Genomic DNA, 121896 nt, shown 5'->3' with positions numbered 1-121896 from the left:
AACAGGAATGGAGATGGCGTTGTGGGAGCTTGGGGCCCGAGTGAGCTCTCTGGGTAAGCTGGTCCTGCTGCGGGCTAACAGGTAGGAAACAGGCAAGAGGGTGCTTCCCAGGGGCCTGGTGTGGGTCCCGTGGGGCCTGGTGGGCTGTCCCCTCTCTCACTGAGTCACCCCATGGAATAGGACTTGTTAGCTCTTCCCAACCCTCTAAGAAGGCCTTGGGGAAGCTTCAGCCTGGTTGCTGAGGTACAAGGGTGCAGGGAAGGGCCCCTTCATGAGGGGTTGGAGTGGACTCGGGGAGATGGAGACCCCCTACTCCAAGGCGGAGTGGAGCCCTGTGGGGTAGCCTGCTCCCCAGATCATGCAGAGAAGGCCCGAAAGAGAGCTATGGCCCCAGTGGGCCCAGTGCCAACACCCAGAGCCAGGAACTCACTGCGGGCGCTCTGAGGGGCAAGTTACACTGCAGGCAGAGGAGACCCTTAGGTCTGGGAACCGAGGGGAATGCAATTCCAGCTAGCTGCGTGACCTCGGGCAAGTAAACTCCTCTGCCTCAATTTCCTTTTTCATCAGCAGGGATGAAAATAGCCGGGCTAAGGGAAGAATTAAATGAGATAAATACATGGGCAGGGCGTGGATCCCCACCCAGCTTCCAGTTAGTACTTAGTGAAGCAGTTTCTTACGAGCTGATCCCTCTCAAGGGGAGTTTGGGGTGGCTTCTGTAAGATCATGTCCCGAAGGGAAGAGAAGGGGTGATGGGCTTCAAGGAGACGAGGTGGGAGGGATTTCATTGCCCCAAAGGACGGCGTATAGAGAGGATTGAAGATGCTTCTAGATGAGTGGAGGCTGGGCCAGGGACCCGGCAGAGAGAGGAGGGAGCTTTGAGGGGGTCTATGTGACACAGAGGGGCAGAGCCAGGCTGGGTAGGGGCTTGGAATGCCAAGAAGAGAGTGACATGTGGGGTAAACTGAGGTGACAGCAGGTAAGTGAAGTCATGGCGTTTGGGACATAGGGAGCTGGGGGTATTGGTGGAAGGGGGGCATCCAGAGTCCTGCAGGGTGAAGGTAGGGGTGGAGCGCTGGGCCAGGGGAGTCTGTGGGGGGACGCAGAAGACACAAGATGGTGGAAGATGGGGCCCCACCCCAGGTCTGAAGTGCCAGCCTGGGGCAACCGCTCTGCGGAGGTCCAGGACCAGCCTCTGCGCTGTGCCCTCTGGCCCTACGCCAGCACAGGCCAGCGAGGGGGGCGGGGCATATTTGCAGAAGGAGGCTGAGCTGCATCACAGCGGGTCCCACTGTCTATCCTGCTCACTGCTCTGCATCTCCTGGGGTCACCCTGCAAACCTCTCACACCCCTAACACCATCTCTGCCCCTGCTTTCGGAGTCCGTCTCTCTCTGGGTGCCTGGCTCCCTCAGGGCCAGGCACCTCACCCCAGCACCAGGACCTTCAGGGCCACTGCAGATGGGCAGAGAGACGGGGTGCTGCTGGTCAGGACCTTTATTGGCCCTGAGGCCACTTACTCACCCACCAAAAGATGCTGTGATTAGACAGGGTAGGGGTGTCCTGGATGGGGATGGCGGGGAAGCAGGTGAGGGGCCGACACCAGGGCTTCAGAGGTGGGAGGGGGCGAGGGACGAGGAGCTCTCCAAGAAGGCAGATCAGGTGGGAGGGCGCGGTCACATCTGGAGGCCAGGGCTTCCCTCTGGAGGCCTCTCTTCAGTACTCGAAGGTAACTGTCTTGACCCGCAGGTACTCATTCAAGGCCTCCTCTCCTGCAAGGAGAGTGCCACTGGGGAACAGGATGCTCGCAACAGCTCCTCCCTCCTCCCTGTGCTGCACCAAGCCCTGCACTGATGTTAGGTCGTGGATCTGTGCAACCATGGGGGTCAGCCCTGGGTTGGACCCAGTTACAGATGAGACACTGAGGTCTGGGTGGGTCAGGCCCAGTGACAGAGCAGGCAGTATACCAGCCCAGGCACCAGAATACCACCAATCTGGGGCAACCTTTCCAGAAACTTCCCTACTCTGACTACCTCTGCTCTAGGGAGGACAGCCCATTTGGCTCAAGGGCAGCCGAGAGGCTCGCTGGATGCCCTCCTGTTACCCAGACGTGCCAGCCCATCCCCTCTCCCCAGTGCTGGTCTCCAGCTAGTTCCAGATCATGGTGAGACTGGGAGTCGGTGCTCACAGGGCCCCCCAATCTCAGCTGTGTTCTGTGGCTGCTGAGTCTGACCCCACAACCAGCACGTGGGGACTATAGGTGCCTAACAGCTCCCCCACCCACTGAGGCTGGCTGCAGGAGCCACACGTCACCAGCTGGGGCCCACTGGAGTCCTGCGCCTGCCCCAGGTGGGCTGTTTGGAATGCCTGTTTATGAGTGCAGGATGCAGGGGACTGGGGTGGGGAGCTGGGGCAGTTCAGGGGGCAGAGTCATAGTGCCAGAGATCATATCCCTAGGATATCCTGGGGACTTGGCATTCAGTCTCCTGGACCGTGATGGCCCTTGTACATTTCCATGGAGGACACCAAGAAGGTGGCCCTGGGAAGGCAGGAGGTGGCAGACAAGGACAGAGGGGGCAGTGTACGTGTGTGAGTGTGAGCCCCGCCTGTGTACAGTGGGTGGTGTCAGGCTTTGCCAGGTGTTGATGGGGCTCCTCCTGAAAGCATGGGGTTTTCTGCAGTTGTGAAGGATGGGCAGGAAAACAAAATGGAACAGCAGCTGCCCTTTGGTTCCAGCTCAGCCTGAGCCTCCCTGAGAACCTGAGCTGAAGGGCAGGCCCTAGGGGGGTGGAAGCCTCTGAGAGACAGTGTGCTGCTCCCCACCACGCTCAGCATCAGAGCTGCAGTCCCTACCCGGGGCTAGTCCCCAGCTGCCGGCCTCCCTGTGGCAGGATGGGGAGAGCAGGCTCCTCCTACGTCACTCAGCAGCCCACGGAAAGCAGAGGGCAGGGACAGAAGCCCACTTCCTCCACAGGCCAGGCCTGTGCTCCACTCCCTGCCTGGGTGATGTTGCCTCTACAATGGGGACTCACACTGCCCCACTGGGCGCTCTTGGCCCCCACAGCTTCCCCTCTCTCTGAGGGTGAAGTCTGAGCCCGGATGGTGGTCCCCAGGCCTCGGAAAGCTGTCCCTGCCTGACTCTCCAGCCTCCTCTCCTACCTCCTCCCCACCCTGGGCCCACACCAGCACTCGGGCCTCTCTCTGCAGCAACAGGACCGTAGCTGGCTCTCCCAGGACCTGCCCTCCCCTCTGCCAGAAACACACACCCTCAGGTGTCTAGGGCCGGCTCCTCAACCACTCAGGTGTCAGCACAGGTGCCACCTGCTCAGGAAGGCCCACCCGAGCTCTGGCGAGTCACCCTCCCCCGACCTCACCGCGTCACCTTGTATCACCGGCTTCCAGCACCTTTGCTTTCTACTTGCTTGCTGCCTTTGTGGTCGCCTGCCCCTCCCTGTAAGAAGTGAGTCCCTCCACTCCTGGCTCTGGGACAACAACTGGCACCGAGTGGCCTAAACAGGTTTTCAGAGCTAGGTTACCCAGGTCTTTGCCAAATCCAGACTGCTTGAACCCTCCGAAGGGGGCGGCCACGTCGGTCTTGTTGTATGTGTTGACAAACACGGTGCCTGCCTGCAGCTTGTCGCTGACGTATAGGGCCTTGTTGATGTCCCTGGTGAAGACGCCAGAGGCCAGACCAAATTCTGTGGCGTTGGCCCGGGAGAGCACAGCGTCCACGTCACTGCAGGGAAGACCCAGGAAGAGCTCTGTGAGTGAGGTAGGGGCAGAAGTGGGGCACAGACGGACCCGCAGCCCCTGCACCTCAGGGGGGTCCAGCCTCCCCAAGCTCCCCGTCATGCAGGACCTTGGAAGGAGAAGCATACTGGGCCCACAGCAAGTGAGGCGGCAGAAGGCAGCAGAGGGAAGAGGAATGAACAGGAGCAGAAGGCCATCCACACATGGTTGGCCATGAGGACCCTGCACCTTACAGATGGCAGGGAGGGGCCCCAGAGGCGGGGCACGCTGGGCCCCCAGCAGCCTCTGGGCTTTCCCCAGGGAGCCACACTGGGGGTGGATCCCCGCCACACATCATGGGCTTGCAGACCTAGCACAGTCTTGGCTGGCAGCTGATATGAAAGTGTCTCATTCTCATATGATCGGCATATGATGACAGTTTCCGTGACTTCTTGGTGGTTGGAAGTATAGTGCGTGGAAGATGGGGAGCCACTCTGTAACCTGCTCTAAGGCGCTACTGTGAAGAGTAACATTCAGGAAAAGAGCCTGCAGCAGAGGAACTATGGCTACAGAGCCTGATCCCTCTCCCTTTAAACCCAGGCTGGCCTTGGGGATTCACTGGATGGACAGGACACACAGAAGAGCAGTTCTGGGATTTCTGAGGCTGATCAGTGGACCTTAAGGAGCCTAGCAGCTTCTGCTGGCCTCTCTGGGGGGGCAGGTGCCAGGGAGAACCTGTGGGGACCCCATACGGCACAGAGATGGGGAAGCCCCTCAAAGCCTGACCAAACTGCAGATTCATGAGGGAAATAAATAATTGTTGCTACTCCAAGCCACTGAGGGCTGGGGTGGTTTATCACATGGCAGTGGATAATTAGACCAGAACCCAGCATGCCGTGAGAGACATCAGAGGGACGGGGAATGCTCACAGGACCCCAAGCCCTGCTGGCCCCCTGGGGCTTTCCTCACCTCTGCAGTTGAGGATCCACAGGTGGTCAAGACGTGTCCACAGTCCCCACCTCATCTGGGTTTTCAGGTGGGCCCAAAGACCGCCCCCGAAAGCTCATGGGAAGACCCCAGTAATGGTGTGCAAAAGAATCAGGAGACATAAGCAGGACCCCCTACCCGTCGGCAAAGCGAGAGATGATCATGATGGGCCCAAAGGACTCCTCCTTGGCTATGAACATGTGATCTTCCACATCCGTGAAAACAGTTGGCTCAAAGAAGAAGCCTGTGGGGGAGACAGAGGTCGTGGGGTGCAGGAGGGCTGTTCTCTGGCAGCCCGGCCTCTCCCTGGCCATGCCTGGGTCCCACCAGCCACCATACACACATCCCGCTCCAGCAATACAGGTCATGACTCCCATGTGGGGCCTACCACATTCTGCAGTGGCTTTCCTGCCCCGAACGTGTGGTGCACGTGGTCCGCACGGCCCTTTCAACAAAATGCTGCTGAGGAACATGAGGCTAATGGCCAGAGCTGGCCTGTGATGGGGCTGAGATTTGGACCCAAGTCTGCCCCATGCTGAAGCTCAGGACCATGACAAAGACCTGGGTTTTTCTGGTGACATTTAACCTGAAAACATATCTGGAATTCTTCAGCTGGTGCAGCCCCCCAGGTGGTTTTCCATCAGCACCAGTGGAGGGCAGTGGGTGGAGGGGATTTGAGCGCTGGACCTGATGGCCTCCCGTCTCCTTCCTGGCACCTTGGTGTTGACCTCCAGGTGCAGGGTTGAGAGCTCCGGGCCAGGCACAGCCTCCCTATCTGTCGCTGAGTGCCTGCCACCCCTCCCATCCAGGCTGCCACCCCTCCATGCCCGGGTTGCTTGGCCAGAACCATTTCTGACAGCACAAGTGCCTTCCCTGACTCTGGCTCCTCCAGACACAGCCCAGGTCCCTGGGCCCCACTGGGCTGAGACTGCATCTGGCCCAGTTTAGGCGAAATCAAGAGGCTAAAAGTTTTCTCTCTCTCATTTTTAGAAAAACAAAAAAATGTTTTAAACCTTTTAAAGTAACTTAACAAAATATTTTCACACATTTATAAATTATATTTTAACTTCTATTACCATTTTGCAAACGTGTGTTATGTATAACACAAGCTGACTGATGCTGTGTGGTCTGTAGTCAGTCTGCAAACAAGCTGCTCCTTCTCTACACTGTGCAGGCGCCATGGGCCGGGGCTGCCGCCGGGGCTTCTGAGTCTCCCGGCTTCCCATTGGGTTTGGCCACTAGGAGGCAGCCCCTGTCTCACAGCTCAGCCCCTCGCAGGCTCCCTTCACTGGCTGCCTCAGGGCAGGGTGGTACTGATGGCTTCCCACTCTTCCTGGTGCCTGGGGGGCACTGCCCATAACTGCTCAGCAGAGTGACTTCACTTCTCCCTGTCCCATGAACTCTGGCCTTGTAGACACCCTAGTCTAGTGGGGGCAGAGATGGGATAAGCAGACAGTGAGAGGACAGTGCTAATAAAACTGTTGACGTGTAAGGTACCAGGGAACACCTATGGGCTGTGTGTTGATGTCACTTGAGCTGAATGATGAGGTCACTGGGTGGGGGCCCCCAGGAGGTCTTGGCTGCTCACAGGAGCAGCAAATGCACAGAGGAAGAAAATGCGATACAAGAAGCAAGTGTGGGTCAAGGGCGAGCAAGTTGGAAACAGATCATGAAAGACCCTGGGTGCAAAGTTAAGGGGTTGAGATTCCACTGCAGGGGGATGGTCACTGTGGAAGTGTTACAACACTGGGGGATCTAACCAGGCCTCTGGCAGCTACCTAAGTAGAGGATCGGTGGGGTTCAAGAGGTCCTGCAGGAAGCAGCCATGCGGGCCCAGGCAAGGCAAGGGGCAGAGTTGGCATGATGGTGGCAGGGATGCAGGGAAGAAAGATTCCTAGATGTAAGACACTCGGGCAGTTAATTAAAAGTAGGGGGTCAAGAGGAGGCAGGAGTCTAGGATTATTCCTTCCTTTTCTCCTTCATTCCATCAGCTTAACTCAGGCTGGGTGCGAGGCTCGTGCTGGCATGAAGGACTTGATGGTGTAAAAGACAGACATGTGTCTGCCCCCAGCCCTGTGGAGCACTCATGGGGAAGCAGCTCGAATAGTCCAAGCCTGCGGCTCTGTGACTCAATCAGATGGAAAATTCTAGAGAGGCAGTTTAGGGGCAGGCAGAGGCTGGGGGACACTGTGATGATGGGATGGATTCGGTTCCCGCTCAGTGTAAAGGGCCTGGTGGACAGGCAGGTGGAGGTGTCCAGGTGGTCGGGCGGTCTGGGTGAGCAGGAGCCTGTGTAGTGATATTTGGGTGAGTCTGAGCCATCACAGGAGGCGAGGTCTCCCAGGGAAAGCATCTACCACGGGAAGTGCTCCAAGCTCAGGACAGGCCTGAGGGTGCACGCCCATTTAAAGGACAGGTGGAGACATAGGTTCCATCAAAGAGCAACTGCTGAGAAGCAATGGCCAAAGTTGTGAAACCATGCAATCCATGGGAGGAAAGAATGTCAAGGATGCCGTCACGTTCACGGTAAATCACAGTCCACTCTGGCTCGGGTTAAACCGGCACTGACTGGATTTCAGCTATGGTGTCTTCACCTAGACAGTGTCCCCCCTGGTCTGACAAGTCTCCATAGTCAAGGCCACTGCATCCAAGGTCCCAAAGGCGGCCTGAGGCCAGGCTCTGTGCCACCTAGCCTTCAGGTACATGCAGGTGGAGCTGGGCAGGAAAGCGGAGGCCATGCTTCACGCTGCCTCAGTCTACCCAGTGGGCTGAGAGTGCTCTGACTGACCTGGCCGGGGGACTTGGTTCCCACCACACACCAGCGTGGCCCCTTCCTTCATGCCATGCTGGCAGTACTCCATCAGCTTCTGTAGATGGGCCTGGTGGTTCTGTGGCCCGTGGTTGGTGTCCCGGTCTAGAGGGTTGCCGATCTTCATCTTCCTCACCTCTTCCACCTGCAGGAAGTCCTCCCACTAAGGTTCTGCTTGAGCACTGAGGTTTCTCATTATGGTCCAAGCCTGGCCTACCTCCCATGTTTTCACTTTTGGGGACTGACTGCTGTTCCCTGGAGAAAGCCCACATGCCATATTCTGGCTCTGAGGATGGTCCGTATTCTGATTCCAAACCTGCCTTCCGACAACAGGCGATGTAGCCTATGTGCTTGGGGGCCTGAGCCTAGCATCAGTCGGGCTGGGGAAGGAGGTGTGCAGGGGTATGGGTGAGCAGGGATGTGGGTGGGCAGCACAGGCTGTGTCTACACTGGATCTGCAGCTGGCAGAGAAGCCACAGGAACACTCAGCCAGGGTGCTCAGGCTATGCGGTGGCATAGGGGGACAGACCAAAGGGGAGTGCAGGGTCCTGGGCCTCGAGTCTGCCCATTCTACCTGTCCAGAACCCAGCTGTAAGGCCCCCTCCTCCAGGAAGCCTTCCCTGTTGCCTTGGCCAACATAAAAGTAAGTTTAGGCTGTGCGGCCTGGAGATGCCATCCTAGGTCTCCTTAATGGTTGTGCCAGATGCTATCTGATGATTCTGGGGGGTGGAGAGTCAGAAAAGCCCCCAGTGAGTGGGAGGTGCTGTGCTAAGGGAAGGGACTCAGCTAGACACAACAAGCGGGAGGCAAATAGCAGATTTTCTGGGCTCCGGGCTGTAGTCTGCCCCTTCCATTTTTGTCACCTGTACCCCAGTTCTTTCCTTGGTTTCCTACAGCCGGATAAGGTCCTGTCCTCCCTCATCACGGTCAGGCCTCGCTGGCTACCACCTTGTTCTCTGGGGCTGGGATGGGCCGCTTTCCTGTTCAGGCTTTGCACCCCCAGCCAGGCCTAATTGGACACAGGAGAGACACAGCCCCCCAGGACCACCCTCTACCTCCCCACCAGGAGCCCCTTAGCTCCTGTGACCATCCTGAAGGGGCTCCCCACCCCAGGACCCCTACCACACTCCACTTCTCTGCTCCTGCCTGGCCTCCCAGCTGCTCTCCGCTGCCCGGGCATACCTAGGGCGACCCTGCTGAGTGTCCTGGATGTGCATGTCACTTACTGTGTTTGGGACCTGTGATGAAGCCAGCAATTCATGGGATTCTGACCCCCCCCGGGGGAGTCACCTAGCTCTGTGCTTCCCACAACCACATCTGCTCTGTGTCCCCCCTCTCAGGCCCTTCACCCCACCTCTAGGTGGCCCAGGTCCAGCTATGCCCTTGCTGGGTAGCTCAGCCAGGCTGGCCAGCTCCCAAACTAGAGGAGGTTGTGCAAATGGACATGAATGTACTCATTCTTTGCTCGAACTTCGTGAGTTCCACAAGACCTCCAAACTTCTACTCCCACTTGGGAGTCCTGCCCCTGGCCCTGCATGTGCCTAAGTACAAGCTGCAGAATGAAGGACCACAGGGATGAAGACCAGCCATCCCAGTGCAGCCACCAAGCACCAGGTGCCTCAGGGGACCTGGCAACAAACTGCAGACTGCGTGAGCGAGCTCAGGTGAACCTGGGCTGGTGCCCACAGAGCCAACCCATGGGACTGTGGGCTGCATGAAAAGCGGTCATGTCAAGCCACTCTTTGGAGAGTAGTTGTCTCCCGGTAAAAGCTGTCACACCCCCTTCTAGAAAACCCATCCCTTTCCTCAGTGCCTTTCATACTTTCACCCATTATTCCAGATCTTCTTCCATAGTAACTCCTTCCTAACAGCCGCTCCACCTCCACCCTGTTCCAGACCTACTCTCTTTTTACCAGGTTGCTAAATACAGTTTGTTTAAGCCTGCACATACGTAGAGGTCGTGCTCCCAGCCTCCCCTCTTGTATCTGCCCCAGGATGTGGGGGCGGGCTTGGGACTGACACTGAGTCGCAAGCTCCCCAAGCTCTGCTATCATGGAATGGTCAGGGTGGCCAGGGACCAGTCGCACCAACAGTGAAGTCTGCCATCTTTTCTAACTGAGTCGGTGGAGAGAGAGATTACCCTCTGTGGTTCTGTGCTGTCAGCACCCCACTTCTGCCCTTCCCTGTGGGCACCTGCCGTGCAGTGGCCATGACAAAGGGCTGCTGATGGTCCCCAGGAGCTGACTAGGGCTGAGCTCCTCCAGCCTGTAGGCAGCCCACAGCCAGTAGGGAACAGAGGCCTGGCCCCTTGATGCCCAGAGTACACCTGAGTGGTGCCCTTCATGCTCCAGAGCTCTGTCTGTGGGTCGGGCCAAGGCTAGGAGTCACCTGAGGCCACATCCTCCGTCCTGTCATCTCATGGTCCTTCCCTCCTTCCAGGATCCACCTGAGAACCCCCCTCAGTAAGCCTGAACCCCAGCTCAGTCTCTACTGCTAGGGACCCGCCTGAAGGCAGGCTCTTTTTGGTTACACCAGTATAAGCCACAGGTTTGCTATTTCTTGCTGAAATAATAAAAAAACAGTGAAGACTTGATACAGCTCCTCTGAGAGGCCCCTGGTTCAGGTGGACAGTGCCTGTCTCCACCTGGCACAGCCTTGGCCCCCACCCCACCCCCGGCAGCCCTAGTGTCTGTCCCGGCGACCCCACAGCTCTGAGCCCCTGTGGCAGAACTTACCACCTTCTGCACGAACTGGTCGTGAATCGAGTCTTCTATGAAGAGCCGGCCCGCTGCAATGCAGTTCTCACCTTTGTTGAAGAAGACGGAGCTCATCCCCTTCAGAGAAGAAGCGAGAATGCTGGGTTACAGCCCTGGAGCACCAGCCCAGCTCCCTGCTGAGCCCAGGTACCCTCTCTCATAGGGAAGGGGAGGCATGTGTGGGTCCTGACCGCCCACAGCAGGCCGGGCAGGTAGGTGCTGGGCACACAGTTTCCACTCACTCCCAAGTCACCTTGGGAGGAGAGAGGGTGACCCCCACCCCTGGGGGACCCCCGTGCCCATGTTGTAGAGTGCAGGACAGGAGGCAGAGGAGCCGGGTGAGCCTGGAGACCCTACAGGCTGGGAAGGCTCCCTGCGGTAACTCTTGAAGCTGAGCCTGGTGAGCCCATTAGCATGGAGCAGGTGGCCAGCCCCTGTCTTGGGAGGGACAGGGTGACAGCCCAGGCTCTGGGGAACTCCTGTCTGATGTCCAGAATAAATGTCCTCAGAGGCTCAAGGGAGCCTGCATTTTAGACCTGGGAGCCCTGGGCGAGGGGTGGGGAGGAGGGAGCATGGCTGCTCTGGGTCAAGCTCAGCTCTCCTGGAAGTTGGGGTCAGGCTGCCAGTGACATGCCCAGGCCCCTGGCCCAGCACCATTGACCTTGGTGCTGAGGCCAAGACCTCTGGGCCGGCAGACCTGCCTCCCTCAGTTTCCCCATCTGAGGCTGGATTGCCTTTCATGTCCATGCCGGGTGTCACCTCGTCCTCCAGGGCACACCAGGACTTAGATGAGATGGGGGCATTTCTGGTTACCTGGTTGAACACAGCCTTACTGGTTTGAAGGAAACCAGGCATGGAGGGAAACTGAGGCATAGCAGTGACAGTGACAATACAGACATTAGGACAACTGACACGTGGCACCTCCCATGTGCTCTAAGCCCTTTAGACACAATAGCTTGTTGAATCCCTGTAAGGGAAGGAGGTGGTACTAATATTCTCCCCACACATGGGCGAGAGCACATGGCCCAGGAAGGTTAAGTAACTTGCCCAAAGCTGCCCAGCAAGTCAATGGCAGAACTGGGCAAGTGTGGACCCAGGAAAAGGCCGGGGTGAGGGGCTGCTGGCTGCTGCCTGTGGGGCTCTGCCTGAGCTCAGGGTCTGATTTGTTCTCTATTGGACAGGGAAGTCGCCTTGCTGATTTGACAGGAGATGGAGCTGTGGCTCCTGTTTCCCAATTTGTGAAGCAGAGCTCAGTAATCCTGCCAGTTCTGAAGCTTCTTGAGAAGTTTGTTTGGGATGGCACATGTCATGCCCCCAGGGCTCCTTCCTGCCAGTCTGGGCCTCTGGTGGCACTGCAGTCAGGCTAACTGTGTGAGCTGTGGAGTCAGGGAAGGCCCTGTGTTGGCCCAGCCCGGTCGGCCTCACCATCTGCACCGCCTTGCTGAGGTCACAGTCAGCAAAGATGATGAGGGGCGACTTCCCGCCCAGCTCCAGGGACACCTTCTTCAGGTTACTCAGCGCACAGCTGGAAGGAGAGAGGTTGCTGGGGCTGGGACCCTGGGACACAGGGCACCAGGGGCCGAGGGCAGCCCCACACATGCTTTACTGGACACAGTAAGCAGAGGCTAGGGGAGGCCCTGTGAGGCCAGGCACCGGCCTTCTCCCCCAGCCCAGGCAGCTACCGCGCTCACTGCCTCCTCCTCCAGCACCCAAGCCCGCCGCCACCGCAGGCCTCTGCTCTCTGTGTCCTCATAGCTCATTCCCACTCCCTGTGGACTCTGCTCAGATGCGCCCTATGAGCATGCCTGCCCTGAAACCCCACAGAAAGTCAAGCTCCCAATTCCCCACCTGGGGGGCTTTGCTCTCAGGACTATTTGCGCTTGGCCTCACCCACCAGACCGGAAGCCCTGTTGCCGCACAGCTGATGATCAATGTCCAGCAAATAAATCCAATGCAGAACCATCCCCTGTTGGGGCAGACCCAGTGCCATAGGGGCTTCCACACCTCAGATAGTTAGCAGTGATGCAAACAGAGGGAAGCTGGGGTCCTGTGCAGGCTGCATCTCTGGGCACAAAATGGACCCAGCAGCCCAGTGTGGTCAGCAGGACTCCCAGCTCCTCTATCTGCATCAGTCACTCAAAGTGCAGATGCCTGAAATCCCCCCCAGAAATCCAGCTCAGTAGGGTGGGGTCCAGGCATCCGACAGTCTTGGGCCAGCCAGGACTATGAGCTACTGCAGCCTGACCCTGTCAGCCTCTCCAAGCTTGTTGGCTATGCAGACCAGAACCACTGAGCATGTACACTTCCTGGCGGGAAACTGGGCCCTAGAGTGCTCAGGTTTGGCCCAGGTCATATTGTAAATTAGAGACAGAGCCAGGAGCATGAAGGGTGTTCTAGACCAGCGCTCGGATGATGCCTCCAGTATTAGCCCCATGTGTAATGCAGCTTTCTTAGTGGCCACACTGGAAGAGAACTAAAAGAATCCGGTGGAGATCCTTCCAATGTATTTAATCTAACCCAGTGGATCAAAGATGTCATTTCAAGTTGTAATCACCATAAAGAGTTACTAACATGAGACCTAATACATTAAATTTTAGGAATTGATGGGCCTTTTACACTCCAGGTAATCCTAACTCAGGGCAGCCCTGTTCAAGCAGCGTGTGTGCCCAGCCTGGAATCGCAGTGAGTCCCCAGCACCCCGCTGCCTTGTGAGCCCCACAGGCAGCCGCCCCCACTTCACCAAAGGGCTGGTTGGAGACCCAGACACAGGATCAGAACCTACACACCTGGCCTTGGGGGGGCCGCTGCACACATGGAGGCTGGAGAAGCCCTTTCCATGTCCCACCCTGTGACCAGAGGTCACAGCTTCTGAGGTAGTGGTGGCCTCCTCGCCCAACCACCTACCTTTCCATGATGCGCTTTCCCACCTCTGTGGAACCTGTGAACCCTATTTTCCGCACATCGGGGTGTTCAGAGAGTCTCTGGCCGGCCAGCGAGCCTGTGGGTAGGGGGCGGGGCAGTGAGGGCAGCCCCCATGGTGCTGAGTGGGAGGCACAGCCCTGCCACCCTTGCACGTTCACCAAGATTGTGCACCCAGCTGCTTAGTGCCCTCAGCGGCTGGGCTATGGGGCCTCCCTGCTGTGGGCAGAACAGCATCCCCTCAAAATTCATTGTGCTGAAGCTCTAACCTGAGCACCTCCCATGTGGCTGTTTATAGAGACAGGGTCTTTAAAGAAGTGATTAAGGGGACATGAGGCCGTTAGGGTAGGCCCCATCCAAGCTGACTGGTGTCCCTGTGAGACGAGGAGATTAGGATGTGGGCACGCATGGCCAGATGACCACGTGTGGACACAGGCAGAAGGCAGCACCTGCCAGCCACAGAGGGCGGCCTCAGAGGCACCCTGCCGGCACCCTGACCTGGACTTCAGCCTCCAGAACTGTGAGAAGCAAACGTTTGTTGTTTAATCCCAATGTTTGTTTCACTTTGCTGCAGCAGCTTGAGCTAATAGACCCCAAATATGGCTTTCCACCTATCAGGGTAGACCCCAAGGGTGAGAGCACCCAGACTTCCAGCTCTGCAGGGCTCTCCTGCAGAGAGCTAGGGGCAGCCTGGCCTGCCTGTGGGGGCAGAGGTGCTCCTGATGGCCTGCCCTGGGGTGCAGCCTGGCTGGGAGAGCCCCAGCATGTACCGCCCCTCCTGTTTGGGTGCCCCCTCCGAACCCCCCCCAGCCCCAATGTGGTTAGTTCCGGTTCACCCCTCAGATCTCCATTTCAATGAGACCTCTCCCCAGACTCACTATGGTCTCTCTCGCCCCCTCTTCTGGCTCCTGACTGCGCCCTCCTCACTGGCCTCCTATTTCTCTGACGGCACTTTCCCCATGTCCCTTGCTCACCACTTTTCCTCCACCCAACCTTAAAATAGCCGGTGCCTTTGGCTCCATCCTGGGCTCCCCTCCCCTCTCCTCAGCTCACACCGTCTCGTCTGCTGATCTCACCCTGGCTCCCCTCTTAGAATGCCACCTTCAGACACATCGCCGCCTAAATCCGTCTGGGATCCAGATCGGTCTACCGCTCCTCTGCCTGCCTCGTGCCTTCACTCGGACACTCTCAGATTCAGCATATTTGAAGCTGAGCCCCGAGTCTTGCCCCAGGCCTGCTCCTCCTCTGAGTTCTCCATTTCAGTAAAAAGCCAGTTGTTCAGCCAGGAACTTGGGGGTCAGTCTTGATACCTCTGTTTCCCAGCCCATCAATTGTCCCACTGCTTTTCCTCCATCCAACCAAAAAATGGAAATAAAAAGGTTCATATAGGAAAGTCCATAAACATGTATTTTCTTTTCTTTCTTTTTAGTTTCTTTAATATATATAAAATTATACATAAAGTTATAGGAATGTAGTGTTGGGTTTGTAACATATATAGAGGTAATGTATGCACAAAAATAAGTGATAATAGCACATAAAGAAGAGAAACTAGAGCTACATAGGAATAGTGCTTGTATGTTTCACTGGAATTAAGTTAGCATAAATCTGAGGTAGATTCTGATAAATCACGATATATATGGTAAGTCTTAGAGGACCTTAAAACTGTATAGAAAATAACTAAAAACTATACAGTGAAAAATTATTGAAATAATGAATATGTTGTACTAGAAAATATTTACTTAATGTGCAAGAAAGCGGTAAAAGAGGAATACAGGAACAAGAGACAGGAGACACAGAAAGCAAAAAGTAAATGGCAAACACAAATCCAACTATATCAACAATAACAGTAAATGTGAATAAGTAAAACAAGCTAGTCAAAAGGCAAAGATCGTCAGATTGACAAAAATAAGGCCCAAGTACAGGCACACCTTGTTCACACTTAGCTTTGTTGCCCTAAACAGACACCATGCTTTGTACAAATTGAAGGTTTGTGGCAACCTCTGTGGATCAGGTTTTATCAGCACCATTTTTCCAACAGCATTGCTCACTTTGTGACTGTGTCACATTTTGGTAATTCTCACAATATTTCAAACTTTTTCATGATTATATTTGTTATGGTGATCTGTCATCAGCGATTTTTGATGTTACTATTGTAATTATTTTGGGATTCCATGAATGGCACCATAGAAAATGGTGAACCTGGTAATCATTGTGTGTGTTCTGACTGCCCCACTGACCAGCCATTACCGCATGTCTCTCCTTTTCCTATGCCCTCCCTAGTCCCTGAGACACATAATTTTGAAATGGGCCAATTAATAACCCTCCACTGGCCTCTAAATGTTCAAGTGAAAAGAAGAGGCACACATCTCTCACTTTAAATTAAAAGCTAGAAATGAGTAGGCTTGGTGAGGAAGGCAGGCTGAAAGATTGGGCCTCTTGTGTCCAACAGTCAGTCAAGTCGTGAAGGCAAAGGAAATGCTCTTGAAGGAAATTAAAAGTGCTGCTCCAGTGAACACATGAATGATGAAGTGAAACAGACTTATTGCTGACATGGAGAAAATTTTAGTGATTTGCATAGAAGATCAAACTAGTCACAACATTGCCTTAAGCCAAAGCCTGACCCAGAGCAAGGCCCTACCTCTCTTCAATTCTGTGAAGGCTGAGAGAAGTGAGGAGGCTTCAGAAGAAAATTTGGAAGCTAGCAGAGATTGGTTCATGAGGTTTAAGGAAATAAGTATTTCCATAACAGAAAAGGTGCAGGTGAAGCAGCAGGTGCTGATGGAGAAGCTGTAGCAAGTTACCCAGAGGTTCAGCTCAGATGATTAACAAACATGACTACACTGCACAACAGGTTTTCAGGGTAGACGAAACAGCCAAAGAAGATGCCATCTAGGACTACTATAGCTAGAGAGGAGAAGTCAATGCCCGGCTTCAAAGCACAGGCGGACTCTCTTGTGAGAGGCTAACGCAGCTGGTGACTGTCAGTTGAAACCAGTGCTCATTTCCCAGTCTGAAAATCTAAGGCCCTTAAGAATGATGCTAAATCTACCCTGCCTGTGCTCTAGAAATGGGTAACAAAGCCTGGATGACAGCCCACCCGTTTATAATAAGATTTAGTGAATATTTTAAGCCCACTGTTGAGATCCACTACACTGTTGAGGATCCACTAAGATTCCTTTCAAAATATTACTGCTCATTAGGGACCTGGTCACCCAAGAGCTCTGATGGAGATGGACAGTGAGATGAATGTGGTTTTCCTGCCTGCTCACGTAGCACCGATTCTGCAGCCCAGGGATCAAGGAGCCATTTTGCCTTTCATGCCTTCTAACTCAAGAAATACATTTCATAAGGCTATGGCTGCCATAGATGGTGATTCCTCTGATCGATCTGGGCAAAGTACACTGAAAACCTTCTGGAAAGGCTCCACCATTCCAGATACCAGTAAGAACATTCATGATTCATAGGAAGAGGTCAAAATGTCAACATCAAGAGGTATTTGGAAGAAGTTGATTCCAGCCCTCGTAGGTGACTGTGAGGGGTTTAGGACTTCGGTGGAGGAAAGTCACTGCAAATGTGGTGGAAATAGTAAGAGAACTAGAATTAGACGTGGAGCCTGAAGGTGTGACTGAATTGCCACAATGTCATGAGCAAACTTGAGTGGATGAGGAACTGCTTCTCATGGATGAACAGAGACAGTGGTTTTTTTGAGATGGATTCTCTTCCTGTGAAGATGCTGTGAAAATTGCTGAAATGACAGCAGAAGATTAAGAATATGACATAAACTCAGTTGATAAAACAGCAACAGGATTGAAGGAATTTCTACGGTGGGTAACATGCTACCAAAGCATCTTGTGCTACAGAGAAACTGTTCATGAAATAAGAGTCAGTGAATTTCATTGCTATCTTATTCTTAAAAATGGGCACAGCCACCCCAGCCTTCAGCAACCACCTCCCCAGTCAGTCAGCAGTCATTGACTTGGAGGCAGGACCCTTCACCAGCACAAAGATCACGACTTGCTGAAAGCTCAGATGATGGTGAGCATTTTTAGCAATATTTTAAAACTAAGATATGTACATTGATATTCATTTTAGACATATATTATAGCACACTTTATAGCATTTATAGTATTATATATACTATATATAATATATATACCATATACCATACTATATATAGTATATTATACATAATATATATCATATATATTAGCTTAACTTACAGTATATTAACATAACTTTTAATGCACTGAGAAACCAGAAAGTTAAGCTGACTCCCTTCATTGCGATACCCACTTTGTTGCAGTGGTTTGGAGCCACACCTCCACTGTTCTGAGATATGCCTGTGATGCATACCCACATGTTTGCAGAAGTATTTTTTTCTTTCATCAATTTTTATTCAGTGATACATTTGACCATGTGCAGCTTTAACCACTATCAGTTTTATTTGGTGTGGGTTACTTTTACTAGTAACAGTTACCATGTGGGGGCCAAAGTGTCCTTAGGGTCAAGATGGTAGAGTCTAATCACCTAGGTCTTTGATTACAGCGATTCAATCTGACCCAGCTTTGGGAACATGCTGCTGCCCCCCAAAAGCTGCACACCTCCGTTTCTGTGTACCTCATTAGAGAATAGAAGAGGATTTTTCTCAAAGCTACTTCCAAGGTACGAGCCCATGGAAGCCAAGGTGAGGGTTCCAGCCATAGGGCTCATAACTAAAGGCAGATTTCCCGCTCAAGCATCCTAGCTGGGAACCAAGGAAAGAGTGTCAACAGGTCAACAGGTACCGTGTTCATCTGAACACTACTCCGTCTCTTCACCTTGGAGGTTAGTGTAGGGGAAGAGCACTGGTTGTCACCGCATAGTTTTCATTTTTCTCTTTTTCAAAAGGACAGGGAGTCAGCTTCATGTGGACAGCAACCCACCAAGCTAAACCCCTCAAGTCCTAACCTCTTGCAGTCAAGGGACCAGCTGAACGTCAGGCCAATTAGATGTGAGCAGACGATTCTGTGGGAATCCCCCACTCTGTGGGACTGTGGGGGGCTTAGATGGAGCTGACAGAGCTGTGCACCTTTCAGTCCTTCCTTTTCCCTCCTGCCTGCACTGCCTCAGCACACCCTCTGAAATGCACCACCCGGAGGACACTCAAAAAAGGTGCCTAGTTTGTTCTGGGGTTTCCTGCCTGGGGCGGCAGTGCAAGTTCTGGCCACCAGGGGCACTAGAAAACAAAAATTGGTTGGACTCGCTTTGTTGCGGCGTCTGGTGCAGCGGTATGACCAAGGTGTGCCTGCATAGGCGCGCTGCCTGCAGGAGACATGAGATGCAAACAGGCTGAGAAAAGGGTGGAACAGATAGATCACACAAACAACAACCCTGTGAGAGCTGGAGTGCCTGTGCGAATAGCAGATGAAATAGACTCTAAGGCAAAAGCTATTACGCCAGGTAAAAGGGGGCACTTATAATGATAAATGTATCAATCATGAGGTATCCTCATACCAAAGCTCTCTAAATGCTTTCCTTATTTACACCTCAAAGAAAAAAAATGAACTGAACTTTCAACTCAAAAAGTTGCAAAAATTGAAACAAACCCAGAGGAAAATGCAGAAGTAACAATGATTAAAGCAGAAAAAGAAATCAGAGTAACAATAGAACAGGTGAAGAAACTCCAGAGCTGTTTTTGAAGGAGGGATGGAGACAAGTATTTTTCACAAATTCAATCAATTTAAAAAGAAAAAGCGAAAAGTACAAGGGGGTATTAAAACAATCAAAAGGGTAGATAAAAGGTAATAATTATGGGAAACTATTAATACAACTCTATGCTAATGTTGTTAAAGGTGTTCTAGAAATGACTTTTCTAATAAACTAGACAACTAACCACAGAAAAAAACAAAAAAGCAACATACTACCGCCCCAAATACTCAGAGTCCAGAATGTTCTACAGATAAATTCTCTCAACTTCAAAGGGCAGATAATCCCCAAGTTACATAACTTATTCCAGGACACATATATACATACAAAAAATGGAAAACATTGAGGGGTGGGGTGGGTATTTGAAAACTAAAACCCTCCCAGGTGCAGGTGTCCCCCACCCTGGGAAAGGGGCTCTTCACAGCAGGCTGGCCATCCCCACCCGGCGGCTGCTCCGCCCATCAGGCCCCTCATGCTGCAGGCCCTCTTCTGAGCAAGTTCACCTCCACTGCCTGGAGCCCTGGAGCCCCAGATACCCTTGTCCAGCACCCTTACCAGATCCAGGCAGGATGTTGATCACGCCCTTGGGAATACCAGCCTTCAAGGTCAGCTCAGCAAACTTCAGGGCTGTGAGTGGGGTCACCTGAGAGGCAGGAAAGGTGTGTCAGGAGGGGTTGGGAAGTGGGGCTCTGCCTTCCCCTCCCAGCAGCCTAGGTAACAGGCAGGGAGGAGCAGCCATGGCAGGAAGACCCCCAGGCGAAGCCAAGTTTGTGTGCCCGCGAGCAGGTGCTGCCAGCCCAGCCAGCCTCCCCCACAGCTGTGGCAGGGAGCTGGCAGTGAGGCTGCTAATCATGTGTGCTTTTCTAGCAACTTTTCCTGCCAAGGTTGCAGCCCCTGGGCCAGGCCTGGGTCCCTTCCTGCAAATTCATCCCTTCCTCACTTGTCTGCACCAAGCCCTTGTGGACCACTGAGTCCCAGGGCTGCCTAGCAGGGCCCATGCTCAGAAGACTGCAGGGCGCACCCACTCCCTGCCCCCCAGGAAACCTGGCCTCCTCTGCTGTGGGGCTATGTTGGCTGCCCTGCTGGATGGGCCCTGCAAGGACCTCCATTTCTGCCCACTGCTGGAGGCTGGTCCCTCCCCTTGCCCTGCCAGCACCCCTTCCTCTTCTGGAGGAAGAGGGGGTGCACTTCTGGCCAGGTAACTTTGCTCATCAAGCTGAGGCTGTGCGGCCCAGTGTGTGGCCTGTAGGGGGCTGGGCGAGGGAGGCCTCCAGGGACAACTGTGGGCGACCTGTGAGCAGCCCCCCAGCACTAAAGGAGGAGGGGAGGATCATCTCAGAGGATTGTTGGGAGGCTTAAATAAGATGTATGTAAATTTTTATGTAATTTATTATATATGTTAAAATGCTTGAGAAGTACCTGATGGGAGAAATCCTAATGTCAGCTATTGTTACATTTGGTTGTTTTATTATGGTGATACCCTAGGAGCTGAACTGTCCCAAGGATGCTGGGAGCCTGAGACCTGCTGGGCTCACCAATGAGGTCTCACCTGCTGTTCCTCACACCCTTCAGCAAGGGGATGAGGAAGCTGAGGCTCGGGGGGAGTGCCCTCACTCCCAGGGGACCCTGCTCAGGCCCTTCCAGCCTGCCTGAGGGACCCCAACATCCCACCTCTAAGCCCCTGACCAAATGCATGTCACGTGGCTTCTCTGTGGGGCATGGGGGCGGCAGACACACAATGCCAGCTACCCTGCTCCCACCCGGGACTTCTGTTTCTGAAGCCAAACAGGCAGCCGCAGCACCGGCTTTGCTAACAGACCCTCCGGCTGTCTCAGAGCACCTCAGAGCATGGGGCCAGGACAAGGGACACTGGTTCTGTTCTCCCGAATCTGGGCGCAGGCACCTAGTACAGCTCATCAAGTGGCTGAGGGCCAAAACACGGCCGGCCTGGCTGAGCCAGGAAGTCTGAGTGTGGCTGGCACGGCCCCTGCAGCCTCTGTGAGCGGGGCCCAGGGAAGGCCAGGGCTCCTTCCTCCCTGGGCCCAGCATCAGCGTGGGCAGAGGGGCCCCGGGCCCTGCCCAGGATGTGCCCAGACCCACCTGGGCAGGCTTGATCACCACTGTGTTCCCAGCAGCCAGGCAGGCGGCTGTCTTCCAGGCCAGCATCATCAGGGGGTAGTTCCAGGGGATGATAATGCCACACACCCTGCCATACAAAACAAGTGGGACTTTGTCTCTCCACCTAGCCTGTGCACCAGAACCCACCTGCCAGCTGCCTCGTCTCTCCCAGGCCTGATGTCCACTCCTGAGCCAGGCTCCCTGGCATGGTACCCGGGGTCCTGCTGTGGGACAGCTCATGCCTTCCAGCCCCTCTGTCCAGCAAGGAACAATGACATGGGACTCTGGGCAGCTTGATGGGAGCTGTGAGACCTGTCTAAGGACATGGCTTGGTGGTGCACCATCCCTGGCAACGTGGGAGGTGACACAGGCAGTCCTGGCTGAGAACCTGGCAGCAGGCAGAGCCCAGGAGAAGACGGGGGCGGGGTGCGTGTGTGTCACAGGGTGGGCTGGGAGGGAGAGAGAGGGTGAGGGTCACTTTGGAGGAGGTGGGTAAGGGTCCTTCTGGATCTGAGGCCAGGGCTCCGTCCTGGGGAGAGAAGGAGGCAGTGCCTGCTCGGCATTAAGGATGGCATCTGGGTCAGCACTTCCTGGAGCCTGAGAAAGCCTCTGGCCTAGCAGCATCTCCATCAAGGGAGGCCACCCCTATCATGGTCCTGGGGACCTAGTGATGGCACACGTGGTCCAGGCAGCCATGGGGCCCTGCCTTCCCTCGACCCCTGGGAAATGGTGTTGGCCAATTAGATATGCCCGTCCACACAAGCCCCCACAGATACGCTGCTGTTGTTTTCATCACCACCCTCTCTCACCGTCACCATCAGAGTGTTTCCCAGAAGATGACTTCTGAGCTGAACCCAGCAGGGGGAAGAGCATGCGCAGAGGCTCAGGGCAGGATGGGGCTGCAAGGAGCTACGAGGCATGCGGGCTGGGCCGAGGGGGAGCAAGGTGGGGCTGGGGCAGGGGCCTGGGCTGGGGACCCCACCATCCTGGGAGTGATGGGGTGCACTAAGGGGTTAGGAAAGCCACTCCCACCCCACTACACCCAGAGGGACATAGGGGTGGAGGGAGCAGAGTGAGTTTCCAGGAAAGTAGGTAAGGTCACCAGGGAGAAGGAGGGCTGCGTTATGGGGCATCTGAGGAACAGATGTCAGAGAAGTCCACTTGGGACTGAATCATACCCCAGATTCACATGCTGACGTCCTAACTCCAGAACCCCAGAATGTTACCTTCCTTGGAAATGAAGTCAAGGCGACATGATTTAGTACATAATGTAATTAGCTGAGATGAGGTCTTAGGGAGTGGGGTGGGTGCCTGACCCACCTGACTGCTGTACAAAAGAACGCCCGAGAGGACGCAGCCATGCAGAGGGAGAAGGCTGTGCGAACGTGGGGGCGGAGATTGGGGGCAGCAGAGCTTCCACCAGACCCCCGTGGGACGGCAGGGAGAGGCCTGGGGCAGATTCTCCCTCGAGCCTTCAGGAGGACCTGTACAGGGAAAGCCTCCCTACACTGGCCCAGCTACGGTGTCTGTGTCCCACTCCGTCCTATGAGGACGGACACCCCATGCAGCGGCTGGAGGATCCAGGGCCTTGCAGACCTATGTGATGGGCAGCCAGGTGGGCCCCATCCCCTGCCCTGCACTCCCAAGCCTGCTCCCGAGGGAGGGGCTCCGAGCACCTGGCCATGCAAGGGTCTCTCCACACGGCTGACACCTCGTCTGGGTAGTTCTTTGTTGTGGGGGCTGTCCTGTGGCACCGCCTCCCTGCTGTGTCCCCTGGGGTGGGTGCCACCTCCCCCAGCCCTGCCCCTCCCCCGGGAGGCTGAAAGACAAGGCTCCTGTCTCCTCCAGGGAGGACACTGTATGAATCTGAACTCGTTTCTCTTGGCCTGAAGGACCTGTGGACACGTTCTCCTTAGGAAACACCCCACATTCCCAAAGAAGCTGAGGGCCTTTGACCACCACCCATGGTGTCCCCACCCTGTAATGGGCACAGAGCAGGTGGGAATGGCCATCGGGTGCCGGCCCTGCTGGGCCTCTGACCCATTTTAGAGAACCTGGGACGTGTGCTCACACAACGGGTTCCCATGGTGCTGCATCTGTGCTCTGCCATGTGCTCTGCCTGGTGCTGTACCCGCGCTGTGCCATGCACTCTGCCACTCTCCTCCTCACACCTCACAGGGTTCCTGGTCAGGATCTCCGCCCACTGCAGGGCTTGGCAGTCGGGTTTTGCTGTCAGGGTGGCCCCACCCTTGTGCCCTGTGGGGCGAGGACCCTGGGTTCTGAGCGGCCACCACCAGGCTGCCTTTCACAGAGGGTGGCCCCCTGTCCCCTTCAGGTGGTGTGGGGGTGCTGTTCTCTCCCTAGGCCTTTGGGCCCCCAGATGGGGACACCAGCCTCTCCCTGCTGGGCTTAAAATGATCTCCCCAGTGCTTCCCCTTCCTGTTTCTACCCTTTGCCTCTTTCTCCATTATTTTTTCTCTGGTGCTGTGAGCTGTTCATTTCTATGTGCAATAATCATTATGCTAATTTCAGGGTAAAATTTTGTGGGCATACCATTTCCCACCATGACCCTGACAATAGAAGGCTATTGTGGGGATTAAATAAAGTTATAAAGTCTGAACATGGCTCCTGGCACAGAGTAGGTGCTTTTATCTGCTTGGAGACCAGGACCTCGAGGACAGGCACTGTTATCAGGTTTGGTCACCACTGAATCTCCAGCGCCCAGAATTGCTGGCATATGGTAGTGAATAAACAGCTGTTCAGTGCATACATAAATGGGGAGTCACGCACGTCCCACAGGCCTGTGGTGTGAGAGGCATCCAGCGAGGGGCCAATGGCTGCCCTGCCACTCACCCGATTGGCTCCTTCCTGGTCAGGGACAGGTTGCGGTTGGGTCTGGCCTGGTTGATGGGGATGGTGGAGCCCTGCAAGAGGCACAGAGGGTAGGCTGGGGCTCAGTTTCCTCACCGTTTCTCCTCTGGGCAGCCAGACTGGGCCTGGGTCCAGGAGAACAGGCTCTGCATCCGATACCCCTGACCGCCGGGGGACAGACCAGAACCTCCAGCTCATGTGTGGCAGGGACACCTGAGGAGCTCAGGCCCAGGCGGAGCGGGTGGCCGGCAGGGGTGAGAGCATGCTGCACTGGGCTTGGCCGAGTCCTTAGGGAAGGGCTCTGGCTTTGACACAGGGCAGAGAACAGTGAGGGTGGGGAGCCTCTGGGGGCTGTGCTGTCCCTGGAGGCCTGGGGGAAGCGGGGAGAACAGGGTGCAGGCCCACCCCCTCATCTCAGGCCCGCCCATGCTCCTGAGCTCTGTGGGGAGGAGGGGAGTCAAGAGCCCAGATCTGGCAGGCCTGTGGGCCCCATGGCATCCGGCTTCCCTGGGGAAGGGCTGACCCACTGTTGCATGCAGCGGGAGAAACGCCAAAAATGACCACCAGGTCGTGCCCTGATTCCCGAGACCTGGTGTAGAGAACATGTAAGTTCCTGCGGCCAGGATTCTCACCCAACCCTGCTCGGCATGCCCGCTGCACATGTGTGGGCGAAATGCTATTACTGACTCCATATAAAGAGCTCCGCCCAGTGCTCTGGGCTGCACGGCTGCAGGAGAGCAGAGGCTGGAGTGGTGGCAGGACAGAGGCTGAGACAGCTGCGGGGGCAGAGAGGCCAGAGGAAGAGACTGGCTCACTGCAGGCTGACTCGCCCTGAGGTGGACAGGATTCTAGCTTTTGACCTGCCACCATGGGAATAAAGCAGGGTATAAACCCTTTCACCCCAAGAACATTCCATTGCCATTATTTGGTCTCACCGAAGCAAGAGTGAACTTGCCTGGGGCTGAAACCCACTGGCAAGACAGGTAGGCTATGGTGAGCTAGCCCACCTGCAGAGATGTGGCATGGCTTGGTTGGCCTTGGCATGGGGAGCCAATGCAGGTGGGCCCCTTGGAACCACAGGAGCCCCTGTAAGAGCAGAGAGCTTTCTCCAATTGGTGGCAGAAGAGAGTCAGAGGATTCCAAGCCCAAGAATGACAGGCTATAATGGGGGATGGAAGGTGGGGGCAAAGACAGGTTTGCAGCAGCTGAGAGCAGCCTGGCTTACAGCCAGCAAGGGCCCAGGCCGTTAGTCCTGCAAACAGCCCCTGAGGGTTGCAGGGAAACATTTCCCCCACAGCCTCCTGGTGAAGCCAAGCCTGGCCACATCCTGACACTGACCTTGTGAGACCCTGGCCCGGAGCACAGCAGAACCTGCGCAGACTTCCCACCTGCAGAACTGTGAGCTGATGAATGTTTTCACTCAGCTGCTGAATTGTGAATTGTCAGCACACAGACGGCAGTGCTGGCCTCAGAGACCCCGCCAGCCTGGCCTGCCAGTGTGGCCCCAGTTGGTGGGTATGGGCCCAGGCCCCACCTGGATCTTGTCACACCAGCCAGCGAAGTAGCGGAAGGTCTGGATGGACATGCCCACATGGGTCTTCAGGGCCAGCGTGTACACGGCGCCCGAGTCCAGAGCCTCGATGGTGGCCAGCTCCTCCTGATGCTGCTCCATGAGGTCTGCCAATCTGGCCGAGGGGGGTGGGCAAGCGCAGGGAGGTGGGCTCAGACCTGGCCCAGGGTCACCCGTCCTCTCCAAGCCCTTCTGCAAGGAGCCAGGGGGCCTGCCCTGCGCGCCCAGTCCTGCCTCACTCAGGTGTGCAGACTCATCTTCCTTGTCTGCACACTGATGGGACACTGATGTCTACTTCACTGGATGGAGGGGAGGCTGAGGCCGTCTGTCCTCTCCTCTCTCCCTTTCTCCCTTCCCAAAATATTGATGGATCAGCTCCTTTGTAGTAGCCTCCACATGACCCTGCCGAGGAGCCCCCTAACTCTGCAACAAGGAGGTCACCGTCCCAAGAGGCCGCCATCTGTCTCCGACAGACATGGTCAGGGGAAAGCATGCTGAGCTTCAGGGACCAACCAGTCCAGTGGAGCGTGCTGCCAAGGATGGCGTCTCCAGGATGGGGAGGGAAGGATGCCGGCAGAGCCACAAGGAAGGTGCCTCTCCACAGCCCTCCTTGAGCACAAGCACACCGAGGTCCACTTGCCCTCTCCAGCCCAGGGACAAGCCTGACGTATTTCCACCCTGCCCCTTCCTGCACCCCCAGGTCTGCTCCAGTCTCCTGCTTATGCTTCCAAGACTATGCCTATGGCTTCCCACCCCATGGCTCAGGATGTAGCTGCAGCCCTGTGCCCGGGGCCCTGCCCCTCTCCTCCCAGGGCCCTGGGGCCTACCACCTTTCTCCTTCCTCCTCCTTGCTTGGTTCTGTCCAGGGGCTCAGGGACGTTCAGGAGTTATGCTGTGTGCTCAGTGCCTGGGCTGCCCTCCCTGCCCGCCCGTGTCCTCTCCCAATCTTCTGCACCTCTTCAGACTGACACTCAGATGGGGAACTGACCCCAGTCACCACCCAGCCCAGATCAGCCACATGCCCATGCAGTGTCCTGAAGGCATCCTCTGCCTTCCTTCATAGATATTCCCTGAGATGAGGATTTCAGTACTGTTTGCCTCTCCCACAGGGCACTGTGCCCATTGGGCACACAGCCTGCAGTACAGGGCTGATGAGTGGAACTGTGGACTGAATGAGCATAAGCAGATTAGCAGCAGGGCCTCATTGTTACCAGAGAAACAGGGACACACCCAGGCCGCTTTCTGGGTAAGAAGAACAAAGGTGTGAATTACTTTTTGAGGAAAATTATAGACCAAACAGCAAAAACACCATGTTGTTGTATTTCAAGATTCCATCAGCTACAAGGACAGACAGGCCAAAGATATAAGTCTACATTGTAAATGAGCCAAATGTGGTTTCTGTGCATTGGCCCTAGGTTGTTCATGTCTTCATTGCAGGCTGAGATGTTTTAGCTCAAAAGCCCACCTGTGCCAATTATCACTGACACACTTATTTTGAACATAGCCCAATCAAGCAGATTTTATCCATTTACAGCGTGCTTGCTTTGCATCCTCCAGAAACATCACCCAACAGTTATTATCAATGGTGAGATGGGCCGTGCAGTTATGGCTGCTGCCCTTCCCAGGGACCCCTGTTATACTGCTGAGTGGCCACCTGGGCACAGGTGCTGCCTCTCCTGTCCCTTGCCCCCGGTGAGACAGGGAACGTGGATGTAGTCAGAGTAGGGTGAGGGCCTCCGGAGGGGGCAGGGTGAGATATTTGCAGTCAGAGCAATGCAACTACATGCAAGGAACCCCCCCTGCTAAAACTCTATGTTAACATTGAGCTCTAGAATCATTCTTCATTGAAATCAGTTAATGTTCCCCAGATAAGGAAGAGTAGCGCATGTTTTATTATGCTAACCATTTATAATCATGTGTAAGGTTCTCTTTAGCATACTAAAAGGCCCAGGCCTAGGTGCTGTCTTTCTCCTTCAGATCTGATGAAGTGATTTTGCAAACTGGGCAACTAATTTAGCAAGTAAGCCCAGGCATAAACAACACAGTAAAAGGCAGGAAGGATTCCACCTTAAAGATAAGATTGCATTTTAATACCCAAGAAGTTAAGATGTTAGAAATTCTTAACTTACTCTTTAGCAAACAATACCTTTGCCCACCTTGGGAGCTGAGTAGGTGGCCTTGTTTCATATGCTCCCAGACCAAGATGCTGGTATCTCAGGAAGAAATCATCAGAGGAAGTTACTTGTGTTAAGTTAATTCTAAATATTCAGGGACCACTTAACAAGTCCCATTATGACACATGCCACCAGATGGCAGCAGGATGTCTTACAGGAGGGACGTTCTGGGTCCGTCAGTCTACCACAGGTGTCCTGCTCAAGGGCCAGAGGGCTCACCACCGTGAATGACCTGTGCACACTGCATTTCAGAGTTCCGTCTGATTTTCAGGGACTCTAGGTCATTAGCCAATGTTTTCCAAAAACTGATAGGTTCTCCAAGGGGTCTTAAACCTAATTTGAGGCACCTTCACCTGCTCCAAACCCTACCATCTCTATTCCATTTTGCAAACCACGCAGGCCCCCTCCCTGTACTGGAGGCTGCCCTGGCGCCTCTGGCCCCTGGAATAGAAACAGAAGGCCAAGGTGGGGGCTGGAGGACGAGCACACGCAGGCCACATCATGCCCATGCCTGAGAGCTTTCCCGGGACCCACAGCATAAAAGCCATGCTCCTGAATCCTGCTCACTAACCAGGCTGACACTGCTTGGTTCATCTGCCCAGCTCTGTCCCTTCTTTGGGCAACACCACCTACTTCATTGGGGGCGACTTCCCTCCCACCTGGAACTACCTGGTTCTAGGGGAGCAGCACCTCTCTTCCAGGCCTCATTCCTACCCAGGCCATAAGTTGGAACAACCCCAAGTCCTTTCCTAAGACTTCTGATAGAACTAAGGAGAGAGGGTCCTTTCCATCCCGGTTGAAAAATAAGAAAGAAAAACGTGACCCCAGGAGATCCCAGTGCACAGAGCCTGACTGGCCCTCTCTGTCCTCGCTGGCTCCTGCGTACAGGAGCTCTGATCGCCCCTCCTGGCCAGGCCTGGCCAGGGAAGTGCAGTGCCTGCTCTGGACCAGCTGTCAGCTTTGGTGGTCTGTGGCTCCCATCTGAACCACACCCTCACTCTGTACCTCCTCATCTTTCTCACACTGTCCCCTCCACTGGGGACACCTTTCCCCCAAGGCCACTTGTGTCTGATGAAATCCCTCCTGCATGTCAAGCCACTTCCTCTGAGAAGACTTTTCTGAGCCTCAGGCGTCGGTCCCTGACCTGTCTGGGATCCCACCTCCTCCCAGCAGGATCCAGCATCAGGCCCAGCCTAAGCTCAAGGTGGTGGTGGTGGACAGGTGGGTGTGGGGTGCTCACCTGTACAGCAGACGGCCCCGGTCCCGCGCACTGATCTTCCCCCATAGTCCGTTCTCAAAGGCATCTTTCGCAGCAGCCACTGCCTTATCAATGTCACTGACCTGGGCCAGGGACACCTTGCAGATGGCCTGTGGTAGAGCAGAAACATGAAGCCCTTCCTGGACTTAGTGTGCCCAGACCCCTGGGCCTATGCACTCCCTTGGCCACCTGAGTGGTGGGAGGGCACAGGGGGGGCTTGTGACATGAGGAGGGCAGGGGCCTCTGGGAAGGTCTGGGTTTCCACATACAGCGATCTTCTCACTTTCCTACTGAGCCTGATCAGGCTGCAGGCTTCCCAGAGGCCAGGTCAGGGGTGGGGAGTAGACCGGAGAGGAGGTGGCTGCGGAGAGGAGGAGATGGGAGCACACTCACGCTACCATCTGTGGGGTTGATGGTCTCGTAGGTCTTGGCCCCCTCGGCATCCACAAACAGACCCCCGATGAAGAGCTGGTGGGGCATTCGGAGGGTCAGCTTGTTCACCGCCTTTTCCACCTGGAAGGACGGTTTTACAGGCTTTAGCTGCAGTGTGGATTCTTCATGGACAGGCATGAACCCATGCAGACACGGGAAGTGCCCACAGGTGGACAGATAACCACTGTGCACACACACAACGAAGGGGCCAGGGCTCAAGGTCTCGGCCTTCACAGGTCTCCTCTGCTGAGTCCAGCTTCACTGCCTTCTTTGGCCCAGGGAGCTATGTGGGAAGTGGAGGCAGCTGAACGGTACAATGAGATGGAGAAAACAGACTCTGCCTGGGGTGGAAGCCCAGCTCTGCCACTTCATTGCTGTGTGACCTCAGGCTGGTTGCCTGGCTTCCACACAGAAGAGGTGCCAGCTGGTGGACAGACCCTGTGGGCCACCAGACATGACACCAGCCACCCACTTACTTCCCTGTGGATCTGAAATTCCACACTGAATACCAGAGCCCCTGGGATGCCACCCACCTCCCAAAATCTGTTCATCAGTCACCTGTCCACAGTCTCAAGGCCACCCTGGTGTCCTTCCTACCCGCCTGTACTTCCTACCCCAGCTTGCATCCCAAGCTACTAGCCCAGCAAACTACCCCGAAGCTGACGCCTGTGGGAGTTGTTAGCCTACCAAGATTCCCCAGGGATGAATTTTCTAAGAGTTTCTTTGAAAAATAGATTTTCAGTTATTTCATCACGCTTCCATACACACAAGTTGAACTTATAGGATCATTTGTTTTCCTTTTTGGAAAATACTGCCAATTCCTTTCTTTCTAGCTCTCTCTCTTTTGGCATTTCAACAACAGGAATTTAATGTGGGGATTCGTTGCACAGGTGGTGCCAGAGCTGAGAAGCCATGAAGCAACCCAGAGATTGGCGACAAGAGGAAGCTACTGCCATCACTAGACTGGAAGGGCAAATGGAGAAGGTGTTAGTATGAGAACCAGGAGCTGGGGTCATCCAGGGGAACGAGAGTTCTGGTAGGGGCAGGAAGCACAGCAAAGTCACAGCTACTGCCGAAAAAATCCACCAAAGGAGAAAGATGGGGAGAAGTACTCTGTCAAAGACCCTTCTTAATATCCTGGTCTCATGTCTTGGGACTCAGAATATACTGAACCTTGGGCAATTTCCTGTGTTGAGTCTGTCCTACTGCTCTGGCATCCTCAGACCATCAGGAGTTGTCAAAGAGAGGCTGGGACACTGCAGGGTGGGCCTGGGGATCCTGGCTTCCCCGGGTGTCACTGTGGGTCCACGGGTGTGGATGCTGAGGATCGGCAGGCTGTACCCACGCGGAGGGGCCTGGGACTCACATAGTCAATGATGCACTCGCTCTCTCTGTCTTCCCCCCTCAGCTTCCTCACTAACAATTGGATGAAGTCCCCAAAGGTGGTTGCCATGTAAACATCTTCGTTCTCTAATTCCAGGCCATCACACAGCTCCTTCACTTCCTCGACCAGTCTGCAGGAAAGAAGATGGAAAGTGGGAGCACAGGAAGAGGCTCAGCAGATCCACATCATTCTCGCAGCAGGGGAGATGGGGCCAGATACATTTTTTTTTTTTTGCTCTAGGAAGAACTTTTTATTACAAAATTATTACAAGTAGGCACTGGTCTGGCTCCCAGCCGTGGGCTCTGGCCGCCCCCTAATATCGACCCTAACTCCGGAAGGAGAGGGTGGCGGACTCTGAGGGCTCCCCACTCTGGAAACCTAGCCCTGCAGTCACAGGCCCAGGGGTGCAAGTTGTCTGCACCCCAACTCCAGGGAGCAGGAGGCCTTAAGACAAGCCAAGGGCAGGAGGGGCAGGAGGGGCGCAGGAGGGCGCAGAAGAGACCTTCATCTCAGTAGCCAAAGTGTAAATGTTAACCTAGAATTGGAGTTAGGATCCCAGTCCCTGGAATCAGAAGGGCCTACTTTCAAGTTCCGGCTCCACCACTTACTACTTTGTGACCTTGGGCAAGTAACCAACAACTCTTCGCCTTAGTTTCTTCACATGCAAAATCTGAATAATAATAGCTCCTCTAGTACTTTTTGATGAGTAAATGAGACAATCTAACTGTTAATAATAATAAAAAATAAAATACTAATAATCTTCAAAAGACATTGTTAAAAGAATGAAAAGATAAGCCACAGTTTGGGAGAAAATATGTCCAAATCACATACTGATAAAGGACTTGTATTCAGAATATATGAAAAACTCTCAAACTCAATACTAAGAAAAAACCAATCCAAGTAAAAATGGCAAGAGATTGGACAGATGCTTCAGCAAAGAAGAAATATGGATGACAAATAAGTATATGAAAAGATGTTTGACATCACTAGTCATTAGGGAAATGTAAATTAAAGCCACACTGAGATATGTTTGCATACTCACTAGAGCATCTAAAAGTTATAAGACTGACATACCAATTATTGGTAAAGATGTGGTGTGACTGGACTCTTCTATACTACTAGTGGGGCTGGAAACCACTTTGGGAAGCAGTTTGTCAGTTTCTTAAAAACTTCCCATTTCACCATTAGGTATTTACTCAAAAGAAATAAAAGCTGATGTGTAGACAGAAATTATAGAGTAGAAAACTGCAAGAATCCATTCCTCCATTTTTAAACAACTAACTGGTAAGAACTTCTGAACCGAATGTTTTGGAACTCAAGTGTTTAGTCAAATACTTCCAACACCCATGGGAGAAAATACAGAAAGGCTGACAGATGTCAGTTAATTACAGCCTTTCATGAGTTATGATCCTCCATCCCTGTGGCAGGGAACAGCGGAGACAGCGGGCCTCATCCCTGGTATAGCTGGCTGGAGCTAGGGTGGGCAATAAGGCCCTTGTCCTCAGTATATCTGGACTGGGTCTTCTGAGCACGGAGACTTCTTTTAACCACCAAGGGACCAGCGCAGGCTGGTGGCTGTTGTTTCAATGCCCACAAGCTGAAGCTGCTTCTAGGAGATTTTAAGGGGCAACAACCTTCTCCCCTTTCGGGAGTGAGACACTTATGAAAACCCTTGCTAGGATGCTGTCTGGCTGCAGAGCTAGCAGAAGAGGAACTCAAGACTATGCACAACAAGGAATACACATTTTGGGAAAAAATGTTTGGAAAAATCACAAATGGATGGCTCTAGCCTTCAACAAGCAAGATTTAGCAACCCTCAGAGTGTGAGAATTAGATTTTAGAATTACCACAACAGAACACTGAAAATATCCAGTTTTCAACAACAACAACAAAAATGCAAATCATACAAAGAGGCAAGTCTAGAGCATTTACATGAGAAAAAAATTTGAAAGAAATTATCCCTGAGGAGGATCAGATATTGGAATTATTGGTTAAAGATGTTAAATCAAACTGTCTTAAACATGTTCTGTGACCTAAAGAAACCATGGACAAAGAACTAAAGGAAACTAGGGAAGTGATATATGGAAAAAATGAGAATATGAATGAAGAGATAGAAATTATAATAACAAACCATACAAATTCTCAAGCTGATAATAACTGAAATGAAAACTCATTAGAGGGGTTTAACAGCAGATTTGAACAGCAGAAGAATGGAGGATGAGCTTGAAATTATCTAGTATGAAGAGAAAATAAATAAACAAATAAATAAACAAATAAATAAAAATGATAAGAGCCTGAGGGATCTGTGTGACTTCATCAAACATATCAACATTCTAGAAGTTCCAGGGAAGAGAGATGGAAAGGAACAGAAAGAAATTGGAAGAAATAATAGCCCCCAGATTTGCAAACTGGAGGAAACACATGAATATACACATCCAAGAATCTTAATGAATTACAAGCAGGGTAAACTCAGGAAGAGTCACATTACAGTCAACTTGTTGAAACCTAAAGACAAAGAAGGAATTGGGGAAGCAGTAAGAGAGAAGCAATTCATCACATACAAAGGATCCTCAATACGATTAAAAGCCGATTTCCCCTCAAAAACCATGAGTGCCAGAAGGCAGTGGGATGACATGTTTAAAGTCCTGAAAGAAAAAAAATTGCCATCCAAGAATTCTGTATCTGTTAAAACTATCTTTTAAGAATGAAATAAAAATTAAGGCATTTTACAAATAAACAAAAGCAGAGGAAGTTCATTACTAGACTTGCCTTTCAAGAACTGTAGAGCATCTTCCCAGCTGAAATGAAAGGACACTACACAGTAACTCAAAGCCATAAGAAAAAATAAAGAACACTGGTTAAAGATAATCCATAAGTAAATATGAAAGCCAGGATTATATTTCAGTATAGCTTGTGACTTTTTCCTATATAACAGGCAAATGCATAAAACAGTCCCCTTAAATCTGTATTAAATGAGTACACAATATATAAAGATGTACCTGTGATAACAGTATAAAGGGGGAGTGACAGAGATGTAGAGGAGTTGATTGCATAATATTGAAACTAAGTTGGTATTATTCAAACTACATTGTTGTAAGTTAAAGATATTAATTGTTATGTTCAAGATAATGAATAAATAACTAAAAAGAATGAACCAAAGTGGTGTACTACCAAAAAACTTAAGAAGGCCATAATAGAGAAGCTGAGGAATAAAAATCATGAAAGACATACAGAAAACAAATAGGTAAATATCAGAAGTAAATCTTTATTAATAATCTGGCTAAGTGGAAATGGATTAAACTCTCCTACTAAAAACATAGATAGGAAAATTGGATAAAAAACAGCATCCACCCATATGCTACAAGAGGTTCAGTTTAGATATAAGTACACAAAAAGATTGAAAATGAAAAGATCAAAAAATGAAAGGATGCAAATAATAACCAAAAGAGCTGGGTGGCTATGTTCTTGTCAAAATAGACTTTAAATAAAAAAAAGTTGCAAGAGGCAATGAATATTAATAAAAGATTCAACAGAGCTCTGTATCCCGGAAGCTGGATTTCATGGACTAGGTCAATAAATCTCTCTTGCCTTTGGGCATCTTGTTTTTCATTTGCCTAGTAGGAGACACAGGTAGATTAGAAGATAAAAGAGAGGATGGGGCTTTTATCCCTGTGCTCCACACTGCTGATTCATGGGGCTGCATTTCCACTGGCATGGTCTCAGCTCCATCATACCACCCTCTCCAACAGCTCCAGATGCTCAGGCTCCAGTTCCTTCTTCTTGCTCCTTCAGGCCCAGGCTCCCAGCTCTTGAGAATCCCAAGGTGTCTTGACATCACTTGTTTGTCTCCCTGCTTCATTCCTTGTATATAAACCCTTCATTAAACTCTCAGTTGTCTAGCTAGACTGTGCCACCCACGTCCTGTAGGGACCTTGGCTGACACACCGGGTCTCTGATGAGCTACCCACCTAGACACCCTGCCCAAGTAAGAACTGGGGTACATCCTATGTTTGTTACTTTTATTTTTAACACTGTATTTGAGAAGCATGCTAGTCATACAAGTTCTTTAGTACATAAATTGAATAATCCACCTTAATTTCTTCTCCTTCTCCTCTGCTACCTCCCCCTTATTTTTGAATTAGGACATCTTCTGGTATTCCAGTCCAGAATCACAGGCCAAATTCAGCCAGTTCAGGAGGATGAGGGTCATCCCGCTCATGAGCTGGGTGTTTGTTCCCATCAGGGCACTTGTTTCCTTATGCCTTGGGATGACTTGTGTGGGTGTAAATGATGGAAGCAGAATAGAAGGTGAAGGATCAGCTTTCTTGATGCTTTCAGAGTAACATTAATGAGATGGCAGAATAGAAACTCCAGACCCTTCCTCCTCTCAAAGAAACAACGATTCAACAAAACATGGGCTAAGCCCCTTTATGAGAAACAGTTAAAAAGTCTACTGGAATTGTAGGACCAGCTGCACTGAAGCCAGTAGGAAAATTTACACTTCTTGCCATGGTTCCTGCCTCCTGGCCCAGCAACATGTAAGGGGGAGGAAGTTCCAAGCTCCCAGTTTCTTTCTGGGGAGGAAAAGAGAAGACTGGACCATATTTCCAATATTCTGACCTCTGGGGAGGGCCATCCAAGGGACCAGCTTCTGTCTCACTGGCCTCAAGTGCTGATGGGACCTGACTTACTGAGCTGAGAACAAAGCAGCTGGGTGATGTGCTGTTCCCACGTGCCCCCTGGCACAGGATATGGGGGGCAATACATCCCTGCAACCTCTCCTTCAGTGAGAAAGGGAAGAGTGAAATGTGTGTCAAATATTCTAAAGTTTTTAGGGGATTTCCCAAGGGACAGGTTTCAGTTTAGCCCAACTCTGGGTGCTGATAGGACCCTGAATACACTAGATATTGGGGGATACTGAGGAAGAAAGAGAGCAAGGACAATGCTGCTGTCTCAGAAGACCTGTGATACAGTAGACCAGAGGGAACAGCTATGAGCTCCTAAAAAAAACCCAGCGAATCCATCTAATTAGGAATCTATGTGCACAAGTCCAGAGAAGATACATCCACAAAAAAGGTTGGAGAAGCCTCTAGAATTTCTAGCCAGACTGGTTGGTGACAGTCTTCCACTGCACAAAGCAAGTCTATAATGACTGGGAGAGGCTATTTGTTTTTCAAATGCATAAGTACCAACACAAAGTTACAAGGAACATGAAGAAAGAGTCCAATTAAAATAAAGCTCCAGAAATTCTTCTGTTTCCAGAAGAAACAGAGATACATGAATTACTTAACAATGAGTTGAAAATGACTAACATAAATATGTTCAGTGAACTCAGGAAGATGATGCATGAACAAAATGAGAGTTTCAGCAAAAAAACTGAAAACATAAAAAGAAACAAACAGAAATGTTGGGCTGGAAGACTGAAATAGCTGAAGTGAATAATTCACCAGATGGGTTCAAGCAGAAGACAGAATCAGTGAACTTGTAGACAGATCATTTGAAATTATCAAGTCTGTATAGCAAAAAGAAAAATTATTTAAAAGAGGGAATAAAGGCAAAAGGTCTTAAGGGAGATTATCAAACAGAGCAATATACACATTATGGGAGTTTCAGGAGAAAAAAGAAAGAAGGAGCAGAAAGATTATTTAAAGAAATAATGGCCAGAAATGTCCCAAATCTAGGAAAGGAATCAGACAACCAGATTTTAAAAGCCAAGTAATTCCCAAATAAGATGAACCACATGAAATCCACATGAAGAAATTGTAATCAAATTCTCAAAAGTCAAAGAGAGAATTTTGAAAGCAGAAAGAGAAAAGCAACCCATCACATATAAGAAAACACAAGAGTATCAGTAGATTTCTATCAGAAACATTGCAAGCAAGAAAGGATGGGATGGTATCAAAGTGCTGAAAGAAAAAAACCCTGCCAATCAAGAATAATAAAACCAGAAAAACTATCTTTTAAAAATGAATAAGAGATAAAGACTTCCTCCAAAATGGAAAATTTGCAGTTTACCACCAAGAGAACTTCTAACAAGAAATGCTAAAAGGAGTCCTTCAGGTTGAAATGAAAAGATGTTATTGGGTGTGTGTGTGTGTATATATATACACACACACACACACACACACAAATACACAGAACTGAAATACTGTAATGGTGGCACATTAACAAGTTTTAATAGCAGTAGAGAACTTAGAAGACAAAAGAATAAAAAATAACTCTGTAAAATATGTTAATAGACACACAACATAGCAACATGTAATTTATTTAATCAATAACACAAAGTGTGGGAGGAAGAAGTAAAAGTGTAGAGTTTTGTATAAAATAAAACTTCATATGTTATCAGCTTAAAATAGAAGACAAGTAGTGATTCTACAGCATCTTACTACGCTGATGGACAGTGACTGTAATGGGAATTGTGGGAGGGACTTGGTGAAGGGGGAGGCCTAGTAAACATAATGTTCTGCATGTAATTGTAGATTAATGATAACAAAAGAAAAAAGAAAGAAAAAGAGCATAGAAACATAAAAAAAATAGATTGTTTTATGTAAACCCCATGGTGACTACAAAGAAAATACCTATGGAAGATAAACAAAAAAGAGTGAAAAGTAAATCAAAGAATGCCACTACCAAAAAAACAAAAAGGAAGACAGCTAGAGAGGAAAATAGGGACAAAAGACCTATAAGACAAACAGAAATGGTTTTTTTTAATGCCAATAGTAGTCCTTCCTTGTCAATAATTCTTTATGTGAAAATGGATAAAGCTTCACAATCAAAAGATAGAGTTGCTGGATGAATAAGAAAGAAGAAATAACTATACACTGTGTAAAAGAGACTCTCTGGATAGCTAAGGACTCACACAGGCTGAAAATGAAAGGATGGAAAGTATATTCCACACAGACAGTACCCAAAAGAGAGCAGGGGCAGCCATACATATATTAGACAGAACAGATTTTTAAGACAAAAACTGTCACAAAAGAAAAAGAAGGACATTGCATAATGACAGAAGGGCAAATTCACCAGGAAGTTATAAAAACTATAAATATACATGCACTAAGATTAGACCACTTAAATATATGAACCAAAAATTAAGAGAACAAAAGGGAAAATATCTTCATAAAAATTGGAGATCTAAATCACAATGAGATATCACCTCAAGCCACTTAGGATGGCCACCATCCAAAAGACAAACAACAACAAATGCTGGCTAGGATGTGGAGAAAGGGGAACCCTCCTACACTGCTGGTGGGAATGTAAATTAGTTCAACCATTGTGGAAAGCAGTGTGGAGGTTCCTCAAAGAACTAAAAATAGAAATACCATTTGACCCAGGAATTCCACTCCTAGGAATTTACCCTAAGAATGCAGGATCCGAGTTTCAAAAAGACATATGCACCCCTATGTTTATCACAGCACTGTTTACAATAGCCAAGAAATAGAAGCAACCTAAGTGTCCATCAGTAGATGAATGGATAAAGAAGATGTGGTACATTTACACCATGGAATATTATTGAGCCATAAGAAGAAAACAAATCCTACCATTTGCAGCAACATGGATGGAACTAGAGGGTATTATGCTCAGTGAAATAAGTCAGCGGAGAAAGACAAGTACCAAATGATTTCACTCATCTGTGGAGCAGAAGAACAAAGCAAAAACTGAAGGAACAAAACAGCAGCAGACTCACAGAACCCAAGAATGGACTAACAGTTACCAAAGGGAAAGGGACTGGGGAGGATGGGTGGGAAGGGAGGGAGAAGGGGAATAAGGGACATTATGATTAGCATACATAATGTAGGGAGGTGGCACGGGGAAGGCAGTATAGCACAGAGAGGACAAGTAGTGACTCTATAGCATCTTACTATGCTGATGGACAGTGACTGTAATGGGGTATGTGGTAGAGACTTGATAATGGAGAGAATCTAGTAACCACAATGCTGTTCATGTAATTGTATATTAATGATACCAAAAATAAAAAATAAAAAGTACTACATAAAACCATAAAAAAATTGGAGATCTAAATACCCCACTTTCTATAATGCATTTAGCACTCACACAGCAGATTAATAAACAAACACAGGACTTAAATAACACTTTAGACCAAGTGGCCTAACATACCTATGCAGAATATTCCATCTAATAGCAGCAGAATACAAATTCCTCTTAAGAGCATATGGAACACTCCTCAGGATAATCATAAGTTAGTTCACAAAACAAGTCTTAATAAATTTAAGAAGATTGAAATCATGCCAAGCATCTTTTCTGAAAGATGGCATGAAACTAGAAATCAATAACTGGAGAAAAATGCGAGAATTCATAAAAATGTGTGTTAAACAAAAATGTGTCTATTGAATATGCATATTTAAAAATGTACACTCATAAACAATGTGTCAAAGAAGAAATCAACAGGGAAATAAAAAAATGTCTTGGAACAAATGAACATGGAAACACAACATAACAAAGCTTAAGGACCCAACAAAAGAGTTCTTAGAGGGAAGTTTATGGTGATAAATACCTATTTTAAGAAAAAAAAATCTGAAATAAACAACCTGTCTTTACACATCAAGGAACAAGAACAAGGACAAACTAAGCCCAAAGTTAGCAAAATTAAGGAAATAACAAAGATCAGAGCAGAAATAAATGAAATAAAGACTAGAGTAAAAACAATAGTAAAGATCAACAAAACTGAGCTGTTTTTTTGAAAGATGAACACAATTGACAAACCATTTATTAGACTAAGAAAAAAGAGAAAACTCAAATAAATAAAATCATACATGGAAGAGACATTATGACTGATTCCACAGAAATACAAAGGATCAGAAGAGGTTACTATGAGCAATTATACATTAACAAATTGGATATCCTAGAAGAAATGGATAAGTTCTTTGAAATATGCAACCTACCAAGACTGAATTATGAAGAAAATCTGAATAGACCTGCAATAAGGAGATTGAATCAGTAATCAAAAACCTCCCAATAAGGAAAATTCCAGGACCAAATGGTTTCTGTGACAAATTCTACCAAATACTTATAGAAGAATTAATGCCAACCCCTCTCAAACTCTTCCAAAAAACTGAAGAGGTGGGAATACTCCCAAACTCACTTTACAGGGCCAGCACTACCTGATACCTAAGCCAAATAAGGATACCCTAAGAAGAGAAAACTACAAGCCAATATCTCTGATAAATATTAATGCAAAAATTATCAACAAAATTCTGGAAAATCAAATTTAATCACACATTTAAAAGATCATACCATGACCAAGTAGAATTCATCCTTTGGATGCAAGCTTGGTTCAAGGTTTGCAAATCAATAAATGTGATACACCACCTTAATAGTGTGAAGAGTAAAAGTTACATGGTCATCTCAATAAATGTAGGAAAACATTTGACAAGATTCAACACCTTTCATAATAAAACACTCAACAAACCCAACAAACTAGGAATAGAAGAAAATTACCTTAACATCATAATGGCCATATATGAGAAGCCCATAGCTATCATAATGGTGAAAGACTCAAAGCTTTTCCTCTAAGATCAGGACAAAGACAAGGATCCTACTCTAGCCAATTGTATTCAACCTAGTAATGGAATTCCTAGTCAGATCAGATCAATTATGCACAAATAAATAAATGGCATCAAAATTAGAAAGGATGATGTAAAATTACCTCTGCAATAATATGATCTTATAGATATATTGAAAACTCTAAAATTCCACCAAAATACTATTAAAATCAGTAAACAAATTCAGTAAAATCCCAGAAACAAAAACAACATACAAAATCAGTTGCATGTATACACTATAAATAAGCAATCTGAAAAGGTAAGAAAAGAATCCCATTTACAATAACATTAAAAAGAATAAAATACTTTGGAACAAAGTTACCAAGGAGATATAGCAACTAACACACTGAAAAGTACAAAATATTGCTGAAAGCAATTAAAAAAGACACAAATAAATGAAAACAGAGTTACAGATTCAAAGAAATATTTATCAAAATCCCAATCACATTTTTTACAGGAACAGAAAAAATAACCCTAAAATTCATATGGAATCACAAAAGACTCTGAAGAGCCAAAACAATCTTGAGGAAGAACAAAGCTGGAGGCCTCATTCTTCCTGGTTTCAAAATGTTACAAAACTGTAGTAATCAAAACAGTATGGCACGGACATAAAGACGGACGTATAGACCCACTGAACAGAATGGAAAGCCCCGACATAAATCCATGGTCCATTTGTTCTTTGACAAGGGTGACAAGAGTACACATGGGAAAAAGATAGTCTCTTCCACAAATGATGTCAAGAAAACTGGATATCCATGTGCAAAAGAATGAAATTGGACCCTTATCTCACATCATACAAAAATCAACTCACAAAAATGGATTAAAGATTTAAACAAAAGACTTGAAATTGTAAAAGTCCTAGAAGAAAACACAGGAAGAAAGCTTTGTGAAATTGGTTTTGGCCATGATTTCTTGGACATTACACAAAAATTATGGGCAACAAAAGAAAAATAGACAAGCAGGACTATATCAAACTAAAAAGCTTCTACACAGCAAGGGAAACAATTAACAGAGTTAGAAAGCAAGCTACAGAATGGGAGAAAATATTTGCAAACCATATATCTGATAAGGGGTTAATATCCAAAAAATACAAAAACTCCTGCAACTCAGTAGTAAAAAAAACCCATGTAATCCAATTTGAAAATAAATAAAAGACTTGAAGAAACATTTCTACAAAGAATACATATAAATGGTCAGCAGGTATATGAAAAGATGCTCAGAATCACTAATCATCAGGGAAATGTAAGTCAAAGCTGCAATGAGATAACACCTCACAACTATGAGGTTGGTCATTATTTTTAAAAAGGTGCTGGTGAGGATGTGAGGGAGCCTTGTGTGCTGTAGGTAGGAATGTAAAATAGTGCAGTCACTACAGAGCACAGGATGGAGGTTGCTCAAAACATTAAAAATAGAACTACCCTATGATCTAGAAAGTCCACTTCTGGGATTTCTCCAAAAGAGTTGAAATCAGGATCTCAGAGATATCTGTACTCCCATGTTCATGGCTCACTATAGCCAAAAGGAGAAAACAACCTAAATATCTGTTACCACATGAACAGATAAAGAAAAAGTGGTGTGTACACGCAATGGAGTATTATTCAGTCTTAAAAAAGAAGGAAATTCTGTCAAATGCTGCCACATGGATGGACCTTGAGGACATTATGCTCAGTGGAACAAGCCAGTCCCAGAAGAATACTGTGATTTCACTTATCTGATGTATCTAAAGTAGTCAAATTCGACAGAAAGTAGAATGGGTGGGGATAGGGAGAAATGGGGAATTGCTGCTCAGTGTATATAAAGTTTCTGTTATGAAAGATGAGAAAGTTTTAGAGACCCACTGTACTTTATTGTTAACATTTTGCTATAGTTAATGATTCTGTAAAGTACACTTAAAATTTGTTAAGAGGGCAGTTCTCATGTTATACAATTTTTACCATAATAAAAACAAAAAGACATATGCCTTTAACTATAAAAAAAAAAGAGAGAATCTGTTTTCTCTGTATCCTCCATCAATCTTAGCTGGGAAGCTCTAGGCAGGCCTGGCTTGGCCTCAGGACCTCATAATCTTGGGTGTCTGACCTTCTTCTTAGCATTATTTTTTAACAAACATTGATTTTATACCTCATATTGATCACACAAACAAGTCAGAGTGAAACACTATAGACCTGTAATGCCCGGATTTCCAAGCACACAGGCCCAATTCAGCCTTTTTATATATATGGTAAGTTGCCAAACTGGTCACAGTGCCCCATCCCTTCTATAGTCTTGACCTTGGGATGTAACCATAGCACCTACCATGAGGGAGTGCAGTCCATTTCCCCACACTGATGCTTAAATAGCCCCATGACTTGCTTTGGCTAATAAATGCAACAGACATGATTCTTCTAGGTCCCTGTCCATCCTAGGACCTGCCACCACCACCCACTGAAGGGGCCGTCCTTGACCAGCCAGCCCCCAGCTGGTCTGGAAATTCTCTGCAGACACTTCAGTGAGGCCAGCTTGCATCAGCTGAGTCTGGCCCAGATCAGATAAGCCCAGTCCAAACTGTTGATCCACAGAACCATGAACTAAATAAATGGTGGTGTTTAAAGCCACTATATTTGGGGGTGATTTGTTACACTGCAACTACTAACTGATACAATATATATCCCCAGTTCTCATGATCTCACAGTTGTTCATCTGTATCAGTCCCCTTGAGATCCTCCCCAGAACCTCTCCTCAGAGGGACTGCATGCAACTCCTCCTCTAATTACTATTTACATGAGGCTTTTTATTATCGCACTAAAATAAGGGAAAGGCCTGTAGGTTGTCTTGGTGCTAATCAGTTCAGCCTCAGATGGACTTTCCACTTTGGTCGGACTGCAGCTGCCTTGTTGGCTCACCCTAGACTACAAATGTTAGCCTCCTCGTTTTTTCCCCCACAGGTCTTGGAAGCATGTAAGTCTTCCCTTTCATACACAAGGGACTAGATTTCACACATCCTTTTCCACCCTGGACCCCATTCTTCATCATACATGCCTCTGATGAGTGCTGCCCACTCTATGACTCTACCGGAAGAGCCAAATACAGAGATCAGTTGAGAGTTTCTCTGAAACTCTTCTGCACACTGCATTCATAAGACACCCTTCCTTCTTAATTTTGCACATGTAATTTTCTCTATTTTAGCTCCACAGAGTTTCCATTGCTCCTTCTTGAAGTAGAAACTTCTCCCCACATGTGGTAGACAAATTTGTTTCTGCCTTCACAATACCCATTTTCCATTTTCAACAGCACTGACATTTTCCAAGGGAACTAACTTCTATCTTCTCAGATAAGTGTGCTGAATGTAGTCATCTCAAAGTGGGCACATGACCTGGTGGTGGCCAATCAGAGCATGCCTCCCTCTGACCAGTGATTGGTTCTTATTGAGGCACATGACTCCATCAGACCCTGTCAAATTCAAGTCTAGGACTTAGGTGGAAACTTCCAGAAAAGCACTCCCCTTGTCACTGGGAATGTTGAAAAGACAAGAAATTAGGCCAGAGTGTTGTGCAGCCATCTTGTCAGTATGAGGAGAAATCCTGCCCAAAAATGAAGCAACAGATGCTGACCATGTTAATGATGTAATTTAAGCCTTTGGAGTAGTCAGCTAAAGAAGCTACTGTGGGCTTTTTTTTACTTTTTTTTCTTTTTCGGTTAAACCAGATGGAATGAAATTACTGTTGCTTGCAAGCAAAGGTGTTCTAATATATCTCACATTCTTCCCTTTATATGAATGAGAACTTACCACTGTTAAATGGCAAGCAGGAAAAGTTATATGAAGTTGAGGAAGAAGTAATCTTGGCAACAGTAAACAAGGTGACAGATCATCCATGAGGTGGGGGTCACTGGCTTGGAAGGGGCTGAACCTCTCGGTGAGGCTGGTGTCTATGTTTTGATTAGGGTATAACATGTTATATCAAATGTATATAACACTCGATATAGTGAAATATGTATATCATATAAATAATATATATTACATATGATATCAATAATACAACTTGCATGGGTTACCCATGTAAATCAAAGCTTACCAAACTATCCTCATAAGGTCTGTGCATTTCCAGACATGAAAAGTACAGCACAGGGATTATAGTTAATAGTATTATAATAACTTCTGAATTGTGTCAGACCATAACTGCTACTGTGGTGAGCATTTTGTAAATGTATATAATTGTCAGAACACTATGCTGTTTGACATATTATATGTCAACTGAACTTCAATTTAAAAGTAAAAAAATAAAAGGTGCATAGAAGTTTCTAAGAAAAAGATCTGTGCATTTCACTTTACATAAAGTTATACATCATTTAAAAAATATTGCATTCACAATTCCCTTACCAGTCCCCCTCCCGTCTTCCACACAGCCTGTTGGGGTCCTGTTCAGATTCTGCACAGGCTCTACCTGCCTGTCCCCTTCCCCACACACACCTTGCCTTTCTCTGGGGTCATGGGGCTTGTAGCAGTTTTAAAACAGAGCTGCACATTTTTGATCTTCCTCCCACTGAGGGGCAGGTCTCAGCCACCTCCCCTGCCCTTGAATGTGGACAAGCTCATGATGACTGAGACCAATCAGGTCAGTGGCTGTGCCGTAATATGACTTTCCAGGCTGGGTCCTCATCTGCCTTGCTTGCTGACACCTGAGCTCTCAGAGCCATGGGCTGCTGTCTAGAAGTCCAACTTCCAGAGTGGCCACTCTGGGACCACAACACATGGGCACCTGTCAGAGGTGACAGCTGAGCCACCACCAGCCCTCCTGGCCCAGGCACAGCAGTGAGAAGCCAGCTTGGAGGAGGACATCCCTGCCCGGCTGTCCCAGCCCCCGGCAGTCCCCTGACTCGCAGGCATACGAGGCAGCTGCCGAGGCCTACATATATGGATCCTTTCTGGATTCTGTACAGTCCACAAACACAATGGTCATTGTTTCTTGCCACTCAGATTTGGGGGAATTTGTGCCATAGCTGTAGACACTGGGGATGGTACTCTGCCACTCCTGGCCTTACCTCACAACATCCACAGATGCGGCCCCCGACTTGAAGAAATCAGTGGAGTCTTCCACTTCGGGGACACTGGGGAGAATCCGTTTCCAGGCACCCTGCAAAACAGGTGCAGTGACAACATGGGCCCTAGGGGAGCTGGAGCAGGCGTCAGCGGGGAGAGTGGCCCCTGGCGTGCCCACAGACACCCAGTGCTAGGCTGGGCTCTGTCCAGCCCGAGGTACTGTGGCTCCCAGGGGCCTGGCTGTTCTTCCCGGGGAGCTGGGGGCTCAGACCACACGGCGCTGCCTCAAGCCCACATCGGCTGGACCCCAGCTTCTCTGGATCTCCATGCCAGCCCACGAGCAACAGGAGGACAGGTGTGGGGGAGCTCAGGGTATGGCTGGGGACCAGGAGGCCGGGCTCAGCTGCTCTGGAGCCCCCCTCACAATCGGCCTCCCTTTGCTGCTGAGTCTGGTGTCCCTAGCATGACACTGGTGAGTAGGCGTTGCCACGTGGAAGGGACAGCAAAGTGCAGGGTGGTTCTGTGGGTGGAAATGAGGCACATTCATGGGGCTCGGGAGGCCTGGGTCATGTGTGACGGGCTGGCTGGTTGTGTGCCTTCTGACCCAGGACCTGTTGGGGGCAGTGGTGTCTGGCAGCTGGCCTGGTGGGAGAGCATGGAAAGGGCAGGGAGTGTTGCATGGCAGCACCTGTCTAGGCTCCTAGGAAGGCTGTCTGGCAGATCAGGATGGGATGACTGTCCTCTGGGCGGGCTCTGGGCCAGGCTCACTAGGCTGGTCACAGGCCTGGATCAGTGGTGGGCAGGCTCAGTTAGACCCAGTGCCCTGTGACCCCTGTCCCACCCTCTCCCTGGCCCCCTTCCTTTCTTGGAAAGGTGTCATGGACTTGCCCCTCCCCTCCTTTACGTGACATCAGCAGCCAGGCCCAGCTGCTCACTGAGCCTGTTTCCCAGTCTCTGCAAGCAGCTGTTACGAGCTGTGGGAGGACTGCTTGCATAAGGCAGGCAGAGTGCTTGGAATACAGAAGCAGCTCAGTGGATGTTCCATTTGTGCACCTGCAGCACCGTGCACAGCCTCAGCCCAGGAGGGTGTGCAGCCACTGGGCTGGCTGCCCTGGGCCTGTCCTACCACAGCAGGCACAGGGGCTGACCCCCACTATGGCCACCAGGCCGGCCTGTCCTCCAGCACTGCACCCCCCCCATGCTGGCCTCCCTGCTGGGTCATCTCCAGACAACACATGCTGGAAAGGCCCAGCCCAGCTCTGACCAGCACAGAGGCCATCGGCAAGGCAGCGTAGGTGAGGACTCCAGCACTGCCCTCGTCAGCCGGTACTCCACCTCGACCTCCTCAGCTGGGAAGTGAGGGTGATGCGGTATCGCCTCACAGAGTCACGATGGTAGTTAAACACAGGCTACTCCTGAAGGGCCCAGTGCACACACTGTAGAGGGAGCTGCTTCCTTTGGTGGCTGATAGGCTCACTGACAGCACTAACTGGGTCCTTACAGGCGTCACCAAACAGACCCCCTTCGTGGGTGTTCTCTACCACACACAGCACCCACGGAGGCAGGCGTACTCTTCCCACCTCACAGATGAAGGACTCACTTGTGGCAGCCCCCGACACAAGCCTAGCCCTACGGGCACCCAGCTCACCCCACACCCGAGCCAAACCCCGTGGCAGGGCCAGGGCCAGGGCAATTGCGCCAAGATCTTTTTGAATGAATAGACTTTTTTTTAAATACACACTCAAAAGGTTTACCGTTCAACTAAGGAAGTTCTTGGTGCCCTCTGGGGCAGTGCAAGCTCATGTCCCTCCCTTACTGGGGCCTGTCCTCTGTACTTGTCACCAACACCCACAGTCACCGATGTGGCCGCCAATGAGCCTGCTCCTCCCATCGCAACCCTCCTCTCCATTAGCCCCGTGTGGTCCTGGGCACCAGGAGGCCCCCCAGCCCAGGCTGTGCATCTGCTGGCCCTGCCAGCTCAGAGGACTACCCCACCCTACTCAGCTCTCGGCTCAGAGCTCTCGTCCTCCCGCCCAGGAAGTCTGCCCCGGTGGTGCCTTCTGAGCTTGCCCGCCAGCCTCACAGCACTGCCCTCTGGCTGAAATTGTTTTGGTTATTTGCTTGCTGTTCACTGGCTCTCTTCCCCATGGGAAGGGACACTTCATGACAGCAGGGGCATTGCTTATTGTCATATTCCTAATGTCTGGCCACCACCCTGCCTGTGGTAGGAGCTCAATATGTGTTTCTTAAATAAGTCACTGAGTATATGATTGAGCAATGGTCAAAAATCCATCCCACACCCTTTGTTCAGTAAGGCTATAGATGGTCAGTGCCAGCCTTCCAGGGAGAAGAAGATGGTTGAGGGGAGCAGGAAGGGCCAGGAAGGGTTCTGGGAAGTGATCACGGACAGACATTTTCAGAGGGAAATGCTCTCCAGCTTCACACAAGGCAGTGGGACTGGAGTCCAGGTCTGCCTGACTATGGAACCCGTGCTGGTCTCGGTGCAGGATGTCCCCTCTCGGGGAGCCTTTCGGGGAGGTTCCAGAGCACCTGCTGTCATCATAGGACCTGAGCTTGACATCTGACCCTTTCAGCTAGTCCAGGGGCTTCACTTCATTTGCCCACTGCTGGCAGTGAGTCCCCAGAAGGGTCAGACCCACCCAGCTGGCCATGCCTCAGGGCACCAGTGGCAGGGGAAGGAGAGGAAAGGCACACCAAAAAGCCCCAAGGCAGGGTGGAGCTGGCGCTGTGCCTGGAGTCAGGGCATACATGGGCAGGGGGTGCACAGCCTGACTCCAGGCAGTGGATTCGAGACACCTGCCCACCCAGGCAGCAGCCCTGACGGGGGTCCCTACCCGCACAGCCTCGGCGGTGACCAGCTCCTCCTCTGTCAGCTCCAGGGTGCTGCTGTCTGCACCCCTGAAGAGGTGCGAGGCCGGGATCATCTTGCCGCCCTCCAGCTGGATGTTCTTCACCAGCAGCTGCAGAAGAGAGGTTTCCGCAGTGCCTGTGGCAGCCCTCATGGGGGAAAGGGAGCAACTCCACGCGGAGCGCTGGGCTGGGCACCCCACATGCATCACTGCCAGTGCTGGCCGAGAAGGGCACGGCGAGTCCCCCATGAATGAGAGGAGCCTGCTGCTCTCGGGGTACAGAGGAACCAGAGCGCATGCCCACCGAGACTTTGCTTTCCCTGCCACCCAACCCGCCATGCTTGCGATTTCTTTTTAAGTGTAATGGCTGACTATTTCTATAAAGAGAATGCCAATTCTATAGATAAAAGTAATGTAAGCACTACTTTGAAGATCCATCAAGGAAACAATCACCCAGTAGTCCTTTCCCAGAAACTCCATGGAAACATCTGGTAGCAGAGGTGGGAAGAGGAGCAGATGAACCCATGGATAGAGGAAGACACATCTGGTTGACAGGAGACCTGACAGAATTAGAGCCAGGTTCCCCGCCCGCGCCCGCCCAGCTGCCTTCTGGGGCTCCTCTGGAGCTGTCTGCATGCTGAAGCCCCACCAGGCCCAGCTGGAAGCTCCTGAGAGGCATTTCCACAGGAGGGCTCTGCACAGGCTTGCTGTCCCTGTGGGTATCACAGGGGATGCAGTTGGAGCCCCCCCAGGGCCCATCCTGGCTGGTGCCCCCACCCTCGAGCTGCTGCAATGGCGGGCCACTGGCAGGCTACATCTGCACTCTGCTCCTCAGTCACTGTTGGCGGGTAAGTATAGCCACTGCACAGAGGAGCCCAGGGGCTGTGCCTCATTCCCCCAGAACCATACCCCAGGGCAGCAGCGATTATCTGGGGCATAATCAGCAGCTGCAGTTCACACTGCAGAGCCTGCCCTGGGATCAGGTGGAGACCCAACTGCTCCGGAGCCCTTAGCTTTGCTTAGTGTTACCCCTGTCTCAGCCTGCTTCCTGCTGGGGTACATGATTTTCCAAGAGTGCTCCCTCCATAAATCAGGTGCCCAGGAGCTCCCAGCTCCAGTACTGCTTCTAGGGGACCTGACCCACAGCAGACATGGCCTTCCAGCTGCAGGGACCGACCGTGATTATCTAAAACAGCCAATCACTTGTAAACTACAGACCTCGATGGCAGCCTCGGGCCCCCAGAGGCAGAGCACGGCAGGGTGGGCACCCAGAGGGAGCTCGTGCCAGGCTCGAGGAAAGCTGCTCCATACTCGTCTGGCCTGGACACATGCATGTGGCTGAGGGTTTGTGAAATTCCCCAAAGTGCTCAGAGACCCCTGCCTGTCCTCCATCCCTGTGCCAGCATCCTGAGGTCTGGACCTGCCTGTCCACTGCCCAGAGTGAGCATTGGTGGGGGAGTGTCATGGCCAGTTGTGGGCCTCAGAGCCAGAATTTGGGGGTTTAAATCCAAGATCTACCCCAGAACAGTCTGGGCAATGCTGGGCAGGTTATTTAAAATCTCTGTGCTTCAGTTTTCTCCTCTGTAAAATGGGTATAATATTAATTTATACCTCACAAGATTGTTGGGAAAATTAGACTCAATACATACAAATTGTTTTCAAATAGTGCTTGGCACCCAGAAAGTGCTCCATAAATACGAGCTTTTACTCTCAGAGCATGTTATGGCTGGGCATGCTTCCTAAGGTTCTTCTCTGTGACAACCCTGTTCAAAGAGAAGAAAACTGAGGCACAGAAGTTCAATGACCACACCCAGTGGCACCTGGACACTGCAGGACTAAAACAAGGCCCGAGTCCAGGGCTCCCTGGAGAGGGCCTCTCCCTGATTTGAGAGCCTCTGAGGGCACGCAGCTCTGGCTGGAAGCCTGGTCAGGAGGAGCAAGGGGCCAGCCTTCCCAAGGCAGAGAGGCGGCCAACCACCTCAGCCGGCTTGCGCTCAGGGCGAGCCCAGCAGTGGGGGGCAAGCGTGGGGCTTCCCCTCTGGGGCCTGCAGTCTCGTTTCCTCCTGCTTTGTCCAGGGCGGCCTCAAGTCTTCCTGTGCGGCCTGAGCCCCTGGACAGGACCAGGTGGCCTTGAGCCTGCAGTACAGACATGTGACCCACAGCAGTGCCCTTACCATTCTGTCATCGTTCCCAAAGAGGATGAGTCCCTCTTTGGTGACCAGCCCTGGACGATGGGCTCCTGGGATGGGCAGGGCTTCTCCCTCAGCTACCGGGCCTGAAGTGATCAGCGTTGAGTTGAAAAATGTCAGCTTCTGTTGAAGGCAGGAAAACCAGAAGACGGTGGATGAGCAGAGACCAGCAGCCCAGGCAGGGCTGAGCAGGGTGGGGAGCTGATGGAGACTGGAGAGCCACAGCCCCCAGGGCCCTGCCTCCAGAGGCCCAGACGAGAGCTGAAGGGGCTGCAGGTGCCTCAGGGAGCACTCACGCCCTGCGTGTCCCCTAACTCAAGGCATCACTGAGTGAGGACGCCCACCTGGGGATGCAGCCAGGCGCAGGTCCATTGGCAAAGGGTCTGTGGTAGTGAGGGCAGCAGAGGCTCCCGGCCTCAGTCTGCCCAGCCAGTCTGCGGTCAGGGCTTGGAGCAGTCCGGGGCTTCATGGAGGATGGAGCTGCACTCAGCGGGCTGCAGCCCAGGCCCCTCCTCAGGCTCCTGCCAGACCCCCTCGCCTTTCAAAGCTGGGCTCCCCACCTTCATCCAGCCCCTGGCCTGAGCAAGCTGCCCCTCCCCATGAGGCCAGGTGGAAGTCAGCAGGGGCCGCAGTCCCTGAGAGCTGTTCCATCAAACGCGAACGGAGACCAGCCTTGAAAATGCCCTGAGCTGATGAAATGAGGCTCGTCATACAAGCGAAACTTAATTTATTTTGCAAGACAAGCGAGGCAGCTTGACCAGGGTCATTCCTTACTTTATGCCTCCGGAAACCGTAAGTAAAATTTAAGCTGTTCTTCAAAAGTGAAATGAGGTGCCCTGTAACCAATTCCCTATCATTTAAGAAGGGTCAAACTTATAACCAACCCCCGTGAAGAGCAGTTGCTGGTTCCTTGCTAGCGGAGCTGCCGTGACGCCCTCCTAGGGACCCTTGTCCCAGTCCAGTGTGAGTACTCCCGGCTCTCAGGCTCCTTTGGCATGTGCACACAGAGCTGGTACTCATCACCACCTTCAGGGCGTGTTGGTTCTCCTTGGCTCTCTGAGCTTTACACAGAGCCGAGGGATGACAGCAGAACATCTTACAGCCAGTGACCCTGGTTGCTACAGGTCCTGGAGGCCTGGAGCTCTGCCGGATGTTTACCCCTCGGGTTGGTGGTGGTGGGGTCTCTCAGGACCAAGGTGGCTGGGGACACTTGAGTGGGGCTGGGGGTCAGGACAGTGGCTATCTACCCACTGGTTCACCCATACTTTGATGGCTTTATATCCAGGGGTACCCACCAGTGCATGCAGCCCGATTGCAGCCCCACATGAACACACCTGCCCGCAGGCCTCTGTCCAGGCACCAGGCACCTTGTCATTCCCACGGATCCAATTATGAATGGCCACTGCTGGCTGCTCCCAGTTGATCTGTGGGGCAGGATGGGTGTGCTCAGCCGGTCTCTCCCTGCCCCCTGGCCATCTGGGCAGTGGCTCTGGGCTCCCCTGCCCTCCCCTCTGCCCTGATGCCCCAGCTGTGGGAGGAGCCCTGGGGAGGAAGCAGGAATTTGATGTGCATCCTTGAGTTGGGCAGGGCCTGTCTCTGGTGCCCCGGGCCTGGGTGCTGTCTGACCCCCAGTCTCCCACATGTTGCATAAACTTCAGGATGGTTCAGGGGAGAGAATGTTATGTTGTTAAGATGGCCAAACCTTACAGAGAGTCCCCAGCACAAAGGCCCATCCCACATCTTCTCCTTGCCTAGAGGCCTACGGAGATCCCACACAGCACCCCATATGCTCTGAGCAGAGATACAACCCATAGGAACTGAATTATCTCGTGTACCTTCTTTAGAGACCCCCAGCCCTACAGCTGAGCTTTATGCACACCCCGCTGTGCCCCAGCTCTTCTCCCTGGGGGTCTCACCTGCCCATTCTTCCTAAAGAGAAAGAACCCAGAATGGAGCCCGTTCCCCACCTGGTCCAGAACTTTGCCCATGCCTCTCCCACTGGGAAGCTTTCTCTTCTGGCCTTAAACAGTCACAACCTGGTTACCAGCTGAAGCTCTGCCTCCCAGGACCCCCCTGCGGCCCAGCTTGCATACAGCAGGGCTGGGTGGGCAGGGCCGGCACTTACCTTGGCTGTTTCCTTCTTCTGGATGCCCTCATAGGTGGCCCCTTCCTCAGGCTGAGGGCACCTAGGGGCTTTGCCCTCGGCAATCAACCTCACAGCCTGCACCTAGGGAGACCAGTTTGGTCAGCGTCCCCAGCATTAGGACCCTCCCCTCACTCCCTGCCCAACACTGGCCAGACGTGCCTGGCACCGTGCCTGGCACACAACAGACACCCGAAGAGGATCTGTCCTGTGAACAGGTGCAGTCAGCCTGAAGCAAACTCCAGTTTGAACACTGAGCACAAAACCCTGCCCTCTCTTCCTACTCAAGGTTATACAAAAAATTATACAGATCTTGGATTTCCTGAGATCTTAGAAGATAATGTAAACTACAAAGGCCTGTATGGGTATAACACCATAAATTTCCATGTTTTTGTCTAAAAGCTTCCCTGCCTTTTAAGGAGCCAGGCTCTATGATGGGTTTGGAGGTCTGAGATTAAGCAGAAAGCGCTTTCTCTGGTTAAAGGAAAGGAGGAGGTTGTGGAAGAAGGAATAAGGGGAGGGTGGGGGAGTCTGGTGCCTGCCCTGGAGGGGAGCACCCCAGAGATGCCAAGACCGAGAAGTGAGGAGGGTATCAGAACCATCTAGAGCAGGGCTGCCCGGTAGAACATTCTGTGGCCATCAGCCATGTGCAGTTACTGGGGACTTGAAATGTAACTCATGCGAGTGAGGAACTCAATTTTTAATTAAAATTCATGTAAATTAATTTAATAGCTACACGTGATTAGCAGCTCCAGTAGTATACAGCACAGCCCTAAAAGACGTTTTCAGCTGTTTTCTGTGAGTTGGGCAGGTACCTCCCACCTCTGTCTCTCATTTCAAATCTCCAGGAAGTCCTCACCTGACACAGTACATGTGCTAATCCTGCCTCTTTGAAACCTTGAAATGAGAGCTCTCTCCCTCCAGAATCCTGCAACTGGGAGAACGGATTCCCAGCCAGCTCTGGGGTGGCAGGCTGGGCCGAGAGAGGGCGCAGGGTGGGCAGGCCCGTGAGGCTCGGCCAGCTCCCAGCCTTACCATCCCTTTGACACCTTCGGGGAAGAGGAAGCGGTTGTACAGCGTGCTCACGGTGTCGTCCGGGAGGACCTCACACTCCTTCTGGAGCAGAAGGTCCCCCGTGTCCAGACCATCATCCGCCCAGAAGATGCTAAAGCCCCCTTTCTTGTCTCCATGAATGAGGGTCCTAGGGAAGAGTGAGACCCTGAGTCCTGGAGGAAGGGCCACAGAGGAGGACAGCCATGGCCCCTGCCACACTCCAGCACACCCCCTTCTTGCCCACCCCCAGGAAGGTCCACCACCTGATCTGGCAGAGCTGGGAGAAGAAAAACAGTATCTGTTGATGCAACCGTGTGCCAGGCATTGTGGTAAGAGCCACTTTATGCCAGATGTAACTTGATCCTCCCACAGGTGTAATAGGCATTGCCCGCCCCTTCACAGATAAGGAAACCGAGGTCCAGAGAAGTGAAGAGATGCGACTAGAGGTCAGGGAGCCTGAATCACAGTCTCACTGCAAGTCCACTCTTTCCCAGCTCAGGTGTCTCCCCTCCCTGCCCACACATCAGACACATCATCCCACTTAATGTCTCCTTCGCACTGTCACCTCAAACCACCTTATTCAGACCACACTTTCTCCAGCTCTCCCCTCTGCACCTGGGCTGCTGTTATTACGGCTGTGGGCAGACGTTAGAGCAGGCCCCCAGCTGCACCACCGGGGAGAGTGCCCTCGGGTGGGCCCCTTAACCCGCTCTGACCCCTGAGCCTGCCACAGGACACGCTCACTCTGCAGTCTACCGGAGGGGGGCAGGGCGCTCAGCGATGCACATCCCCAAGTCTCTGGGGCTTTCTCACTCCAAAAGATGGCTCTGCAGCAATCCGCGGTAGGGTGCCATCTGGCCATGCCGGACAGGCTCCCACATGATGCCTGCTCGGTGACCCTGGTGCAAAGCTCCAGGAAAGGGAGGGGGACAGTTCAGCCAGAGGGGGGTGCTTTCACCCTGTCTCACCAGTTGATGGCCGAGGCTCCTCGGTGCCGGGGCAGCAGACTGGGGTGGTAGATGATGGAGCCATGGCGGGGGGCATTGATCACCTCCATGGGGATGAACTGGCTGCAGAAGGGCAGGACGTTGAGCTCAGCACCCAAAGCCTGGTATTTCGCCACCACGTCGGGCAGAGCCTGTCCTTTGGCCCGCCAGCGGGGGAACTTGAACACTGGTACTCCATCCTTCTCGGCCTCCAGGCCTGTGGGGCAGCAGGTGAGAAACCAGTCCTTCCCTGCACCCACTCACCCACGCCATCTCTGCCTGCCCAGCAAGGTGACTCCTGCACCTCTCTGCTGGCTCGTCCCTGCCCCTCCCCACCCCACCAGGCTGCACAGAGGAGACAGCACCAGCCAAGGGCCAGGTTTCTGGGTCTGCTCTAATTGCACTAATTTCCGCTGAGCACCAGGGTGTCTGAGCACCTCCCTCTCCTCAGCTCCTTTCTGACCCCGGCAGCTGACCCTCACCTCACCCGCTACTGCAGCCGCACCACGCCTGGCGCCAAGCCCTGGCTCTCCACCCTTCCACTGCTCTCTAGGATGGCTGCTGGACCCACACACAGCAGAATTGCCTTGCCAGCTGTTCGCTGTTAAGTGCTGCCAGTGGGGATGCCGGAAGGAGACTGAGATGCTGGGGGTGGGTGGGGGCTGGCTCCTTCCAGTGTGGTCCCTATGCTGACAGGACCTTTCCAGAGCAGCGGCACATCAGTTTGTGGTTTTCCCAATATCTGCAGAACTAGCCTCAGCATGCACCCCTGCCCACGGTGTCTGCACCCCAAGGTCCAGGTCCCAGCCTACAGGGCCCCTCCTCCTGCCCAGGTATAGCACCCGTGAGCGGCGACTGCGGTCTCTATCTGAATCACAGCCCCCAAGCTTCCGGGTTGAGTAGTTACAGCTTCTTTCCTCTTTGCCCCACCACAGAGGTGGCAGCTGCCTCCCGCAGTCACTGCCCTGATGGCCTGGAGCCATTGCGCCTGCCCCTCTGTTAGAACACCAGCATTGACGACCGTACCCTGACTGGCCCTGGCCCACTCTCTCGCCCCCTCTGCCTCTGCCCTGTGTCCAGGTTGGCCAAGGGAGGGTGGGATCAGTGTGAGCAGACTGCAGTGCTCACAAGAGCTGTCTCTGCTGTGACCATAGGAATACTTCTGCAGGCCATCTGAGGTCCAGGTCAAGTACAGCCCCACCAGGCAGAGGCTGCTGTCAGTGGTCACTTAGTGGCTGGGGGCAGAGCTCAGGCTGTGTTACGGGTCACACTGGGGTGCCAGTTGGCCCCTGAGCACGGTGAACCCGCATGGTTGCCTGCAGCCAGGGTCACCCACGGCCCCACCACGAGACCTTGCGGGCTTCTGCTCCCACCCCACTGCGCACAGCTTTCTGCCTGCCTGGGCATCCCTTTCCCTGCTCCTGGGCCACCCACTCACCCAGAGGGTCTGCCTTCCCGTCCTTGTCTGGAACAGTGAACACGCCCACAACCTCGTGGCCGTCCTTTCTCAGGTGGCAGTAAACCTCCTGGCCGAACAGGCTCTGCCCGATCACTGCGATCCTCATGGCAACAGTGGGGGTCGAAGGACCTGAGGAGGGAGGAAGGCTACGGCATCAAACAGGGCATGCTGGCCTCAGGGAGGCCAGCCCACCCCAACCCTCAGGCCCCTTCTGGGAGACTGTCACTCTGCCAGGGCCAGAGAAGGTGCTACATTGGTGGGATTTAGGATGCCACAGGGGATGAGTCACACGGACTGTAGCATTACAGCTCCTTCTTGAAACCCTCCACACTGCCATGGAACGCTGAGATGGATGCATTTGAGCCTATTTCTATGACTAGCCGGTTCTGTGACCTTGAGCAAGTCATGTCAGTTCTCAGTTTCCTCATTTGATGACCAGAAAGATACTTTGTGCTTCAGTTCAGCGTATGTGTCAGGCGTATCCCCCCAGCCAAGCTGCAGCAGGGGGCCCAGGCCCGAGGGCCTGCCCAGCAAGGCCTCTGGGAGAAGTGTGCCAGCGAGGGCCCTGCGCCCTGAAGCAGGGAAAGGAGCCTGGGACAGCAAGCCCCAGGGGCTGGCCGAGAAGGAGGGCATACAGGGTGACATAGAGCCCCATCATGCAGATGCCTCCAAAGCTGGACCCTTTATTCACTATGCTCATATCTGGAAACCCTGCCATCCACCTGACACGTTCCTAAAATTGTCCATTAACAGAAAAAAATACACATATTTTTCAGAAAATTGTATCGAAGTATTACATTACTTCATACAAGCAGAAACGTGCACAAAATCATAGGTATGTAGCTGAATGCATTTTCATACACTGAACACACCCCTGTAAACAGCATTCAGATAAATACTCCTGAAGCCTATATATACATGCAAATATATATTTATATATAATTACATGTATAATAAAACACATATTTATATGTTAATATAAATAGAATCATACAATGTAATGTTCTGTGGATTTTATACAGTGTAATGTTCTGTGGATTTTATGCCCCTCAACATTATCCATGTTGTATTATATTGGTTCTCATTGCTGCATGGCATTTCATTGTGTGAGTGTAAATAAACACATTTATTTATCCATTCTGCTGCTGATGGGCATTTGGGTAGTTTCCAGTTTGAGGCTTTTACTAATAGGGTTACTGTGAAGATTCCACCACATGGTTCTTACTGAAAATAGGTACACATTTCTGTTGAGTATGTACTTAGGAGCAGAGTTCCTGGTTCCCAGTTTTGAGACTGTTCAGACTTAACAGATTCTGCCAGTTTTCCAAAGTGGGTGTACCAATTTCTACGTTCATGAGCTCTGTATCATGGCCTTGTGCCTTTTCATTTCAGCTATTTTGCTCGTGAAATATAGCCATCTCACTGGGGTTCAGTTTGATGATGACTGATGCAGTGAGCACCTTTTCTTATCTTTATTGGCCAATTGGGTATCTTTTTGTGGAAACGCCTGTTTAAGTCTTTTGTTTACTTTTGCCATTGGGTGGTCTTTTCCTTATTGGTTTGCTGGAGGTAGCTTGTCTATTTTCATTTTATTTTGTTTATAAATAATCTAGACTATGAGTCCTCTGTTGGATGTATTTATGAAAAATATCTTCTCTAATTCTGTGGCTTGGGTTTTTCACTCTTTTAGGGTGTCTTTTGATGAACACAAGTTCTTAAATTTAAATAGTATGCTTCATCAAAATTTCCCTTTATGGTTAGTGGTTTTGTATTCCAATTAAGAAATGTTTGCCTACATTTAGTTCATGAAGATGTTCTCACTGTCTTCTAAAATCTTTGTTGTTTAACAAAGGAGCAAAGTCTCTACAACGAGGCAAAGACAGTTTTTCAGCAAATGGTGCTGCAACAACCAGATGCCCACATGTGAAAAAAATGAATCTACTACAGACCTTACACCTTTCACAAAAACTAAATCTAAATGGATCACAGATCTAAATGTAAAATGCAAAACTAAAAACCTCTAGAAGACAAAGCAGAAGGAAACCCAAATGACCTTGGGCATGTGACGGCTTTTCGATGCAATCCCAAAGCCATGATTCATGAAAGAAAACTTTGGTAAGCTGCACATCATTAAGATTGTTTAAACATTTTCTGTTCTGCAAAAGACATTGCCAAGAGAATGAAAAGATAAACCACGGGTGGGGAAAAAATCTGCAAAACACATATGTGATATGAGTAATGTCCAAAATATACAAAGAATTCTTAAAACCCTGCAATAAAAAAACAAACAACCCAGTGAAAAAAACAGGCCACCGGCCAGAACAGACACCTCATCAAAGAAGATATACAGATAGAAAAACATTAAAAAAATGAAAAGATGCTTTGCATCATGTCATTAGGGACTGTAAATTAAAACAAGGTACCACTACATACGTATTAGAATGACTAAAATCCATAGCACTGACAACACAGAGTGCTGGTGAGGATGTGGAGCAACAGGAACTCTCAAACTTCGTTGGTGGGACTGCAGAATGATAGTCACTTTGGACAGTTTCTTAGAAAATTAAACATGATCTTAGAAAAAAAATATGACCCCACAATCACACTTCTTGGTGTTTACTCAAAGGAACTAAAAACATGTGCACACAAAAACTTGCACACAGGTGGTTATGGCAGCCTTATTCATAATTACTAAAACTTGGAAGCAACCGAGATGTCCTCGAGTAGATGAATGGATAAGTAAACTGTTGTATGTCCAGACAATGGAATATTATTCAGTACTGAAAAGGGATGAGCTATCAAGCCATGAAAGGAGGAATTTTAAATGCATATCAATAAGTGAAAGAAACTAATATTGAAAAGTTACATACTGTATAATTCCAACTTTAATATAGTCTCAAAGTGGCAAAACTAGGGAGATAGTGTAAAGATCAGTGGTCACCATGGGCTGGGAGAGGGGAGAGAGGGATGAACAGGAGTTTTTTAAAGTCATTTACTGTAATGGCAGATGCAGGTCTTCATACATTTGTCAAAACCCATAGAATATATAACACAAAGAATGAGCCCTAATGTAAACTGTAGACTCTAGTTAATAATATTGAATCAATATTGGCTCATCAGAATAACAAATGTAGCACAGTAATGCTAATGTAAGATGTTAATAATAGGGGAAAGGGTGGTTCCAGGGGAGGGGTGTGGGCCTGAGGGGTGTATAGGAACTCCCTGTGCTCTCTGCTCAATTTTTCTGTAAACCTAAAATCGTTCTTTAAAAAAAATATATTCATTTAAATAAATAAATCTAGCTCTATAGTCCACATATTACTCCAAAATACAGTTTGGAGTGGGTTAAAGAAATTTTAAAAAATCAAATACAGGGAGAAAACATTAAATTATTAGAAAATGCTGGTAGGTACTGGGCTTTACAAGCCTGGCACTAAAGGAGAAATATAAAAGAAAGTATGTGATAAATTTTCATACATGAAGATGCAATTTGCTAGAAGAAGAGAAAAAAATAACTTACTTCAATAGGCAAATAAAAACCTGTTCAAATCACAAGTAATAAAAAATACATAATAAAACAAGAGACTATTTCTCTCCTATAAGATTAGAAAGATTATAAATATCTGATGTTGGTTAGGTTATAGGAAAATGGTCACTCTTCACATAGCCCTGATGGGACAATAAACTGGATCAAATTCTCTGGAGGCAAATTTGGCAAAAAATATCAAAATCCTAAAAATGGTTCAACATTTTCACTGATAAGTATGTTTGGACAAACAAATAAAAATATGGGTATTTTTGAATTATGAGTGACTCGCACTGCATAAGCCATCAGCTAGTTAGAAAGGGCAGCTCTCTCTGTTTCATGCCAGGAACACCTGAGCCAAAACATCCCAGCAGGTAACAAAACACTACAATTTTTTAATTATGTGCATGTTTGTGTACATTTGTGTACTTGGAGTGCAAAAACCCGGATTCACACAGAAATGTCTGGGCAGAGGTTCTGGAGTTTGGGGAATTTTCAGTGACTGCGATTATTTTTCTTTCCCGAATGCTTTTTCTATATGGAGCATGTATTACCTGTGGAAAAATAAAGGGGTATTAAAAAGACCCCTTTGGAAGCAGGAAGGCAGAGTCACAGTAGCTGGTGGAGCTGTTGCCACAGTGCAGGGAACCTGACCTTGGCACGGTCAGGAGCGCTGGGCGGGGCCTCAGCTGACCCATAGCTTTGGCCCCAGACACCTCCAGAGTGGCAGGGGGCGGGGCCGGGGAAGGGGTGTCAGCGGACCGCTTGGTCACGTGGGCAGCCTCTGCGCCTGTGCCACCCGCCTGAGTTGGCACCGCTCAGTGCCCTTGCCCCCTGCGGTGCGTGAGGACGCTGTGCAGTTGCCGGGTAGCAGGACTGTCAAGGGCTTTCCAGGCCTCCTACCCCAAGCACCCAGCCCAGCCTGGCTCCCCAGGACCCAGCTACCAGCCCCTGCACCAGCTGGGCGGCGCTCTGTTCACGCGCTGTCCTGGGGCGCACGGAAGAACGCGGCTCCAGCAGTGGGGCAGAGGTTCAGCCGGGCCGGGGCCTTCAGCCACAAGCGTGCCATTCCCCCAGCTGCCTTTGGGGGCACCCAAAGCTGAGTTCCCTCCTGCAATCAGTCAGTTGCGCTGGGCACCCTGACAGGGAGGATACTTTGCCCGCCCCCTTCCACCACACACACAGCTGGGGATCCCTGGGGGTCCACTGTCTTTCCCATGGTCCTGGGCACGGGGAACAGGCCACGAAGCAGGCTACCTAGACCACCAGGTCAGGTCCTGGGTTCAACCTTGGCGAATGGCTTCCATCTGTGAGCCTCAGTTCCCTTGTCTGCACATGGGATGGCACAGGAGTGCATCCCAACACCGCTGTGAAGGCTAATATTGACAGGAAGAACAGAGGGCCTCTTAGGGCCAGACGTGGCACATAATCTCATGCTATTCTGATGCAGCCCTTGCAACTGAGGTGCTATTATTTATCACCCCTGCCAACTATAGCCAAAGAAACTAAAATATAGAGATTAAGAAACTTGCTCAAGGTCGCGGAGAAACCAGGGAGTAAAAAAGAAAACTCCAGAGCCGGCACCTCTAACCCTAGGTCTGAGAATACTTAAATTCTGTCTCTATCCTTAGCTGGGGTTTAGGGGAGATTCCTGTCTCTCTTAGGCAGGTGGCCAGTGAGGGGCCCGAACAGGTGCCCGGCTGGTCTGGACTCTTGAGTAGCGGGGCCCCAAGAACCACGTCGTGGGATCCGGCTGCGGCTCCAGGGTAAAGGCTCTTCCCGCGCAGGAGGGGCGGCGACCGCGGGGGCTGGGAGTTCTCCAAAGAGGCCCCTTGCCGATCCGGATTTGGCCAATCACAGGGGTCTCTCCCAGTGCGGAGGGTGAGGGACTTAAGGACGGGGTCGGAGGGCCCAGGGGCACAGGCTATTCCTCCCGCACGGACGAGCCGTGCCACCCTTGGCTTTCGCTCCCTGAGCCTCAGCGTTCTCCTCGGTGAGCCCGGCGGATAACACCCGCCCTGCAGTGGTGTGGGCTCTAAAGCGCCCTGCCCGCCGCCGCGGCCGCCCCTCGGCCAGCCCAGCCCCCGCGTCGCGATCCTTTGGCCTGAGGCCACCAGCTGGAGGCCCTGCTGCCCCAAGAGGAACCCAGGACACGACCCCAGGCCGGGAGTCCCCGCGGCGAGGCTCGCGCGCCCCCCAGGAGCCCCAGCTGGGGTATCTGCGCCCCCAGAGTCGCGAGCTGGGTTGGCCTCCCACCCTCAGGGCGTCGGGCGCGCTGGGGCTCACCAAGTGCGGAGGAGGCGCAGGTGTCGCGGACCAGAAGGGACCTCAGACAGCCACGGTCTGGAGATGGGGGCTGGCTGGCGCCTGTTCTGGGCGGTGGAGAGGTGGGACCGCCCCTGCCGTTCCCGAGCCGCTGCCAAGGCTGAGGCCAGAGCCAGGAGAGGAGGGGCGCAGCGCCAGAGGCGAGGGGGGCGGGGAGGGCCTCACTTCTGTGCAACCCCGGCTGGCGGCCACTCCCGCTCTCGGGGCCTGCCTGCGTTCAGAGGTGAGAACTTGCTCTGGACCCTTCCAGAATTCACAGGGCTTTGGAAAGGCGGGGGGCAGGTGGTAATGAGTACCTGCGATGCTGAGCTGGTCAGAGGAAACTATCCCCAAGCCTGGCCATTTCATTCACTCACCCCCTCAGTCCGTCATGCCCGAGAGAATAATGTGCCAAGCTCCTAAGGTGCCCAGGTCCTGGGCAGAGCTGAACAAGATCCTTGCTTGCCCTCTTAAACTTGGAGTCACCTGCAAGAGACAGTAACTGTGTGGCTGGTGGCTCTCTGGGTTTCTGTCTGCCCAGTGCACCCCCTCCCCTCCGGGGATGCCCCTCTCCTCCTCTTCCCTTCCACCTATCTGGGTGCCACTCACCCTCTCCTCGGGCTCCCCACCCGAGCAGTCCTGTCTCAGACAGGGTTATCAGCCCCCTTTGGGCCAAGGAAAGTGTCAGAACAAACAAACAAAAGGAACACAGAGAAGGACAAATCTGCACATTATTTCCTGAGCACAAGTCTTTGCCTAGGTGGTTCTCTCCACTGGGAATGCCCTTCCAGCAACACTGCCTCTGGATTCCTCTCTGCCCTCCCTCCCCGTGCTCTCCTGAGCTCCGCTGCCTGGCCCCTGTGCTTTGCCTGACTCTGGCAGGTTTGCTCCCGCCCCAGGGCCCTTAGGACCTTCTGCCAGAACGCACTGCACCTCAAACACCGCAGGGCCCGCCCCTCTCTCACCTTTCCACGAGCAGCTCGTGTATCAGGTAACTGCTTCAGAGCCTTTGAGCTGCTCCAGGTCACACAGATTAAAAAAGTCTCTCAGCTGCTGCCCATCACCTCCGCCTGTCTTATTTTCTCCCCAGCACTTACTGTTCATTGTTTATTATCTGTCTCTCCTGCCAGACCACAAGCTCTCTGAGGGCAGGAATCCTGTGTGATGTATTCACTGCTGTACATCGATACACAGGGACAGCACAGAGTGGAAGCTAAATGCTTTTTGAAAGCTTTAATGCCTACATGCCAGGATGAGCACCCAGGATCAGGTGACCTGTCCCTTCTGAGCCCTCCAGCCCATGCTCAGGAGCTGTCCCCTTGTTCCTTCTGCTCCAGCCTCCAGGTCTCCCCGCTGTCCCTCGTTCACACTGGCCTTCTTGGCTCATGAACTTCCCAGGTGCTGCTCATCTTCTTTCTCAAGGGAATCGCAGCCATACTTCTGGAAGCTCCTATTTAAATGTCACATCTTCAGGGAAGCTGTCCCTAACCACACACCCATTAGGACAGTCCCCCTCATTACAGGGCCACAGAGGGGTCTCTAGTTTTCCTTCATGCAACCCCACAATTGCAGTGTTATCCCTGCTGCTGGGATCAGTGGATTGGCACATCTCCCCCACTCGGACATGAGGGCAAAGACTGTCTTGGTCCTTAGGAATTTGGTAGGTGACATGGGCCACTGAAAGAATGGCTTGGAGACTGGGCACACCGATCAGGTGTGAGGAGATCAGAGAAGCCGTAGTGCTTGGAGCTGTATGCAGCAGGAAAGGAGGGGAGTCGAAGCAGGAGCTGGCAAAGCTAGCACCTGCAGTGACATGCAAAGTAGAAAATGTGCAACTTTCACCGGGTTATCTGGCAGAAGAAGTTTCTAGGAAGAACGTTGAAGGAATCTCCAGTCTTCTTCTTGCTGCTTATACTACAATGTGAGAGAAGAGAGAGGAGCCAGAAGAAGGGCTGGTTGAGATGCAAAGATGCAGGACCTTGAGCTGATGCTGTAGAGGCATGACACTTCTGCGGGGTGTGGAGGGGTGTGTGGGAGGGCTGTACTGTAAATAATCCGGGGCCACTGCATGGACTGTGGTAGTTTTAAAACCCTTCAACAATCCCCCCGGTCAGGAGGAGGAGGAGATTCCTGGAGCCCTTGAGTGTGGGCTCAACTTAGTGACTTGCTTCTAACAAATGAAATATGGTGGAAATGATACTATATGTCACTTTCATAGACCAACAGAGACACTGGGCCTAAGGTCAGAGAGTGGCAGAAGCCAGCTCTTCTATTCTGAGCTCTGTGATGCTCTGTGGATGCATCACGCTGCCCTGTTCACAGTGTCAGTCCCCTCACTTCATTCCTCTGAGTGGTAGTCACGCTTCAGGGGACAGCTTGTGTTTTATCCCTTTTGGGGAAGCCCTGCCACCTTCCTCCTCTGGGGTTCTTGCAGTCATAATGCAGATGCACTCTAATAGAATATTCCTCATGCTTGCTTGTCTGTCTGTCTCTCACCTGCAAGTCCCTAAAGAGTAGGGACAGGTCTGCTTCATCTGTGTACCCAGAGCCCCGCTTGGGTCCTGCCACAGAAGAGGCATGGTGGCTGAGTGTGAATGGAGTCTGCATCTGCTCAAGCTTTCTGCAGGCCCCTTGGTGGCTGGGAGGTCGGGGGGCTCAAGCAGAGGAACCGGGGATGTGTCTGCTGCTCCGATCAGGGGCTGTTTAGAGGGTGAGTCTGGCTCAGGGCCACATGGGCAGGTGACCAGACAGAGAGATGGGTTCCCTTTCTGTTGTATAAGGATGATTCAGCTTACCCTTTGGGACACAGTAACTGGATACTGTGTACACTGCAAAGGAAACATTAACTTGCCAAGGTCTATGGCCTTCAGCCCTCAGGAAATCAAAGCAGGCAGGGCGTGTGGCCTGGACTTTCTTTGCAAATTTTGGGCCAGTGTGCTCTTTGCTCCACGGAAGCCACACAGTGAGATCACCCCCACACTTCTACCCTGCCTTGTGAATTACTCACAGTGTCACCTGCGGTCCTACACCTTAGAACCTCTCCCTGGTGGGAACCTCTAATTCAGAATGGCTTTCCTCAGCATTCTCCCTTAAAATGGCCAACATGTGGTTGTACATATTGTCTTAGTCTTCAGGCCACCTTAAGGAAATGCCACAGACTGGGTGGCTTATAAACAACAGAAACTTATTTCTCACGGTCCTGGAGGCCGAAAGTCGAGTCCGGGCTCCTGCACGGCTATGGTGAGGACCCTCTTCCAGGTCAGGGACTCCTCACTGTGTCTTCACATGGTGGGAAGGCTGGAGAGCTCTGTGGGTCTCATATAAGGGCACTGATCACCTCCTAAAGGCCCCATCTCTGCACACTCTCACCTTTGGGGGTTAGAATTTCAACATATGGATTTGGGGGGGCACAAACATTCCAACTCTGGTGCACAGAAATATAAAACTATGAGTCAGCCTTCATACCGCTCTGGGCCTTGAACCAGGATGCATCTGAGGACCTGCAATTACAAACAAAAACACTCCTAAGGGCCAAGTTGTTGGTCAGGAAGTTCCCAGCCATCCTTGGACTGCAGAGCCTGTGAGTCCATTGAGCCGGTGGACCCTTGTGTTCAATCAAACCTTGGGGCTATTTTGTGTTTGTTTCCCAGGCCCTGGCCACTCCTGGCCTGACGATAGCCCTGAGGAGCTCATTGCAGAGGAATAAATGTGGAATGGGGAAAGTCAGGCACAGTCTCCTTCCAGCCCTTGAAGCCCAGTGGGAGATGGATGTGCAGACAGGGCAGGTATCAAAGGAGGGAAGTGATGTGACCCGTGAGACAGAAGAGGTTCAGTGTGGGGGCTTGGGGTGCGCTGGTTTCCCTGAGAGGTTAAGGCCTGGTACGACTGGGATGAATTCAACTAGGAAAAAACAAAAAGATTCCAGATGGAGAGAAGAGTAAGAATGAATGAGGGGTGTATGGAGGTGGGGATGTCTGGGGGGGGCCTGTGAGAAAGTGTGCCTCACCATGCAGCTGGTTGAGAGGAACTGAAGAGGACCAGGGTCAGAACCTGCAGCACGGAGCACGGAGTCTGCATTTCACCCTGAGGTCCAGTGGTAGCCAGACATATGATTTCATAGGCCAGGGCCATTCAGAAGCATTGGGGTAACTGACATCAGGTTGCTAACTTTTTATTTATAAGTCCCCCAGTCTGTGGCATCTTTTTTAAAAAGTCTTGAGAAGGAAGGAAGTTCTGCCGCAGACCACACTGTGGATGAGCCTTGAGGTCGCTGTGCTCAGTGAAGTAAGCCAGTCGCAGGACACACGCTGTGTGACTCTGCTGCCGTGAGGTCCCTGGAGCCGTCAGAGTCACAGAGACAGAGAATAGAGCGGGGGCTGCGGGGGCTGGGGGAGGGGGTGGGCAGTGAGTGTTTTACGGGGACAGAGTTTCAATTTAGGAAGATGAAAAAACTGGAGGTGGGTGGTGGGGATGGTTGCACGACAAAGTGAAAGTGCTTAATGCCACCGAACTGCATGCATGGTTAAGATGGTCAGTTTTGTGGTTATTTTACCACAACTAATTTTTTAACAATTAATTTCTACTGGCCCCATCACAGTTTCATTATAAAGGCCATGTAGCATCAAAAAGCATGAAGGAACAATTTTCCTTGCTGAGAACTCTGTCCCAGCTCCCTCTGGTCCTGGGCCTGGCACAGGGGAGGCAATGCATTGCTCCGGCTCTGTTGTGGAGAGGCTGTAGGAGGCCAGTGAGCACTGGTCCAGGGCACGTAGGGCAGTGTTGAGGGCCAGTGAGAGCAGAGCTGTTGCTACCTCGAGGTGCAAAGCGGTTGGAGGGAGGGCAGGTTGGAGAGAGGGCACGGAGCTTTCACCACACCAGGGAGGGCCGTGTGGAGGAGGGACTGTTGGCTAGGAGCTGTGACCTTGAGCAAGGACGGGACCCGCCACAAGGGGGAGCCAGGAGAACAAAGAGCCATATCCCTCCCTCCCTCTCTCCACCTCCTTCCAGGACTGTCTCTCTAATGGTTAAATCCTGGAAGTCAGAGACAAAGAAGCCAGTGGACGCAGTCCTTCCAGGTCAGACTCCCGAGCAGCAAGCAGCCGAAGGAAGGGTGCAGAGCGGACTGATGGGTGAGCTGGTACCGTCCAGTTAGGACAGAGCCCACCCAAGGTCACTGGAGGGAATCTGATACCAAGCAATAGGGACGCAAGTGTTAGAAGAGCTGAGGATGCAAGCAGGAAATGGTGAGGCAACCCAGAGATTAGCAGCCGACGGGACACTGAGGCCACCCTAAGGCCAGACCTACGGTGAGGGGAGACAAAGCTGCTGGCACTTCATGTCACCAAACCTGAGCACACACGTGCCCTTGCCTCTTGACCCTCCAGGGCAGTCAGCGCTGTTGGCCCCTGGGACAGCCATGTGCCTGGTCGCCTGCTCTGCCTTGGACTGCGGAGCTCTGAAGTTGGAGTCACCCAGCAGAAGAACAAAAACTCAGAAGGGCCACCCAAGAGTTGGGACCAGCAGGGCTGCCCAAGGGGAGGTGGGATCAAGGAGGTGATGCATCCACTCCTGGGCATGCCGTCTAAAGCAGAGAGAAATGGGGGACATATCCTGGCTTTGACTCATCTTCTCCCCATCTCCCACCAGGGCCTCCCAGTGCCTGAGTGAACTGAAGACACTTGGCCAAGGGAGCCTAAGGAATGCAGTTTGCTGGGACCAGACACAGTGGAGCAGAGGGAAAAGGGGCGAGGAATCGAGTTGAGAGTGACCGGGCACATGACTGCCACAGGGTGTCAAGAGTGCTTGTTGACTGCTACACAGAGGTCATGGTGGGGAAGAAGCTGTGTGCATTAGGTCCAGCAACAGAGAGGGCATCGGATCAGTGACTTCATTGAGCACTGTCCCGAGTGACAGGAGTAGAGTCAGCTTGGAGAGCATGGGAGCAAGGGTGCATGAAGACATGGAGACAGGAAAAGGTTTTTAATGAGAGGGACTTAGAGGTAAAAAGCCAGAAGGCAGGACTCCACTTAGAAGGAAAAGTTGAATGTATGAGGAAGAAGAGGGAATTAGTAGTGTCTGTGGTTCCTGAAAAGGTAGGAAGGGAAAGCATCTAAAAACAGATTCAGGAAGTGGCCTTCAGTGCAAGGCAGGCAGACAGGAAGGACTGGATGGGATGGATATGTAAATGAAAGGGTGGGTGGGTGGATGGGTGGATGGACGGGTGGGTGGGTGGATGGATAGTTGGATGGATGGGTGGATGGATGGATGGGTGGGTAGACAGGTGGGTGGGTGGATGGATGGGTGGGTAGATGGTTAGATGGATGGATGGGTGGGTGGATGGGGGTGTGGGTGGGTGGAGGGGTGGGTGGGTGGATAGATGGATGGATGGGTGGGTGGATGGATAGTTGGATGGATGGGTGAATGGGTAGATGGACGGGTGGGTGGAATGATGGATGGGTGGGTGGGTGGATGGATAGATGGGTGGATGGGTGGGTGGATGGATAGATGGGTGGAGGGGTGGATGGGTGGGTGGATGGATGGATAGATGGATGGATGGGTGGATGGGTGGATGGACGGGTGGGTGGAATGATGGGTGGGTGGGTGGGTGAAATGATGGATGGGTGGGTGGATGGATAGATGGATGGTTAGATGGATAGGCAGATGGGTGGATGGGTGGATGGATGGATGGATAATGGATTTGTCTGTGTTTCATGTTGGTGAAAGATGGTAATCTCACCTCATGACTTTCCTTCTTTTTCTCCAAAGAACAAGGCAGGACCATCAGCAGAGGTGAGATGGGGACAGGGGTTGGCTGAGCAAGACTGAGTAGCCTGGGCAGTGTGGAGGCTCATTTGAGACTGGAGGTCACGAGCAGGACCAATCTATACTGTTCTGAGACCCCTTCCCAGCAGCACCAGGCTACTCAAAAAGCAGACACCAAGGAAAAGGAAACAGAGTTTGGGTTCATCTAAGCCTGGCAGTTTGTCCAGATGGTTTCAGTCAAAAACAAAGAGTAGAAGTGAACTTAGATTTTGAGCTGAACAAGGAAAATGCTGATGCACAAGAGAAATGGCAGAGGTCAGTGAGCTAGAGGTCCCTTAAAGCCAATGAGTGGCCATGCTGGAGCAGCTGGACCAGAGGCTGAATGGGAGAACAAGTGGACAGAAAGAGGGAGACAGGGGCCTGAGTCAGTGGTTTTGAAACTGGAGGGGCCCCGGTGGCCACAACTGTCCAGAAGGGTCATGAGTAGCTTATTGCAGCAACGGTTCATTGGAGGCTGGCAATCGGAAAAGCCCAGATTTTTGTATTTTCTGTAATTGATGTTTGCTTAGCAACCAATTTTCTGTAATTGATGGTCCAGCAACCATCCTTTTTAATTGCTTAGCTTTCTTTCTCTACTTTCAACTTATTTTATTAAAAATTTATTATATTCCCTGTAACCCAGCCTTTCTACTCCTAGATATTTTACCCAGGAGAACAAATACATCCATCCGTACAGAGACTTGTTCACAGCTGCCTGTGGATCCTAGCCAAGAACGACACCACCCAAACACCCACCAACAGGAAAAAATAAACAAATTGTCATCTCCCCTCCGGCTCCCCCTTCTTTCTCCCTGTCCCTGTTCCTCCCTCCCTCCTCCTCACCTCACCCTGTTCACTCTTTGCAATTCATTTGTTGGAACAAAGTGAACTGTCCCACAGAGCTTCCTGCTGGATTTGTGGGAGGCTTCTCTTTGCTGTAAATTTGTAGCTGGAGCCGGAGGCACAGTTGGCCTCATTTGGTTTATTTGTGTTTGTCAGTAAGAATACTTCTGAGGTAGTACTGTCACTCTCATCGGGAAGCACACAGTGTCTGATTGTGTCTCTTTTAAATGTGTGTTGTCGTTGATGTTGATGGCCTGGATTTCATTTTACCAGTGTCACTAGCATCTCTCAAAGGTGACCAATGATTGCTCATGAGCCCCAGGATTTGATGTATCTTGTATTTCCTTCGCTTCCCACCACCACTCAACAGTGTAGGAATGACTGTACCAGCCCTACCTCCAGTTACACAAGATGGAATTCAATTCTTTGCAGTTATTTCCCCTTCTCTGCTATTGTTCGAATGTCCTGTCTTCAGCCAGAGGAGCCTCTTCAGGGCAGCTCCTGAGCAAGGGTGCCATGCCTGCAGGAGAGTCTGAAAGCTCCTTCCTTTCCAGTATGAGAGGTATGGCAGCTTCATTTTATGTGTCTCTCCCAGACCAGGAATTCGCTATTTCTCCAAAGCCCTGCACCCCCCAAAATGACTAAATTAGTATGTGCTCAGTGCTCAGAGAACTAGGAAGCACTTTCAGTAATATTGAATGTATCCAATGTTCATACTGAAACTTTCAGTTCAGATTTAGGCTGGCAATATTTTGTTTAACCGCTTTGATCTCACATCTGTATGGCTTTCCTCCCCTGCTGAAAATCCCAGTTCCCAAGGACATCAGTAGTTATAAGCATCTCCTTCACTGCGCCCCCACCACCACACAGCAGTGTAGGAATAACTGTACCGATGCTACCTGCAATTATTTGATGACTGAGAGGAGTTTCAGATGTTACTTGTGATATTCCTTTCACACCTGCACAGAACTCCACTGAGTGTGCACACCATCATTTCCTCAAGCTCATTGCTGAGTGCTGTGGCTCATTTTCTAGTGATTGTGTGTGTGTGTGCACGGCATAGTCAGCATTCTGCTGTCCGTCGGGGTTCAGTCCCCACCCTCCCAACAACCATCAATATTGTAGTTAATAGCCCTCTGTGCTGAAACTTTTTCAGTACGCTCGTTTTTCAAAGTTGAACTGCTGAGTTAAATGGCATGGACAGTTTTGGATCTTAATAGGTGTTAACCAAATTTGCTTGTTAAAAATACAATGTTTCACTCCCCTTGGACACCCCAGGTATGAGAGCAGGTGACCCGCCAGTGCTGGAGGTTATCTGCCTCCATTTTTGCCCATCACACCTGCAAAACTGGAACCTTACTGCTGCTTTAAGATTGTAATTCTCCGACCACCAGAGGAAGTTCCCACCTTTCACTATGTTTATATGATCTGAATTCCTCTTCTGCAATTTACCTGCATTTCCCTTTTTTCTCTTTGTCTTTTTATGGTCAATTTGTGGAAGGCCTTTGTGTATACAAGTCACACCCCTTGCTTACCTGCCTTGTGTCTCTTACTTTAAGATAGGTGAACACACGTGTGAGCGCACACACACGTGCACACACGCACATACACACATAGAGAAACTTGAGACAGTGTAGAGAAGAGATAGAGGCTCCAAATCATATGTTAATACCAGCCAAGAAATAAGAAAGGCTTTTACATTTTGAAGCAAGATTCCTGTGAAAAATGAATAATTTGAGACAGTCTAAAATAAAGGCACTGCATGGCCTCTCCTCCTGCTCACAGAAGGTGAAGTCAGCCTGTTCCTGTGTAGGAACTGGAGGACCACGGTGTCTGGGTGGGAAGGACCCACCTGATGCCACTGGGATGAATGGAAAAGCACACGTCCTTGCCACTTGGGAACACAGGAAAGGGGAGATACTGAACCTCGAATCCAAACAGGACATATACAAAGAAATGTGGATGCAAATATGTTCATCTTTTCAAAAGCAAGAACCACTGTACTCAAAGTTAGGACAGGAAATTTCTCTCAACCACATATTATATTCCCAACTCAAAGTGAAACACAGAGTGGAAGAAGCAGTTTGAAAGGCCAACAAGTGATGAAAATGTACACACACACACACACACACACACACTCTGCCTTCTTTCTTTGCAGCCACTGAAGTACATAATCCAGAAAAACAACAGAACAAACCAAGAAACAGCACAATTGGGATCAAGGACCAAGCGGGCCACTGTAAGAGGCCCCAGAAGGTGGTCTCAGGTTGACAGGCCCCTCCAGACAACAAGGCGTCCACACAGAGAGGGGCTAAAAGGGCAGAGTTGCCAGGTTCTCCCACAGGAGGAAGCATTTGAAAAAGCACGTCACTACGCACTGCACAGGTCTGATGGGGCATTTTGAAAAAATAAAAAACACAGATCAGTCTGCTGAAAATTGAGCAAATGTTTAAAACAAACTCTAAGAATGGCAAAAAGTTGGGCCAGAAAAAAATCACAGTATTGCCTCTGCCGTGTGCAGTACTACATAGGCATCATAGATCATTAATTTTACCCATTTCTCTATACCCATATTGGGAGATTGCGGGGTGAGGGAGCAGGGAAACACAGAGAAGGGGGGTTGCTGATAAGGGCTAAGCCTTCTGGCATGACAGACTCTCATAGCTCATGTCAAAAACTGCTCATCGAGCAATAATAGCATAAGCCTATCATTTAGAAATATTGACCAACTCAGTATTCAGATCACAGTTGGGAAATGTCTCCTGTGCAGCATGCACGGACCTGAGCACTGGGACATGTAGGCGAGCAAAGCCTGCCCATGAAAAATGACGTGATCATCATTCAAGGCAGGGCCAGCGGGCAGGCAGGAGGTGGGTGGGTGGCGGGCAGAGAGCTGGTTTTTCTGGTCACGTGCTTTTAGGACTGCAGTGTCTCACTGTGCCTACATCTTGTTTTTATAAGAACAAACATCAGTGATTGTGTCTGAACCTGTAAGCTGGCTCCCCCAATGTGCATTGCCACTCACTTTGTCCCTTGCACCTCTCTCCCCAGGGACTAGAAAAGTACAGGCAGGACTTCCCACCTCTTGCCACTCGGGTGGCTGTGGGCCCAGCCAGGTGGCTGTCCTTGGCAGGGCTGCTCCCTTCGTCCCACCCTGGGCCCCAGCCAGAACCTGGGGATGCTATCCCTCTGTCCCCACCCCTAGGAACACAGCCACCTGCTTGAGGTGTCAGAGCAGGACTCCCGAGTCTGTGTGGAGCTCCGGGCGGCCCACCAAACTGGGGGCAGTCTTCTTGGCTGGGGTCAAGAACCCCTTGGTTTGGCAGCGGTTGCAGGGTTCTCCATTACTTCTGCTGAATGCAGGTGAGGATGAAGAAGTCCAGGCAGGTGCTACAGAGAGGCCACCAGACTCCTGTGACCTGGTGCACAGCAGGGGTGGGTTCCATCACCTGTGTGGGGCTAGAAGCCAGCCCTGCCTCGCTCTGTCAGCCGCCACACTGGGAAATCCATTGCTAAAGCAACTAAGGGCTTCCTTTGTGGCCTGCCAGGTCCCCAGCAGGACCGCTGAGAGAGGCTGGCAGTGGGAGGCTGGGTACTCTGGCTCTGCTCTTTGTGGAGGACCTGGCACATCTCCTAAGGCTTTCCTGGCTACACACTGCAAGACTGAGATTGGGGCTAACGTGGGTGCTTCCTTACACCACACACAGGGAGTGGGGCCCTGCTAGAGGAAGGCCTTAGAGCCGGAGGTATCCCTAGACATTCCCTCTCTTTCACCTTTCCTCAGGTTCAAAGCGGTCCCAGTTTTGCCTGTTGGCCAGCATGAGATATGGTGTCACTGGTCCCCACACTACATGTCCTTTGTGGTAAAACACTCATGAAGTTGAGTGCTTGTTTTTGCAGAACAGGATGGACACATGGGGAGCTGAGCTGGTTCCTGGAGATTCAGTCCCCCAGCTCCCCAGGGGCCATCCTGGAGGCATGGGTCACCCTGAAGATCTGGGGCACCTCAGAGCTTTGCCCTGACACCCGACCTTCCTGGAAATCCATATTCTGAAGTGCAGGTGTTCAGGTGAGTGATAGAAGACACTTTGTTTAGCTGGTGTTGCAATGCTTGGCCTCCACTCGCCTCTGCTGGAGGTGGCAGGGCCGCAGCTGGGGGAGGGCTTGCTCTGTCAGCACCTCCTGCCTCCACCTGAAGGCTTCCGGCTGCTGGGGTCAGAGGTCGGTGGGCAAGCCGGAAGTGAGGAGCCTCTGTGCCCCACGACACAGCCCTCGATGGGTGGGACCTGGGATGGGCAGATTAGGGCTTCTTCTTCCTGGACAGACTCTTCCTAACGTTCCTCGGATGGCCCCAGGGGCTGACATATCCAGAAGGCGGCTCTGCCGGGCGGGCTGGCTGCTTCTCGACTTCCTGCCATGTCACCGGCTCCCAGTCTTACTCTGCGGCCACGTGCCCTATTCGAGGGCTCACAGAGAAGCATGGGTTCAGGACTCAGTCACAACCCACTTGCTCTGGTCACCCCGCCAACCTCAACGTATGCCCCTTTGGTCCCATCATGCCAATCCTGAGCTCTGAGTGTGCTCTCCCACCACCCTGCTCTCTTTTTCTACCAAATGCTTGCACATCCTCGGGACACAGTGGCCCTGCCGGGTGGAGGCCAAGTCCACTCTCACGGTGCCACGTCTCTCCCTTTCAGTGCTGGCCTCAGCATAGAGTCCCCCAGTCCACAGGGCTGTTTGTGGCCGCCGTCTGGGCTGGGTGGAGTGGCTCACTTCGAGGTGCCAGTGGAGGCTCCCCTCATTCAGGGGCCGAGGCCCCCCCGGCACACACACCACGCAAGGGCACTCGGGATGTCGAAAGGAACTGGCCTGTTATGTGGGGCCAGGTGGGGGGCCTGTCTCTGCACAGAGAAGTTACTAGGCTAGAAGCTCTGCACATAGCACATAGGTGGAGCCTGGTGGAGGCCCCGGGACAGCCCAGAAGGCTGAAGACAGCCTCTCTGGACACTTCCTCAGGGGCACCCGGGGCTGGTTCTCACGTGCTGCCTGGGGAGCTCAGTATCACCTGTGAGACTATCTCAGTGGGCCTGGCCCACCCCTCTTCCTCACCAGCCCCTGATGGGGAATATTTCTTTGTGGGAGGAAGTGGTGGCTGACATTTGTTCCTCTACAAACATTCACGCGACCCCACATCCTCGTTAAACTCCACCTCCTCGTTAAACTCCACCTCCTCATGTGCACCCCACTCTTCTGGTCAGTAGCAGTGAGCAGAAACCTCGCTTGGAGGGGGCTGAGGCATGGAAGGGCCTGCATATAGCTCCAGCCCCGTTCCCAGGCAGCGAACGATGGAGTCACGCGACACAGAAGTAGGACCCCTGAGAGCTGTGGCCGTGGCACTTTCACAGTGAGCGGGAAATAAAGCTTCACTATGTTAAGCCACTGGGATTTGAGGGTTAGTATGCTATTGCAGTGTAATCCAGCCTCTCCCTACTGACAAAACCTGGGGGGAGAGCTTTGAACTAAAAAGCCAAGAAACCGACAGCATTGCTGAGTTCCGTTCCTCTGTAGGGGCAGTGGGAGATCGTGGGGGACCAAAAGGCCAGGACAAGGGCAGCTGTCTGTCTACCCAGTGATGCGCCCTTGTGGGCTGACTGGCTGCGATGTGCCCTCCCCACCGTGAGGTCCTGGGAGGACGTCTACGGGCTCACCAGCCCCTGGCACAATGCCTGCGTAGGAAGCACTGAAAGAAGAGTTCGTGAGTGAGCTAATGAATAGAGAAATAGATGCCCTTCGCTATCCCCCTGGGGCCCTAGGGGAGCAGGAAGTTGTGCCCTAAGAACCTCCCTCCCTCACCCCTGTGGTTTGCCTGCAGGCCCCGAAGGCCCGAAGGCAGCCATGCCCTAGGAAGGTGAGAAGCCATCTACAGGTGCCTGAAGGGCAGGCCCAGTGGGACCCGGAGTGCCACCTCCGGGAGGCACTGCAGGTCCTGGAAGCAGGGACATGGGCCAAGGAAGGGAAGGAGGAGACCCAGGGGTTGCAGGCCCTGGCTTCAGTTCCTGGTGGGGACCCTGATGGCCAATGCTGGAACACTTGGTATCGTGCACACAGGCGACCAGCAATGTGGACACCTTGTCTCTGGGCTTCCGGGTGCACCAGCGAGCTGTCCTGCCCAGGCTCACGGGGACCACCTCTCTGTTTCTGGAGTTGCTCCAGCGAGTTTGTTTACAGCACTGGGCTCTCTGGGAGGCGGTTTGCTACCCTGATTTCCTTTATTCTTAGGCTCCCCCTGGGAGTGACACTGTGTACTTGTGAGATTTCCCTGCTGACCAGCTTGAGTAAGACCCAATGAGGCCACCTTCTTAGGAAATTACTTACTCTTGTGTCACAGAGCTGTGCGTTCAGTGCAGGGAGCTGCTCCCACCAGGCCATGGGAGAATCTTTCCTGCCAGAGTTTTTCTGAGGCTTTGTGAAATTATTGGCGTCTCCACGCTGTGGCAGATGGGCCAATGAGTTCAACCAACATTTAAACAAGCCCCCACTGTTTTTGTTGGCCCTGATGAAAAAGGCAGGGTTCCAGTGCTCCTGAAGTTCAAAAGTCAGGGGAGGGAGATGGGTGTGTCAGTTCCATTCTGATAAACATGAACGAACCAACTGTTGTGTGCCAGACTCTCTTCTGGGCACTGGGGGTACAGCAAAGGGCAGAGTTCTTAAAAACACACCACACCCTCGTGGCACTTACATCTGACGGCTGGGGGTGGGCAGTAAACAAAAGTAATGTGGGAGTTACAGCATATGTGAAATGGAGAAAAAGAAGGTGCAGAAGAGGAGGAAGAGAGTTGAGAGATTTCCTTTTAAAAAGGGTAGTGGGAGAGGCTTCATGACAGTGACGGCTGAGCAGAGGCCTAAAGAATGTGAAGGGGCCGTGTGCCCCCTGGAGAAGGGCCCGTCTGGGAGGAAGGTACACCTGGGGATGGCCGTACCCGGGGGAAAGGTCCACCAGGGGAAGCGTGCCCCTTGGGGAGGGGTGCCCCTGGGCGAGGGCACGCTGAACACAGGCTCTGAGACAGGAGTGTGCCTGCTAAGATTTTGAGTGAGGAGGGGGCACATGGAATACAGGCAAATCAGGGTGCATCCAGGGCCCATGTCACAAAGAGCGACGGAACACACAACGTCCTTTCCTTATTCACTCACTAATGGCTGTGGGTGCCAAGTCTGTCCCAGGTGCGGTAGGCAGTGAGGCAGGCACGGAGAGGGAGCTTGCAGTGTCTGGAGTGGGGCGCGGGTCCCGCCCCCTGCAGTGCCGCCCTCCCTGCCGTGCTGCTCTCCTCTGCTGGCTCCTCAGCCTCATCCAGGCACTGATGGGAAGCGCTTCCCCTCTGTCCTCTTTCCCACCCCCTACATAGTTCCTTCCAACCTGAGCAGTGTCTGAAATTCTCTTGCTTATTAATGGAGTTTTGCTCACTTATTTGCCCCATTCAGACACCATTTGCCCCACTCAGGGGCCACGCGAGGACAGCATGTGGCGCACAGTGGGTGATGGGCAAACGCATGCGGAAGGAAGGCTGTCTTGTTCTGCCCCCCATCTGTAAAGTTGCTGTGTACATAAGCCGGACTGTGCCTAGACCCAGTGGGCCCCGCCTGCTCCCCTCCTTCCTTCCCTTCCTGCCAGAGGAGAGGTGCCCAGACCCGAGGGCTCTGAATCCCATCCTCTTGGGCACCTCAGCCACCTCCTTCCTTCATTATTCCATCCCCTGCCACCTCACCGCCCCCCGCAGACTACCACCCCACACTAAGGAGGTGTGCTTGGGTCCCCTCTGGCCCAAATCCCTTTCACCTTTGCCTGACCTACCTCTCTCTCCCTCCCCTTGGCATCCAAACCTCTAAAATATAGGCTCTTCCTATCTTGGAATTTTCGTTCAAGATCCACAGAGTCAGCAAATAGGACGGCACAGGAATTTGTGTGTTCTGAGCCCAGTGAGATTTTCCCCTAGAGGGAGGATTTGTAGCTTTATTTAGAGTCTTGAACCCAAAGGTTAAAAACCTTGGGACGGTCACTCCACATGACTTATGAATGCAGTGTCTCTTGAAGAGTACACTTCCGGAGGAAGGGTGAGCAGGGACACCTGCCGGAGGGCTGCCTGCTTCTTCCCGGGGAGTCACCCACCAAACCTGCTGTGCGCCCAGAGAGGGAGAGGGCTCGGCAGCGTCATTTGTGCTCCCAGGAGCCAATGCACAGGCCCGACGACTCCCACACTTGCGGCTGACTTTATGCTTTTTCACATCAGCACACACACAGAAGAATTTCTCAATTATATCCAATCAGAGCAGCTACCATGCTTTACCATTTTATCCCAATCTCAGCATATACACAGTGAAATTTTAACAGTTCAGAGAAACATTTTCAGTCATTTGGCAAAAACAGTATGCTTATTCGCGACTTTGCTGAAAACTTCCCAACATGAAATCTCTAATAATGAACTCATTACGAAACCGCTCATAGCCTCCCTGGGGACTGTACCAGGAACCAGATGCGTCCAAGACATTGATGTTGTTTCTAGACATTTTGTGTTTGCGGCTGTAAACAGGATCCTTACTTTATTTGTAAGGGGTTATTGCTAGGATATATAAGTTTAACTTATCACTGTGTTTATCTTGTATCCAGCCACTTTATTTTTTTATTATTGTTCCTGAAAACTTGTTACCTTCTTTGAAGGAAGGCTGCTTCTCTGCCCTGTGGATGTCTGTTCTTGGCCAATGAATTGGGGGTTCACTGCTGGATCCTGAGAGAAGTGGTATGTGCCTCTTCTAAGCAGAACCTCTGGGCATCCATTAGTGCTTTAAAACCACCCCCAAAATGTAATGGCTTGAAAGAACAATGTATCGTTATCTAGTGGCCCTGCAGATTCAGTCGTGTGTCCGTGGGGTTCCTCATGTAGTCACAGGCAGGTGTTGGCCAGAGCTCCAAGTCACCTGAAGGCTCAACTGGGCTGGACTTCCACGGTGGCTCAGTCGTCAAGCCGGCAGTTAGTGCCGTTATCTGGAGCCTCAGCTGTGGCTCTTGGCTGGAGCACTCTCAGGTGGCAACTTCATGTGGCTTGGGCTTCTCATGGCAGTTCAGGTCCAAGACTGAGCACATCAAAAGTTGCAGGTGGAAGCTACAAGGCCTATCATTGGCCCAGCCACAGAAGTGCCAGGACGTTATTGGTCAGGCCACTCACAAGACCAGTCCAAATTCCAGGGATAAAGTAGGAGCCCACCTCTGGTGTGGTCAAGGATGCCATGACCACATTTGAGTAGGTTCATAATCTTTAATGGTCCTTAAAGAGTGCCTCCTGGGACTAGAAGGCACAGGATGGAGGGAGTTGCTCATTCAGAAGAGAAGATGGGGAAGCAGGCATGGCATTCAGTGGAAGGAACTTACAGTTACATGTCCCCATTTACTGTATCCCCCACACGCAGTCCTATTTCTGATAGCACACGTTGATTTTGCTTTGGGAAACCGCAGGTCCATACTGGTTGCTGTCATGGTAAGGAACCAATCAAGATGTTTCTTGGGCAAGGGCCTGTGGCACAGCCCGGTGAGGCTCTGGGTCTCTGGGGACCCGGAAGCTTGTGCAGAGTAAAGCAGAGATGGAAACAGCTGGCCCACTGCATTGCTGCTGCTCCTCGAGAAAAGTGCCATCCAGTCCGTCAGTGGGACCTGCTCGCACTCTGCTTTTAAGGAGCTGGGTTTTCACCTTTTTTTTTTTTTGACTCTGTGAGCTACCCAGACCTCTATCTGATTCTTGCTCCAGTCAATTAGTTTCTGTGGCCTGCCATCACAGATCTGCCAAGGGCAGCAAAGGAGAGTTTGCTGGAAAGAAGGTTGACGCACCCCAGGCCCCATGGCCCTTGGGCACTAAATATCTCACCGTATTTGCACCACAAAATGTGCTGTAGGGATTGCTGCCCCCATTTCGCAGATGCAAAAATGGGCTCAGAGAAGAAATGGACTGATCAGTGTCACATCACATGAATGACAGAGGAAAGTTTAATCCAGGTCTGAGTTAGGGTTCCACGATGGGCAGACAGGTTTCTCTAGACCTTCCATCACGTGCTTAAGAGCCACCACCCGAGCCAGGTCTCCCGGCTGCCAGGGCAGGGCGTTCATCAGCTAGACTTTTTCTGCTGGGCCAGGCCTTCCCCATACGCCACCATTCCACCGGCCCTGCTGGAGGGCCTGAGCTGTAGAGGGACCATGGAAGGCCCATGGATACCTGGCTTTCATAAAACCTTGGCCAGGTCTTATGCTGAAATACTTTTATCATGCAGAATTTTAACAATAAAAAGATCTGAACAATTTGGTCATAGTTTCATTTCTGTACATCTCTCCGTTCTGATCCTGATCCCCTCCAAACTGACTAATTACCCATCACATGTTTTCCCATTTGGAAGCCTGACTTCCAAGCCCCACAGAGGACTCAAGCACAATTTGGCTCTTTTCTCATGATTAAAGTCAGGTCAGAGATATTTCCAAGAGAGGCTGAAAGTTGGCCAGGCTGGAAAATGAGCGGCTAGATCAGGATTCCAAGAGCCAGCCTGCCCAGGAGGAGGGCTCCACCCTCAGGGGACGCGGGGCCAGCAGAGTCCTGAGGGTGGAGCAGGGCGGCCACTGGGGGGCCCCAGACTCCCGGCCCAGTCCTTCCCCACTTGGCCTCAGAGGGTCCACCATCCTTCCAGACTTGGCTTGGGTCCCAGCTGCACCACTGCCCGGCAGGGGCAGCTCAGCTAGGTGACTGGACTTTGCCAAGTCCCCCTTTCTCATTTGTCACATGATTTACTTTAAGGCAGCATTTCTCAACTGGAGTTGCTTGGTTGCTGTGGCCTATTTGTATACCACATGTACAATTATTAAAATGTTTCTTTAAATCAAATTACATCTGTGCTTCAAATCATTTTTTAAAATATTTGTACATCATCACTGAAGATGGAAAACCAGGATCAGATGCCACAAATGGAAGATACCTGAAAACAATATATAAACATAACAAAAAATATAAACACAACATAAAATTACAAATACAATATAATATATAATATATAATATAATCTACGCTAACACTGGCATGTCCAGCACCAGTGATATGCAGACCCTCTCACTCAGACCTCAACACGGGCAGTGACAAAATTCTCAGTCTCAGCTTTAAGGTCCAGTTCAGGGAGTGGATGTCCTCACAACCCAAAGTGGTATGTTGTCCCGATTCCCGTCCCCCACATCCTGTCCTCCCCACCTCATCCCCTGCCCCAGGGAAAGACCCCTGAGGGCTGTGGCTTGTCTGATGCTCTGCCTTGAGCCTGGACCTTTCAGACGCCCATCCTTCCCGACCCTGGGGGACCTGCCCTGCGACCAGGATGCCAAGCCCACTGCACTCCCAGACCCGGCCTGGGAGCCGGTCACTTTGCCTTCCATCTGCACCTTTGCTTGGGCTCACTGACACCCTCCCTCTCTCTCCTCTGTGCCCAGAGATGCTGCAGGCTGGAGGTGCTGTGTTGGGTCCCCTCCTGAGCCCCAGTAGCCCACCTCTCTCCACACTGGCCCAGCGTCACATCAGACCCCCATCCTTGGGGTCTCAGGCAGTGCACTGGGCAGGGGCTCACCACCCCTGCACACCTGGGTTCACTCCCCAAGGCTCTCTGAAAACTCTCACGGCCCCTGAGGGTAACAGGCCTGGCGTTGTCACTGTGAGCCTTCTGAGTCCTTGGGAACCAAAGGCTCACCTGGATCCCTTCTAAGGGCCCCCCAGGAGCTGGGTCAGGCCCCGTTAAATCCCCCGTGAACTGGAGTCACATGCGGTCAGAGGCTGAGAGGGAGGCCGAGCCTGGGTGTCAGGACCATGTGTAGCGATGGCAGCTCTCCAGGTACTCCACCATGTGGGTCTGGAGGGTCAGTGGGGGTTAGGTCTGCATGACAGAAATAAGGATGATTCCCACAGATACACCTGCATGGTCACAAAATGGCACACACACAAACCAAGCTCCTATCAACATGACTCTGGTTAAAATGACACCAGAGTGCCGTGCAGCTGTCATAACAAACAGAGGTCTCCAAGCACGTGTAGGGAGGACTCTCTACATTAAAAGAAGGGGGGTGAGGATTAAAGATGGCAGTATGAGAGTTGCAACAGAGGCTTCCTCCTAAAACCACATATAATATAAAAATATAATTAATACAACTAATCCTGAAAGAGCAACAGGAAGGAGGACTGTGCCAGACAGCATACACCTGGAGAAAAGAGCAGACCTCATGGAACAGGGTAATGTACCAAAGCTGTGGCCCAGCAGGACCCAAGCCCTTCCCCCACCCCAGCTCACTGGCAGGAGGAAGAGAAATGGAGCAGGGAGGGAGTGGAGGCCTGGGACTGCTGAATACCTAACTCTGGAGATCTGCTCTGGGAGCACAAACCTACATTTCATGGTGCTTTCATGATACTCTCGTGATTACAGGGTTGGAAAGCTAAGACTGGCAGAATTCCTGGAGAGACTGAGATTCCAGCTGCTTGTGGAAAGCAGGGATCCATATCTGGCTGCTCTGGGACAAAAGCTTATACCTGTGTGCTCGGCCCACTGGCTCAGGCAGTGGAGGCAGGCATAGCAGCTGGGAAGCAGGAAACAGCTCTTTCCTCCCACCCAGGCACCAGTACCACTCCCCTGCAACCCCCGACATTGCTTCAGGGGCTGAGCAGCTCCAGAGAAGAGCTTCTGGACACTAGAGGGCACCATATACAAACATGAAACACCAAAGGAACCTTGTCCAGAGTAAAATTAATATAACTCCTGAAAAAGATGACAAGGACCTCATGACTCTTCCTAAAAGGGAGTTCAAAATAATAATCATTAACATGCACATGGAGGTACAGAAAGATACTCAAGAACTCAGGAATTAATTCTGATCAGAGACCCAATAGTTGAAGAGCATGATGGAGAGTATGAAAAGCAGATTAGATATGGTGGAGGAGACGATAAATGAAATAGAAACTAGAGAAGAGGAATACAAAGAAGTTGAGGCACAGAGAGAAAAAAGGATCTCTAAGAATGACAGAATATTGAGAAAACTGTGTGACCAATCCAAATGGAACAATATTTGCATTATAGGGGTACCAGAAGAAGAAGAGAAAAAGGGATAGAAAGTGCCTTTGAGGAGGTAATTGGTGAAAACTTCCCCAATCTGGGGAAGGAGATAGTCTCTTAGGCCATGGAGATCCATAGATCTCCTGCCACAAGAGACCCAAGGAGGACAACACCAAGACATATAGGACAGACTATTAAAAGCAACCAGAGAGAGAAATAAGATCACATACAATGGAAAGCCCATCAGGCTAACATCAGACTTCTCAACAGAAACCTTATAAGCCAGAAGGGAGTGGCATGATGTATTTAATGCAATGAAGGAGAAGGGCCTGGAACCAAGATTACTTTATCTGGCAAGATTATCATTTAAATTTGAAGGAGGGATTAAACAATTTTCAGATAAGCAAAAGCTGAGAGAATTTACCTCCCACAAACCATCTCTACAGTGTATTCTGGAAGGACTGCTATAGATGGAAGTGTTCCTAAGGTTTAATAACTGTCACCAGTAATAAAACCATAGTAAAGAAAGTAGAACAGCTAATTACTAAGCAAATGCAAAATTAAATTAACTATCCCCAAAGTCAATCAACGGATAGACAAAGAGTACAGAATATGATACCTAATATATAAAGAACGGAGGAGGAAGAAAAAGGAGGAGAAAAAGAAAAGAACCTTTAGATTGTGTTTGTAATAGTATATTAAGTGAGTTAAGTTAGACTCCTAGATAGTAAGGAAGTTAACCTTGAACCTTTGGTAACCACGAACCTAAAGCCTGCAATGGCAATAAGTACATACCTATTGATAATCACCCTAAATGTAAATGGTCTGAATGCACCAATCAAAAGACATAGGGTCACAGAATGGATAAAAAAAACAAGACCCATCTGTATGCTGCCTAAAAGAGACTCACTTTAAACCCAAAGACATACACAGACTAAAAGTGAAGGGATGGAAAAAGGTATTTCATGCAACTAATAGAGAGAAAAAAGCAGGAGTTGCAGTACTTGTATCAGAAAAAATAGACTTCAAAATAAAGAAAGTCACAAGAGACAAAGGAGGACATGACATAATGATAAAGGGGTCAATCCAAAAAGAAGACATAACCATTATAAATATCTATGCCCCCAACACAGGAGCACCCAGATATGTGAAACAAATACTAACTGAATTAAAAGGGGAAAAAGAACACAATACATTCATTCTAGGAGACTTCAACACTCCACTCACTCTGAAAGACAGATCAACCAGACAGAAAATAAGAAAGGACACAGAGGCACTGAACAACACATTAGAACACATGGACCTAAAAGACATCTATAGAACTCTACAGCCAAAAGCAGGAGAATACACATTCTTCTCAAGTGCACATGAACATTCTCCAGAATAGACCACATACTAGGCCACAAAAAGAGCCTCAGTAAATTCAAAAAGATTGAACTACTACCACCTGGTTTCTCAGACCACAAAGGTATGAAACTAGAAATTATGCAAAGAAAATGAAAAATCCCACAAACACATGGAGGCTTCACAACATGTTCCTAAATAACCAATGGATCAATGACCAAATAAAAACAGAGATAAAGCAATACATGGAGACAAATGACAACAATAATTCAACACCACAAAATCTGTGGGACGGAGCCAAGGCCGTGCTAAGAGGAAAGTATATTGCAATACAGGCCTACCTCAGGGAAGAAGAACAATCCCATATAAGCACTCTAAACTCACAATTAAGGAAACTAGAAAAAGAAGAACAAATAAGGCCCAAAGTCAATAGAAGGAGGTACATAATAAAGATTAGAGCAGAAATAAATAAAATTGAGAAGAATAAAACAATAGAAAGAATCAATGAAAGCAAGAGCTGGTTCTTGGAGAAAATAAACAAAACAGATAACTCCCTAGCCAGACTTATCAAGAAAAAAAGAGAGTCTACACACATAAACAGAATCAGAAATGAGAAAGGAAAAATTACTATGGATACCACAGAAATACATAGAATTATTAGAGAATACCATGAAAAATTATATGCTAACAAACTGGATAACCTGGAAGAAATGGACAACTTTCTAGAAAAATACAACCTTCCAAGGCTGACCCAGAAAGAAACAGAAAACTTGAACAGTCCAATTACCAGCAGTGAAATTGAACTCGTAATCAAAAGACTACCTAAGAACAAAACTCCTGGATGAGATGGCTTCACCACTGAATTTTATCAAACATTTAGTGAAGACCTAATACCCATCCTCCTTAAAGTTTTCCAAAGAGTAGAAGAAGAGGGAATACTCTCAAACTCATTCTCATTCTATGAGGCCAGCATCACTCTAATACCAAAACCAGGCAAAGACACCACAAAAAAAGAAAATTACAGACCAATATCCCTGATGAACAAAGATGCAAAAATACTCAACAAAATATTAGCAAACCGAATTAAAAAATACTTAAAAAAAATCATACATTATGATCAAGTAGGATTTATTCCAAGGATGCAAGGATGGTACAACATTCAAAAATCCATCAAGAAGCTTTGCGCAGTGGCAGTATCGTAGCCAATGAGGTTTATCCGAGGCGCGATTATTGCTAATTGAAAAAAAAAATCCATCAAGAACATCCACCACATCAACAAAAAGGACAAAAACCATATGATCATCTCCATAGATGCTGAAAAAGCATTTGACAAAATTCAACAACCATTCATGATAAAAACTCTCCAGAAAATGGGTATAGAGGGCAAATACCTCAACATAATAAAGGCCATATATGACAAACCCACAGCCAACATCATACTTAACAGCAAGAAGCTGAAAGCTTTTCCTTTAAGATTGGGAACTAGACAAGGATGCCCATTTTTCCCCACTTCTATCCAACATAGTACTGGAGGTCCTAGCCATGGCAATCAGACAACACAAAGAAATAAAAGGCATCCAGATTGGCAAGGGAGAAGTTAAACAGTCCCTGTTTGCAGATGACATGATATGAAAGACCTATACTCTGAAAAGTACAAGACACTCATGAGAGAAATTACAGAAGATACCAATAAATGGAAACACATCCCATGCTCATGGATAGGAAGAATTAATATTGTCAAAATGGCCATCCTGCCTAAAGCAATCTATAGATTCAATGCAATTCCTATCAAAATACCAACAGCATTCTTCAACGAACTAGAGAAAATCATTGTAAAATTCATACCCCACAAAAGACCTCGAATAGCCAAAGCAATTCTGAGAAGGAAGAATAAAGCTGGGGAGATTATGCTCCCCAACCTCAAGCTCTACTACAAAGCCACAGTAATCAAGACAATTTGATACTGGCACAAGAACAGACCCATAGACAAATGGAAGAGAGTAGAGAGCCCAGATATGAACTCAAGCATATATGGTCAATTAATATATGATAAAGGAACCATGAACATACAATGGGGAAACAAAAGCCTCTTCAACAGCTGGTGTTGGCAAAACTGGACAGCTACATGCAAGAGAATGAAACTGGATTATTGTTTAATCCAATACACAAAAGTAAACTCAAAATGTAAGTCATGAAACCATAAAACTCTTAGAAGACAACATAGGCAAACATCTCCTGAATATAAGCATGAGCAACTTCTTTCTGAATGCATCTCCTTGAGCCAGGGAAACAAAAGCAAAAATGAACTCATGGGACTACATCAAACTAAAAAGTTTCTGTACGGCAAAGGACACCATCAACAGAACAAAAAGGCATCCTACAGTATGGGAGAATATATTTGTAAATGATATACCCCACAAGGGGTTAACATCCAAAATATATAAAGAACTTAGGCGCCTCAACACTGAAAAAGCAAATAACCCAATTAACAAATGGGCAGAAGATATGAAGAGACAGTTCTCCAAAGAAGAAATTCAGATGGCCAACACACACATGAAAAGTGCTCCACATTGCTAATCATCAGGAAAATGCAAATTAAAACCACAATGAGATACCACCTCACACCAGTAAGGATGGCCAGAATCAAAAAGACTAAGAACAACAAATGCTGGCAAGGATGCGGAGAAAGGGGAACTCTCCAACACGGCTGGTGGGAATGTAAGCTAGTTCAACCATTGTGGAAAGCAATATGGAGGTTCCTCAAAAAACTAAAAATAGAAATACCATTTGATCTGGGAATCCCACTTCTTGGAATTTTTTTTTTTTATAAACTAGGGTGTCAAAGGTTTTATTTAACTCATTGGTTAATGAAGAAAGCAGTAAGATGTTACAAATGGTTCAAAGGAGAATTCAAAGTACATTCATATGTAAATGATCAGAAATGCTGTAAAGAATGTATGCTACTCCTTGGAATTTACCCAAAGAATACAACTTCTCAGATTCAAAAAGACATATGCACCCCTATGTTTATCGCAGCACTTTTTACAATAGCCAAGATATGGAATCAACCTAAGTGTCCATCAGTAGATGAATGGATAAAGAAGATGTGGTAGATATGCACAATGGAATACTATTGAGCCATAAGAAATAAACAAATCCTCCCATTTGCAACGACATGGATGGAGCTGGAGGACATTATGCTCAGTGAAATAAGCCAGGTGGAGAAAGACAAACACCAAATGATTTCCTTCATTTGTGGAGTATAACAAGGAAGCAAAACTGAAGGAACAAAATAGCAGCAGACTCAGACTCCAAGAATGAACTAGTGTTACCAAAGGGGAGGGGTAGAGGAGGGGTGGGGGAGGGCGGGTGGGGAGGGAGGGAGAAGGGTATTATGTTTAGTATACATGGTGTGGGGAGAGCAGTGTAGCACAGAGAAGGCACATAGTGGATCTGTGGCATCTTATTACACTGACGGACAGTGACTGCATTGGGGTATGGGGGGGGATTTGATGATATGGGTAAATGTAGTAACCACATTGTTTTTTCATGTGAAACCTTCATCAGAGTGTATATTAATCATACCTTAATAAAAAATTAAAAAAATTAAAAATAAGTAAATAAAAAAGAAAGGGGGGATCTACATTTTAAAAAAAACTTTTCCGAGACAGGCCAGGAATAGACTATGTTCAATGGGCTTGTTTCTGGCAGGCATATGCTGTAATGGAGAGACAGAGACCGCATAAAAGCGCCTACAGGGGGCGCAGGAGAGCAGGGTGGAAGGGCCATGTTTTTAAAGTAAACTTTTATCGTTTTGAGTTTTGAAACATGTGAACATTATTACCTGCTCCAAAAAATAAATTAACTAAAAAGAGAAGAGGTGCACAGAGACGTCTGCCCCCCATCACAGACCTGGAATTTTTGAGGCTGCGAGCACACACTATCACGGAGACCGCAGCTTCCCTCCCACACTTCTGGGACTTCACAGAGCACCCCCACCCCACCCCGCCCCCGTTCTCAGGCTGGAGTCACACTCGGGTCTGAGATCATGAAGTTCAGAGGCTTTCGAGCAGGCCATGGCCACCCTCCCAGAGGAGGAGGGGACAGCAGGCTTTGTCTTGCTGCAAATGGGGACACAGAAGCCCGGAAACCTGGGGTTGGATCCAGAAAGGGGCTCAGCCAGCACCCCAGCTGCTGCCAGCCTGCCTGCCACAGCCAGGATTGCAATGGAGGTCCAGGGCTGGCAAGGGGGGCCTGGGGCTGGAACGCTGCCCTCTCCTCCTGACCACAGCCCTGACCCGCCTACAGCCCTGGCCCCGCGTGCCAGCCACTCTGCTGTGCAAACATCCTCACTCTACACTTTGCTCTCTGCTGTGTCCCCATCTGCCAGGGGACAATGCAGCCACGGCTCCAGAGCGGCCCCCAGAACTGCAGCCGAAAGGGCCGTCTCCCAGGATATGGACCTTCCTGCCCTGGAGCTCAGAGTCTAAAGACTACACAGCAGCTGTGCGGGGAGGCGGGGGTGGCTCTGTGGTTCTTGGAAAGATTCCACCCCAGCTCAGCCCCCCACCAGCACTTGCATAATTAGAGGCCATGGAGGAGGCCAGGACGTTTATCTTATCACTCTGATGGGCTCCCCAGACCAAGACCTTTACCTTGTTCCACTTTTTATTTTTTTTGAAGAACATTATGTATACTGGGCTCTCCCCTACCCCAAGTCCCCCCCACAAACCCCATTACAGTCACTGTCCATCAGCTTAGTAAGACGTTGTAGAATCACTACTTGTCTTCTCTGTATTGCACAGCCCTCCCCTTTCCCCCACCCCCCACATTATACATGCTAATCATAATACCCCCTTTCTTCTCCCCCCCTTATCCCTCCCTACCCTCCCATTCTCCCCAGTCTCTTTCCCTTTGGTAACTGTTAGTCCATTCTTGGGTTCTGTGATTCAGCTGCAGTTTTGTTCCTTCAGTTTTTCTTTTGTTCTTATACTCCACAGATGAGTGAAATCATTTGGTACTTGTCTTTCTCTGCCTGGCTTATTTCACTGACCATAATACCCTCTAGCTCCATCCATGTTGTTGCAAACGGTAGGATTTGTTTCCTTCTTATGGCTGAATAATATTCCATTGTGTATATGTACCACATCTTTATCCATTCATCTACTGATGGACACTTAGGTTGCTTCCATTTCTTCCATATTGTAAATAGTGCTGCGAAAAACATAGGGGTGCATCTGTCTTTTTCAAACTGGGCTGCTGCATCCTTAGGGTAAATTCCTAGAAGTGGAATTCCTGGGTCAAATAGTAAGTCTATTTTGAGCATTTTGAGGAACCTCCATATTGCTTTCCACAATGGTTGAACTAATTTACATTCCCACGAGCAGTGTAGGAGGGTTCCCCTTTCTCCGCAACCTTGCCAACATTTGTTGTTTGTCTTTTGAGTGGTAGTCATCCTTCCTGGTGTGAGGTGATATCTCATTGTGGTTTTAATTTGCATTTCTCTGATAACTAGCGATGTGGAGCATCTTTTCATGTGTCAGTTGGCCGTCTGAATTTCTTCTTTGGAGAACTGTCTGTTCAGCTCCTCTGCCCATTTTTTAATTGGATTATTTGCTTTTTGCTTTTTGTTTGTTGAGTAGTGTGAGCTCTTTATATATTTTGGATGTCAAGCCTTTATCAGATCTGTCATTTACGAAAATATTCTCCCATACTGTAGGGTACCTTTTTGTTCTATTGATGGTGTCCTTTGCTGTACAGAAGCTTTTCAGCTTGATATAGTCCAACTTGTTCATTTTTGCTTTTGTTTCCCTTGCCTGGGGAGATATATTCATGAAGGAGTCGCTAATGTTCACATCCAAGAGATTTTTGCCTATGTTTTTTTCTAAGAGTTTTATGGTTTCATGACTTACATTCAGGTCTTTGATCCATTTTGAATTTACTTTTGTGTGTGGGGTTAGACAGTGATCCAGTTTCATTCTCTTACATGTAGCTGTCCAGTTCTGCCAGCACCATCTGTTGAAGAGACTGTCATTTACCCATTGTATGTCCATGGCTCCTTTATCGAGTATTAATTGACCATGTTTGGGTTATGCCTGGAGTCTCTAATCTGTTCCACTGGTCTGTGGTTCCAGTGCCAAATTGTCTTGATTATTATGGCTTTGTAGTAGAGCTTGAAGTTGGGGAGTGAGATCCCCGCCACTTTATTCTTCTTTTTCAGGATTGCTTTGGCTATTTGGGGTCTTTGGTGTTTCCATATGAATTTTTGAACTATTTGTTCCAGTTCGTTGAAGAATGTTGTTGGTAATTTGATAGGGCTTGCATCAAATCTGTATATTGCTTTGGGCAGGATGGCCATTTTGACAATATTAATTCTTCCTAGCCAAGAGCATGGGATGAGTTTCCATTTGTTAGTGTCCTCTTTAACTTCTCTTTAGAGTGTCTTGTAGTTTTTGGGGTATAGGTCTTTCACTTCCTTGGTTAGGTTTATTCCTAAGTATTTTATTCTTTTTGATGCAGTTGTGAATGGAATTGTCTTCCCAATTTCTCTTTCTATTGGCTCATTGTTAGTGTATAGGAAAGCCACAGATTTCTGTGTGTTAATTTTGTATCCTGCAACTTTGCTGTATTCTGATATCAGTTCTAGTAGTTTTGGAGTGGAGTCTTTAGGGTTTTTTATGTACAATATCATGTCATCTGCAAATAGTGACAGTTTAACTTCTTCTTTACCAATCTGATTCCTTGTATTTCTTTGTTTTGTCTGATTGCCGTGGCTAGAACCTCCAGTACTATGTTAAATAACAGTGGGGAGAGTGGGCATCCCTGTCTTGTTCCCGATCTCAAAGGAAAAGCTTTCAGCTTCTCACTGTTCAGTATGATGTTGGCTGTGGGTTTATCGTATATGACCTTTATTATGTTGAGGTACTTGCCCACTATACCCATTTTGCTGAGAGTTTTTATCATGAATGGATGTTGAATTTTGTTGAATGCTTTTTCAGCATCTATGGAGATGATCATGTGGTTTTTGCCTTTCTTTTTGTTGATGTGGTGGATGATGATGATGGATTTTCGAATGTTGTACCATCCTTGCATCCCTGGGATGAATCCCACTTGGTCGTGGTGTATGGTCCTTTTGATACATCTTTGAATTCGGTTTGCTAATATTTTATTGAGTATTTTTGCATCTATGTTCTTATACCAGGGATATTGGTTCTGTAATTTTCTTTTTTGGTGGGGTCTTTGCCTGGTTTTGGTATTAGGGTGATGTTGGCTTCATACAATGAGTTTGGGAGTATTCCCTCCTCTTCTGTTTTTTGGAAAACTTTAAGGAGAATGGGTATTATATCTTCTCTGTATGTCTGATAAAATTCCGAGGTAAATCTATCTGGCCCAGGGGTTTTTTTCTTGGGTAGTTTTTTGATTACCGCTTCAATTTCTTTGCTGGTAATTGGTTTGTTTAGATTTTGTGTTTCTTCCTTGGTCAGTCTTGGAAGGTTGAATTTTGTAGGAAGTTGTCCATTTCTTCTAGGTTTTCCAGCTTCTTAGCATATAGGTTTTCATAGTACTCTCTAATAATTTTTTGTATTTCTGTTGGGTCCGTCGTGATGTTTCTTTTCTCATTTCTGATTCTGTTGATGTGTGTTGATACTCTTTTTCTCTTAATAAGTCTGGCTAGAGGCTTATCTATTTTGTTTATTGTCTCCAAGAACCAGCTCTTGGTTTCATTGATTTTTTCTATTGTTTTATTCTTCTCAATTGTTTATTTCTTCTCTGATCTTTATTATGTCCCTCCCTCTGCTGACTTTAGGCCTCATTTGTTCTTCTTTTTCCAATTTTGATAGTTGTGACATTAGACTATTCATTTGGGTTTGTTCTTCCTTCTTTAAATATGCCTGGATTGCTATATATTTTCCTCTTATGACTGCTTTTGCTGCATCCCACAGAAGTTGGGGCTTTGTGTTGTTGTTGTCATTTATTTCCATATATTGCTGGATCTCCATTTTAATTTGGTTCTTGATCCATTGACTATTTAGAAGCATGTTGTTAAGCCTCCATGTGTTTGTGAGCCTTTTTGCTTTCTTGGTACAATTTATTTCTAGTTTTATACCTTTGTGGCCTGAAAAGTTGGTTGGTAGGATTTCAATCTTTTTGAATTTACTGAGGCTCTTTTTGTGGCCTAGTATGTGGTCTATTCTGGAGAATGTTCCATGTGCACTTGAGAAGAATGTGTATCCTGTTGCTTTTGGGTGTAGAGTTCTATAGATGTCTATTAGGTCCATCTGTTCTAGTGTGTTATTTAGTGCCTCTGTGTCCTTACTTATTTTCTGTCTGGTGGATCTGTCCTTTGGAGTGAATGGTGTGTTGAAGTCTCCTAGAATGAATGCATTGCAGTCTATTTCCTCCTTTAGTTCTGTTAGTATTTGTTTCACATATGCTGGTGCTCCTCTATTGGGTGCATATATATTTATAATGGTTATATCCTCTTGTTGGTCTGAGCCCTTTATCATTATGTAATGTCCTTCTTTATCTCTTGTGACTTCCTTTGTTTTGAAGTCTATTTTGTCTGATACTAGTATTGCAACACCCGCTTTTTTCTCCCTATTGTTTGCATGAAATATCTTTTTCCATCCCTTGACTTTTAGTCTGTGCATGTCTTTGGATTTGAGGTGAGTCTCTTGTAAGCAGCATATAGATAGGTCTTGTTTTTTCATCCATTCAGTGACTCTATTTGTGCATTCAGTCCATTTACATTTAGGGTGATTATCGAAAGGTATGTACTTATTGCCAGTTCAGGCTTTAGATTCATGGTTACCAAAGATTCCAGATTACTTTCCTTACTATCTAAGAGTCTAACTAACTCACTTAGTATGCTGTTACAAACAAAATCTAAAGGTTCTTTTCTACTTCTCCTCCTTTTTCTTCCTCCTCCATTCTTTATATATTAGGTATCAGATTCTATACTTTTTCTCTATCCCTTGATTGAATTTGGGGATAGTCAATTTAATTTTGCATTTGCCTCACAATCAACTGCTCCACCCTTCCTACCATGGTTTTATTACCTCTGGTGACAGCTATCCAACCCTAGGAACACTTCCATCTATAGCAGTCCTTCCAAAATAGACTGCAGAGATGGTTTGTGGGAGGTAAACTCTCTCAGCTTTTGCTTATCTGGAAATTGTTTAGTCCCTCCTTCAAATTTAAATGATAATCTTGCCGGATAAAGTAATCTTGGTTCCAGGCCCTTCTGCTTCATGGCATTAAATACATCATGCCACTCCCTCTGGCCTGTAAGGTTTCTGCTGAGAGGTCTGTTATTAGTCTGATGGGCTTTCCTTTGTATGTGATCTTATTTCTGCCTCTGGCTGCTTTTAACAGTCTGTCCTTATCCTTGATCTTTCCCATTTTAATTACTATGTGTCTTGGTGTTGTCTTCCTTGGGTCCCTTGTGTTGGGAGATCTGTGGATCTCCATGGCCTGACAGACTATGTCCTTCCCCAGATTGGGGAAGTTTTCAGCAACTACCTCCTCAAAGACACTTTCTATCCCTTTTTCTCTCTCCTCTTCTTCTAGTATCCCTATAATGCAAATATTGTTCCGCTTGGATTGGTCACACAGTTCTCTCAATATTCTTTCATTTTTAGAGATCCTTTTTTCTCTCTGTGCCTCAGCTTCTTTGTATTCCTCTTCTCTGGTTTCTGTTTCATTTATTGTCTCCTCCACCGTATCCAACCTGCTTTTAATACCCTCCATCGTGTTCTTTAACGATTGGATCTCTGACCTGAATTCATTCCTGAGTTCTTGGATGTCTTTCCATGCCTCCATTAGGATGTTGATGATTTTTATTTTGAACTCCCTTTCAGGAAGAGTCACGAGGTCCATATCATTTAAATCTTTCTCAGGAGTTGTATTAACAATTTTACTCTGGACAAGGTTCCTTTGGCGTTTCATGTTTGTATATGGCGCCCTCTAGTGTCCAGAAGCTCTATTCTGGAGCTGCTGAGCCCCTGAAGCAATGTCAGGGGTTGCAGGGGAGCAATACTGGGGGTAGGAAAGAGCTGTTCCCCGTCTCCTGGCTTCTGTGCCTGTCTCCACTGCCTGAGCCAGTGGGCTGGGCACACAGGTATAAGTTTTTGTCCCAGAGCAGCCAGATATGGATCCCTGCTTTCCACAGGCAGCCAGAATCCCAGTCTCCCCAGGAACTCTGCCTGTATTAACTTTCCAACCCGGTAGTCATGCAAGTCTCAGAAAGCACCATGAAATGTAGGTTTATGCTCCCAGCGCAGATCTCCGGAGCTAGGTATTCAGCAGTCCCAAGCCTTCTACTCCCTCCCTGCTCCATTTCTCTTCCTCCTGCCAGTGAGCTGGGGTGGGGGAGGGGCTCGGGTCCCGTGGAGCCACAGCTCCAGTTCGTTACCCTATTCTGTGAGGTCTGCTGTTTTCTCCAGGTGTGTGCTATCTGACACGTCCTCTTTCCTGTTGCTCTCTCAGGATTAGTTGCGTCAATTAAACTTTCTAATTGTATCCAGTTTTAGGAGGAAGCCTCTGTCCCTCCTCTCACACCACCATCTTTAATCCCTCCTTATTTTGTTCCACTTTTTGATGTGCAGTATGCATACAGAATATGTCAATCCCTTAAGTGTACAGTTTGACGAGTCTCACATGAACATTCCCATGTAACCATCACCCAGATCAAGAAATCAAACACTGCAAGCCCCAGAAGTCCTCTTGGTCTCCACCTTCCTGCCACCAAGGGAAAACCCTTTCCTGATTTCTGGTGTCAAAGATTTGTTCTGCCAGCTTTTGGACATTATGTTCGTGGAATCACACAGTAGGTATTGTGTGTCTGGCTTCTTCTGTGCAACATTAGGGAGAGTCATCCATGCTGTCCGATCTCACTGCTGTATCCCTTTGCACAAATAAACCACAGTGTATGTACCCATCACCGTTGAGGGGCATCCATCTGGGGCTGTCAGGAATAACACCACTATGAGCATCCCCATGCCCACTTGTCGGGGAACATACTCACACCCCTCTCAAGTGTAGCCCCAGAAGAGGAAGTGCTGTTTTCCAGCACTTTGGGGGCAAAGTCTTGTTGTGAATTTGAAGCCAGAGGAAGCTGTCCACATTCACGATCCCAGCCGGGCACCAAAGGGGAAAGACACAGCAGAGCTGCCATCCAGGGATGGAGTCCAGATGCTGAGTGTGCTCAAATGGGTCAGGAGGGAAGGACAGCAGAGGGCTTTCAGCCCCTTGTCACCAGGGTCCCCCCTGGACTTTCCCAGCTCCTTCCTGCAGGAGTTACTAATCTGATGGACTTGAGTGTGAGGCATTGATCAGTCCCTGACTGCTGCAGGCAAGAGCCTGGGCTTTAGGGGGCCGGGCCCACCACCTGCTAACTGCATTCACTTCCTACTTTCTGCTTTCCAGGGCTAAGCTGGCCCCACAGACCAGGGCCCTCCGGGAGAGGTGGGCCCTCCATCGTTTTGCTTCCATTTCCTGCCCTCCACGGGGACAGAGAGCCCACCACGGGGACAATTAGACACTGGCTCAGCTGTGAGTAAGGGCGATGGGAGTCCATTTGCTGCCAGTCCCTTTGGGGGTTCTCTGGGGCTGAGGAAAACGGACAAGGAGGCCTTAGTTATTAATGTTTGCCTGCTTGTAATAATGTCGAAACACTGCCGAACAGAAAAGAAAATATCAAAAAAACTGAACTTCATTAAAATCAACTTTCATACATCAAAAACCACAATGAAGAGTGAGAAAACTACCCACAGAAATTGCCTTTTGTCCAATAAAGGGCACATGACCAGAAATATAAAGAATCCCTACAAATCAATAAGAAAAAGACAACTCAATTAAAAAATGGCAAAAGACTTGAATAGATATTTCACAAACAGGAATATTTAAATAGTCAATCCACACACAAAAAGGTACTTAATATCATAACTCACGGGGAAATACAAGTCAATCTCACAGAGAGACACCCTATCACACCCGCCACAGCGGTAAAATATACTGAGTGTTGTCGAGAATGTGGGGCAGCTGGAACTCTTGTATGCCACTGATGGGAGGGAGCATTTATCGGCTGGCACAAACCCTTTGTAAACCAAACAGGAGCATCTAATGAAGGTACGCTAATTCCTACCATTTGGACCAGCAACCCACTCCTGGTGTACACCCAGCAAAAGTCCTATGTCCCCAAAAGGTGCTGTCAGCAATATCCATAGCAACCTTATCTGTTCTTTTAGCCCCAAACAGAAAATAACACAAACGTCTTTAAACCAAAGAAAGATTAATTAAATGGTGGTAGTTTAAGAACACAGTGGAATGCTGCAGCCAACAAGAAAAAATACTGACACTTGTAACAATATGGATGAACCTCACAGGTGTGATATTGAACAAAAAGATACAAAAGTATACGTAACTATGGAGCGCATTGTGTAAAATACAAAACCAGGCAAAAGCAACTCTAACGGTAGAAGTCGAAATAGAGGTTTGGGGCCAACAGCCCGGGATTGCCTGCATCAAGATGACCTCTGGGGAGCTGTAAGTGGTGTATTTCTGATCATACAAAGACATAAAATTCATCACACTGTAATATAGGTAAATCGTGTAAAAATTCATCACACTGCACATGCAGATTATGAAATCTAATGTAGGAAGTTGTCTTTCAGGAAAAAAGAGAAGAAAAGATACCAAGCTTCACCTTTTGCCTTTCTCCTCAAACACAAGCTGGTTTGTGGTGGAAACTTGCGGCGCTGCCCATAGCCAGTTCCTGTCCCCATGTAGTTAGCTGGGGTCACGGGGGCAGCTCTGGCCTGCGGGTTGTGAGCGGAAATGGTGACTATCAACTCCAACCTGCAGCTTTTCATCGCCAGGGCTGGAGCCCCCCTGCTGCGGCAAGTCCCCCGTGAAGTCCCGAGATCAAAGCAGCCCGGACCGCTGATCCTCGCGGCCTGGACCTGCCCTGGGCTCTGCGGGGAACGGGGCACAGCTGCACTGCATGAAGCCTGTTATCACAGCATGACCTAGCCTGCCCCACTAACACGGGCGCCCTAGGCTTGCTCACCACACTGGCCGTGTATCGCCTCCAGTGCCAACCACCAAACGCCCTACTGTCCACGTTTGACAGAAGGCAGAGTGGTGGCCCCGAGGTGACGTGACAGCCGATGTGAAACGCCCCCTCGGAGTGCCCCCTCGGCCTGCCCTTAGGCCGCCCTAACCTCCCGCCTCGTGTAGGCGTTTGCCCCCTGCCCGTGCAGAGAACCTCTGCGGGCCACCTGACGACCAAACTCTTTTCCCGGGGCTACTTCCTTTACTAATTTCAGCCCCTCGTTCTTGGCAACAGAATCTGCCCGGCGTTTAGGCTTTTCCGGAAAACAGGAGGTGGCAAGAAGGTCTGATAAATTTGAACTGAGTCCTGTGGTGGCACGTATGCCGGAACTCAGAGTGGTGGGCAGGTAAGAGTGGGGCTGGGAACCAGGCTGCCCGAGTTTGAGCCTCAGGCCCCTGGTTGGCTGAAGATGAGACACTGTCAAGTTACTCTGCCTCTAGTGCCTCCGTTTCCACATTTGTACAGGGGGCATAATGGTGGTATATAAATTATGTGCATAAGGTGCAGTAAAATGTTTTAAAATAAGTGATTGAAAGACCTCAAAGTATGTCCCAAGTCATCAGAAATGGTCTTGAGGTTTCCAAATGGAGTAGATTCTCCTCATTTTCTAGAAGGTACGCTTGGTGGCAGAGCCCCAGCCCCTGTGTCTTTCTGGGGTAAGACAGATCTGTCTCACCAACCACTCTGCCTGGTGGCATCCACTTCGGGTGTTAGAGCCTGTCGGTCGAAGTGATCAAAAGGAAGTTGGAGGTAAGCAAAGCCTTGAATTCAGCAAGCAAACTAACACCCTACATTTTAGGTAATGGATTACTGGGGAGTTAGAGAGAGAGACTTGTAGTGTGAGTCAGTGATGTAGGCATGCCTCTGTAACAATAAATTGGAAGAAAAAATGGTACAGAAACTAGAAATGCAATACAGAAATAGTACCAAAGGCAACAGGCAATCCCTGGGGTTGGGATTATCTGTAGAGACATTGAAGGTCAGTTATCAGAGTCAGAGTTTGATAACAAGGTAGCTTTATTCCAAAACCTGCCCCAAGTTTTACCACCCACCAGTGAGATCTCACCTGGTCCTGGTCCAGGGCCCTTGTGCCAAGCCTCCGTCACGCCAGCTGCCTCACTTGCTTACTGGACATCAGAAACTTCCTGGAGGTGCTGGCATGTGGCAGGGAGCTTCCTTTCATAGGGTTCTTGTGACTTCATCCATGGCAAGGGAGATATACATTATGGTGTTATTTCTTTTAACTTGAAAGCTGAGGAGAAAAGACAGACCCTGCTTCAAAGAGGGTCTCATATCTGACAAGATGGTGAAAAAACAACGCAACCACAGAGGCTAATTTCCTTTGCCGGCCCCATATGTCTATTGAGCATCTTATTTCAGGATGTCATTTTACATCAACCAACTTAAGGAACAGATAGAGGCTGTACAGTAGTAAAAATCCACTCAACATAGAAAAGACCAGGAAAAAATGCCTTCACTGGTGAAGTCTACCAACATAGGGAGAATTAACACGAATTCTCAAACTCTTCCAAAAACTGAAGAGGAGGGAATCCTTCCAAGCTCATTCTACGTGGCCAGCATTACTCTGATATCAAAGGCACATAAAGACATCACAAGAAAAGAAAATTACAGATTAATATCCTTCATGAACACAGATGCAAATTCCTCAAAAAAAAAAAACTAGCAAAATGCCAACAAACCAAATCCAACGACATAATTAAAGGATTATACATTATGACCAAGTGGGATTTATGTTGAATTGTCAGTCAACATAAGAAAATCAGTGACTGTAACATACCACATAAATACAATGAAGGGAGAAGAATCCCACATGAACATCTCAATTGATGTAGAAAGCTCATTTGACAAAATCCACACCTTTTCATGTTAAAAATAGTAAGAGAAGTAGAAATAAAAGGGACTTCCTCAGTATGATAAAGGGAATTTATGAAAAAACAAAGCTAACATCATACTCAAAGTCGAGGACCCGTAGCTTTCCCCTAGGGTCAGGAACACAGACACCTGTGACAGTTGACTATCTGTGTTACCTCAACAAGGCCAGAAGGTGCCCATATTAAACACACTTCCGGGTGTGTCTGGCAAGTGTCTTGAGATGAGATTAGCATTTGAATTAGTGGACTCGGTCGGTAAAGCAGATTGCCCTTCCTGTGTTGGTGGGCATCACCCAATCCACTGAGGGGCTGAATAGAACAAAAGTGCAGTAAGGGAGGATTTATTCCCTTCCTACCTGCCCTCTGTGCTAAGGCATTGGTCTCCTCCTGCCCTCAGACTGGGATTTACACCATCAGCTTCCCTGGTCCTCAGGCATTTCAACTCAGACTGGAATTACATCACCAGCTTAATTGGGTCTCCAGCTTGCACAGAGCACATTGACAAGTCCTCATAATATATATTATATTTTATATCTCATATATACGATAGATATGATTTATATCTGTGGGGAAAATGGAAGTTCCTGTGGCCAGGATTCTCACGTGAACTTAAATTACTTGATGATGTAACTGGCCTGTTACTAGGCTACTGCTCCCACACCAGTAGGCAATAAGCTATTTTTGACTGAGTCACCATATAAAGAGCTCTGCCCAGTGCTCTGGGTGGAGGCAGAGACTAAGGAGGATTACAGACCCGCAGACTGCTGGATGCAGATGGGACTCTAGCGCCTGACCTGTCACCAGGAGAACAAGCTGGGTAATAAACCCTTTTAGCTCAAGAACATTCCATTGTCATTTCTCGGTCTCACTGAATCCATAGTGAATATGCCTGGGGCTGAAACCCATTGGCAAGATGATACTTCATATATGTATGAGATATTTTATATAATATTACATATATGCATAGTATTGGGTCTGTTCCTCCAGATGAACCTGATTAATACACCTGCTCCTACCACTGCTGCTCACCATTGCCCTGTAAGTTCTAGCCAAAGCAATATGCAAGGAGAAAAAGAGAAGTCACCCGTATTGAAGAGGAAGAAGTAAAACTCCACTTACAGCTGCCATGATCTTACATAGAGAATATACCAAAGAATAATCCACAAAACAACTATTACAACTAATAAACAAATTCAGCAAAGCCACAGGATATACAAGATTAACATGCCAATTTCAGTTGTGCATCAACATACCAACAATGAACACTCTGAAAAGGAAATTAAGAAAACAATTTAATGTACCATATGTTGACCTGAGGGGGATTGCTCCCAGACAAGTTCACTCTGGATCCCGTTAGACTGAATAATAAAAATGGAATGTTGTGGGTAAAAGGGCTTATACCAAGCCTTATTCTCATGGTGGCAGGCCCAGTGCTGGAATCATGTCTGTGTCTGGCAAGTCTGCAGTACGTCTCTGTCTCTGCCTCAGCCTCCAGGACAGAGCACCAGGTGGAGCTCTTTATATAGTGACATCAACAATACTGGCTCATTGCCAACAGGTGTGTAAGCACGCACCTACTCAGATACTCAATTACAACATCAAGTACTTTAGGGTCAGGTGAGGATTCTGGCCGTAAGAACTTTCATTTTCCCTAAACCATAGTATTCAAAAGAATTAAATATCTAGGAATAAATTTAACCAAGGAGATGAAAGACTTATGAAATACTTGTGCATTAAGAACTGTAAAACATTGCTGAAAGAAACTACAGAAGACCTAAAAAGTAGAAAGACACTAGTGTTCATGGGATAAAAGACATAACATTGTTAAGATGTCAATACTCCCCAAAGAAAACAGAAAAATGAAAAAAGTAAATGCAGCTTGAGGAATTTATGGGACAACAGTAAGCAGACTAACATTCACATTACAGGAGTCCCAGAAGGAGGAGAGAGGAAGAAAGGGGCACAGAGCTAATTAGGAGAAATACTAATGGACACTTCCTAAATCTGAGGAAAGAAATGGACACATGGCTTTAAGAAGCTCAAAGAACTTCAAATAGAATAAATCCAAAGAGAATGACACTGAGACACATTATAATTAAATTGTCAAACGTCAAAGACAAAGAGGGAACCTTGAAAGTAGCAAGACAAAAGTGATTTGCCACATGCAAAGGAGCATCCATAAGATTAACAGCAGATTTCTCAACAAAAATTTTGGAGGCCAGAGGAAATAAGACGATGTAGTCAAAGTGCTGGGGGCAGGGGAGGAAGTTGTCAAACAAGAATATTGTGTCTGGCAAAACTGCAAAAAAAAATTCATACTTTCCATGATAAACAAAAGCTAAGGAAATTAATTAACACTAGACCTTGTCCTGCAAGAAATGATAAAAGGAGCTTTTCAAGTTGAGATAAAAGGATGGTAGGCAGCAGCATGAAGCCATACAAAACATAAGGTTCTGTGGTAAAGGTAAATACATGGGGAAATAGAGTAATCTGTACTAATGAAATTTTTGTGCATAACATTTAAATGACAAAAATATTTAAATAACCATTAATATGTTCTATAGGCATACAATATATACATATGTAATTTGTAGTATTAATAACAGTGGGTGGAGCTGTAAAGAGTAGAATTTTTCTGTGTAATTGAAATTAAATTATCAGTTTAAAATTGGATGATATGATTTTAAGATGTTTTATGCAACTGCAATATAAATATCTATAGAAAGTATCCAAAAGAAAATGAGAAGGAATCAAAGTACATCACTATAAAAAATCAATAATACACAAATGAAAGAAGTGAGAGAGGAAAGAAGGGACCAAAAAAGCTACAAAACATAAAGAAAACAACAAAATGAAACGCATAAGTCTTCTCTATCACTAGTTTAAATACATATAAATTCCTGAATGGATTAAAAAAGCAGGATCCAACTATATGCTGTCTACAAGAGACTCACTTTAGATCTAATGACATACACAGGCTGAAAGCGAAAGGGTGGGAAGACATTTTCACTGCACATGGTAACCAAAAAAAGCAGGAGTCACTATAATAATATCAGACAAAATGGACTTTAAATCAAAGATTGTTACAAGAGACAAGAAGGACATTATATGACGAGAAAGGGGTCAATTCACCAAATGATATGAGATATAACAATCATAAATATTTATGCACCAAGCCTCAGAGCTCTTAAATATATGAAGCAAATTTTGACAGAATTGAAGGGAAATAGACAGTGACACAATAATAGTAGAAAACTTCAATATTCCACTTTCAATAATGGTGGACTAGTCAGACAGACTGATAAGAAAATAGAGGACTTAACACTATAGACCAAATAGACCTAATAGACATACACAGAACACTCCACATTATAGCAGAACATACAATCTTCTTCAAATGCACATGAAACATTTTTCATGATGGGCCACAGTTCAGTGCACAAAAGGAAGTCTTAAAAAATTCAGGAAGATTAAAATCATACAAAATATCTTTTTCAATCACAATGGAATGAAGCTGGAAATAAATAGCATAAATAGAAAACCAGAAAATCCTCAAATATGTGACCATTAAACAATAGCTCTGAAACAACAAATAGGTCATTGAAGGGGTCACAAGGGATGTTAGAAATATGAAATAAGATATATGAAAGTGAAAATGCAGAATACCAGAACTTACAAGATACAGCAAAAGCAGTGCTGAGAGAAGTTTAGAGCTATATAAAACTTACATTAAAATGAAACCTACATTAAAAATGAAGAAAGATCTCAAATCAACAGCAACACTTCATGCTTCCAGAAACTAGGAAAAGAAGTTAAAGTCAAAGCTAGCAGAAGGAAATAATTAAGAGTAGAGCAGAGATAAATGAAATAGAGACTACAAATAAAACAGAAAAAAAACAATGAATATTTTTTTGAAAAGAAAGATCAACAAAATTGGCAAACTGTTAGCTAGATTAACTTAAAAAAGAGAGGGGGAAGACTCAGCTAAAATTAGAAATGAAAGAGTATTACTACCAATGCTACAGAAATAAAAAGGATTAAAGTAGAATACTATGAAAAATTATATGCCAATAAATTAGATAATCCAGAAGAAATGGATAAATTCCTAGATATATACAATCTACCATGACTGAATCATGAAAAAATAGAAAATCTTAACTGACAGTAACATATAAGAATATTGAATCAGTAATCAAAAACCTCCCATGAGTCCAAAATCAGAGGGCTTCACTAGAGAATCATACCAATCATTCAAAGAAGAATTAACACCAATATTTCTCAAACTCTTCCCAGAAAATGAAAAGGAGAGACCACTCTGTAACTCATTCTAGGAAACTAGCATTACTCTAATAGCAAAAACCAAAGACTCTACAAGAAAATAAAACCATAGACCAATATCCCTGATGAATGCTGATGTAAAAATCCTCATGATACAAGTAAACTGAATCCAACAGCACATTAAAAGGATTATGCACCATTTAAAATTAACAATATTTATATGTCCTAAAGAGCCAGAAACTAAATTAAAAGCAAACTACCAAAGTAACTGTCATAAAAAGACAAACATACAATATTCTATACATATACAATATAAGCCAATAAATAAAAGACAAAACACTAATACAGAAATGATTACAGGATGTACTGGGAGTGGCCATAAAAGACGGAATGGAGAACACATGCTGGTAGCAGAAGAAAGCAAAAATAACCTTGTGATATATTAATCACTTAAACTGGCAAAGAATTTTTAAAATTCCAATAGTCAGCAGTCATTCGTGAGGTGCCACTTTAATGATAATGATTCTGTTATGTGATGTTTGACAGACAGAATGCTGCAAAGCTTTGAAAATGTGCACGTCTGTTGACCTAGCAAGTCTAATTCCAGGGATTTATCCTAAAGCCATAGTAACGGATGTTGCCAAGGTATATCTGTTGCACTAGTTTCACCAGTAAAATATTATAAGACCAAAAAATATGTGTCTTCTTATCCTTGTAACCGCAGCCCTTCACACAAGGACTGATGTCCAGCAGGTGTTAAATAGATAAATAAATAGAGAGAGAGAGAGAGAGAGAGAGAGAGAGAGAGATGACAGATAGATGATGATAGATTGATAGATAGATAGATGATAGATAGATATAGATGATAGATAGATATAGGTAGATAGATATAGGTAGATAGATAGAAATTGAAGATTTAAATTTAAGCTTTACAAATAAATAAATAAGTTATCTGTGAGTTAACCTAAATGTCCACTATTTAGGGATTGTATACACATTCTGTGGTACATCTCCATGATGAGATATTCTCAGACATTAAAATAGATGCAGCAAAAGAATATCCAGGGCAGGGCAACAAAAGTTACAGTTCACCTAGCTTGTGTTTTCCACTCCTTTGCTGTGCCATGGTACTGAGAGTTCTCCCACCAGCCTGACCTCTGCATGGCCACCACCTCAATGCTGCACAGGACTCAGGGTCTTAATGCTTTGTAATCAGTAAGAGGTAATTAAAACAGATGAATGTGAATTACTTCTATGAACTGGAAAGAGAACCACAAAATACCTGGCACTGGCCCTGCAGAGGTTCCTGCTGTGGTAACCTGTGACTGTCTGCACCCACCTCTCTCTCTCTCCAGTTTTGGGAGCAGCAGTTTGCAATGTGATCTCAACACACCAACGGATCTAATAAGTTTCTGATTTTCAGTTTGTTCAGCTTTTCATTTGTGAGGATGGAGTGATGGCCTCCAAGCTCCTTACATGCTGGAACGGAAACCAGAAGTCCCCAAACATGTTAAAGTCCAAATACAATTGTCTTTTCATGAAAAACAGAAATGGCCAAGAAGTGGTGGAAAACATAAATAGATCAATAAATATGGATGTCATGCAAAACCCTTTTAACTTAATCAAAAAGTATCTGTCACAGCCAACAGTTAAAGTTGTTTTTAAAAACTTTTAAAAACTTGTTTACTCAAGTTTAATGAGTAAACCCCAGAGGTGTCATTCAAGTCAGACAACATTAGCATGCTCCATGAGCTAAGGGTGCAGAAACCCTTCACTGAGATCTTTGGGGTCAGTGCAATCTCACCAACAGAGTTTTTCAGACTTTTCAAAGCTATATTGTGTATACATTACCTATTGGCTGCAACCCCAGAGGGGGGCTGGGGCAGCATTTCATAATCAAGCACATTAGTATCTTGGCAACCAGATGCACACACCCCACGTAGTGCACATAGAGTATAAATAACCTACATTAGTTTAGGCCAGGTCTTGTTTTCTGATAAGTTGCCACAAACCTATGAAAGCACTTTTAGATTTCAAAGCTGCATATACAGTACCAAAGACCCACTCTGTCAATTAATTTTGTGTGCAAAATTGTAGACATTGCAATTAAACAAAGAACTGTGGCAAAAACATTTGAAAGGAAAGAGACACATACTCATTATACTAACTGTCCATTTCAAAACAATAAGAGAGTACTGTAAGCCAGCTGGATTTTAGAGTTATATTTTTAGAGTTCAGTATTTGTCCACATATGTGACTGTAACGTATGTGTGTAAGCCTGAGCAGAGTACGTCTGCGCAGGTTGCAAGAACAGGAGGTGTCCTTTCTTCACTCCTGCACTGGAGACCAGGGACAGTAACAGTCCTTAGCTAATAATTTAATCCAGTCTTTTCTGGACTGTTCATTTCTAAGGCTCTCATGGTGTTGCTAAGGGAGCAGCCTTACAGGAAGGGGGTCTGTGGCTGCTCTCTTCCTCTGCTAAGTCTGAATGGGAAGCAGGAAAAGAACAAAAGACTAAATACCACTCTGGATAATAGTGTGATTTAGTAATTCCATGGAAGGGGGAGTGTTCTTTGCTAATTAAGAGGCAGTTAGGAGACATTCTTCCTCGCTGTGGCAAGAACCAATGTTTGTCTTTAAGAAGTACATGTTTGTGCTTAATTAAAGAGATACATCTTCACCATGCATGGGTTAATTTCTAGATGGTTTAAATTTTAAGCATGACAACATCAATAAAATTATGTCAATAAGACAGAGTAATAATTATAAAATTTGGAGTAGGAAGTCTTTTCTTTCACAGAAGTCAGAGAAGTAAAATATGACTGGTTTAGCCATGTGAAGACATGAATTTTTAATGCTAAAAAAGCACCACAATTCTAAAAGAGGAGGAAGTCACTGGCAAAAAATTCACAATTGAAATGACTGTCAAAGAGTGTTATGGGGTTGGATTATGTACCCATAGTTAAAGGGTATTAAAGTCCTAACTCTCAGAATGTGACCTTATTTGGAAATAGGATCTTTATGAGGTAATCAAATTAAAATGAGGTCATTACCATGGGCCCCAATACAATATACCTGTGTCCTTATAAAAAGGAAATTTGGACACAGACATAGGTGCACCCAGAGAGAAGGTCCTGTGAAGCTGAAGGATTGGAGCAATGTATCTTCAAGCTGTTGACTGTGGTAGATGCTGTCGAGCCACCCAAAGCCAGGTAGAGGCATGGATTCCCTTATAGGTTTCAGAGGGGCTGTAGCCTGGCCAGTGCCTTGATTTCAGACTTCTAGCCTTCAGAACTTTAAGACAATAAATTTCTGGTATTCTATGCCACCCAGCTTGTGGGACTGTGTTACCCTAGGAAATGAATACAGAGAATTAATAGCATTTAGATGTAAAAAAATTCTTACTTTTGAATAATAAAAAGATGAAAACCCAATAGAAAAATATTTGCAAGATACAAACAAAGAAAATAGCCAAAAATATAAACTATGACAGAAAGCATCCTAAATAAATACAGGAGGTTTGGGCCAGTGCATACCAAGGATGGGGACCTGGGGGTGTCCACCCTCAACTCAGGTGACAGTGGTGCCTTCTCTGGAGATAATTAGAAAACCAAAATGAGAGTCAGCTTTTTATTATCACAAGCACTGGCAATTCTCAACGTTAGTGATAAAATGATCCTCTAAACAGTCTTCTGTTGATCTAAGACTGACACACTTGCAGTTACTGATTTTAAAAAGAAAGTTTCTCTCCAAGAGGAGTTTAGATTTACAGAAAGATTAGGAAGATTTTAGAGAATTCTTATATACTTCCTCATCTGACTCTTCCTAAACTGAACGTCTGAGATCACTTAGGTGTGTTTGTTACGATTAATGAACTGTTATTGAGACGTGATTATTAACTAAAGTCTATGGTTTATTCTAGTTTCCTGGGCATGTGCAGGAATAGACTGCGAGGCTCCCAGGAATCTGTGGGCGTTTTTCAAAGCCTTTGTTCCCGAAAGTATCTCATTCCCCAGCCTTTCCTCCTAAGCTTATTGGTTAGTCTATTGTTTGCCCCAATTGTTGTCTTTGCCTGGACAGTGGTGAATTTCACATTTGCCTTTAAATGTGTTTTACAGAATGCTGAAAGCTGTGGTAGAGCTCCGAGCTGGGAAAATAAAAGACAGCTCTCTGCCCTATTCCTTCAGGGACCCACCAGGCAGGCCCAAACAATGACAATCCCTTCAGAATAAGGTGTGTCCTTCTCCATCCAGTACTCGGTACCTGTGCTGCGGGTTCAGGCTGCTGTCACAGGGTCACCACCCAGGAGAGAATGGGACCGGGGTAAGTCAAAATACCACCAAGTCTTTTACTGAAATTCAGCTGGCTTTTCTTGAGTAAGCATTCCCCCTGGCTGCTGTAAGCTTCTGGTTCGTGTCCAGCATTCCTCCCCGGTTGATTCCAGCGGTGTCTGCCAGTGAGGCCACTGCTTTCGTGGAGGCGTAGATCTTGGCGCTCCTGATGTGCCATGTCCACTTTCCCACCTTCTCCTTTTAATCTGCAGGCCTTCACATTCAAGTGGATTTCTCATAGTCAACATACAGTTGGATCTTGTTTTGTTTAAATCCACTCTCAGATCTCTTTTAATTTGTGTATTTAGACCATTGCACTTAAAGTTATTATTGGTGTAGTTGGATTCATCTTACTGTTTGTAACTGGGTTGTATTCATTGCACCTGTTCTGTGTTCTTTTATTTTTCACTCTTTTTCTGCTTTCTTTGGTTTCAATTTAACATTTTATTTGATTCCATTTTCTCTTCTCTTTTAACATATCAGTTATACTCATTTAAAAAAATTTTAGTAGTTGATCTAGAATTTGCAATATATTGACAACCAATTTAAGTCTGCTTTCAACTAATAGCATATTGCTTCCTGGGTAGTACAGATACCTTACAATGAAGTGTTCCCAGTGCCTCCCTTCCTTCCTTATAAAATTATCCTTTCACTTATCCATATGCTATAATCACCCAGTAGGCAGTTGGTTACCATTATTCCTTTGAACAAGCTTTTGCTTATTAGATCAATGAGGAATAAGAAAAATAAAAAGCTTTATTTTTATCTTCACTCAATAGTCTCCAAAGCATTTCTTTTTTTAGGTAGATCAGAGTTTCTGACCTATGTCATTTTCCTTCTCCCTGAAGAATTTCTTTTAACATTTTTTGCAGGGTGGGTCTGCTGGCAATACATTCCCTCACTTTTTGCCTGTCTGAGAAAGTTTTTCTTTCTTTTTCAATTTTGAAAACTAATTTTGCTTGATATAACATTCTAGGTTGGTGGGTTTTTTTCTTCTAGCCCTTTAAATATTTCATTCCACTCTTCTTATGTGTATGATTTCTAATGAGAAGTCTACTGTGATTCTTCCCCTTGTTTCCTTTTAAGTAGGGCGTTTGTTTTCCTCCAGATTCTTTCAAGACTTTCTCTTGGTCAGGCCTCTACAGTCCACATGATATGCCTCCGCACAGAGTCCTCAGTATTTACCCTGCGTGGTGTTCTCTGCACCTTCGCCATCTGTGCTTTACTTGCTGTCATTACTTCGGGAACATTTCTGCCATTATTATTTCGCATATTTCTTCTGCTCTGTTCTGCCTTCCTTCTCCCTCTGGTCCTCCCACTGCACATATGTTACACCTGTTGTAATTTTCCCACAGTTCTTGGATATTGTGTTCTGCTTCTTTCATCCTTTTTTTTTCTCTTTGCATTTCAGTTTTGGAAGTTTCTATTGATCTTTCATACTACTGATTCTTTGGCTATTTTCAGTCTATTAATGACTCCATAAAAGGCATTCTTCATTTCTGTTACGATGATATTTTTTATTTCTAACATTTTTGTGATTCTTTTATAGTTTCCTTTTTTACATGATCTCTGTGTACATTATCCATCTTTTCTTGCTTGTTGTCTACTTTTTCCGTTAGAGCCCTTAACATAGTAATCACAGTTACTTTCAATTCTCTAATTTCAACATCTGTGTCATAGATGAGTCTAGCTCTGATTCTTGCTTTGTCTTTTAATACTGTGCTTTTTCCTTTTTAGTGTGTTTTGTAATTTTTGGTTGAAAGCTGGACATGGTAGTAAGTAGACCTTTAGTGTGAGGTCTGATGTTACTATGCCTGGAAGTTGGGCTGTGTTTAATGCTTGCTGTAGCTGTAGGTGCCAGAGGCACCAAATTCCTCTACTGCCCTTATTTTCTACTCCCCTATTATCTTTGGGCTTCCCTAAAACCACTTTTAAAAGATTCTAAGCCTTGTAGATTTTTCAGCTGTAATCACTGATACACTGGAGGCCTGTTGGTGTGATAGGGAGAGAGAAATTCTATAATCTTCTGATTAATCTCAGTCTGTAGTGGGCCTGTGCCCCAGACTGTGACCTTCACTAATGTTTCTAAGATTTTGTTGTATCCCAAGCATTGGTGACCCAGGGAGCCTAGAGGGGACCGGAATCAGGTCATTGCTCTTCAGCCTACTTGGGATGAGAATCTGACAAAGTCCTTTTCAGTGGAGAGCTGGCCTCTGCCATGGAGGATACACCAGGTCTATCTCTAAATGCTTACTTCTGCCCTCCCGCTGCCGAAGTTCAAGGTGATTTTTCTTGGCTCTTCACCACAAGAATCTGGTGGACTTCCTGGAGGTACAACCCATGAACATGTAGGGACCCCCAAGACAATGCCCCACCCCCAGTTGTTTCCCATCTCATGTGAGTTCACACTCAACCTTTAGCGATTCATCCAATTGCCATTTAAGTGGACATACCTGCCTGGTTCCAGTAGTTTCTGCTCTAGGTGAGCTGGCCTTGGCCACTCTGTGTGTGAGTTTGCTCAGGCTTTCCTAACAAAGTGCCACAAACTGGGGACCTTAAAACCGCAGAAATCTGTCCTCTCACAGTTCTGGAGGCTGGAAGTCCTAAATCAAGGTGCCAGCAGGGCAGTGCCCCTCTGACCCTTGTCAGGGAGAATACCTCCAGGCAGCCTCTGGTGGCTGTCCGCCTGGCATTCCCTGGCTGTGGCGGAGGTACTACCTCCGTCCCCAGCAGCACTGTCATTGTCTCCCTGGAGGTCTAAGCCTCTGTATCTCTCCTCTTCTTAGAAGGAGACCAGTCAGCTGGACTAAGGGCCCATCACACATCAGTATGCCCTCCTTTTAAGAGAACTAATTATGCATTACTTCTAAATAAGGTACTGGGGTTTAGGAATTAGGCATGTCATGGAGGGAATGCAGATAAACCCATAATGCTCTGTACTCACCTGTTTGTCCAGATTTACCCCCCAACTTCTATTATCTGACTGTTCAAAGAAACCTCCAGGATTTTCAGTTTGTTCATGTTTTTTTTGTTGTGGTGGGAAAGGCAGTGATGACTTCAACCTCCTTACATTGGAGCTGAAACTGGAAGCCAGTTACTAATTTTTTGAATAATATGCATGTATGCTTCAATATAGTATGTTTTTATTACATACCCTTTAAGACACAGTCAATTTATACATGGAAAAATCTGGACTTCTCCCTGTTACACAGGGGACTTCCCAAACACTCCAATCGGCCGCACACATGGCTTTGGCACAATTTCTCCTCAAAAGTGAGTTTGCAACAGTTAGGGATTGTTTCAGGTCACTTTGCATGCAGGTCTCATCTCTGACTGCTGCAGCAGCATGCATTCTTGCCTTTAAACAGTATAATCCAAATAAACAGTGGCAGCACAATGATTATGAACTCAAGTTACTTCAACTGTCACCATATGACCAATTAGAATTTGCATTTGTGTTTAAAGTTTAAAACAGTGAAACAGAGTACAAATGTCAAGATACAATATTTTGTTTGGTGGATACAATTTTTAGTTTATACATGGAATATGCTACTGAATCTTTACAGTATTTTTTAAATTGAAATGTCATCTGATTTTTTGTTTTTTTTTTAACTAAAGAAAAACATGACTATTACCTAAAATTATTGCTGAAAATAATTTTGTCACATAGAATGTGAGAAAAACGAAGACCTCAGAGCGTCAGATGTGCGGGTACACCAGCAATTCGGATGCTGCCTAACTCTGAGAATGAGAATATGAATGTGACTTTGAGTCACCTCCATACAAAAGGAGGAGGGAGCGGAAAGGGGAGGCACCAGCTACTAAGGCCAGAGGGAGATGGCTGTTGCCTGCAGAATAGTCTGAGATCACAGGTCAAAAGTCATTCATCAAATTGCAGAGTGGACTGATGGCGTATCCTGGAAAGACATCTGAACTCCAAGAAGGAAGAAAAATACTAACAATTTCAGGAGGAAAGAACAAATATCTTACAAAATAAAAGGAATAAAAATTGCATCTGACTTCTCATCAGAAGCTAGAAACAGGGTACTAAGAGCAAAAGAAAAACATTCATAAGCATTTGGAAAGGTCAGAGTATATCACTTATCTGGAATGACACTGAGGAACAGTGTCCTGCCATACAATGAATTAACCAAAACAGAGACCTCAAGGTGCAGGGAGGGGAGCAGAAGACAAAATACTAATAAGCAACTGAGTACACACATTCATATATGACCATGTACAGATGAATATGGGTGAACTCTCCAAAATGTATGTATGTGTGTGTATATGGGTGTGTGTGCGTGTGCTAGATAAGCTCCATAAAACAAAAGACATAATGAAAGGGAAATTATAATAAAATACATTCTTCCAAAGATGTACCAATGGCCAATAGACACATAGAAGAATGGTCAACATTGTTAGTTATTAGGGAACTGCAAATCAAAACCACAATGAGATACCACTTCAAACCCACTAGAATGCCTGTTATTTAAGATGAAGGAAGGAGGGAAAGAAGGAAGGAAGGAAGGGAGGGAGGGAGGGAGGGAGGGGAGAGAGAGGGAGAGGGAGGGAGGGAAGGAAGGAGGGAGGGAGGGGGGGAGGAAGGAAGGAAAATACATAAGTGTTGATAAGGAGAGGAGAAATCAGAGCCCTCAGGCGTAGTACTGCTGATGGCCTGTAATTGGTGCAGCTGCTGTGGAAACAGTCTGGTATTTCCTCTTTTCCCTAGATATATACCTAAGAGATTGAAACAGGGACACAACAAGTACTTTTACACAAAGGTTCATAACAGCACCACTCACAATAGACGAAAGATAGAAATAGCCTAAATGCCCATCAGTGGATGAATGGGTAAACAGATTGTGTCGTATCCATACAATGGAGCATGATTCTGCTGTGTAAAGGAATGGAGTACTGACACAGGCTACAGTGTGCGTGAGCCTTGAAAACATGCTGAGTGACAGAAGCTAGACTAGACACAAAAGGTCATATATTATATTATTATGTCATATGAAATGTCCAGAATAGGTTAGTCCGTAGGTATAGACAGCACATAGGTGATTGTCAGGGGCTAGGGGGAGAGACTGGGGAGGGGCTGGGTACAGGGCTTTATTTTGGGGCAATGAAAATGTTTTGGAACTTGTACTAAATGTACTAAATGTCACTGAACTGTACAATTTGAAGTGGTGAATTTTATGTTACATGAATTTCACTTCAATAAGAAAATAAGGAAATAGAGAAATCAAACACGATTATGTGTGTGTGTGTGTCTGTGTGTAGATAAACTTCTATCTCCAGACCAAACAATATGCTTTTTTTTTTATATCCATGAAACACACATAAAGATTTATCCTGGAATCCTTTGGGTCCAAAAAAGGAAAAATTTCACTGACCAAGAGCCAGTAAAATTAAAAACAACTAATAAAAAGAGGAACACAAGTAATATATATTTAGGAATTAAAAGAATACTTCTAGATGACCTTGAATTGTGGGTTGATCCAAATGAAGAGTGCAGAGTTAAAAAAAAAAAACACCAGAAGAGAGCACTTTATACCACTCTCTGGGATTTAGGGAACAAAGTCGAAATGAAGCTAGTAGCACTAAGTTCTAAACTTCAGGCAATAAAAGAAATAAGGAAGAGAAAATGTGTAAAATAAAAGAAAATTTTGAATGTAAAAATAGAAGTAAAACAAAATAAAAAATACAAATTTAAAATAAAATAAATTTTTAAAAAAGAAATGAGAAGGAAAAACAGACACAGGAAAGATTAATAGAATTCTAGATGGAAACAAAATATGCATCTGTGACACAAATTTTGAAATCTAGGTGACACTAATGATTTCCCAGAAAAATAGAAACGATAAAACTAAACCCAAAAAGAGTGGAGATCTTGAATAGAAAATAAGTGTGGAAGAAAGAGATCAGTAATATGCTAGGAAATCTCTTCTTAAATGAGGCACCAGACCATGTGGGTGACAGCTGAATAAATTGATAAATCTCAGAAAATTCTCATGTTATTTAAACTATTGCAACCTACATAAAAAATGTAGATAGGTCCCTTATAAATAACCAGCAGAATTCTAACACCCAACATGGATAAAAATAATACAAGAAATCTACACATTAATTTCAGTTTTGAATATAGACATAAAAAACATAAGTAACATGTTAGCCAAACAAATGATTAATGTTTCAAAAGAATGGTGCAGTATCAAGTTGAACTTATTCCAGTAATGAAAAAGCGCTTTAATAGCAAGAAACCAAAAGGAAAAAATCCTAATAGTTTTATTAATACATACTGAAAAGATACTTACCCAAATTTATCAGTTGTTCTTAATAAAAACTCCAGGAACCAAGGGAAATTACATAATACAAACTATCCACCAAAAGTAACAGGAAATACAATCTTAAACTACAAAACACTAACATTATCTTAATTAAAGTCACTAACTAGAAAGGGACACTCTCATGTTATTTAATGTCTTGGAGGTTGTAGAGAATGCAGTAAAACAAGAACACGGAGTAATTTAGATAAACATTGGAAAAAAGAGATTAACTGATCTCTGTTTAGTATGTTATAATTATATAAAGAAAACTCAAGAGACTATTAAGGGGATAAAAGCAGAGTGGTTTCCTCAGGCTGGAGATGGGAATGGGGGTAAATGTTGACTGAGGTGAAATTTGTGCAATTCTACAAGTTTCTAAAATTCAGTGGATAGCAAACTTAAAATGAAGAACTTTTGATACATGAATAATAGCTGCTTTTAAAAAAAATGCTTCTAACATGAAACAGAAAATTCAAGTTAGTTGAATATAAGTACATTAAAAATATTTGTCTTGGGTAACGTTTGAAAGTTTAGGAACATATTTAGTAAGAAAAGCACAGGAACTTTAAAGAAAACTACTAAATCATACTGAGGGACACAAAGCAACAATGGAGCAAATAGAAAATACAGCCACGTTCTTGAATGGGAAGACTTAATAGCATTAACATGTCAATTATTCTAAAATTAATATGGACAATTCACACATGGCAGAGATTGTGGTTCAGTTTGGTGGGAAATGAGTTATCTAATAAATGGTCCTGGTACAACTCTATTTGCAAGACAGTCTGTTGGACTCTGATATCATATATAAAAATAAATTCCAAATATATTAATGACTTAAATATAAAAAGAAAAGTAATGAAAATCCTGCAAGAAAACCAGTATGATTGCACAAACACTCTATAAGACAGTAGAGAACTTCTTAACCAATGTTAGTCTCTAAGCAGTTATTTTTTTTAATACACTGAAAAGTGTAAAAAAAAGAAAATCATTTTCTGTTGGGTAAAAGGTGGCATAGACAAAGTCACTAGGTAGGTGTCAGATTTGGAAATATTACAACTTACATATTGCAGAAAATGAAGCTATATGTAAAATATGAAGTGGAAAATACTTTGTTGGCATTTATACAATGGGATAAAGAAGGGGAGGAATGATTTACATGAAATGTTGATAAGGCTGAACAATAGAAATAGAATCTCATAGAAAATAGGTGAAGGACAGAATAGATGACATACAGGTGGGCAAATTCCAGTGGCCACCAAACATATACAAAAAGCGGTTAATTGTATTAGTGGACAGGAAAATGAATATGAAAATAACAGTGAGATTTCATTTATTATGGAGTAATAAAACAGGCTAAAATTTTAAAAATCCAGAGTACCTATTGCTGGTGGACTTCCATGGAAAAGAACACTCTTGGACTTTGCTGGTGGACACACCAAACAATGTGTTGGAATCTTCAGAACTGAGCAGCACCTATTACAACTAGAGATTTGCAGAGACATCAGTATTGCTATAAATAACCTTTATTGTCACTTTGTTCATAGTGGCAAAACCCAACAAACCTGGAAACAGCTTTGGTGGCTATGAGGGGAGGAATGTTTGGAAAAATATGCTGTTGCCACACTACAGTCTACTATGCATTCACTGAAAAGTAATGAATTAGAACGAGACCTGTTTCCTTAGAAGAGATTCCACAAGGAAGTGTTAAGTGTGAAGCAAGATGCCCAGAAATAGATGTATTAGGATCTCATTTTTGAAAAATGGGTGACCATAACATGATTGAATATGTGCATATTATGTGAGCATGCAAGTGTATATATGAATATGTCTAGATCTAGGTCAATTTATTCTTATTTCAGCATAGGCAAAAATATGAAAGTACACATAGAAACCAGTTATCATGGATTCTCAGGGAGCTGGTATAGAGACGAAGTGAGGATGAGAAGAACGAGGCAGAGCAAATCCAGCAAAAATGTTTTTAAAAATTGGGGAAAGTGAAAATAATTATGCATAATATACTTGCTATCACACATGCATGAAAAGTTACTAATGCATGTTATGTATACTTATTTTTGAGTTTCTAGGTTTACTTTTTTTTTTCATTTTTCTTTTTTTCTTATTATTTTTTATTTTGGTATCATTAATCCACAATTACATGAGGAACATTATGTTTACTAGACTCCCCCCATCACCAAGTCCCCCCCACAAACCGCATTACAGTCACTGTCCATCAGCATAGTAAGATGCTGTAGAGTCACTACTTGTCTTTGTGTTGCACAGCCCTCCCTGTGCCCGCCCCCACATTATACATGCTAATCGTAATGCCGCCTTTCTTCTTCCCCCCCTTCTCCCTCCCTTCCCACCCATCCACCCCAGTCCCTTTCCCTTTGGTAACTATTAGTCCATTCTTGAGTTCTGTGATTCTGCTGCTGTTTTGTTCCTTCAGTTTTCCTTTGTTTTTATACTCCACATATGAATGAAATCATTTGGTACTTGTCTTTCTCTGCCTGGCTTATTTCACTGAGCATAATACCCTCTAGCTCCATCCATGTTGTTGCAAATGGTAAGATCTGTTTTCTTCTTATGGCCGAGTAGTATTCCATTGTGTATATGTACCACATCTTCCTTATCCATTCATCTACTGATGGACACTTAGGTTGCTTCTATTTCTTGGCTATTGTAAATGGTACTGTGATAAACATAGGGGTGCATCTGTCTTTTTCAAACTGGGCTGTTGCATTCTTAGGGTAAATTCCTAGAACTGGAATTCCTGGGTCAAATTGTATTTCTATTTTGAGCATTTTGAGGAACCTCCATACTGCTTTCCACAATGGTTGAACTAATTTACATTCCCACCAGCAGTGTAGGAGGGTTCCCCTTTCTCCACAACCTCGCCAACATGTGTTGTTGTTTGTCTTTTGGATGGTAGCCATCCTTAATGTTGTGAGGTGATATCTCATTGTGGTTTTAATTTGCATTTCTCTGATAACTAGCAATGTGGAGCATTTTTTCATGTGTCTGTTGGCCATCTGAATTTCTTCTTTGGAGCTGTCTGTTCAGCTCCTCTGCCCATTTTTTAATTGGATTATTTGCTTTTTGTTTATTGAGGTGCATGAGCTCTTTATACATTTTGGATGTCAACCCTTTATCGGATCTGTCATTTATGAATATATTCTCCCATACTGTAGGATGCCTTTTTGTTCTGTTGATGGTGTCCTTTGCTGTACAGCAGCTTTTCAGCTTGATATAGTCCAACTTGTTCATTTTTGCTTTTGTTTCCCTTGCCCGGAGAGATATGTTCATGAAGAAGTCACTCATGTTTACGTCCAAGAGATTTTTGCCTACTTTTTTTTCTAAGAGTTTTATGGTTCCATCACTTACATTCAGGTCTTTGATCCACTTCGAATTTACTTTTGTGTATGTGGTTAGACAATGATCCAGTTTCATTCTCTTACATGTAGCTGTCCAGTTTTGCCAACACCAGCTGTTGAAGAGGCTGTCATTTCCCTATTGTATGTCCATGGCTCCTTTATCGTATATTAATTGACCATATGTGTTTGGGTTAATGTCTGGAGTCTCTATTCTGTTCCACTGGTCTGTGGGTCTGTTCTTGTGCCAGTACCAAATTGTCTTGATTACTGTGGCCTTGTAGTAGAGCTTGAAGTTGGGGAGCGAGATGCCCCCCAGTTTATTCTTCCTTCTCAGGATTGCTTTGGCTATTTGGAGTCTTTGGTGGTTCCAAATGAATTTTAGAACTATTTGTTCCAGTTTGTTGAAGAATGTTGTTGGTAATTTGATAGGGATTGCATTGAATCTGTAGATTGCTTTGGGCAGAATGGCCATTTTGACAATATTAATTCTTCCTAGCCAAGAGCATGGGATGAGTTTCCATTTGTTAGTGTCCTCTTTAATTTCTCTTAAGAGTGTCTTGTAGTTTTTGGGGTATAGGTCTTTCACTTCCTTGGTTAGGTTTATTCCTAGGTATTTTATTCTTTTTGATGCAATTGTGAATGGAATTGTTTTCCTGATTTCTCTTTGTATTAGTTCATTGTTAGTGTATAGGTAAGCCTCAGATTTCTGTGTGTTAATTTTGTATCCTGCAACTTTGCTGTATTCTGATATTAGTTCTAGAAGTTTTGGAGTGGAGTGTTTAGGGTTTTTTTATGTACAATATCATGTCATCTGCAAATAGTGACAGTTTGACTTCTTCTTTACCATCTGGATTCCTTGTGTCATGTTATGTATACTTTTGCAAATGGAAATGAAACTAATTTTCAAGCCAGGGGACTAGAGGGCAGAGTTGAGCCAGCACAGATTAGGTCTGACAGCTTGGCTTCCACTCAGCCTCATGCAAACTGCCCTGCCCCCACCACCTTGCCTTGAAGGTAGGCAGGCTCTTTAAAGAGCACCTCAACTCAGACTCATCCCTTATTCATTAGCTGTGGACAAGCCCCACAAGGACCTCAGACTTGTACCGTTATTGGGGTCTTTTGTCTTCCCCTCCTGTTTTCCTCCCTTTTGGTCTTTCTAAGGCAACCGGGTGAAAGAGCAATGCACCTTGGAGAGCGCCTGAGGACCTCCCCTTTTCCTGCACTTTGGGGCAGGACCGTTTTTGGCATAGAAGCAGTTAGAACCCGCCATTCGGGATTTTGAAGTTCAAACCCTCTGTTGATGTTTATACAATGGAATAAGGGGGATGAGGACACAGCTACGTGATACACTGACAAGTTTTTAAAAAATCAAGTTGCATAACAGTATGGATAGGATATTTACATTTTTTATTTATTTTTCCAACTTTTTATTACGAAAAATTTCAAACATACAGACAAGTTGAAAGAACACTACATTAATCACCTGTATATGTATATAGCCTCCAGCCGGAGAAAACTATTAAAATGTGGCTGTATTTGTCCTCTGTTGACCTAAGCTCTGCCATTTGTAAACTGCAGGCACCGTGATGGTTCACTCAGGAATAGTTCAGTCTGTACCTCCAGAGAATAATCTGCAAATCATTGTTAAAAAAGAAAATTCAACCAAGAGAATTTGAAGATCTGATTGGCTTTATTAAATGCTTAATGAGTCAAGCAGCGTCCCCTCTAAAGAGCAGACAGGTGGTCCTATAGAAAAGGAGAGGTTTATGAAGACAGGACAAGGAAGTCATCACCAGAAAAAAGGATTCTTTCCGGTGAGGTCACCTTCATTGAAATGGTCTTATTAGACGGATTTTCTTGAGGGATGGAGAGGGCACAGGTGACAGATTATTTTATCAATGCTGACCAGAAAATTCCTGAAGAGATTTTGAAAGATTTATCTGAACATTTGCAATGATCATCTGTTGGTAGATTACCTTGAGAAGGAACATCACAGACTTTCACTTGTTTACATTGTGCCTATTCTTTCTTTTTCTTTACAGAAACAGATCACATGGGAGGGTTAGTGTCGTTGTCTGTTGCTGTATAACAAACCACCCAAACCTTAGTGGTCTATTTGCTCGCAGGCAGCTGGATGTGGCTCAGCTGGGCAGTTCTTCAGGCCTTACCCAGCTTTGCCGTGCACCTGTAGTCAGCGGTAGGTCAGCAGGGGCTCTGCTTCTGGGCTTGGCGGGTCATCGCTGGGGAAATAGCTGGGATAACAAGGCCATTTCTCCTGTGCTCCTGCAGGCCAGCCAGACACATTTATGTGAAGGCCTTCCCTTCCCAAGAAGAGCACCAAGGCATGGGCACTTTCCAAGCCTCTGATTGCTTGTCTCACACTGCCGCTGTGGCGTGGCTAGGTGCATCAGCGCAAGGGGCTGGACAACAGACATACCTCAACGGGAGAACAGATTGGAGCCATTACTGCAACTGTTTATTACAGAGGCGAAGGCAGCCTGGTGGGGTGCAAAGAGCCCAAGACTTGGAGGTTAGCACCTTGGCCCACACAGACTTCAACTGTACATCAGCAGAATGACGGTGAAAATGAACAGTGACAGTTACACACTGCTCAGAAGGCCTGAGGTCTGGGCAGGTGGTGCTCATGCCAGAGGGGGATGGCACGCTGGAAGGCTGCCGCTCAGAGGGGCCCACGGCTCTCACTGTCCTATGGCCACAACTGGCAGGGCTGAGCTGAGGCTGCCTCTGTCGACCCGGCACCCCCTCCAGGCTCCCCGACACAGTGGCCAGGGCTCCAGCAGCACCAGCATCATCCTCATGAGGAAGATTTTATGCTTACGCTTCACTTGTTTATGGGCCCTCCTGGTCCCAGTACGTGTTTGACTTTGCAGCTCTCAGGGGGCAGACTGAGTGCAGCGTGGAAACAGTGGTGGCTGCAGACCGCGGCAGGCCCAGAACACGGGAGGAGCCACTGCACCAGGGACACAGCAGGGTCTGGACTGGACGAGAGGGAGTAAGGATGGCGCCCGGAGCACAGGAGTTCTGATGCCTTCGAGGCCCAGGCCGATGAATCCAGGTCCTGTGCCCCTGCTGTGGGGACCCTGCTGAGGAAGACAGGTTCTGTGGGGCTCTGGTAGGTCTCTGTGGCAGGTAGTTGCCTTCTCTGGCACCACCCACTTTGACAGCTCCCTCCTTCAGCCTTACCACCTGTCCCTGGATGGGCAGTGGCAAGGAGGGGACAGATAGGGGACTTGCTGGCCTGAGCCTCCACGTGGTCAGTTGTCAGGCTAGACCTGAACTCATGAGCTATGGGCTCTACCCCATGGGCCTGGGGTCAGCGGAGGAAGATCCGCGACAGGGAGTGAATGTCACACCACATGGTGTGTGAGTGCGGACTTCAGGCACGACCCCAGGGCCAGGCCCATCCGCAGGGCACTCTGGGACCCTTCACAGACACAGCTTCACAGCAGCCCCACAAGGCTGGTGCCATGTGCCCCATTTCAGATCAGGGACTGAGGCCCAGGAGAGCTGAACATCCTTGGTCCGTAGCAGTTGGTCATAGGTAGTATTTGACTGCAGGCCTGATACACACTGGCGCTCTGTACCCCACAGTGAGCTGACATCCCCCAGGCCTCTCCCAGTGGGGACCTTATGTTAGAAATCCTCTGTGAATCCGCACTCAGTCTAACCGACCCAAACAGCGCAGCAGTTCGTAGAGTGAGATCTGACAGACAGTTTCATCACGGCCCTCTCCCGGAGGACACAACACGCAGCCTGGCACGAGTTATTTAAACCACTTTCTCCGTGCTCATGTGCATTTAGGAGGTTCACCACATGTATGTACGAGCCCACCACCCAACTCACCTGTCCACATGGGCAACACCAGCCCACTCCTCTCTCTTTCTGGACAGAAACTCACCTCCCTTTCCATTTCTGCTCTTACAAAGAATGCCAGTCATCATTTTGGGCCATGCACATCCTGTGTGCAGGTCCTTCCATAGGACAGTCCTTCATACAAGCGCAATGGCTCAAGACTGGGGCCTTGGGGTCTAATTGCCTCTTTCCCTGCACCCTCAACAATTCTGGTCATTCACAGATTTTTGCCATTTTGCCAGACAGATGAGTGGTAAATGACATCAGGTAATTTATGTTTTTATTTATTTTCTTGATGACTATGGAAGTTGAGGGTAGTTTCACATGTTCATATTACTTTGATAAACCAGAAAAATCTAGAAATATATCTACATTTTGAAGTATAAAAAGACCTGGTGCACCCCTGACCCCCAATTATCTTACCTCAGCCTCCACACCAGGGAAAAGGCCCCCATTAGTACATCTTCTCTTGGGGGCTGGGTTTTCATTTCTTCTGCATCCCAGCTTCTGAGGCGATGTTTTCAGATCTGGAGAAACATTAAGGCCTCCCAGTCCAAGAGCTCCATTTTATGGACAAAGAAACTGAGGCCCTGGGAGGGACGCCACTGGGCTGAAGTCTCACAGCGTGTGACGAAGTAGGAAACAGTACCCAGATCTTTTAACTCTCATGAAGGAGAAAGAAGGAAACCAAGGAAGAGAGGGAAGGGGCTGTGTGCAGGCCTGTGCTCGCAGGCGCAACGTTGGGCTGGACCGTGGTGGGTCCCTCCCGCCTCATTTGCAGCCCAGGGATGTACAGTAAGCATCTGCAGGGCCCCTGGA

At 47.8% G+C, this 121896-nt stretch overlaps 1 protein-coding gene and 1 pseudogene across 1 annotated transcript; one reads left to right on the top strand and one right to left on the bottom strand.

Annotated features, from left to right (window-relative positions):
* Nucleotides 1-1477: 1477 nt before the first annotated feature.
* On the bottom strand, nucleotides 1478-61934 carry ALDH1L1 (aldehyde dehydrogenase 1 family member L1). The gene is made up of 23 exons (XM_017641609.3): nucleotides 61777-61934; nucleotides 55944-56093; nucleotides 54488-54722; nucleotides 53502-53667; nucleotides 52449-52550; nucleotides 51658-51747; nucleotides 50309-50446; nucleotides 48120-48245; nucleotides 45267-45358; nucleotides 30670-30817; nucleotides 29265-29384; nucleotides 28854-28981; nucleotides 25404-25554; nucleotides 23852-23922; nucleotides 20981-21086; nucleotides 19436-19523; nucleotides 13181-13274; nucleotides 11702-11801; nucleotides 10256-10354; nucleotides 7500-7665; nucleotides 4850-4955; nucleotides 3532-3731; nucleotides 1478-1767 (listed from the first exon to the last, which is right to left on the bottom strand). The coding sequence occupies exons 2-23, from the start codon at nucleotides 56068-56070 to the stop codon at nucleotides 1712-1714; spliced, it is 2709 nt and encodes a 902-aa protein (XP_017497098.3). The 5' UTR covers nucleotides 56071-56093; nucleotides 61777-61934; the 3' UTR covers nucleotides 1478-1711.
* A 23131-nt stretch (nucleotides 61935-85065) lies between these two features.
* Nucleotides 85066-85147, top strand: LOC118973495 (U4 spliceosomal RNA; annotated as a pseudogene).
* The last annotated feature ends 36749 nt before the right edge of the window (nucleotides 85148-121896 follow it).

The sequence above is a fragment of the Manis javanica genome, chromosome 3 (assembly GCF_040802235.1).
Source record: "Manis javanica isolate MJ-LG chromosome 3, MJ_LKY, whole genome shotgun sequence".
In the NCBI taxonomy this organism is placed as follows: Eukaryota; Metazoa; Chordata; class Mammalia; order Pholidota; family Manidae; genus Manis; species Manis javanica.
Note: the sequence above shows the minus strand (reverse complement) of the source record. Positions and strands in the feature narration are given on the sequence as shown.

Bases quoted from the DNA above. Each gene is read 5' to 3' on its own strand.
- ALDH1L1 (XM_017641609.3), bottom strand. From the start codon at position 56,070: ATGAGGATCGCAGTGATCGGGCAGAGCCTGTTCGGCCAGGAGGTTTAC. The intron at 51,748-52,448 runs GTAAGTGCCGGC...CCTGCCCCACAG, and splicing joins AGAAGAAGGAAACAGCCAAG to ATCAACTGGGAGCAGCCAGC. The intron at 1,768-3,531 runs GTAACCTAGCTC...CTCTCCTTGCAG, and splicing joins TGGATTTGGCAAAGACCTGG to GAGAGGAGGCCTTGAATGAG.